The sequence below is a fragment of the Glycine max genome, chromosome 18 (genome assembly GCF_000004515.6).
Source record: "Glycine max cultivar Williams 82 chromosome 18, Glycine_max_v4.0, whole genome shotgun sequence".
NCBI classification, from domain to species: Eukaryota; Viridiplantae; Streptophyta; class Magnoliopsida; order Fabales; family Fabaceae; genus Glycine; species Glycine max.
In genome coordinates, this window is record NC_038254.2 from 49,651,283 (window position 1) to 49,769,105 (window position 117,823).

The following is a 117,823-nucleotide window of genomic DNA, read 5'->3' on the forward strand; positions in this document are numbered from 1 at the left end:
TTCTTGTGGTCTGACTCCCAACAATTCTTCACACAATTCAGCTCAATCAAGATTAGTTTGACCAATTAATGGTGCCCCATCAACACGCAGACCTAATAATACAGAGACGTCTTGAAGAGTAATCGTACACTCTTCGCATCTCATGTGAAACGTATGTGTTTCGAGCCTCCATCTTTCAATCAAGGCTGTAATTAATGACGAATTTATTTTTAGGTACCCATCTTCATTATCCAATAAAATCCAGATTGTCGAAGCAGAGGAATAATTTCCTCTGATATTTCTTCTTGTCCTTGATAGATGAGGACAGCTCGTCTGATGTGTAATTTTATGTCTGGTTTCCCATTCCAAACATGTTCTGAAACATGTTTAGCTTGCATCCATAAAACGTCTCCATCTATTGAACCAGACTTAATGTGTATACTAGATGAAGATGACGACGAAGATGTCATTGATACTGTAAAATAAAATATAATACAAAAAATTGACAACAAAAATTTTACATTAAAATAATTAACTACAGTTACAAAAAATCAATTAAATATACATACCACATAATTAAAATCTGAATAAATAACAAAATACATCAATTTGAACAACAAAATATATGATACAAATAATAAAATTTAAATATACTATCCAAATAAATTAAAATACAAGCAAAACTTAAAATACTAACTAAAATACTCTACAAATAACAAAATTAAAATTTAAAATACATACATAAATTTAAATAAATGACCAAATTTTTTTTCCAATTAATATAATTTAAATTAAATAACATATATTGTATAAATAAATTATAATAAATCCAAAAATTACTATGTAAACATAAATTTAAGCAATATATATAACATCAATAATATCATACAAACTAAATAAATTCCATACAAACATTCTAACTAAAAATAAGTACCATATCCATAATAACATTCTAACGTAATATATAAAATTTTAACTAAACCTGAACTATACAATAACTAAAACTAATTAATATTAACATTCAAACAAAATAATTTTACCATTCTAACTAATTAACTTACTAATAACTCACAATAACTAAAACTAACGTAATATATAAAATTTAAATATACTATCCAAATAAATTAAAATTCATGCAAAATTTAAAATACTAACTAAAATACTCTACAAATAACAAAATTAAAAATTAAAATACATATATAAATTTAAATAAATGACCATATTTTTTTCCAATTAATAAAATTTAAATTAAATAACATATATTATACAAACATTCTAACTAAAAATAAATACCATATCCATAATAACGTTCTAACGTAATATATAAAATTTAAACTAAACCTAAACTATACAATAACTAAAACTAGTTAATATTAACATTCAAACAAAATAATTTTAACATTCTAACTAATTAACATACTAAAAACTTATAATAACTAAAACTAATGTAAATATATAAAATTTAAACTAAACCTAAACTATACAATAACTAAAACTAATTAATATTAACATTCTAACTAATTAACATACTAATAACTTATAATAACTAAAATGAACGTAATATATAAAATTTAAACTAAACCTAAACTATACAATAACTAAAACTAATTAATTAATAAGAACTAAAACTAAACTATATAAAATTAATAAGTTACAATATCTAAAACTATTTCATTATACAAATTAATTTAACAGAAACTAAACCTAAACTATATATAACAACTAAAACTAAATTATACAAAATTAATTTAACAGAAACATCTAAATAAATAAAAGACACAATATATTAAATAAATAACTTATTAAGATTTTCAGAGGAAGAACACGAAGCAAAGATGAAGCTTCTCCTTCTCGCAAGAAATTTTTCTTGGTCAAAACTCAAACTCACTTTTTTTACCAAGTACCAGCGCCTTGTTCAATTCGTTGAAGTGGATTTTATAATCCACTGGAGCTGAAATCGCCAGCACTAATGGCGATAACCGAAGCCAGTCAAAGCTCCAGCTTGCCACACTGCACCGTAGCCCTGCACTGTTGCACCATAGCCCTGCTCCTGCACCGCGTAGCCTGGGTGACTCGCCAGTAGAGGTGGTGAGATCCACCTTAGGCGAAGTCGCCAGCCATGCTGGCGGTTTACGTGCCACGCGTCCATTCCGCAATGAACTCGTCATTACCAATGGCGGTTTGCATGGTTTATGCATGCATGCTACGTTAAAAAGAGCACCATACCATGTCATAATTACTTTCAAAAGGACCCTATTTCGAGAATAAGTTTATAAACACACACACACGCACACGCACACACACACACACACACAGAGGGAAGAAATCCAATAAGATTTCATTCATGAACAAAAAGTTATTTTAGGGTTTATTTTATCTATTTCATGATTAGAAGTGGGAGATACATTTTATACCACCACCATATCATTATGAATCAAGAGAGATAGTTCAAGAAATAATATATCTATTCATTCTATTAATAATTGACAGAGTAAGATATATTATATCTTACCATATTTGCTTTTTTTATTGATTCCTTCAAATTGAGTCAAAAATATTTCTTGAATGAATTATTCAATTCTAGAGATGAATGGAAAAATCACTCTTTATTGATTCTATCTCCTCTTTTTTATGAAGAGGATGAATCTTTTTACCGATGAATCATAAAAAAATGGGTTCAATCTTCTTGCAGGAATCATTTTTATAGACAACGCACGCTGAATTTATGAAAAAAGGGGTGATGAGCTTTAAGTGTGAATAAACTCCACTCAAAGATTAGTCTCACGATCGATCCAAATGATTGAAACTTGTAGAAAACCTTGAGTGCCACTAAAGAACTTAAGATTCTAAATACAGTGGTATCAAATAATTTTTTCTCTCTCTCTCTATCTCTTATTCTCTCTCTATATAATTTAAGAAAATAATTTATACAAATAATATAAAATAATTTACACCGCCATCTAATCATAATAACCACGATGTATAATAAATTTACTAGCTTTTACAATAATAACTTTAAACAAAATTTTATTTTTATAATTTTTATTATACCACTCATGTATATTTTTGTGATAAAATAATTTATGATTCAATTTTTTTAAAATTAATTATTAAAAATAGAAATAATAAATAAATAAGGATGTATATATATCAGCACACTTTTTTTTTTAAATTTAATCTTATTCATTCCTTAAAAAAATAATCTTATTCAAATTTAAAATATCTATATATTTATATTCTATATAAGTAAAGTCGTTGATCTCGATAAAAAGAAAATTGTCATTTATTAAAATTTTACTTTAACAACAATTTTGATTTAATTAGATTTATAGTAAAATTATTCACATCAATGATATTTAATACACAATCTATACAACGATTTAAAATATTGTAATTTAGTATTGCAATTATTTTAATCAGAAAATATGAATGTAAATTGAAACACATTTTAGTGTTGATACGGACTTGATTTTAGCATGATGAAATATTGATTATTGTAATTAATGTTTAAAAGAAAACTTACACTGTATCTTTTAAAATGACATTTGCGCAATTGAAAATATAATTAATTTCATTCCTCAGATTATATTTAACATGCTACTAAATATTTTAAAAATTATTTTTTTTCTTTTTGTTTAAAAATTAATACACCTAACAAAACAACATGAGATAGATAAATTGTTCTGAATCTATACAATTTTAATTTTAAAATATTGCTTTCAATTTTATACTATTATTTTGATTTTGGTTTAAAAACAGCTGGATACCGTACATCCAAGGTATTTTACACACGTGTACATATATACTATTGTATTGGACACAAACAGATGAGCTACATGATATATGAGGCAATTATGAGAAAACCACTACATCACTGAATTACAAAATTGATAACTCAAAAAAACTTGACAACCACAACACGAATATACATGTTCTTATATGAAGAGGAAAAAAAAATTGTTGATAGGTTGTTCGTTGGTCTTGTTTGATATTGAGCCAGCCTGAGTCTGAATGAAGTGAGTTTGACCTCCGAAAAAGGCTCTGAATGGATGCTACGCTGTATGCCTGCTCCAATGTTCGTGCATCTATGTGTGAATTGGGAGGACTAGCAAAAAAACATATGCTGTCTGAAGTATACCATCATATACTATGAACATAGTGTAGGACAAAGAATCTTTTGTATGACTGTATCACGTAGTTTTCCTATTCATTACAGGGAAGAATGACTCGCTCCAGTACTTTTCCCTAGTAAGATCAAGAATCACTCCAACTATCTGCATCATCTTCATCGCTTCCAGCGAATGCCTAATTCAATAATGAACAATAGTTTAGTTAGTACTTAGTTGGTGCTGGAAGAGGAAGGGGTTGAGGAGCACAAGCTTGTTACAATAAATAAGAGAGTGAAAGAGAGACCTGGCGGATTGCATTTGCTTTTTCCAGGATGGCAGCGACCCTCAAGTTCGTTTTTGGACCCTGAATCCTGGGTGGTCGTTGAACCGCAGCAGGCCTCAAGTTGAATGACTGACAAAAAAAAATGTGCATATATATATATATATGTTTTTTTAATTTTTTAAATACAAGAAACAAAAGGGTACAAGGTAAAAGTTGCTGGCTCTCTAACCTTCGATCTTATCATTTCTAACAGTGATTCTCTTCCATCTTCCTTTGGTGCTCTGGGGGGCATAACACGTTCAGTGACCTTCCTCAGCTGCAGTGGTTCGGAGGCAGTGTGTCATGCAAGAATTTTAAGATCACATAAAGACTAAAGAGTACATTATATGAGAACAAGAAAACTGTCATTACCCTGCTTTTGTCTAGAGCAGCAACAGGATCAATTACAGGATCCTCCTGAGGAAGAGGACGCTTATTCTTTGGCTTTCCATTTGGCGTCTCAGTATTATCACGCTTGGATGTTTGAGAAGATGTATCCAATGGAAACGCCATTTCTCCCTCTGAAGGTAGCAGGCTGTGATTGGTCTCCTTAATTTCTAGACTTGGCGGTGACATGGGTGAGGTTGAAGGATCTTCTTGTTCCCTTTCCAGATTAATCGAAGACTGCTCAAGAGTTTTAACTTCTAAACTAGTCTCTTCCATTAACTGACTTGGAGATTGTGTTGGTTTCTCTTTTGGAGAAATGGGATCATCTCCAGAATCTGGACATTCTGCAGGTAGCACTAAATGCAATTCTCCAGGTCTATCCTTTGTAACTTCTAAGCTGGTACCTTCCGTTAATTCACTAGGAGATTGAGTTGGTTTTTCTTGTTGTAAAATGGGATCAGCCCTAGAAACAACACATTCAGCAAGAAGTGATGGTGGGCATGGACTTGGATTTATTTCTCCCTCCAAAGCAACAGCATATCCAAGTGGAGACCTGTCCTGTAATGTTAAGAAAGGGTTCTGGATTTGGCTTTGTTCTGGAACTAGGAAATTATATTGACCATTTGCTTCATTTACCATTACAGGAAATTGAAAAGGAATAGAAACAGGCTGCTCTGACATTCCCACTGAAAACCCAGAAGAATATTGATGGATATTACTTTCCACAGCCATGACAGGCAAAAATAGATTCTGATACGGCAAGGTCTCTTTTTCAGAAGTTGGTAAACCAAATTGAGACTTATCATCAAGTTTATTGGGCTGTATTGGTTGGAGTGAGGCTAGGTTTACTTCTATGTCTTCTCTCTGTGTAAAAAGGGAAGCATGTTGAACCTTGCCCGTTCTCCATTGCATTGGAGGCAGAGGGGGCATAGGTGGCATCTCCTCTAGACTGTTTTTAGATGCCTTGGGTAAGAAGTCAGGAATTAGGGGTTTTAATGGATTCATGACACGTTTTGTTGGATTAATTCCCTGACCAGATAACCTTTGCGTGTCTAGCTCTGAACAAACAGGCACCGTTTTCAGGCCATTGATAGAAGAGCTATAATGGATTTTCTCCTTAATAGATGAATGTTGCATATTATTCCTAATTCCAGAATCAGAAGGATCGCATGGAACTGATCTGCTCATGCTCAACTGTACATCAATAGAAGTAATTTCAGGTTGATCCACTACCTTCTGTGCTGCTAATTCTGTCAAAGATTCTCTACTGTCTGCCTCACTGACTATCATCTCTTTCTCACAAGGATCTGCAAAAATAGAAAGAGTTTCTTCCAACTTTGTAAGATTACTCATTGGAGAAGATATGATATCTGAAGATGAATGTTTAATATGAACATCATCTTCAACTAGATCCAAACTGCAGGTGGATCCACTTATTTCATCACCAGGCAATATCCTTGGTACCTCTTCAAAATTCACTTGATGATCAGGAGGCAAAAATTCAACTTCTGCTAAATCTGGCTTGTTTCCACTTGTAAAATCAAAGCATAGCTCCTGTGTAATGCTGCTCTTTGATGTAGTCTCTGCAACAGGAAACAAATCTTCTGAGTTAAGCTGGGTAGCTATAATATCATCCTCAGATTTTAAATTTTGGACATCAAGCAGCAGCTTAGTATCTGGATTCAGGTCTACTTCCATAGATGGGCAAATGGGATCCTCCCCTTGTAAACCAACATCTCCACTAACCAATATTTCAGAAGAGCATTCATTAAGAGATTCTGCCTGAAAAACTTCAATCCCAGAATGACCACCAGATTCACCTTCATGAGCTAAGTTTAATTCATTAGAAGTTTGTAACAGATCATTGGAATGGACATAGGGATCACAGACATCCAAGTTGTTCAAAGAATTGTTATCAAAAGAAACCACTGGGAAAGCATCATCTCTTATTGGGTAGCAAGCATCAGATCTGGCCACTATAGATTCGACAAGACACTTCTTTTCTTCATCATCTTCTATTCTTAAATGAAGCTCAACAGGGCCGGAGGGTGTTTCATCTGATTGCCTTCCTGTCCCTGCAGATAGGGACACTGGTGAGGCAGCTCCAAGATCACTATACAACATTAAATGTTCAGAATCCATCAGACATGAACCAGAAGAGACTGGTCTAGAATCAGAAATCACTTCACCCTGAGCATGTTCATCATCATCCACGACAAACTCACGACAGTAAGTCCTTTGAAACTCAAAAGTAGGGGGAAGCTGGTCAGATGACATATCTTCAATCCTTGATGTGGAGTTTCTGATATATTGAAAATCTGAAAACTGTTGTAGTTGGGAATGTTCTTCACTTATATCTCTTCTGAATGGACTATTATCATCAGATGCCCAGGAGGTCCCTGTTGACAGAGAATCTGACAGCTGACCTTGCACTTCATTATGCTCTCCATTTCTATCTTGTTCAAATGAACTAATTTCTTCAGCAGAAGTTAAGGAGTCACCAAATGATTGAGAATCTGAAAATTGAGCTCGCAGTTGAGGTTCGCCTTTGCCATTTGAATCAGTTAAATTTTGAATATTTAATAATTTTTTCGTAGGTCCACACTCATTGTCTGTATCCAATTCAGACTCAATGGTAGCTAATGCATCCATATAATCATCAACCTCACTAATCACATCATCAGAGTGGTAGCTATCTAAGTTGAATTCTCTTTTATTTTGTTCATCAAATACTAATCCTGCTTCATCGAGTACCTTGAGATAGTCAGAAGACATTTCCTCTGTGACACCACCAGAGATTTGTTCATTCACCTCCACAATATATCCATCCATCTCCCTATCCATTTCTGCGTATGAATTCACTTCTAGTTCCTGCTCATTTGGTGATGACCATGTGTTTTCATTTCCCAAAGACCTATTCATAGGAGTAATGCTACTGATTTCAAGTATTTTAATCCCACTTTCACTAGAATCATCTGACACCAACTTCCCGGGCTGTGGAATTGAAGTTTCACAAACCATTTTATGATCAGGGGAGGGGATTTCCAGAATTTTCTCCATGTAACTTTTCCATGTTTTTGCTTCAACTGCAGATCCATTCAATTGTTTCTTTTTCAACTTCACAAGGCGAGCAGGATCCCCACAAGCATTCTCAATGCGCTCCTGAAGAAGTAACTGATGCAGTCTGCAATAATAGAAATGGATTGAGTCGCCAATTAACCATTTAAAGACCTTTTTGCATTTCTAAAACCAGAAAAATAATTAATGCACCACGATAAAATTAGTGGAGCTTACTTTGCATGTGACGGTACAACTTCAGGGGTTTCACCATTCCGCAGTCGTGTTCCTTTCTTTTGCTGGATAGAAAAATAAATACATATTATACATTCAAAATTGCAGGTATTCAATTTTTCATGCATAAAATTGCTTCATGTGCCATAAAAAACAATTTTGCAGAAAATTACGATATTAAATGATAGAACAAGTGCTTTAGTACCTTAACTTTATGAATTTTCTTTTCCCTTTGAACTTCTACTGTTACTTTTCCAGAGGAAGCAGACTCCACTATAAAGAACGACGGATCAGTATAACGCTTCAGACATGCCCCAGCCCCCGCCACATCAAACCTTTCAGAGCCAAGAGAAAAAAAAAGTTTCAAATATCTATAACATAACATAGTAATAAATGTATTATTTGTTCTAAAATTTATGTTCTACGAATCAAGTCACCATACTTGTCCAGAAGGAACAATCTTGGAGGTCCACGGCACTCTTCATATGAATCCATTATAAATCGAGGTAAGTCTCCGCGTGTAACAAGATTCTGTTCAGACCGAAGATTAGGATGCCATTCAATCCCTGCAATGCAATTGGCTTGTTAAAATTTGTCAAGGGAACGCTATCACTTATTGATGACATATTTCAGACACAAACAATAAACAAAAAGACTCTGTACAGATTAATTTAACCTCCTTTTGTAAAAAATGATGAATGATGAGTTTGTGACAAAAAAACTTTCTCTAGTGCTGGAACTTCAGCCTCAAGCTGTTGAACACGAGACACAAGATTGTGGCCTCTTGCAGCAGTAGCCAGTACTTCTTCATGTAAGTCATGGAACATCTCAGCAGCAAACCTAAAAAAATGATACAGTTAAATGAAGAAAAATTACAGACGATGGTGGCTGTATAATTTAAAATGTTAAATACTGATGACGGGCACACTGCAGAATGGAACTAATTTTCTAATAATGAATTGCAAGGAAAAGAATGACACTATTACTGCAACTTGTGAGATACATAAATTTTCATACCATAAGCATTTGAATTAATCTCACACGATTAAGGTCCTGTTTATAACTGTTTTAACAGTTTTTTTTTTAAGAAAAAAAAAATATATGAGTAGCTTCCTTCTAAAAGCTAATTTTCAAAACTATTTCCAATTAAATTAATTTTAAAACGGAAAACACACAGCTACAAGCTGTTTCTATTTTCACTTTGACTATGAAACAAAACTAACTAAAAAGTTAGTTGGAAATTGAAAACTAGCTTAATAAATTATAAATATTTGGTAAAATTCTGTTAAAGTAGCTGAAAATGATAAAAGGATAGAAATAATAAAATAATAATTTATTTAAAAAGGATAATAAAGAAATTGGATAGATATATTGAAAATAGAGACGAGAGAAAATATAAAAAATTGAAAGCTAGCATTTTAAGAAAGTTACTTCAAGTAGTGTTTCAAAAAATATTAAAAACTACTAAAAAACTTGTTTACCTAACCGTCAAACAAACTTTTTCGACTAATAAAAAAAGTTAAAAGCTAGCCAAAATGTCTTGGCAAACATAACATTTTGGGTTTTTTTTTTTTAATTCTAGAAACAAGGAAACAATTAATTCTGTTTTTAATCCTGTTTCAAAAGTAAAAACACATTCTCAAAATAAATTTACCAATCAATTTTATTTTTATTTTTCATCTCTAAAACTGTATTCAAATTGATGCTTACCAAAACAAACAGTTCTTCAAATTATTTTACAGAATAGTATTTTAAAAAAAAATCATAAGTTCATAACACAATCAACCAAGCCGTAAGCCACCTGGGATCAGTTCAGGTGGTTGATGAGGAGGTTGCAGATAGCGGATCCCTTGAATCCTTAACACTCACTTAAAATCCATCAAACGAAAAATCACAATATCTGTAATTCTAATCACCTTAAAGGTAAGCTACTTAAATTGCACTTTCTCCTTCAGTGATGTTAAAAATCAAATATCAGCAAATGCTCAAAATCATCAAAAGCATACTTTATCAGCAGTCCAATTATATATAAGCCAAATAACTCGATTCTTCAAATCGAAAACATCAATCAAAGAGTTGTAATCTACGCATCGTTCAATCGAACACCCATACATAGATACAAAGCCATCCAACATGTTCTCATTCTCAACCAAGAATTTAAACCAATCTATGCACCAATCACCTTTTTTCTTCCCTTTTCATCCTCCCAAAAAGTGGCTACATACAAGGAAAAAAGAACCAAAAGCTAATGAAAATTCAAGGAAAAAACACAAATAAACCGAAAAATCAAAAAATCAAAACGAAAACAAAATGCAAAAACCAATCCCACAGATCAGTTTCAACTAGTAAATCATAAAGCACAAAAATAAACAACAATCACAACACATTTCAAAAAAAGTAAAAGAAAAAAATATCTATTCTGCCACCTACTCCATCCACCGAACGAGCTTTCAAAGTTCCAAACACAGACAAAAAAGAAAAGAAAATGCAAAAAAAAAAAAAAAACTCGCTTGAATCAACGCACACTCCACTAACAAAATCCATCAACAACAACATTGAACAAAAATTAAATTTCAAACGTTGCATTCAAAGAGAAACTTATTTCTTTCTTCAAACTCGGTAACACTCGTTTAAGCTCATTGCGATCAAGCAAAGCGCGAGCGCAACTCGAATTGCATAACCACCGCAACGACGATGAAAGCGGTTTTAGAGAGAGAGAGAATGCGAACTGACTGAGCGAGGTCGCCGAGCTGGCGGAGAAAGCCGACGAGTCCGGACATTGCGACGGCTTCGAGAAGAGCTTCGGAGTCGTCGATATCGGCGGCGCGGCGCAGCTCCGGATCCGCAAGAGCGTGCGCGCTCCGAATGTGGTGTCTACAGAGCGGCATTCTTTAAGTTCGTGCAATCGACGAACCCTAATTCTGTTCTCCGGTTGTGTTTTCCGATCTTCACTCCGGCGACGTTGCGTTTTCCGGCGGTTTCACCGTGGGAATGGAAGAGAGCAAGGGAGAGTTTTGTTTTTTTTTTTTTTTTTAATTATTTTATTTTTGTCTTAAGGAAAGAGAAAATGAATGAAAAATTTAATATATAGGGTGGAGTGAGTTAGTTAGAGAGGTGAAGACAGGTACTGTTTTCCGTGTGTGTGGGAGTGAGATATTTATTTCCTATATTTATTATTTGTAGTGAAACGGTTAAAAATATAGTTAAGACTTGAGTTGTATTTTCTACTCTATTTACTCACTTGTAGATATTTTTAGATTTTACTATATAGCTGAATTTAATGATTATATTTCATTTATTATAAAAAAATTACACTATTAATCGATTAGAAATTATTATTATAATATATTTTAGTTAAAATTTGTAATAAAAAAATATCCATAAAAATAAAGTAAAAAAATTTACAACTACATCACGTTTAAATACCTTACCTAGATCTTCTTAATTAAAATTTTATAATTTAAATGTATTAATAGTATAAATATTTTTTATACTATCATTTAGTTATAAATTATTCTATATAATAAGTTTTTTGAGTTTTATAAGAATAAAATTTAATAAATATGCACTATTAATATACAAGTTTAAAACTACAAAAAGAAATTATCCTCAGTAATTAGAAATTATTTTTAGTATGATTTTTATAAGATATAATAAAAATCATCAAATTTATTATAGTACATGATAATCTTTTACCAAATCATATGCAATAGTTTCTAATTAGATGAGTATAAAATAATATTTACATTGCTAGTGCATATTATTTATTTTTATAATTATTATTTTAATGATAATTAGTTTTAAAATATATCTAAAATAAATTTTGATTGGTTAAATAATGTAATTAATTATAAATAACAGGTCATATTCAAATGTAAATTTAAATTTAAAAATTGAGAGGTCATAGTGCTGTCACCTGTTTAATCCTTTGAATGGCGCGCGCATTGTGGCGCTTATGATGCGGTAGGTGGTACGGTTGGATGGCGTGACTTTTGGATTCAGTTATAAACTTATAATATAATATATACTAATAATAATAAAAGAAATACTTTTATTTTGATGTATATATTTTATTAAATCGTTTTATTTTTAATTAATTTTTAAATTTGTATTATTTTTCTCCTAATAATTACAGATTATTTAATTATTTTTTTAACTTCTAAATCTTTTATTTTTATTTTTAATTAAAATATATAAAGAGACACAAAATTTCTCTCTTCTCTAATAATATATAAAGATAAATGTTAATCATTGTTATAGAAATATTGATTAAATAACTTTAAAATGATTAAAGTTGTGTTTTTGTTAAGAAATATTATCGATGTATTCTATTGTGATTTTAATAACCTTTTAGCATACTTTTTAATAACTTTTTCATTATTAAATATTTGATTAGTATCCACTGCACGTTATAATAAATGAAAAATATAATCCAGATTAAATACTGTGGAAGAACGAAAGAGATGTAATTAGTGATCAGGTTTGAGATTACCAAAGACTAATCTTGACTTACTGTGCAAATCCGACATCAATTCCTGTACACACACCTATGATCCCTTTTTTTACATGCCAAGTAAGACTACTGCCACTACCAGTATTCATTTCAAAGCAAAATGATACGTATAATTGCATAAACAATAATTAATTATTAAGAGGTCTATTCATTTGAATAGAATGTATAAGTATTATTATAAATTATTTGGTGTCGTTTTTATAAAAAAAGTCAAACTTTAAGAAATATGAATTTTTTTGGAGAAATTTCTCTATAAAAAATTGAATTTCTCTTATATTGATGATAAAATTTTTTTATCTAACTTCTTCAAAATTAAGGGATATATAAATAAATTTTAACATACAAAAAAGTTTAATATATTTTATTTTCATATATTTTTCATAAAATATTTATACAAAAATCATCTAAACTAAACTTGCATATTATTATTGAACAAAAATTTGGAACGATATGAATAAATAAAGTATCTAAATTACAATAAAATAAAAAAGAATAAGTATAATAGTATATTCCACTTTCCACATCAAACCGAAGACATTTTTAAGCAAAAGGAGACAATGTTGGAGCTTGGGGAATAGCTGATTGTGACCCTAATTTATTATTACAAGTATCATCTTGTCTATTTATCATGTTCCCAACTTCTATTTGTTTTGTTTTGTTTGTTGTTGAGAGAAGCAAACACCGTTTTGCCTTAAAAAAAACATAAATTATAAAAGATCATAAGTATATTTTTTTATGTAGAACTTTTTTTTTTTAAAAAAAAATACTACTAATTTACAATTAGTAAAAAAAATTTGAATAAGAAAGTCAAGATTTTTAGCTGTTTTATTAAGCAGAATCAATTTTAATATGATACTTTGAAATTTTTGAAAAAAAAATATATTTATGTTTTTATTTTATAAGTGGTGATATGTTATCATATAAATAAAACTAACTGCTTTATTACCAGGAATTATTAAATTTGACCTAAATTACATCTTTTGTCAATCAATTTTTTCATTTAATTCCAGTCAATTCAATAGTTAAGAATCTTCTTTTCACTTTGTTAACCTATTTAATTATATAAAAAAATAAATATTTGAAACACTAAAATTGTTTCGTGAATGTATTAATTAAAACATAACTACATTTGTAACATAAAAAATCTTAATACTATTTTCATGGACAACAAATAGTACAAAAACAATAAGACCAAATTTTAAGATCTAATTTGACCCTCATGATAATTATAATTTATTTTGCAATATGTCTTAAAATATTACATAAACAATAAATTTATAAATCTAATTTAGGTCAAAAGAATTTAAAATAACTTAAGTCTAACTTTCTTAATTAAATAATCTAACAAGACCTAAACATAAGTACTATAAGTTAGACCATAAATTCTTACTAATCTGACTTATTTGCTCCTGAGTTCTCAATACACGATGCAGTAATTAAAAAGGAATGTCAATAGCTTGAAAAAAAGAAAGATAATATAATTACTAATTTATAATGCAGGTAATAATACCTTCACAAATTCCAAATAATTTTGATTACAGAAAAAGAGCGTTTGTTAGGGAAGACCTTTTGAAAACGTCATTTGATCAGACAAAAGAAAATCGGCGCCCATGTGGACCCAACGGTCTTGGATGCCAATGGGATATACTCCGCGTGCAATTATGCAAATCACTTTTCGTGCTTTTTTTTTTTATTTCTATATATATTCAACGTGTTATTTATTAATACTCTCTGTCTCTTTCTTAGTCCTCATAATGGGTCATTTTATTTAAATAGTATTTTTTATTTCTACTTTCTACTTGAAATTATCATGATAGATATTTTAATGTAGATCCAATAGATAAAAATAAAAGTAGGAATTCTGATATTTGGTAAAAATACTTTTTTTAAAAGTATATCTTTGAAAAAGTACTTATATTTAAGATAACATTTTGTTTTGTTTATTTAAACTGATTTTGTTTTAAAATTTATTAATTTATTTATTTTAAGAGGTAAATTCTATCTATTTACTTAAAAGACATTTTTTTAAAAAATATTTATTTTAAAATTGCTTTTATGAAATTTAAACAAATCTGACTCAATAGTAATTGTGATAGTAAGTATTACTCTTTGTTTCTCTCAATGAGAAAATAATTATGAAAAATAAACAATAAACAATTTCGGAAAGATTGGATAGTGAAATTAACCAAATTTATAAAATATCCGTGAACATTAGTTAAGTCATTTATCTGCATTTAAATTTATCATTCTTTTTCCGTTTTTGACTTTTTTTAGCTTGATTTGGGACCCTTTTTCGTTAAACAGATTAAATTACTATTTTTACTTTGTGGGGGAAAGCATGGCCAATTAGCATGACATTAGGTAATATCTGTAAGAGACCTTCCAGTCGGATCCGTGTCTAAGGGGAAGAAAAAGAAGAAAACAAAATTCATACTTGCTTAGGTGGTTAACTTTAAAGCTTATTTATATGATGTATTGATAGTTATATATCATTATCAACAATTTAATTAAAGCTATGATCCACACTCCATTTTAATAATTCTTAGTCTTTTTTATTAGTTAACAAAGATTGGTTCACTTTATAAATATTGTTTGGTAAAAAGTTGTTTTTTTTTTTTTTTAATTTATAGTGGTTTTAGTATTGTTTGATTATTTTATTAGTATTGCACCATTCAATATTTTTATTCTGGATCATCTTATTTCAAAATTCACAGCTTGATTAAAACTTATGTTCACATAAATCATATTTACAAAACTATGTTATATTTCATTCAAGTATCATGCTCAGCAAGAAGATTAATTTTGAAAAATACTTGGTTGTACCTTGTCTCACTAAGCGAATATATACTCTTGCTTAGTGAGAGTGATAATAGAGAGCAAGATTTTGGATTGTTTAGCAAGAAGAACTTTCACTCAACGGGAATGGATTCCAGAAAGTCCAGAGAAAGCTGATTCATGGAGTAGATGTCTCACTCAGTTAGAAGACTTCCAAAGGTGCAACATTTATTTCAAGCAAACTATCTTAGTGAGCCTATACTCTCGCTAGGTGAGACTTTAGAACATGTCACTTAATGAGCAAAAGACACTTTTAATCTGATTTCATAATTCAATATATATATATATATATATATATATATATATATATATATATATATATATATATATATATATATATATATATATTCTTCTTCTATACTTAATATTTTATATGGCTTGATCATCTATATTTTGATGTTTGGTTTGAATTGTGTTGAAAAATACTCTTTAAACATTGAACTGAAGTTAAACATTTAATGAACCTCATTAGAAATTAGTTAAAAATTAATCGGCTTGGTTTACCATTCATCTCAAAATCTTTGATCTTAAAGCCAAGTTACTTTATTAATTTATCTCCGGTATTAGTGTTTAGCGAGAGAACTTAGGCTCTTTTATCTAAGAATTAAAGTTTAAGTAAATTTATGGATTCATGTCAATATTTAAAGTGTAAGGTTGAACAATGAATATCGTAAAATCACAATGAATATTTATACTTGCTTAAAAACTAATCTAAAACCTGATCCTTTAGTCATTACTTAAAAGCTGTTTTATTAATTGTCAAGTGCAAGTAAACATTTTCTCTTCAAATAAACATTTACGCTACCCCCTTTCCCTTTCGTCAAAGTGAAGATGATATTAAAATTTAATTTGCATATATTTATTTAATAAAAATCATATGATACTGTCTGACTACAATTTATAATTATGCGTTTTGGATATGAAGCTGTCCCTGAACAAGACTATCGAAGAAGTTTCTTTCCGTGCATTTTCTTGGAAAATATTTGCTTACCTTTAAAAGACTTTCTCTCTCTCTCTCTCTCTCTCTCTCTCTCTCTCTCTCTCTCTCTCTCTATATATATATATATATATATATATATATATATATATTAAGTAATTCTCATTGAACTTTCGAAGATCACAAAGATAGGAACAAAAGGTTCAGTTTTGTTAGATACATGTGAAATTGAATTTGAGAAGCGCTTTCCATGCCAACACCATGATCTAGTGGACTGTGGAACTGCCTTTTTGCATGCTACCTTCCCTTTTTCATCTTTTACGTACATGCCTTTAAGTTTCCCCCCACAAATTCTCCATCACATGAATTAAACTATTACGGTTCACACACACAGATATATGCAGTTCTAGCGATTATATTTATATATATATATATAAAAAAAACTTCATTGTTCACTTGTTATCCAGACTACAGTGCAAGGCTCGTTGATTTGTTCTGTCCTACGTGTGCTTATTTACCTGATATAATCTGAATTATGATTACAGAAATATAATGTGTATACAGACACGAGATAAGATCAATAGAAATTAGATGTTAAACTTTATGAAATTACACTTTTAATTTTTTTTTATAAGAAATACTTCTATTAATCCTACATTTAAATTTAAAGTTATTATTATGAAGTAAATTAAGTTTTATTTACAAAATTTTAGATAATTTAAAACTAATTAATATTTATCACATCCCTTTATTTATACACACAATGTACTATTTAAATTACAAATAAATATATATCTACAAGTATATTATATATTTATGAATGCTTGAGTAATCTACCGTATAATTATGAAAAGTGATCTAGTTTAATTGATTAAATAATATATGTTCCTATAATAAGTATGACAAATTTTTTGAAATTGTCTTCTCCTAAATTTTAGGAGATATGAAATTATATGAGACCAAAATTTATAATATAGTATAGGTTAAATTGTAATTTTGATTCTCTATAACTTTAAATCTATTATTTTGATCTTTTTATTTTTCAGGATAAATCATTTTAATCTGTTAGTTAATCATCCAAAATTTTAAAAAGTTTTCAACTCGTGATCTTTTATTTAAAGAAAACAAACCAATGAAATACTAGTTTTATTTAATTAATTTTATAAATACTATTTTAGATGTATCATTCATTAATTTTTTTTTAATTATAAAAAATTATAAAATTAAAATAAAATAATTAATATTTAAATATATTTAATATTTAATTTTACATTTATTTATTTTATTATAAAATTTTATTTTAATATAAATTAATAAATTATTATATATAAGAATTTATTCTTATTTTATTATAATTTTAAAAGAAATTACATAGCCTGCTATATAGATTATTTTAAAAAATTATTTTATGTAATTTATACAAATTACATAAATTTAAATAATATTTAGATAATCTAAAAAAATCAAAAATAAAAAAATTATTACTTTATATAATTAAAATAAAAATTTGTATGAAGATCATAAAGAAACCCGATCTAGAGGGTAAAGGAACCAAAATCAAATTTGGATGATAATATATAGGATGACAAAAATTAAGCATGCATTTAAACTTATTATATATAATATCTTAACATATATAGCAGATTTTAATCACGCGCTCAAACATACAATTGTATAGAGTTTTTACATTAATTTTAAATTTAGTTATCATTTAATCATTAATTGTCATGATAAATTTGTACTTTTTATCATAATTATTTTTAAAAAGTTATAGTTTAAAAATCTTTATGTAGACATATAAAATTAAACTTTTCTTTTCCAATCTTTTTTTTATAGGGAACGAAAAATATAACCTTGTGTATATATATAAACTTGTATGTATCAAAGTGCATACAATGATGTAAACTTTGCTTGAAAGCTTTGGGAATTGCTTTAGGAAGTGGGGGCAAGCAATTGAGGAGCATTTTTCAATTTTAAGAATGAATTAAGATCACCTTCAACAAACAGTTTAGACACTACGTAGCACATCAACATGTTGGTTGATTAATGTATGTATATATATATATCTTTTCTTCTTGTTAAGCTAACTCTATGCTTTTGGTTAGTTTCTTCTTTGACTCACACATAACTAATAGCTAGTTTATTAGTGGAGTTCGGTTATACAGCAACTGCTCTCTTTCCCTTTTGTGTCCCACAAATCTCCGGTTGGTGACCTTCAATGTGGTGTTTTCACCTGCCTAAGACTGAATTAAGATTTTTGGACCCACCAAATGAACTACTCTTGTTATGTGTTACACACACTACTTATTTTACCTTCACTTGATAATCTAAGTTTTTCAACTCTAAAATCATAAAATGTTAGACCTTAAGTTGGTAATTAATTAATGTTATCAGTTTGTGTAATGCGAGACAATAGGGGAAATTATTAGATAGTTTAGAACTATTATATTATATAGTCTTATTAAATGCATGATGTGGCCGTGTATTAGATGTAAAAATCGTTCATAATTTGCAGTAAAAAAAGATCGTTCATCATTTTTCACCAAATAACTTGGTGAATCTTTGGATAGCGAGCAAGTGAATTAATCACGTTTCAGTTGGCAAAAAAGAGCTTGGACAGTACTTATATTATTCACATTTTGTGAGTAATTAAAAAATTATTTATCAATGAAATAGATTTTGAATGAATTAAAGAATTTAAGCTTTTTTTTTTATTGAATTAAAGAAAGTCGGTTCTTTTAAACCTACTATCTAAACAATTAAAGAATTATTTATCAAAAGTAATTATACTATACTATCTAAACAAAGTCGGTTCTTTTAAACTTACTTTTAAAATATCATTCTTAAATATAAATTAATTTTTAACACCAATTATTTTAATATTAACAGATAAAAAAACAATTCCACGTAATTCTAAACTATACACATCCTTTATCTGTTGAAACAGTGAGTTCTTGACTATCTTGTTATAAAAAATTGTGCTGATATAGTGTGTACCTAACTTTGTACCATCGAGGATACTACTAAGAATACATGGTATAGTTCCTTTCCTTCCCTTTCCCACATGCTCATGGCACATATAGTAAAGCAGTAGTTTTATCAACTAGGAAGAAAAAGGATAAAAATAATATTCATGGATAGGAATGAGCTTCTAGAAGCTCGTGATCAGCTATAGTTGAAGCCAAAAGCCAATTAATGAATTTGATATTTAAAGTAAACACTAAAAGCTTAGTTTATCTTCAGTAATTACACTCAATTCTTTCTTTGTATTCACTCTTCATTACCTTCTTAAAAATGACAAAATTACTTCTAATAATTGCAAATGAGAAAACTACAACCTATTATAGAAAGGCATGTACTGAAAACTGCATGCAAGAAATCCGTTGTTAAAAATGAAATAAATCCCCAAAGGCAAGTGGTCAAGATTTGTAATCTCTTCCATCTTTTATTTCAAAACATAAGAAGAAATTTATCAACATTTTATTTTGAATGCATTATTATTAAAGAATACATGGTATAGCTCTTTTCCTTCCCTTTCCCACATGCTCACAGCACATATATAGTTCTTTTAAGTAGTTCTGGGTCCTTCTCTAGAAAATTCCGACCTAAGATTATGAATCAAGTCAATGTATATTAGTCCAATACTTTCAAACTCAATAGCTAATCCATAAAACCGATAGCTTTCTAATAGTGCACAAACTAAATATAATCACAGAGCACGAAATCATACCCCCAAAGTTTTTTTTTTTTTTTTAATTACAAGAAAATTTACTGGATTCATCTTTGGAGCCATTTTTTACTTCTCATCACATAACACTGCCATAGTCCATATAGGAATAATATAAATAAGTCATATATGTCTTAGATATTGTCTCTTAAACTTTTATATATAATCATTCTCCTCCTATGAACACTGACTTAAGCATTAGAATGCAGATATAGTACTGAAATTCGGCTGCTACTTACCTAAGAAGATTCTATTCAAATATTAATTTTTCCTCTCTAAACCGGTGTTGAATAAAACATATATTTGAATTTAGTAACTACAATATATATGAAATGGTGGGCTAAAAATTATTGTTGCTATAAATAAAAATGGATATATAAAGAATAAGAGAACCAAAAGTAGAATATATATCCTTGCTCAAAAAGTTAAAGATGAAAATAAAGTATCTCTCTCTTTTTTGGTCAATGATGAACGAATCAAGATGTAGAAAATTAATAATGGACCTCTCTGCTTGGGGACCTCACAGGGTGGGTAGGCTATAAGGAAGGGAGTAGCTATTCTCACTCCCAAAATTTCTATTCTCATCTCTCATGTGGGTGAAATTTCTCTAAATTCCTAAAATACCCTTTTGACAGAAGTATGATTTTGTTTCATACCTACCCAACAAAATCATACTTTCATTGTAAATTTTGGGTTATGGTACAAAAATCACAATAAAAATATGATTTCGTTACATACTATACAACATAATTGCTTTTTGGGTGTGGGAAAATTCAACTAAGGATAATCAAGTAATTTCAAACATTTTTGAAAAAGTAAGAGGTGATTAGCAATTTTAGGAGTGACAATTTTAGGGGAATTGTTAAGAATTAAACTTTAGCCCATCAACAATACTATTGTGAACTATGAAGCCAATATTTGGCTAATTTATAGAAGTTGGTTGTTGTCAAATAGTAGGGGTGTTTCTAGAATGGATTAAATCGATTTTGATAAGAAAAATCATCTGATTCAATTACTTTGATTTTCCTAATTTAGCATCCAATTGATTTAGTTTAAAATTTTAATATGATCCAATCCATTTTAAAGTGATTTGAATTGGATTGATTTTTGGTTTTATGTTTATATAAGTTGATAATTATATTTGCGCATCTTAACTCAAATAGTTAATAAAAAAATTATTTGATAAAACATATTTTTCATAAATAGGAATAAGTTATGTGATAATTTTATAAATATATTAGAATAATTAAACATGGGTGATATTATTAATTTATTAATAAAAATATATACACATGTACAAGTTTCATTCGGATTGGATTGGACTAGTTTTAAAATCAAATCCAAAATCCAATCTAATAAAAAAAATAGGGTTTTCAATTTTTTGATTTATTCGATTTTCAGTTTATTCGTTTTTAGTTTTTTGATTCATTTTTTTTTTATTTTCATTAGATTGAATTGGTTTATGAATATCAATATCAAATGGTGAATCCTTGGTCAATTGATGCCCAAATGGGCTAAATTGATGCATAGTCTCAACATTTTTCTTTTATAAATTCATACCATTACTTTTTTGTTAACAACCATTATTAGAGCATTTGGTTCTTTGGTGGGACTCTTTGATATTTCCACAAACTTCAATCCTTTGAATTAATTATGAGACTAATCTTCAGATTAGTGCTTAGTTAGACTTAAAGTTTATCATCTCTCCACAAAAGTGTATTCTATAAGGATTAAACCTAAATTATCTCCCACAGTCCTCAAACTTAATATGTGTTCCCAACTAAGATATCCTTTGGGTAAAAGCATACCAATAATTAGTTAGTGAAAACTTAAAACCAGAACATAATGCAACAGTTTATTTGTGAAGCCCACAGATTTGTGTAGGAGTTGGTTATTGCCAGTTAGTGCACGCATGGGTACCAGATGCCTAAATGGGCCACAGGGATGCATGCTAGGCTCACTGGATGTGGTTATTCCTTGAAATCATACCTTAATATTTCGTTTATAATTAGAAACCTAAAGATCATAAAAATTAACAAAACACTTTTCTTTTCCCTAATGTAGGAAAAGCTTTGTTATTCTTTTAACTTTTTTTTTATATCACTTTATAACTAATTACTGCCGCCGGGTCCTCCAAGTGTTTTAAATGAAGCACATATATGTCAAAAGCATGAAGCATATTTCAAAAATGACGGTGATGGAAAGATGTTGGGCACAAAGCATGAAACACGACATATACTTTAAAAATGTATTTGGCCACTTAAAAGTTGTTTTTGTTGTGTTATAATACAATAACTATCTTTACATTCGTTGTTTTGTATGTTCATGTCACTTATATTGTGGTCCAAGTTAATTAATGAGCCTGTGCTTGAGCACAATATTTCTTCTTTATTCCTGTTGCACTCAAAGTTTTGGTTTTAGAACGTACTTGTTACAAATTGAAGCAAAAGAATTTTAAATAGGATTATAAGTGACAGTGTCGCGTCTTTTATGCAAAGTTGGTCTTTTAATTATGATGATGGAAGATAATGCACAACTAAATAACAAAGCGAATAGGGCCAAGTGATTGTATATTTCTACTTTCTTTCGTTATCTCAGTTTTCTATGAACATACGTTTGGGGACCAGAAGCGCAATACAGTAGCAACAAATTGGAAGCGTTTTGCTAAGGTCTTTCGTGGTGTAAATCCATCAACGATGTGGTCCTTTTCCTTTTGTTTTTTGGTCTCAAGAAGTCTTCCTACATATACTATTCTTTGATTTAATGAGAATTGCTTTGTTTGTAAATTTAGACGTTATTAATTAACACGTGATTCATGTAAAACACATAAGAATATTTCTAGGATAGGAAATAAAGCATAGCTTATAAGAAAATATTTTGCTTAGTATTTAATTTATATATACATTGATTTTAACTAATTTGGTGTGGCATTGACATACAATATTATCTATGTGGTAAGATGTTTAATTTTAATCCATATGAATGCAAAAGCATAAGTAAAGAGATGTTAATCTTTTAAATGAATTTCAATATCTTTAGGGAATGTTTGGTAGGAGAACTTTTTTTTTTCACTTGGGAAGAAAATCATAAATCTTAAAAATTACAATTCCTAGAATGAATAAATTTTATTTGTTTGGTCATAAATATGCTTAAAAATATTTATATAAGTTACTTTAATTATTTACCGGTTAAATATAATTTAATAAGAGTAATATGATATTTTAATTTTAGTAAAAAAGATTAACATGAGAGAGTTAGATTCTCATCCCTCTCTATGAGAAAGTTTTTGTGATAAACCCAAAAACACTATCCATTGATTCTAGAGATGATGTTGTTGTTCTTATTACTCATTCGTAAAGTTAAGTATCTAGATCAACCCATTTGATTAGGCCCATCCAGTAATGACCCACAACTTAAATGGGTTGAACTAATTGAAGCTATAACATAGCCTAGCTAGTTTGTTAGTCCCATATATGTGAGAATTGGTCAAATCATACACACTAATTAATAAATAAAAACGTCAAAAACACAAAAAAATGTTAAAATTAATTAAAAGAAAAAATAAATAACAAAAAAACTAAAAATATCAAAATCAAACATGGTCACCAATTCTCATAAATCATTCTTTTTATTCATAGAAATTAAATTTAGGCATCAAAATATTTCCTCATAAATCATTTAAAGTTCTAATAAATAAAATATATAAAACATTTGTGCCTTGACTATAATAATATACTAATAGTTTACAAACAAACTAATGTCAAGCTTCACACTCAATCTTATTGAAAATGATTATATTTTGTAAGAAATGTTACAAATGGCACAATCATGCCTTCAAAAATGAATGTAGAGATCAACAAATGAATCCAAAATAAGAAAAAGAATCATGTATGAATAATTTTGTATATATATGTGTCAGGTATGGGTGGGTAGGAACATACTCATCCTCATTCTCATCCCTGGTTAAAAAAATTGGATATTATTTATATCTATATCCGCGTCCAATCAAAGAGGAAATTTTCCATCAAAATTGGAATGGATGCAGAGAGAGATATTCGTGGGTATGAATTTATTTGTCATGTTTACTTGTGAATCATGTGAAATGAAGTTTTAACATATATACAAGATCCCTATAGTTTTTTTTTTCCTTCTTAATTTGTATGTATATCATTCTCATTAGTTTATTGATCTTAAATTATTGTGAGTTTTTAAATTCTTGTTTGTTACAAAAAAATTATTACTTTAATAAATTAATAAACAATTAATTTTTAAAAAAATTATCATTATATGATGTAGTATCAAGTTTCAATGAAGGACACTTTAGAAAAAATATCTTTAAATGTGATTAGTAGAATTAAATGATATTTTTCTAGTAATTAAAATTTAAAGGGAAGAAATAGTGCCCTAGTCCCTAAGACAAGAAAAACCTTTTGCAATCTAAGAGAACTTACATATTTACTTACATTTATCTCATCCCAATAACACAAGTAGAGTTTGAACATGGGACTTGTGATATGCAAAACTTTACATGCTCCATTCCACCAATCCCTTGGGGCTAAAATTAAATATTACTATTAATTAAGTTTCTTTAACTATTGCAACAATTAGTTAATTTTTCTTATATTTGAGTCCATTGGAAGTATAAAATAAGAAAGCTGTGGTGAACTTTTTCTTGCCCAAAATAAGGGCACTGTAGATATTTTTTTAGTTATTTATTTTGATTTATTAAATAAATTATATTAGTTTTTGGACATTTAGTAGAAAGTAAATTTTAAATGCACATTTATTATTATGTATTATGGAAGAATAATGGTTTTAATTTTGTCATTAATGAATATTTGGAATCTTGCATTCATTGATTATTACGCATTCATTTATTATATTTATAATTTTTTTAAAATAAAAACATCAAATTAAAAAAAATCTATTGTAATATAAAGTAAGAAAGTTTTGAAGCATTTTTTCTTGTCCAAAATAAAGACATTTTAGACAATTTTTTTAGTTGTTTTTATTTAATTAATAAATCATGTTAATTAATTGAACATTCAATAGAAAGTAATTTTTAAATACATATTTATTATTATGTATGGGGGAATATAATGAATTTTAATAACATCCTTAATGAATGCTTAAATTTATGCATTTATTAATTGATTACATTCATGCATTCATGAATGGTTTCATAATATTTTTAAAGGTCGTGTATAATTACTTTTCTAGGATCTATTATAAAATATTTCTTCTCCAAATTAAAATACAATATGAGGGAAATGGTTTCTCTTTTTTCATTTTTATGGATTAATTTTGTAAACTTTTTATAATATTTTTTTAAAATAATAAATAATTTCATTTTAAGAAAAATATTAAATTACAAAAATATATTTTAAAATTATTATAAACTATTTTTTATGTAATTCATTAATTTCTTTTTCATCCATTCCAACAAACTGAGTAAAATTCTTTTATTTCCTTCTTTCTTATTTTTATCCATATAAACAACATATATTTTTTATTCTTTTTTTTTCCTCTATATATTATTCTTAATCCAAAGAAAAACATAAAGTGACAACTTCATATTTAAGCCTCTTTCCCTGCAGAAAAACTTTACTTGCAATTGCGATATCCATTCACAGCGACCAATTTTGTCTTTTTTAAAGCTAATTCAACAGCATTTCAAATTTTCAACTTTTTAAAAAATGATTTAACAGTTAATAAACGACACTAAAAGATAAATTTCTTGACAGATTCATACTACTTAAGATATCAAAAATAGAAAAGAAGACACAAATTTGGATGCAAGCAACCCTCACACACGACACATACGTGTTATGTGTATATATATATCTACCGGTTGTAACACCACGCACTCATTCATTTGTCAATCCCCTCTCCTTCCTCTGTCTTTGTCTCTCTCCCCTTTTGCCCCCTCTCTAGTCCCAACCATGATTGTAATGTCTGAGAAACCTCTTCAGGGAGTTCCTCCACAGATAACAGACACCACTTTTTCCTCTTCATCTAAAAGGTACCAAATGTTTATATATATATATATATATATATAATCTATTTCCTCTGTTTCTCTTTGCATTTTGCAAACCATTTTGTTTGACAAAGAAAATTGGGGAAAAAAGTCTCTTCCACCCAATGTTTAGTCAACAATCTTCAAACTAAGGAGAAAAAGCTAGCACAACGTTTTATAAAACTGTACATTTTTTAGCGTGGTCTAATAATATACATGTATTTATTTATTTTAACTCGAGAGTCGGATACTTATCCTTCAAAGTGTAGAGATTTATTTAAAAAATTGACATTGACTTCTTTTTGTAGGTGTTTTTTCATACATTAAGAATTGAACCCCTGACCAAATGATATATGGAATTAATTAGTCCTGTTAGATTACACATAAAAAGAACAGACTTAAGCATAACATTTATGCTTATTCTTATTCTTCTTACTGTTACTTTTTCTACTTATGTTTGATACTAATATTATAGGTTGGAAGGCAAAGTTGCTATAGTAACTGGGGGTGCCAAGGGCATAGGTGAAGCAACCGTGAGAGTTTTTGTGAAGCATGGTGCAAAGGTGATGATTGCTGATGTTGAGGATGCAGCTGGGGCCATGCTTGCAGAGACACTATCTCCTTCAGCAACCTATGTCCACTGTGATGTTAGCATTGAAAAAGAGGTAGAAAAATTGGTCAGTTCCACCATCTCTCGCTATGGACACCTTGACATCATGTTCAACAATGCTGGGGTGCTAGGGAACCAGTCCAAGAACAAGAGCATTGTCAACTTTGACCCTGATGAGTTTGACAAGGTGATGTGTGTGAATGTAAAGGGTGTGGCCTTAGGGATCAAACATGCTGCAAGGGTGATGATTCCAAGAGGAATTGGGTGCATTATCTCAACTTCTAGTGTTGCTGGGGTCATGGGGGGGCTTGGACCACATGCCTACACTGCCTCAAAGCATGCCATAGTTGGGATTACCAAAAACACTGCTTGTGAGTTGGGGAGATATGGGATTAGGGTCAATTGCATTTCACCATTTGGGGTGGCCACTTCCATGCTTGTGAATGCATGGAGGCCTTGCGATGATGAGGGCACCAATTTTGGGGTGCCATTCCCAGAGGAGGTTGAGAAGATTGAGGAGTTTGTTAGAGGGCTTGCCAACTTGAGAGGACCAACTTTGAGGGCTTTGGACATTGCTGAGGCTGCACTTTATCTTGCTAGTGATGAATCCAAGTATGTTAGTGGCCATAACCTTGTTGTGGATGGTGGAGTTACTTCCTCAAGAAATTGTATTGGACTGTAATAACTTTCTACTCTTGGTATATTCATGTTGGCTTATTTTATTAGGTAGTTGGTAGTAGCTATCAGTTTAGGATCAGGCACTTTGTCAAGCTTGTATAATGATCCCCTATCAATGATAATTCAACATTATATATAGTGTTGCAGCTATTTTTGAAGAATAAATGGTATATGTACGAACAATAATTTTTTTTATATGTTGTTATTTAATCAGAAATGATTATACATAATAAATTTATTAATATTTATAATAATTAAATAAAAAGTTATATTAATATTTTTTTTATTAATGCTATATATGTAAATTTTGACACTAATAATACATGTATATTAAACTCATTTTGAAATCTTGAACGCTTACTCATTCTAGTTATAATGTCACACTGAATGTTTGGAGTAACAAGAGGTGAAATCCAAGACAAAAGTTTTATGAAAGGGAGGAAATTTAGGTATAGAGACCTATATTTAAGAATTATGATCAATAGTAATTCCTAAATTATTGGTATTGAATTTATCAAGTCTTTTTTAACGTAATAGTAGCATAGAGTAGAGTTTTAGGATATTGTATGGTAAAATTGCAATTTTATTCTTTGAATCTTTATATATATATATATATATATATATATATATATATATATATATATATATATATATATATATATATATATATATATATTTGTGTGTGTATGTGGGATTTGTACGTGCTTCGTGTGAAAGTGCATTTGGACTAATGGTGGCTTAGACAATGTAAGATACTATGATTCGGGTTATGTGCGATGTACGGCAATGGAAGTCAAGTAGTCAATCATGGAGACGTCAAGTATCTAATTAATTAACTAACATTGTATTACATAGAAAAAAGGTAAACCTACATCACTAACATGAATAGGATTCCTTGGTTAAGTCAAGTATTTGCTCTCAACTCCGTCTCCTATGGTTGAATCCATGTCATCAAAATCAAAGTTGCATGGTCTCAACGTGGATGTTTTGGATTTAGTGGCTAGTTTGTCAAAGGTCAATCATCAACTATTTATTTTTCAGGGGTAATTTTGTTTATATTAGTCATAGTAAAACTTCAGGGAGGGCTGCGCAATTTATTTAATCAAGTTTTCAATCCAAAGGGGCAATTTCAATTCCTTCTCTTGCTTGACTCATATAACTTGATCATGATAGGCTTTAAAATGGTAAAATTATTCATACTAATTAATTATATTGGGTTGTCACTTGTCAGCTTTCAAACGAACAAAGAAGTAGATGAAAAGAATAGGACGTCACCAATTGGTGTGGTTAACGGGGCATCTTTGTTTTCATTAGTAAGTGGATTATCAGTGTCAATTTAATTAAAAATTGAATTTAGCGCCTCAAAACAAATTAATTTACAGCAAATTATTTCGATTTATTCAGAAATTTCATATGTGAATTCTGAATATTTAAATATACAAATGCATTGAATATTTAAAGAAAAAAAAAATTACACCAACACTTCTTATATAGTATTACACTAATATTCTTTAATTGTTTAAAAAATATTATACTGTGTTTTTTCTATAAGGAGACAGGTTAGTGTAAATGTAATATATATATATATATATATATATATATATATATGTAATTTTATGAAATTTTATAGGTATTTCGTGTAATTTACTAGAAAAAAATTTCTTAGAGAATACCCTTGATCTCATAACCAAAAAGGAAATTAAGTGTTAAATCGGGAAGCATTAATTGGGGCCACCCACTACAGCTTCCTCATGCCCTCATTGATTTTGAATGATGATCCGAGATTTGGAGAGGATGATTATAGTAACATGCATAATTTAGCAGCTTCATTAATTTATATTGAACCATCCAATGTGTACTCTATAAAGTACAACCAAGTTGATGTAAATGCTAAGTTTTTCTAATTAACAATGATCTACAAACATCTTTAGAAGGGCACTTGGCATTTTTAACGTTAGAGAAGCCCCAAATTGGGCATGGTCTAAGCTGTCAGGGTCATGATCTACCCCTTTATTTGAGGGCTATGTGGTTGGTTGACCTTATGAAATCCCATTCTATGGGAATCAAACACAAAACTGATTATTCGAAAAATCGGATACGACAGCCATGAAAAGCATGGACAAGTACGCAGGACGCCGGGCATTTTGGTGTTTTAAAAATTGTGAAGCACAAGATCTTGTTCATGATAATTATGGTCCGTATCTTGTTTTGGTTTGGACCCCTATATATGCCGACGCACTAACTACTCCATAAGCTACCAAATTGTGATCATAGTTTAGTGTATTATATTAATTAGAAATGTTTCTTTGTGGTTAGTAACCTCAATTATTTGGAAATGTTTTCATTACTAAAATTGGTAATACATAATTAGTTAGTTTTAATAATGTTGTGGTAGGAATTCGTATTCAGTAGTTGCCAATCGTTTATTAATTGTTAATTTTATAGTAAATGTATACAAGTAGATCATGAGAGATTCTTAGGTGGTATTTGAAATAAAATAAAATCTATCTTGTTATATATTATTTCAGCAAAATTATACTCTTTTAAAACTATACCGTTCCTTTTTTATATATTGAAGATTACTTTTTCGCTTGAGAAATATATTATTTCAGCCAAATTATACTCTTTTTAAACTATACCGTTCCTTTTTTATATATTGAAGATTATACTTTTTCGCTTGAGAAATTTATTTGTGTTACATTTTTTATTTATTTATAGGAATTAACAACAGTAGTAAGTTTACCCTAATTCATAAACTTTATTCAACTAGCTTAATTAGATTCCCTTAATAATATGTTATACTCTAATTTATCCCTTAATAATATGTTATACTCTAATTTATTTTAATGTGAAACAAGTCTTTTGATGTCAATTATTCTCTTTTTGTGATTCTTAACATTATCGATATTATATTTGAATTTTGTTATCAAATTTGAGACTTTAATAAATGAAATCAAAGATTGTAATATATAGTGAAGTTTCAAAAATTGATAATATTAATATTTAAAATATTATAGTCTATTAAAATGATAATAAAATATTGAAAATTAGTTGTTGATAATCTTAAAAATTTATAAAATTAAAGAAAATAAATATCCTTAGAAGGTTTACTTGCAATTGCTTACCACCATTAAAGGACTCATTGTATTAGAATAGGCTAAAGTATAGTATATATTATTTTTAAAAGAGTGTAAATTTTAAAATAAAAATATAATGTGAACATCTTTTGGAAGAGAAGAATGTAATTCAATGTATATTTATGAATATTATTTAAAATTTAATGTGTCAATTAATAAATAAAAAACATGAATTCTTCCTTTAGTTAAAAATCTCTCTATTTTATAACTACTAAAATTAATTATAAAACACAAAATATTCAATAAAAATATAAAAATTAATTCAATTAAAAAATAATAAAAGATCTTTCAAAATTTAATATATATAATTAATAGGAGCACTTCATTAACCAAAGTTGGTGTCTTTGCTCTAAGGACTTAGCTTCTGTTTGGTACGCATTAAATATAGTACTGGAAAAGCACAGAAGAGGAAGGAAATGCATGAAAAAGTGTTATTTTTGTTTTTTGGAAGAACTGAATTAGGCAAATTTATTTTGGGGTTCACACATAAATATTTCTTCCCTTATATGCAAAGAAATATGTCTCAATTAATTGATTATGCATACTTGCATATTTGATTAATCAGGCAACACTACTTATATTTATCATAATTGATTAATCCTCTCTTCAATCAAAGAATAATTTTTTTTATCTCAATCATATAAATCAATTGATATAAAATTATACAGCTCAATCAAGTTTAACCTATTTCTCTTCTTTTTTTCCCCTCATCTTTCTACTTTTTCTTCCTTGCTACTAAACACAAACTGTCCCTAGAAAACAACTTTTGAATTTGATACTCAGATTCGATCGCTATTTGTAAGTGTTACTAATATAACTTATAACACAGATTTCAAAATCATCAAAGTTGTTACCATGTCACATACAGCTCAGAATACATCAACTCGTTGTGAGGCATGAATTTTCTTCTTTCTAATGTGCTCCGATTGAGGGACCTAGCTAAATAGTAGTACCTCTACCATGTAGCCTAGTTAGTCGGGACAAATATTACAAATAAATTAAGTGGACTTGTAGTGAAATTCGTGTACCCATATCGAAGCTGTGAAAATCATGTGAGTGAGCCATCCAATTATATATGAATACTAACAGAGACGCCTTTCATGTGATCATATATAAAGCTGAAGATAATACTGCCAAGAACAATTCATTATAAAAGAAAAGATTAAATTGGTTTTAATTCTTATACAAAAGATTTCATTCATTTTTATTTCTTTAAAATTGAAAATAACATTTTTTAGAAAAAATTTTTTAGATCACGATAATATTGATACGAAATATCTACTAACTTAATTTTCATCAAAAAATCTGACCAACTATCTTTAGGATCGTGGATAGGACAAGGCATCATTTGACTTAGGTCCCATATGGATTCATTTGTTATCATATAAGCTTTTAATCATATGTAACAACATTCATTCAATATATGATTTTTCTAGATGTTGGTCCATGACCATCATAATTGATTATGGGAATAAAAATGTCAAAATTATCTACAATTTGAAATTTAATTTTATTGCTTATTAATAGAAAAGACTTTTGTTAATGTCATGTGAGAACCGAATTAACATGCTTAAACTATGTCAATAGTTGTTAGAGGTAAAACTTAATTAGGAAAAAAACAGATAATTTTAATGAACATTTTATGTGTCTATGATTCAAGACAATGAAAAAATAATAATCATGAAAAATTTAGATATTTAATGATAGAAAATGAAATGATTAAACAATTTATAATATTCTAAATCTAAAAGATTAAGATGTAGATTGATAATTTATATTAGATAAATGCTAACTAGTGGTCTAAGGGCACTGGTTAAGTAAATAATGGAGGAATTTTTTTTTATTGAAATGCAAAAAATATAATCTCTCATGATTTTCAAAATATGATCTTATGTTATTTCCAGGAAAATTCTTTCTCTCTTGATTCCTTATATTAACTTCTAGATACCATTTGCAAAATCCTTTATATAATATAAACTTTTTAAAGAAAATTTGCATAAGACCACAAACTTTCTAGATACCCATGCCTCTAACCATTTTCAGTGGAGTCTATATTTTCAATCATGTTTAATCTATTTATAAAACTCAAATTTAAAATCTTACTTAAAGAAAATGAATTCAATATCACTTGAATCAATTATTTTTTACTTAATAGAAATAATTTAATTCCTCTTACTTATTTTAATACGAGTAAATAATTTATGCATTATTATCAATTACACTTTATTAATTTTTATAATACTTACGTTAAAATACACTTACCATAAATTTTAATGAATTATCACTATAAAACTTTTTACGTGCATAAATAGTAAACTGTTGTAGTATTTACTTAAGTATAATACTCCAATAAGACCAAGAAAAATCACAAGAACTCTCCACGTGCGGGAGTGATACTGTAACTTTGAATTACTTAATTAAGAAGCCAACTTAGTTGCAAACTTGCACTGAGTTCCGTAAATAGAAAGATGGGGGGATTCAGCAATCGGCACCAAATTAAAAGGAGTAAATTGTAGCATTTCTTGGTTGTTGTGTACAAACTCTGCAAGGTTCTTGATTTCAGGTGCCTAGCGATGGCTTCTAGTATGTGTGACAAAAATTAGGGGGAGCAGGAGCAGACCACAATGCTTGTATATATTTAGTCAAACCATTTTTTTAACCTATGCACTTGAAGATAAAAAAAGAAAAAATTAACCCAATAAAATCATTTAATCACTATTCGTTTAGCTTGTGTTTGTTTATACAAGCAAAAGAAGGAAAATAAGATAATTTGATTGAAGTGAAAGAAAGTGAAAAAGAGAAAAAATATTTAAAAGAAAAAAATAAAAAATTGTCTATTAACAAGTTTTGTTTTTACTCTCTTATTAAATGCCTGCCCTTTTTTATTAACATGAACATATTATCAATTTCGCCTAAGGCTTATATACTCGATCATATGTGAACCCATGTTATAAAATCTTTTTAATTTGGTGACATATAATCAATTATGTTCCACTTTAAGAACCAATTACTTTTTTACATGATAAGTGAAAGACCAATTTACTTAGTGGAGCAACAAGATGTGCACACACCACAACTTTGCAAAATGAAATACCAAATTAAAGCAAAAAAAAAAGAAAAGTCATGGTAAGTGTTTATTTTGAAGATCACGGTGTTACTTTTCACTTTCATTTTCTTTCATCTCGTATTAAAACTGAAATGTAAATAGGTGAGTCCTATATAATTTTTTAAACTTTCCATTATTTTTCATGCTAGCCAAACAACAATAATTTATTTTATCTTTCTATTGTATTTTACTTTCATTTCTACCCAATTCATGTCTCCCAAACACCGTAGAAGGTGCAATTCAATTCTAATATAATAAATTAAAGTTGCTCAAATTACACATTTTTTATCCTTTTAATTTGGATTATGCAATGTTTTTTCCTCTAAAATTAAGCAAAATTAATCGATGTATTGATTTTTATAGTTCAAACCCTTAAATTTCCATTTTTTACTCAAATTTCCCTATATTGAATTGATTAAGTTGTTTTAAGCATTCTTTTATTCGAGAAATAAGTTAGAATGAAATAAGATTTTTTATTATTGCAAACGTTATATACGGGAAAATTGTTCATTTTTGTAATAATTATTTTAAAAAACATATCTAAGGGATGGTTTATTTTTTTAACAGTATAAAATCTTTTAACTCACAGTGCATTAAAATTAAACTTATTGAAAACTCAACCAAAAACATCAAACTTCACCTAAATAAATAAAAAATCTTAATTTTGTATTTCAAAATCTCATGTCTTATAAAATCTTTCAAATTTAATTAATTCTTTTATTAAATTTCTAAATATAAACTTTTAAAATTATTTTGTATCCTAAGTTCATCATTAATCACCAAATATTTGGATAGAATATGAGAGTTTAAAAATGTAGTATAAAAGAAAATTATTGAAGAGACTAAATTTAATTGATTTTAAAAATAAAAGAATTAATCGAATAAAATAGTTAAATTAAAATTATATATAATTTAAATTAAAATTAAAAAGAAATAAAATAGTTGTAGTTCCAGCCCTGTGATGATGGCAGTGGCCACACCACCCTAGATTTCCAGCAGGTTGGAGTAATTAAAGGCTGCTATTATCGATTTTGTGAAAGCACGATTCAATAAATTAATATTATTTTATGCAGTTATATATAAATTGGACTACCATAGGTAGGTAGTTAATAAAAGTATTTACAGGGTGAATTGATTAAAAAAATTTTAAAAATAAATGTTATACAAATAAATTAACTTATCATACTAGTAATTTGTTATTAAATAACAATGAAAATGTCTTTTACATAAATTATTTATTTTTATATTGAATAAATAGTCATTTTTATTTCTGAATGTATAGAGTGCTAATAAATTTATCCTCAAAAGATGAAAAATTTAAATTTTAGTCCCATAAAGTGAAAAAATGTAACAAATTCATTCATTTGTTAACTTCTACTTGTTACCGTTAATGAAAGAGCCTACGTGACATATATGGACAAAAAATACCACGAAAATAATTGCCAACATGACTTTTGAATAGATTTGATCAAAATGTCAGTAAGTTCCCGTTAGACGACTAAGATGTCACTAAGTTTTCTTTGAACTAATTTGTCATCCTAAATTTTGTTTCATTTAAGGATAAAATATAATTTAATTTTTATTTCTCCCTTTTTTATCCTTATAAACATAACATTACAATAAACACTTAAAAAGCAGGAAAACAAACATAACTTAGAACAAACATAATAATAAGCATAATATTGATTAATAAGCATAGTCTATTGGTTGTCTTAAAATTTCTAATGTGACAATACCTTACCCAAAATATGAGATTCAAATAAAAATACATTGCCATTAAATTAATCCTTACAAAAAAAAATGAGACCTAACTTAATTTTGTTACTACTTAATGTTGTCACAATAGAAATTTTAGAACAACATACAAATTATGCTTATTAATTAATATTAAATTTATTATTATGTTTGTTTTAAAGTATGCTTGCTTTACTATTTTTTAAGTGTTTATTGTAATGTTATGCTTGTAACAATAAAAAAGGGGAATAGACAAAGATTAAATTATATTTTATGCTTAAATGAAATGAAAGTTAGGATCTGACAAATCAGTCCAATGAAAATTTACTGACATTTTGGTTAAATAGAAATTTACTGGCATTTTGGTCCAGTTTATTCAACAGTCATGTTGGTAATAATTTTTATAACATTTTCGTTCTTGTATACCACGTAAATTCTTTCATTAATAGTAATGGACGAAAGTTAACGAATAAATAAATTTTTTATATTTTTTTCACTTTCAGAAACTAAAATTTGAATTTCCATCTTTCATAAATGAATTTGTTAACACTCTACACATTTAGAAATAAAAATGATTATTTACCCTTTTATATATTAATACAAAAATTCTTTCTTTTATTAGCTGTCAGAATAAAATTTTGTTGACAATGGCATTGGATAAGACACAGGCCGTGAACCAAACCAAGCCAAAAGAAAAAGTCTCAAAGCACCTATTATATATTATATTCTACTATTTTTGAAAGCTAAAAGCACTACTCTTATTGCAACTCCCTGATCCCCTAAAAGATAAAAGATTAATTGTGGGATTGGATCAACGGTAATAAAATTAATTTTGATTAAAATTAATTATAAACTAGTTTATGTTTAAATATTTTTTATTATAAAAATAAAAATAAAATTCAATATAAAATTTTGATCCAAACACAAAAGTTATTTAAATTTGTTTCTATTCATAATTAATTTCAGATCAAAATCAATATTAAACTGTTCAGGTGAAATCAAAGATAAAAAAATCATCTAGCTAAAATCAATTTTAAATTTAAAATTAATTCTCTAATAGATTTAACATTAATTCTCTAATGTGAAAACACTACAACCACCTCTTAACATGTTAAAAGTTTGCTAAGCTGTCAATCCCACCAGCACCGAAAGTCCCCTAAAGAACTAAGATGTCTGTTACATCTGATGTTTACATCATCTCTTTGGTGAAATATCAGCCATAGCATCCAGTAATTCAAGCATAATAAACCAGAAGACCATTTATGCAGCATGATTAACATTCCAAAAAGCTACATAGAATAGACAGAAACAATATATATCTTTCACGACGACCTTCCCTCATCAAAACAATTCCGCTCACTGTTTTCACTTATAATAAAATGCACAGCCTCAAATAAGTCCTCATACATATGCTAAGCACCCTGAGCACTTAGGAGAGAATTTCTATAAATTAACATGCTTATAACTTAAAAATTGAACTTATGGAATTTTTGTTTCTTATTATCTTCTCTTAAAAGTAATTCTAGATAAGCTTATCCAAAAAGGTTCTATATCCATATAAACACAACTACTCCATCCCATTAAAACCACAGAATTGTTAAGCTCTATCACCACCATCTCTCTGAATCCCCCTAGCTTTCTTATACATAGCTCCTAAACAAGCGTTTGGATTTAACATCCATGCCGATAAAGAATAAGAAAACTCTCTTTTTTCTTCATCCAAAATGTCTCGAGTCTGAATTTCTTTTTGTCTAAATATCATATTATTCCTTCGTAACCAAATAGCTCCCATCATCGCGGATCCAAAAAAATTTGTTAGGAGGGACGATAAATTAGGTTTAACTACTATTTTGATCTTTTAATTTATTTTTTAGGTTTAATTTAATTTATTTTTAAAATTTTCAATTTGATTACTTAATTTATTTATTAAATTTAATTTGGTATCTTTAATTTTAAATTTTTTTTAGGTTCATTATTTTTCAAAATTAATTTAATTTGGTCCATTTAAAATTAAATTTGATATCATTTTTTGAAAATATTCTGAGGCAAAAAAAAGGACAAAATTGAATTCATTTAAAAAAATAAAGGACCCAATTAAACTTTTTTTTAAAAATATATCAAATTGAACCTAATAAATAAATTAAGGGAATCAAATTCAACCTATTAGAAACAAGAAGAACAAGTTGAACTTAAAAAATAAATTAGAGAACCAAAATGGTAATTATACCTAAAAAAATAAAAGAATGGAGTAGTAAAATTATTATCAATATATTCCTTCTTTTTTAAGAATATTCTCTCTTTTTATTTTCTTATATTTTTGCACTTATTTTAAACAATATCTTATATGAACAATAGCTATTTTTTATGAGAACAATTTAAAATGAAATGTTGTATAAAATTTTATATAGAAAACCTTTTTCTAACAAAAAGAAACTAGAGAAAAAGACTCTCGAGACTTTCATTTGATTCTAAATTCTAAGTATCGACAGGTTTGTTCTAAAAAATATTGTATATAAATATTTTTATCCGGATTCAAGTAGTGAAAAGGAATCATTAATTTTGAAATGATAGTCCTTTCAGTACATAACTATTATATACAAATAAAAAAAATTCTTGTTGTCCCCACGCCATTGCACATGGATCCGGCAGTGCATCATTATATTCTTAATATATACAAAAGTTTTAATTGTGTTTATCTTTTATACCAACTATATAAAGGGATGGTGCCGTATAATCGAGGATGAAAAAAAGTACTGTATTATAAATTCGTGTTTGGTTATTGGGTAGATAGAATGCAAGTTTTTGCAAAAGGGTTTTTGATTTACATTGTATAACATTGATATTGATTATGGGAGTATTAGTTTTTGTACGTGTCACCGTTGTTCATCTTATAAACCTCGAAAAACCATTATTTAAATTCAAGTTGAGGTTTTCTGTCCCGAATAACATCACTTAATTAATTTTGTGGAGGATTTTGTTTTTAAATTGCTTCCAATTTTTGGGTGCTTTGTTACTAAATGTGAATATTCTACTTTTTAATCTAGTGTGTGATTAGAGAAATTAGGTACCTTCAAAAAGCTTTTGACAAGCATAACGTGATTAAATGAAGCCAAAAATTTGACCTCTCACTTTCGAAAAAAACAAAAGAACTTTTACACCAAAATGGAAAAATTGAGTCCAAAAGTGGAGTGACACAATCTAGTGCTGGAATTAAGTTGAAAATGTGACGGCTGTGTAATGTGAATTCAACATATAAAAGAAAACTGAATGTAAAAGTAAGTGTCATGATCGTTGGTAAAATTATTTTTGGTTCAAATGTAATTTTGTAATGGATTCCCAAACATGATCATAATCTTCTTTGGCTCAATTGTCTTCATTTTTTTTTTTTTTTTGGTAAATCAATTGTTAAGAATTAGGAACCAAGCTCTAAATGGGTCACTGAGAACATGCACCAACAACCCAAGCACTTGGTGGATTACATCTAACTGAATCTGTCAGAAGCACTGAGTTGGCAGGTCCTTATTGGTGGAAGGAACCATGCTGTGTGCTGCTTGTCTCCATCTTCTTTGTCGCGCCATGCATTTTGTTATTTCATGTCTATACTTTCTGTCATACCATTTCATGTATTCCTTATCTGAGCATTCTTGTATGATTGCTTATAATTACCACCTAGAATGTAATGAAGAGGCAGCAAGATGAATAAGAAAATTTCTTTCTTCTCTCTTTCTTTCTTTGGGAGGTTCTTAGTACTCGAATTCTAGGATAATCTTTGCTGTATTCATAACATCAATGGTCTTCATTTTTAGAGATTCTTTTGGATGGGTACATGTTTTTTTATTGAATAAATTGGAAACATGCACCACTTTCAATAAGTGCCTAGAGAGGTAATCTCAATTCTCAAGCAGTGTATAATGCAGCTTCCATTTCTGCTTTTCCTGCGATATTGGAATTAATCAGATTCTGTGAGGAATTGAATGTACAAGGATGTAAGCTAGGCTGCCACTCCTTAACTTATTGAGTGAAAAGTTCAATATATTAGTGAAGAACTGAAGATATCAAAGACATTCTTTGTTCCAACCACCAACCATATCTCTTTCAAGATTTTTCTGCATTTCTCCGACAAGGCAATATATATACTGACTGGAATTATAATTAGCTCAGTCTACTACTAGAGATGGCTTGTGTCCTATGGATTGTATGTCTCATGGTGCGTAACATATTATTGTTAGACCAAAATAAAGTTACATTTAAAGTAAATATCACTACAACAAAAAATAACATTAATTAGTTATCACTAAATAATTTATATATAATTTTTTAAAAATCGTCATTAAATTTTTTGTGACCTAGTATTAATAAAGAAAAAAGTGTAATTTTTACTATTAAATTTCGTTACTAATTTATTTATTTGTTGTAGTGGTACTAATGAGCATGTTATGTCAATCAATCTATCTATACTGAATAATTGTGTTTGAGCGTTTTACTGGTGATATAATGAAGTTGTTAAGGATCGAGACCCAAACCATTCCATACCATGCAGGTTTTCATATTTTCCCAATTTTGGAGGGTTTGGACTTTGGAATATAGAATATTTATTTTTCTCCAGTTTTTTTTCTTCTTATAGTAATTCACGATTTCTTAGAGTGATAACATATACCAAGTAAACTCAAATTCTAAACCATGTTAATTTACAGCTTTTACTGTAATTCTCCGAGTTCCAAAAATGCCAGTTCTAATATATGAGAGATCAGAAGGCACTAGTTTGATCCTAGTTTTAACAAAACAACAATATTAAAAGTCTTATCTTTCTTGATGAGGTTGGTTACAGAGATATTATTGAGCTCGATTTATAAAGACCAAATTCTTAAAAATATTATTCACTACAGATAAAATTCCTCATAGAAATTCTTTCCAATAATGTTCTTCTTTTTATCTCTATTTCTTTTCACAAGTTTAAAAACTATGTGATATGCTCTTCTTGTTTCTTGTGGCCTTATCGTTTACAGTTGTTCAAATTCAAATAATCATAACTGATTTTAAGTCATCTTTTTCTCATAGTTCACACCAATATTTTCTTATAATTCTTTTTTAAAATTTGTTAAGATATTTTGTAATTACAGATAACTCCTAGCTACTATCTTTTTTTTTTTCTCCTTCTATTTTAACCATTCAGTGATATCTCGTAATTGAACAAGAGGCAAAAAATTAATTGCTTATATGAAGAGACACTAAGACAACAGACCACCATGTTAGGTAAACACAAATTCGAAGTTTCTAAATGGGATTTGAGATATTTGTACAATTGTTTGGAAAAAAAATTAGGTCAATATTTTAAAATGGTGCATTCAACCAAGAAGAGTAGATACTACCATGCATAATTTAAAATAGTGCATTCAACCCATGGATTGGTTTAGTTGGTTACGTAAAGTAAGTGAATTGTTATAAACTTTCATACTTGTCTTTGATTACTACTAATAAAAACAAATGGTGCATTCATACACTTGGTTATTCTATCATCTATTACAGGTTGCTCACCAACTATAAATGCTTTTACGCCAAATCAAAGGCTAGAAATTATAAGTTTATACATTCACCCTGTATTCAAAATGCATATTGGGAAGAGTTTGACTAACAAGATTTAGTACAATTGTTAGATAGATGAGCTTTTTATGTTGTCAAGTTTAATTCCCTTGTGTGTGTATGAACAAAATTTTGTTAGGAGAGACAAAATTTACTTCAATAATATCTATATCTAAAAAAAAATAGTCCATGATTATTGATTAGAGATATCCTCAATGAAAACCAAAAATAAATAAAAAAATATTAGAAAGAGCTTTGAAAAATATTAGTAAACATAATCCTAGCTTAATTTTTTTAAATTTATCATGAGTCTCTTTGTTCAAAGTCAATCATATATGTGACAGAGTCATATATGCGACCACGTCTTAACTTGATCCACCACAATACAAAGAAAGCTAACAGAATTAACTCCTATGTAGATTTTATGCCGGGAGAATTTCATAGTAGTACTATAAATAGAAAGCTAAAACAAGTTTGTTGAGGAAACTTTTCATAAGAATATAACACTTCACAAATTTTTCCATAAAATGGATTATGTATGCAAGACACCACCTAGTAGAGCCCGATGTGTTATGGGCAGTTTAATCTTAGCCTACTAGTTGAAATATGGGTCACAAAAAAAAAAAAAGCAATTGCCCATTGGGCTAAAGGCAGTGTTTGCAGTGCTCTAGTAAAACACTCGTAGGTTACTTCCACTGTTCTGGATAATAGGGTGCGAATTGCGATAACTAGACTACCTCAAAATAGTTCAAAAAAAATTAAATAAATTTTTAGGGAAACAATAATTATAATAACTTCAATATTATGCTTGCAATATGCATGCTTAGTTTCACATTGTATATGATGTTGTGTATAATAAATAAAACATTAAAATTAATTTTCATCTTAGCAAGGTGGATTCAATTATATGCTTTTGTTTCTGAAATAGAGAATATCTTAATAGGACAAAAAGGATTTCTTTTATAAAATATTAATTAATTAACATAATTTAATAAAGGGGAATTGTAGGATTAATTACATTACAATTTCCACGCTTCCAAGGAGTTGAGGTGTGCACTGATAAGGTGTGTAGTGTGTACTACCTGCTACTTGATTGTTTGAATTTTGTGTCAAGTAAAAGAGTTTTTGCTTTTATCCTACTTTTGAGTGATAGAAGATATGAGGATTGAAGAGTATATTTAATGGGGTTGTTCACAGAGTTGGTGTGCATGATCAATTCTGATTTGCAGGAAAGTGCCAGAAAGGTGTAGAAAATTGGCCATAACTTTGCAGACACGCAGTGTATTGCTTAAAGAAGATTTGATGTGTCTAATGGTTTCACCTCATACGTGTCAGTCTACATGCTGCTGTCTCTGACCCATTTTGATTCTCTCCCCCAACTTTCTTTTTTCTTTCTTGTCTTGATTTGGTCACTTCACTCTTCTTGCTCCTTTCATTAGACCCTTTCTTAGTTCCTAGTCTTAACTGAAGTACTTTTTCCATTTTAAAATGATTTTCACCTTTAAGTATATAATAATAATTAATGAATTCCTTTTTATATATCCAATAATTAAAGAAATTATAATTATTATTTTTTTAAAAAAGTGATAATAAGATTAAATTATTATTTTTGAATCAATATGTAAACAATAATTCATTTTATAAAAAACAAAATAACTTAGTTTTATAATTATCAAAATAATAGTTAATAAACATTAACATAAAAGGAGAAATAAAAAAATTAACAATTGTTTGCCGAATCTTATAAATAAAAAATAATTTGAAAATATTAACAAGTATTTCAAATTAAACACAATATTAACAGTAATATTTGATAAAATTCTTAAAAATATTGAGAGAAAAAAGTTAAATATAATGTAAAATAATTTTATATTATTATTTAATCATAAATTATCATAAATGATATTTTTTTAAAAATTATAGTGTAAAATTAATGACTTATGCTTTCCAAGAACTTTTTCATTTAACATTTTTATAAAGTATTAACTAATATACCAAAAATAACATTTTATAATTGAAAAGACTTTAATATATACCATTACACAAGCTAAGTATTAACTTCCAATTGCCACCACAGCAAGAGTTATATTCTCATTGGGATTTTGGTCCTTGGCCCCTTTACTCTTTGCAAACTCACTGGAAAAAGTCCTGAAAGAAGAGATGGGTTCAGAGGAAACCAATTTTCCAAGCAAACCTTCAAGAAGGGTCTCTCATCATGTTCAGTCTGATGCTACAAGGGAAACAACAACTCATGCTTGGCCACAACATAGGTCACCATCACCACCACCACCATGTGTTAAAGGTAACAACAACAACAACTCCAACAATGAAATTGATGTGTCCATGTCTTCAGGTGCACAATATTGTTACTACATGTTGGAGGCTATGCCTCAGCCAGGGCCAACATGGTCCACAACAGGACCTTGTGTATTGGCTGAGCCAACACCAACACCATCCCCATCAGCACTCATTGAAGATTCTTCATGTACTTGGTGGCTGGGATACCTTGAAGGCTTAGATGGCAATTTGACCACTTTGAAATTGGATCCCCCATTTGTGGAAAATGTTGTGATGGAAAATGGTAAGGGGCTTGGTTATGAATCCACTCTTGTGGATGCTATAGATCTTAGTTGTTGTTGTCCAGATGATTGGTTGGTGATTCCAACAATGGACCAGGATTTGGGAGACATAGTTATGCCATAGGAATTTGGTGTTTTTTTTTTCTTGTTGGCATTTTGGACAACTTACTGCAGCAAATTTATGTGTTTTTTTTTTAAAAAAGAAAATATAATTGTACATTAGAATTTATAGTCCTTTTCTTTTCATTGTTTTTTTACCATCATTTTACAGTTTACTGTGTGAAGTTTCTCAAATTTCCTTGTCCAACCAACACAAACTTCAATTGCTCCTTTCCCTTTCAAAGTTGTGGGGGATGGAATGGGCTTGATGTGGAGTACTCTTTAACCGTGTCTTATGAGTTTCAAAGCTCAGCTATTTTATCGAAAGCAGCTACTTATTAGAGATTTTAAAATGAAAAAAAATATATAATATATTTCCTTTTTTTTTTTTAAAAAAAGAATACTCTTTCACTGTTCTATTTCTTGTTAAGTAATTTTTTTCTGAGTGGGGCTCATATAATTTAGTCAGACTAACCTAATATTTATATAAAAACAAGGAGCATAATTAAAAAAAAGTATGTCAAATAATGTCTTCCGGGCATTAGTCAGATTCTGTTATTTTTCATTCTAACATTGAAGTAAGTTCGGAATTTTTTACCAAAAAAATACAAAAAAAAATTAAAAATTATTTAAATAATATAATCTAAAAATTATTTACATACATGATATAAATTATTATTCATGGTGAGTAATCAGTTCCTCAAATCGATTTCTCAGATTCTTTTTGTGTTGAGATAAATTTTTTAGAAATTGATTTCACGTGTTACTTTTTTTTAAACCACCTTACTACATCGGTTCTTGGGAAACCGATATCGTAAGGTTTTTTTAACATATGTCGGATAATTATTTATTTATTTGATTTTTTAATTTTGTTTGTCTTTTATTTAAAAATTAATTGTTTATTTATTTTAGCTTTTTGTTTTATTTATTTTGTTTGTTTTTTATTTAAAAATTAAATATTTTTTTGGTTTTAAATTTTTTTTAGTTCACTAATTTATATATATATATATATATATATATTAAATTATAAAAAATAGAATTTATGTAGAATAAAATTTAAGAAAAATGTATATATTTAAATACCTAATATAAATATAATTTAGTTAAATATTTACGAAAAATATGTATATTTATGTGATTTAATTATTTTACCAAAATAAATAAATAAATAAAACATGTTCAATTTTGATAGTTTGCATTGGTGTAAAACGTACTATGAGTATTTAAATATAAATTAATCTACAATAGTATTTTTTTAAAAATTAATCCTTAAATGAAACCAGACAATTTTATAGATGTGTCATCCCTCTCAATATGTATTTTCCCAAATCCTTAGTACATAAATAATAATCCATAAAATGAAACAATATTATGCACACGAAATAAAAGCAACATTACACATAAAAATAAACATAAATGATAAAGCCATTGGTGAAACACATTTGATGACATGTTGCACGCAAAAAACACAAACTGCTTGATAACAGATCAATTCTCCTTTAGAAACATCTGCGTCAAATATGAATGACATATGAGTATATTATGCAAATTTGCAAATACCAAAATTATTGGTAACCTAAAATGCAAAAATACTACCTTGATAACATTGTGCAGTGTAATATTCAAATAACATTTGGAGTGAGGAAAAAGGGACAAAACACAACTGCTTGTAGAGTATACCATTTAGTTCAATAAAAACTAAACTATATACGACACAAAAAGTAAGAAATTAACAACAACAGTAAGAAACTTACGTCTCGTAGAACTAAGCAAAACTAACATGAATGTCCATTATATAAGGGCTACAATCTTGACCTTCTATGATTGTTCGTTTCATGGTGGCATCAATAGTCCATGTAGGATCCCAAAATTAAAACTCTTATGAATGAATATCTGAAAAATAACAATGTAATCAGTAGAGAGCGAATTAAAGTTGAGACTACCTTGAGCGTAACTTTGATGTTGCCAAAACTATTGGGGTACAACTTTTGACAATAATGACCGTTAAAGGTACATGATCAAAAGTATAATTAATAGACCCTAATAGTGTCCCGTGAGATGAGTCATTAATATTTACCAATCCTACAATTATACGAATTCAACAATCAATTGAATGTTTAGGTGTATCAAATACAATAAATGTTTTAGGTAGTCGACCTTGTGATCTAACGAAATCTAAAGCATATAATCATGGATTTTTGTTAAATTCACGCTGGGTTACTTGGTGGGCTACTTGGTGGGTACATATTATGAATTCTTGAGTTGGGAGTGGCTCCTTAGATTGTCGATTCATCATGGCAACTTGTACGACCCCAGCCAGACCAAGAATAAGTGTTGTTGGATTAGAGAATGACCAATTAGAAGGGCAAATAATGGATGGGAGGTTTGAATCATCAATGTTGAGAAACTCCTATAGATTGTTGTCCATGATGAATGAGACTTTGTGATAAAAATAAATGGTTTGAAGATGATGAGATAGGGTGAGTAGCAGACAAAGGTGTTGAATTGCATCTAACCCTACTCTATATATAATAGATGATCTACTATTTTTAGGTGACTGATACCAACCACTGAGATCGCAACGATAATATAAATGGTTTAGATTAAGTCTTAATTAATTACGTTTGGTTTGTGCCATTTGAGGTAAAAATCGTCTCATAGAAAACATTGTTTAGTCACATAATCTTGAAACAAGCAATGTGAGGTAAAAATCATATGGGGAAAAGCAACGTGAGATGACATCTTTTTTCTGGCACAATGGACATATTCCTGACAGGTGAACATGACCCTCGTTTTTGTCATTGCGTTATAGGCCATTGATTGTCGTCAGTGCTATCTCAGCCACTCATTTTTTTGGCATAGAGGACAAAACTCTACAGGATTCTTGACTAGTGAGTAGTAACCTCGTTTATGTCAATACTTTATGTGTCATTGATTGTTGTCGGTGCTATCTCGGCCACTCCTTATTGGCAAAAAAGACAAAGCTCAGCAGGATTTTTGACTAGTGAAAAGTTACCTTGTTTACGTCAATGCGTTATGGGCCATTGATTGTTGTCAGTGTTATCTCGACTACTTCTTTTCTGGCATAGAGGACAAATCTCTGCAAGATTCTTGTCGTGTGAACACTAATCTTGTTTACGTCAATGCACTACGGGTCGTTGATTTTCGTCGGTGCTATCTTGCCTACTCCTTTTCTGGCATAGAGGACAATGGTCTATAAGACTCCTAACGGGTAAAATATTAAAGTCTAAATAATTTTTTCTTTTTTTTGGCCACTTTGTTTTTTTAAAATCATTTTCTATTATTTTCTTACACTTTTTTTTTTTAAAAAAAATGAACTGTTTTGTTTTCATTTTAAAATTTTTATGTTATTGATTGACATATATTAATTAATAACAAAGTATAATTTATCTTAAATAGTATTTAAGAAAAATGCATATATTTGAATACTCAATATAAATTTAATTTAGTTAAATATTTATAAAAAAATACATTTATTTAAGTGATCTAATTCTTTTACCCAAACAAATTGAATAAATTGAACATGTTTAATTTCAATAGTATGCATTAATTCATGTAAAACTATCCCTTCATTTGTTAGAATCTTGTCACCATTGCAATACACAAGAGCGGATAAAGTCTCCATGGTTTAAGCAAATGTGTTTAGTTGCATTTGACCCCCTATTGGTATATATATTAGGTGATCTATTATTTTCACATGACACATATCAATGATTGAGATGACACTAACAATATAAATGGTTTAGATTGAGTCTTAATTTATTACATTTTGTTTGCACTATTCAAAAAAATCATTGTTTAGTTGTTAATCGATTGACAAGTGTACCAATTTTATCACAAGTAGTAAAGATTAAAATGGAAGTCCAAGCGTCGAATCCACAAGGACTTTAATTGTACTTAAGTGATGCAATCCCAATTATTAAGCAATGAGAAGAAAGAGACAAAGAATTGTAAATGTGAAATTTGGAGTAAGACAAAGAACAAGAAGAAAGATAGAAAGAAAAAATAAACAATAATTTAAATGCAAAAAAGATGGAATAATAAACAAGAAGAAAACAAAGATAATTAAAAGATGATATTAGAATGCAATTATGTTGGGGCCTAGCATGCCTTATTTATCTAAGATGTATGATTTTAGATTTTTCTCTATCAATTTGGTGAATTTTTCCTACACACATCTATTAATATGCTCAACCCGGATCCCTCATGATGAAGAGCCTAATTTATGTATTCTCTCTCCCAAATCTCTTTGCAAAGATGGAATCATAAACAACATTAAGTATAAAGATGTATGCGGAGGCAGAACAAAGTCACTTTATCCCTAGCAATGCAATGTTGAGATGTCCTTTCCCAATTCTTTAGACATTACCATTTCCCAATGAATAACCCCTAAAACTAATGCGTGTAAGATCTTCCTTGTTTCTATTAAGGATTACCCTCTCCCACGCAACTAACCACTAAAGATGATGCAAGAATGAATGATACATGAAATTAAAATAAGAAAAGATAATAGAAAAAAAAACACATGATTGCATTGATAAATATGAAGCATTACAATACATCTGTTGGCTTTTTAGGTCTGCCAAACCCTAACTAAGGGGGGGGGGGTTAGCCTCTCATTGTCATGAGAAACTTTTACACTTTAGGGGGTTAATGTGAATGGAAGAAGATGATGGATGACTAGTAACAAGAAAAGGGGGAATGAATAAAGAGAGAGGGTTTCCCCTAAGGGATAGACCCAGTGTGTGGGTTTTGTGTTTTCCTTCTGTTTCCTCCTCCTTATATAGGCACTAGATAGCTTACTTTTCTCGCTAACTTCGCCCTTAGCGCGGGCTTTCGCACTAAGAGCGTCTTTGGGCTTCTTCGTTGGTCTTTTTCGCGCTAAGTGCGTGTTGCACGCTGAGCGAGAGTGCGTGCTGGGCCTGTCTTGCGTGCTAAGCAGACTTTTCAATTCTTTCAATTTTTCTTCAAGGCTTTTTTCTTCCAATTTTTGCATTAATTTTTCCTCTAAAACACTTGAAATCTTCTTCTTTTGAATTTTGATAATAAAAAATAGCAAAGATGTTAATTTCTTCATTATTTCATTAAAAACAATAATAAAGTAAAGAAATTACACCCACTTATTAATCTAACTTGACTATCAACTTAGCTTATATTTTGCAGTTATCATTAATCAATTCGTCTTGTAGAAAACATTGTGCAGTCATATTGTCTCGAAACAAGCAACATGGGGTCAAATCGTCTCGAATAAATGAATGTGCAATCAATTCGTATGAGAAAAATGCAGTGCTCAGTCAATTTGTATGAGAAAAATGTAGTGCTCAGTCAATTAATGCATTGTTTACTGTTCATTAAGTCAATAAGGGAAAACTGATAATGAATATAATAGGATATAATTAACAAGGGCAAGAAATTAATGTCATCTGTGTCCACTAGTTCCACATCTAGGTGGTTGCATGTTTCTTGCTGGTTATCGATGTACTCGTCCATGTTCTTGTGGTTCAACTTGTTCATCAGGAACAATAACTTGTTCTTCATGGACGAAGTTATTAGTTGAAGAACTTCCAACAATAATTTAGTGAAAAGATGCAAACAAAGATATGGACATACTTTGCATGTATGTATAAGCAGACTTCAGTGTTCAAAGATCTGTACCCATGAGATTGCTTATAAAGTCTTTTCCACTTGCACTGAAGAATTGTGGATTGTACCCATAATCTTATTGATGATCATGAGGTTGTAGAGTGAATTTATATGATTGAGTATGTGGTGGCAGTCCTTCATCATGCATGCTGGCAACCGCTGGTTGACTTTGTTATAAAGGATGTTGTTTAGTTTACATATCTGGAGTTGAATGCGATGTCGCTCCAACGTGTGAATAAGTTACAAACCGTGTTAGGAAAATTTTAGAATTTTCTCGATACCAATTCGTGTAGTGACTTATATGTTCAAACTTTCCTAAAATTGGTTGGCCGATTAACACATATTTGCATTTTTCTTTCCAAATTGGTATCCACCGTTGATGTTCCTCTGCCCAATTTGTGTCATTGTGTCCTCTCATTTTGGTATGATGGACTTTGAGAAGATTATGCAATGGATCTGGTATATCTTGACAAAGTCCAATTGGAGCATGACCCTGTCAGTTTGATGTCATACTACCATTGGAAACCAGATTAAAGCTACACAAACAACCATATTTTGGAATCCTTGTATGCATTTTTTTGAAAAAAATAACTTAAAACCTCTACAAGGCATCCAATGGAACTGAAAAAATAATTTGCGTTAGTAATTTTAAAAATAATGTAATTGACGTTTGAATAAATAAAACAAAAAAAATCATTCAACCTCCTCTTTACACATGTTGTCGAATCTTCACTTGTAGCTTATCACATCATCGCATGGGATTCCAAAAAATTGTAGCCCTCTGCCACTCCATCTAGTGAAATGTGATATGTTAGTATCAAATACATTATTGAAAAATGGACTTTGTTTGAGTTAGAATTTTTTGTTTACCTATTTGCAAGTGGATACGACGACTGACGCTTGACCCTTGGTTGAATGAATGACATGTGATATCACGCCCAAGACTATCACAACAATGTACATTCTCCTATTTTTTTGGATGCTGGATAAATAGCCCTACACATTTCTCTATACAAATGTGCTAAACATGCCAAACCCCAACTATACCAACCAGCCCGATCAAAATCTATTAACAGAGGTAGGTACATCAGGTGAACTGTATTCCCTAAGTTATCTGAAATAAACACCCCACCAATCAACCCTAAAATGAATGCCCTACAATGGCCTACTAGTTTTTATGGTGTGAGTTCTGCTGAGAGAGTCAACATGTGTTCTTTTAACCATTTTATTTTAAGTGTTGATCCTACTAGTGTATTCTTTGGGGGAACAACACCTATATATTTTGCACACATTTGTTTCCAATCATTAATGTTAGGCCAGTAACTGGTCTACCATCAACGCGTAAACCCAATTGTAGAGCTATATCTTCAAAGGTGATTAGGCATTCACCAACAAGAAGATGAAATGTGTGTGACTCAAGTCTCCACCTTTCAACCATAATAGTCACTAAAGTGTTGTCAATTTTAACTTGCCTAAGCTTTTCAACATCTGAAAACCCAACTTGTTACTTGAAGAGGGCATTGCTTGAGCATATGACTGGATTACATCGTTTGTTACTTGAAGAAATCAAAATAATAACAACATCATCATTTCTGAATCATAACATAATTAACATTCAATTAAGCAAAATGTATTACTTCTCCAAATCTATAAAGGTGTTGCTTTCAACGAGGAGCAGTGTAGATGCTATGGTTTAGGATTTAATGCTAACGTCAAGAAGTTAAAGAGTGATATATAAGAACGAGAGAAATTGAGTCTGTGAGTTAGTGTATATGATGACAATACATGAGTTGTATTTAAAGGAAAAATATACTAGTAACACAACTCATCCATTGATATCTAGGTTATTTATTTTGTTGGTGGGATCTTGGTCGTTGAATGTGTGTTGCTCTAATTGGCGATATCTATGTTGTTTATTTTGTCGGTGAGATCTTGACTGTTGAACGTGCATCGCTCTAATAAGTGATATCTAGGTCGTTGATTTTGTCGGTGGGATTTTGGTCGTCCAATGTTCATTGCTCCAATCGGTGATAGCTAGGAAGTGGGATTTTGTCGGTGGCATCTTGGCTATTTTTTTTGAAGTGTATTTGACAAACCATTAAACATTATAAATATGATCTGCAGTAAGTTAGTTTGATCCATCACCTTAATCAGAAACCTTTCTGCAACCCTAAACCCTAAACCATGGCTTCATCATTAGTCAATGCGATTGTGTATTATGTGTGAATGTATGAATACATGATTTTGATGATGTCAAAGAAGAATCAAACAAGGTAAATGATAAGCATTGCTTCAAGATTAATACAAGGTTGCTTCAAGATTAACTCAAGATTAAGCCTTTCCTCAAAACAAAGTATTTCCAAGACATCCAAGGCTCTGATAATCGATTACTAGTCAGTGTAATCAATTACCAGAAGACAATTTGGAAAAATAATTGTTAAAAAGGGTTTTGAATTTGAATTTTGAACATGTAATCGATTACCAGATGTTTGTAATCGATTATCAACAACGAAACTCTTGAAATTCAAATTCAAAATTCATGACCCTTCAAAATATAAATGTGTAATCGATTACCAGAAACCTGTAATCGATTACCAGTGAAAAATTCAGAAAAAGCTTTTTGAAAAGACACATCTCTTCAAACCATTTTGAAAAGGCACGAAGGGCCTATATATGTGTGTGTCTGATTTCAAAAAACAAGAGAAAAATATTCTAAGAGAACTTCATTGTCAAATGCTCTCTCAACAACTATTAGGCAAACACTTGCAAATCTATTGAGAGTTCATCCAGGAATTTCAAAAAGAGAGAAATGTGTGTATTATCATCTCTAAAAGAGAGAAATTCCTCTAGGAACTTGAAGTTGTATTATACACTCTAAAGGAGAGAAATCTTTCTGTTCTTATCAGAAAGTCAATTGTAATCAAGAGACTGGTTGTCTCTTGAATTGTGAGTTTCATGAACACAAGGGAAAAGAATTCCTTGGGTGTTCAAAAGTTGTAAAAAGGATTTTTACAAAGATAGTGGAAAATCTCAAGTGGGTTGCTTGAGGACTGGACGTAGGCATGGGAAGTGGCCGAACCAGTATAAATCGAGTTTGTATTTCTCTCTTCCCTTATCTCATTTATGTTATTGCAATCAATTTTATCTTGCACGTTTAAAGAACATTATTAAATTGATTGTTATTTCTTCTTCTGCATTCTGAGTCTATAATATTGAAGGGGGTTAAAAGTTTGTTAGTGGGAAATTTTGTGAGACTTAATTCAGCCCTCTCTTAAGTTATTGAGACCACATGTTCAATATTATGATGATGCCATCATAACAAGTAAACGTGGTTCAATGTTTGTAAATGGTTCACCAAAGATCGTTCAACTTGACAATACAATACCGTATAATGCATTGAAGCAAGCTATTGGAAACATGATTAGCTTACCAAATGTTCAAGTGATCAAGGATATACATTTTCGATTACCTGTATCATTTGTTGGTGATTGTGGCAAGTACACAACATGAATGTTGCACGATGATGAAGAGGTAATAACTATGTTTTCCATGTTCGTAGACATCTCCAAGCTCACATGTCTAGAGTTGTATATTGTCTCTAGGGACCCGCCCACACAAACATGTACACATCCACCACCAATTTCTACCAACTCTTTCAATTTTGAGGGTTTGAATAATACCTCGTTCAAGCAATGAACCTTGAATCGAGTTTTGAAGACCCCCCCTAATTTATTTGATTGCTATTCTATAATTTAATGATTTGTAGGACTTATATGTATGTTTTCATTGTTGAGTTTTTAGTTGTCGCCATGTGTGTTTTAATGCCAAAAATTTGAAGTATCGATTGAAATCTTCAAGTTTTACTAAGTTTTTATTATTTTTGGCTACTTTGTTAATGTGTTTGAGGACCGAATCGAGACCTAGAATTTTTCTTAATGCCTTTATTGACATAAAAACTATGAGAATGAAACATTATTTTATCCAAAATACTTGATACAAATAAGAACCTAACTGTCAAAAGTTGTCCTCATGGATTAAAATCTTCAAGTTTTAGTAATTTTTTGTTGTATTTGGCCACTTGGTTCATGCGTTTGAAGGCTGAATTTGTGACAGCCTCTACCACACACACATATGTACTAATAATAAAAGGAATAAGAATGCAGAATAATTAAAATTTTTTAATACATATTTAAATAAAAGCATTTCAAAAGGGTAAAAGGCTCATCCATTTTTCTAACATCATAATAGAATGTGTCTAAATAAATAATGAAGTCATCTCGACTTAAAACAAGGTCGTCCAAGACTTCATGCTATTAATATAGAAACCTATGCCCCAATGTCCCATCCTATCAGAGTATTGTGTTCTAGCACCTTCTAGCATAAGGTTTTTTAAAATCATCCACCTAGTCATTTGCTCATACAAACACAAGGTTCGAGATCATCACATGATCCAAACACAAATAGCACACAGGGAGTGTGTTATCACATTTCTAAAAAAATACAAATAAACAAAGACATAATCAAAATAAATTAGGAAAGTATTTATAACATAACTCAACTTAATACAATATACGTCACTTCACCACTTTATCATTTAAAATTTATTTTTCAATCACCAATCACATTACATATAAATCACACACTCGGATCAAGATGTAATAACAATTATCAATTTCATAATAAACAATTACATAACAAGACACACCACACAATGAATATGTCAAGTCACTATCACTGGGTAAAATCATAAGGTGACTAGTCAGGGTCGCTATGTTTTGCAAGAATACTCCAACCATATGGGATCAATATAAGCTTAAAGGAACAATCAAACCAAATGTCTTTACCCCCAAGGCCTAGACTCTGAAGAATCCATTAGGGCCTTACCTTCCTGATTTAGGATCAACCCCTAAAACTATTTTTGCACGCAGACACTTCTAATGAATTATACAATACCCATGACCTCACACTCGTGTTTCAAACATTTTTAACACATTATGCTACAATTTAACACTTTAGGTTCCTAACTAGAAATCCTACATTTTTCCTTTAACATTGTGCATAAACACTTTTCTCAAGATAAACACCAGTCGGGTTATTGTATAATTCACAGCTCACAACACAAGTATTGTCATATCAAGTGTTAACCACACACTTATTCACAATCAAATCTCATGTCCACAATTTAACATCTCATAATGTCACAATCCACCATCACATGTTTACGTGTATCTCACATATTAACACATGTTAAACTTTGCACTTATAGTCAATCTCAATAACAACATTATAATCTCAAAGCAACATGTTATCCCAAAATTCATCACATATTCCATTTATTACTTATACACAATTTCGTGATCCCAATATAACTATTTATCACAAACACAAACAAATTATATAAAAATGCATCTCACAACACGGGGAGTAAAATCCCTCAAACAATTTCACATAATCATAAAGGAATACTTACAATACAATAAACAACCCAAAATAAACCCCAATTTGATCTTCTAAGGACCCCTACACATGTTCATTCTAACCCCAATTGCGATAAATTCACCCATTACCTCTAAGCGGGCTCACTTGTGTATTCCGACAATGATAGCGACATCTCTAGCATTTGTTTAAGATTCCTCAAGATTTTCCTCTGGTTGCTCTATTAGGGTTTCCAAAAATTAGAGCAAAATAGAAGGGATTGAAGTCTCCAATTTACTGTCTCCCTGTGAGGGATTTTTCTCTCTCTATGGACATTATTTAAAAAATCCGAACGGTGAAAGTATGCAAACATCAATTGCGAACCGGATGTTTAAATTTAACGACGGTCCAACGATTATTGACATGAAAACTATGGGAATAAAATATTATTTTAACCAAAACACCTTATACAAATAAGAATCTAAGTGCCAAAATTTTCCTTCATGGATTGAAATCTTCAAGTTTTAATAATTTTTTCTTATATTTTGCCACTTGGTTCATGCATTTAAGGATCGAATTAAGACCTGGAAGTTGTCTTAATGACTTTATTGACATGAAAAATATGGGAATGAAACATTATTTCAATCAAAACATCTAATACAAATAAAAATCTAAGTGCCAAAAGTTGCCTTCATGGATTGAAATATTCAACTTTTAGTCATTTTTTCTTGTTTTGGCCGCTTGGTTCATGTAGTTTTTTTTTTCTCTCACTCACAAGTCTAATTTATTTCAAACCCTCATTTATTCACGTTAGAGAATCTAATTCTTCAAACCCTAGCCCTTACCCTAGGTCGTAAACCCTTAACCCTAACCCCAGACGCTACACTTAAGAGGAGACAAACTTTATGTTCTCTGATGTTACTTGTCTTATTTTTCTCTGACTCACATGTCCAATTATTTCAAACCCTCATTTATTCTTGTCAGGGAATCCAATGCTCTGAACCCTAACACTTATCCTTGGTCATAAACCATTAACCCTAACCTTAGACCCTACACTTTAGAGGAGGCAAACCCTTTCTTCTCTGATGTTACTTGTCTTCTTCTTTTTCTCCCACTCACAAGTCTAATTTATTTGAGACTCTTATTTATTCAGGTCAGGAAATCCAATTTATTTCAGGCCCTCATTTATTCATGCTAGGGAATTCAATGCTCTTAATCCTAACCCTAGGTCTTAAACCCTTAACCCTAACCCAAATCTTACACTTAAGAAGATATAGACCCTTTTTTCTCTAACGTCAGGGAATCCAATTTATTTCAGACCCTTATCTACTCACGTCATGGAATCCAATTTATTTCAGACCCTCATCCATTTACTTTATGGAGTCTAGTTTATTTCAAGCCCTCATCTATTTACATCAGGGTATCCAATGCTCTAAACCCTAACCCTAGGTCGTAAACCCTTAACCCTAACCAAAAACCCTACACTTAAGAGGAGACAAACCCTATTTTCTCTGATGTTACATGTCTTTTTCTTCTTCTCTCACTCACATGTCCAATTTATTTCAGACCCTCATTTATTCATGTCAGGGAATCCAATGCTCTTAAACCTAACCCTAGGTCATAAACCTTTAACCCTAACCTGAACCCTATACTTAAGAGGAGACAAACCCTTTTTTCTTTCACACCAAGGAATCCAATTTCTTTTAGGCCCTTATTTACTCAAGTCAGGGAATCCAATTTATTTTAGACCCTTATCCACTCACGTCAGGAATCCAACTTATTTCAGACCTTCATCTATTCACGTCAAGGAATCCAATTTATTTGAAACCCTTATCTATTCAAGTTAGGAAATCCAATGCTCTAAACCCTAATCCTTACCCTAGGTCGTAAACCCTTAACTCTGACCCCTATATATAGAACTCATGTCCACCTTCATTTAATACATCCGCACAACACTTCCTTGCTCTATTACTTTCTTCCAAGTTTGTAAACACAAACCCTCTGTCACATTTGTTTCTATGTTCTTTCTTTATTACACAATATGTCTTCCTTATCTGTCAAATGGGTAGTGCCCTACAATGGTCAAATAATCAAAACTAATGAAAATGATACTTTTCAAAGCCCCCACCCATTGTTCTTTCAAACAAAGTGAGGCCTCACACTTGAGGCCTTGAAAAGAAAAATCCACGAACGGCTTCTCTTTAACCAATGGACCAAGTATGCAATATTTCATTCTAATACCCATACATAGTGGAATGCGAAATGCTAAAATTTACAACAATCCAACTTGTTGAAAACGAAGACTTGAAAGGTATAATTTCAGTTATTCCTCAAACTGAGATTCTTCAATGCTGTGATTTGTATGCAAACATCGAGCATAATACAGTTCCATCCCAAACCCTAAACTAGTACCGCATCAACCATAATATTATCCTTAGTCCCATTATTCACACACATCCAGTGCAACCCAAGGCACTTTTTCTTTAACCCAACCTGGACAAAATGTATTTGAACCAAACACATCTTCTTTTATCCAACTTATTTTTGCTTTATTTTCCACTCACAAGCATTTGATGCTATTAAGGATCAACCTCACCCATACTTCAGTACCCCCGCAATAGGGCCTTCCTCATCAACCTGACCAAACAAGCCTGAGTTTACAGTAGAGCCATACTTACGTAATAAAGAACTTGGTCCCTTTAGTGAGGACGAAGACAAAGTTCTTCACAATCAATCCCAAGAGGAAGATGATGACGAAGAAGTTAAGCGTATTTCACCAATCACAACTGTACCACCATGCTACATACCACCCCATATGAAAAGTTTTGAAGAATCCAATTTTCAAGATTTTGAATACGACTTTAGCTTGAATCATGAAGAAGTCCAACATCTGGTGGGGAATCTCTTCGAATGGATGTGTTTCTTGACAAAACAAGACTACAACATACTTTGCAACAATATCATGTGAGAAAAGAAGCTAACTATAAGACACAACTATCAAATCCAACAAAGCTAATTAACATTTGTGATGATGATAGTTGTGCTTGGAGGTATGGGGCATCATTCATCCTTTCCTCCACATAGTGGGAAAAAAGAAAGCTTTGTGAACCTCATACATGTTCAAATCCTTCAATCTCACAAGATCTTGCAAAATTGTTGTATTTGCTGACCAGTAAAAGCATCCATAACTGGATTGGAAATGATCCATCAAAAGCAATGAAGGATACACCAACACGTACCACAAAGCATGGTTGACAAAGCAAAACGCTATTGAAAACATCTACGACAACTAGGAAAGATCGTACCACGATATATCGAGATTATTGCAAGCTATGGAACGATTTCTTCTTGATGTGGTAATGGAAAAGGATTAAACATTGCCAATGCCACCACAAGGATGTCAACCATAGAGGGTTTTGTCGTGTTCCATTGCCTTTTTTAGGAGCTTCAGATTGTGTATCGATGAGTTTTAATATTGCAAGCCCATAGTTTAGGTCAATGGAACATAGTTGTACGGTAAGTACAAAGAGACCTTTCTTGTGACAATTATACAAGATGACAACCATAAAATTCTTCCGATAGCTTTTGTAGTTGTCGAGACTGAATCAATGGGAGCATGACTATTCTTCCTCCTAAATCTAAAAAGGCATGTCACTCCACAACATGGTCTATATTTGATTATAGATAGGCACGAGTCAATCAAAAGTTCTTACTCAAGTCGTGATAATGGGTGGACGACACAAAATTTTGTGCATGTGTTCTGTATTCAACATATTGCACAAAATTACATGAGGAGGTACAAGAACTCCATCAAAAAATTAATTATCAATATAGGTGAGTGCCGAACTTCTTTCATTTTGTATTATTCACAATATTAAAATTGTATGTTTATAACTACTAGGAATATGCAAGGATTGAGCCTACATTCAATCACTACTACAACATGCTGAGGGAAGAAGAAGATGCTGACCGGGAAATTAATTGGCTTAACAAGATTTCGCGAGAAAAATGGACTCTTGCATGGGATGGTAGCTGACAATGAGGGCACATGATCACAAATCTTGCTGAGTCGATTAATTCGGTACTTAAGAAATCAAGAAATTTGCCAATAAGTGCACTAGTAAAATCTACATATGTAAGGTGTAATGCATTGTTCAACAAAAGAGGGAGAGAAGTTGCAACAATGCTTGCATCTAGCCAACTTTATATGGAAGTACTAAACAAGGTCGTCAAAGATGCACTTAGAAAGACAAACGCTCACACGATTCTTGGTTCAGGAGACAATAAACCTGAGAGAGGTTCGGCTCACTGGAGATTTCACGATCAAGCTGGAAGAAAGGTGGTGTGACTGTGACAAATTCCAGAAATTGCACATGCTTTGTTCTCATGTTGTTGCTACTTGTAAGCATGCTCATCATGAGTACATAAACTACATACATCCTGTATGTACGTTGGAAAGTGTCTCCAACGTATGTAGATGATTGTTTAGAGAGTTGCACAATGAAGCATATTGGTCACCATGTCACAAGCCAATGATCTCCCTCGACCCAGAAAAGAAAAGAAGTACAAAGGGTTATCTTGTCTCCTCTTGTATCCACACTGAAATGGATATTCATGATTTTGGTCAACGAAAGTGATGTTCTGTGTGTCATCCCAGGTTATTCAAAGAAAAATTGTCTTCACCATGTAGGCTCAAGCCAACAACGTTGAATGTATGTCATATTGTTTGTATTTTTAAAATTTTGTTGTATTAATTCAAATTAAAATATTTTAGTTCAATTAAACTTGTTGCTATATTTTTAATCTTCTTTTGCTCATTTAATGCATTCTCCTTTTCTTTTTATTATCATTTATATTTTTCCACTTATTTTTAATAAGCTAAATGTTTTTATTAAATTAAAATTTGAAAATAAAATAAAATTTATTTTATCATGAACTTAAATGTTTTTCTAATTTAAAAAGTGACTTTTGAAATTTTATTCAATGTTAGTCTTTTCTCAGTAATTCAAAACATTTGATACATATAAATATGATAAGTGATATCTTTGATAGGAAAAAATATTTAATGAACATTGACAATGTCTAATGAAAATGATACTGTCGTTTCATTAAAAAAACATGTTCAATCTGGCTTCAATATTAATTGGTTCATGTTGCTTAACAAGATTAGTTAGTAGACCCACATACCAAATTAAACCTTATCCAAGTCATTCTTTTGCACTTTGATATCCAGGTTGGATCTTTTCTACCTTCCAACTTGAGGGGAATTTTTAAATATTGACAATTATGTTATTTCAGTTAACAATTGTTTAATTAGTTATTAAGTGAGGACTCGAAATTAGTTAGAGGTGGAATGTTTATACAATTAAATGGTCCACTTTTAATGATTATTTTTTCATTTAGTAATTCATAAAAAAATATTCTCCTAGAGACATTTTGAAGATTTCAATTTTTTGTTGTTGTTTTTTTAGTAAAAAAAGCTATTTGTAATGTGTGTTTGAGACAATAGTTAGATTTTGTAAAAAAAAATAGATAAATTGTTGTCATACATGTGAATTTAAAGACTTATGATTATTTTTAGACAATTTTTTTTTCCTCTAAAGAATATTATTTCCAAATTACCCCAAATTTTTCAGCAACTTTTCTTTCTTTAACTTTCATACATACCTTTTTTTTTAGCACTACTGGAAAAGGGACATTTTACGACGGTTAAATCGGGCATTTTACGACGATTTTGAATCGTCATAAAAACGGGTGTCATAAAATACCAAAAAATACTATGTCGTTATAAATTAAATTTTCTACGACGGTTAATCTATAATTCAAAATCTAAGACGGTTATTCCAATAACCGTCTTAGAAAGTCAAACATACTAAGACAGTCTACAATAACGTCTTAGTTTCAGACGACATTCTACATCAGTCTATTAACAACTGTCGTAGTATTTGTATTTTTTTTTGTTTAACCTGCAAATTAATAAATGAGATTAATTAATAATATTTATTTATACATAATTACCAAACTATCTATATTAATAATAATGAATATATAAAATTAAATAAAGTAAAAACTGATAATGAGTAATAAAATTTATCTAAAATCTAACAATGACTAATAAAAAATATGTATATTACTAATGATCAATAAATATAATAAAATAATATTAAATTAACTAAAACCTAACACTGAGTAATAAAAATTATCTATATTACTAATAATTAATAAATATAATTAATTAATAGTAAATGAACTAAAAGCTAACATTGAGTAATAAAAATTATGTATATTACTAATAATAAAAAATATAATTATATAATATTAAATTTAGTAAAAGGGCACAAATAATCACCTTAAGTGATTTCTTCAGGCTCTTGGATTCATTCTAGATAGACTGCAAGATCCCAATTCCATACTGAATGCTGGAGGAATACCATATGATATCGCCATTTGTAACATTACAATTTAAGTACATAAAGTATTTCAAATAACGACTTCATTAGAGTAACGTGTTGATGTTACAAGAACAATCTATTAAGAGGAAAATTAAATCCCCCGCAAACCCTTCTAGTTGCTTCCCAGTTCTCATCCATGATTGGGATGGGTGCTCCAAGAAGTACAACTTTTTCTACAAGTTTAGCTGTCAATAATAAGCAGGACAGACATTAAAAGTAATATGGTAACCTCTCATTCAACGGATAAACATGAAAAGAGTATGCATGGACATTAAATTATATGCATCCATCACTGCAATTAAAAACATAAAAGAACAGGAAAAAAAACAAAAAAAGGGATATGAACATCATTCACAACACTACTTAGAAAATAATAACTTCGCTTTATCAGAAAGTTATAGCCTAAATCAATTACTTGAAGTAAGCCAATCTTGAATTGCAGTGCTCACAACAATCAGATTCTTGGACTCCCACTACAACACATACCTAACTTTTGGCAAGACCATATGAAAGGTCATTTTTTTGGCAGGGATCATCACCATCAATCATAAAAATAATAACATCACAGGTTTTAAAGTTAAGATAAACTAAACTAAATTACAAGCTGATTTCAATGTAACAGTAGTTTTCTATCAGCATGTTGCATCAACATAAAAATAATAACATCACAGGTTTTAAAGTTAAGATAAACTAAATTAAATTACTTGAAGTAAGCCAATCTTGAATTCCTATGCAAGAACAAGAGTATTGCTTACTCAGATCATCCAGTAACTAAAATTCAAGGTTGCAGAGACACTCATACACAAACTTTCATTCCATTAACACATGACTTGATTCACTTCAAAGCGCAATACTAGTTGAGGAGCTCCTATTTATTTATCATTCACAATTTGACATAGAAACATCGGAGCAGGAAATGGTGCCTAAGAGCAAGTGGCAGTAATTCAATGTAGTAAAATCAAAGAATGCTTACATGTAATGTATGGTCACAAGGAAATAGAAGAACAGTTGACAATGGAAGAGCCTTGGAGAACAGAAAATACCTTCCCGAACCAACCAAGTTGGCCCCACAATTCCCTATCTGAATTCTTCTTCACTCCAATCTCAGCTCACTAAATCTCCATTTCATTCCCATTCCTCTGGCACTCCCAAACCACACACAATTTCCCACCCAAATCAACCACGGTAGCCCAACACAGAAACTTAGGCAAACCCTTCTCCAACCCCTTCAACTCCTCCCACGCCCCACGCCCCACATTGAACCCTTTGATTTTCCCCAAATAATCATAGTAGTACAAAATCCCTTCCACCACGCACGCCCTCCCCTTCCACCCTTGATCCAATTCTACCCCCACGCTCTCCCACTAGTCGCTGCTAAGCTCGTACATGATGCCACCGCGATCTGCCATTGCGTAGATCCGCTCCCCGATGACGGTGCTGGCGTGCATCCACTTCTCACGGACCTCCGTCGGACTGCCAACTCTCTCCCAGTGGCTAGTGGCGGGGTTGAGGACCAGGTGTCAGCTACATAACCACTAAGGATGTAGATCTTGCCGTGGAGGACTCCCGCGACAGCGAATTCGCGACCAACACGCATGGAGGGATGACCGTGGAGCCAGTGGTTGAAGCGGTAGTTGAGGAACCAGACATTGGGGGAGGGGACGTCGTGGATGGAGCCACCGAGGACGTAGATGTTGGGCAAGGACGGCGTAGGCGGAGTCGACGGCGGGGGAGGGGATCAGGGGAAGGGGAGCGAGGAGGGGGTTATTAGGGTTTGTGCGGTGGAGCGTGAAGCATTGGAGGAGAGAGGAGTCGCCTGAGCGGAGAGTGAGGTAGAGGAAGGGTTGGGTGCACTAGAGGAGGGTTCGCGTGGTGCATTGGAGGAGTCTTCTTCAACTAATGAGGACGTCACGATCTTCATGAGGATCAGGTCTTCATGAGAGCCACGGTCTTCATGAGGACGTCACGGTTGGAGAGCTTGACGGGGATAGCCATGGCGGTGAGAACGTCAACGACCTTAATGGCAGCCTTGTAGAGAACGTTGCCGAAGACATTGCTTGGTCCCTTTCACAAAGGCTATGGAAACCTAAAGGGGGAGTAAAGAGGCAGAGGGGAAGTCTAAGAGTCAACAGACGAAAGAGTGGAGAGAGAAATGAAATTTAAAAAATAATGAAAAATATTCTAAAATGATTTTTACAAAACTGTCTTAATATGATAATCTTCTAAGGCTTCTAAGGCGGTTTTCATAAGACCGTCATAAAAATTTTGCATTTATTTACGAAAGTGCCACCGTACCATATACTAAATCGGTTCTCAAAAACCGTCATAGATTGCACGTCGTAAAAACAATGTTTTGTAATAGTGTAATTTACTACCTTTTCTACAATTTACTATGTAAAATCTATTTTTTTTATTGTATCCAAACAAAATTAATTATCTGAAAATCATTTTTCAATAAACTTAACTAAAATGAATTAATTATAATAATCAATTATTATAATAAATAATTTAATCTTCAGAGTCTTAATTAAACACACTAACACGGTCTTAATTAAACACACTAACACGGCATCAAACAGTGGAAATGATCATTCTTTTGTACAATCTTCAGAGTCTCTCTGGATTGAAAATGATCCTTCTCCTAACATATGTCACCTCAAACAGTGATTTAACTAGAATATAATGGACCAATAATGGGGCTCGGGGCAAATGCCATGACCTGCAATTAATATGCATGTCAAACTCATGGATATTTAGTATGACCTAATTAAAATCAATGCATAGTCTCCAAAATTGCTGGTTGGAGGATGATAGATTGGATTGGTTCTCAATTCTCATCCATGAGCTTTTAGAACATTGTCGTTCTCTCAAATGTCAATGACACATTCTACGTGGATTATGGATTTATGGCCAAGCTATTCATTGATTAGGAGAACGTCCAAACTCTATGTACATGAGGGGCTTCCATATATGCATATGCTCGATCCATTTGTGCTTGTACGTAATTAATACTTCTTGTTGCATGTATCCATGGAATTAGGGGTCGTTGTCCTTTTATCTATTTTATTTTTCTGTATCAAAAGAAATATATAGAGATCATATACGAAAGAGAATCAAACCTATATAAGGAAGGGCTCCCCACCAATCATGAAACTAATGTTAGTTAACTAATGGACCATATATTATGCAATTGTGTTCACCACTCATTTGCTTTGCCCTTTGTTTAATTATGCTTAAAATATTGCTTTTGAAGTATATATGGATATCTGATAATTACACTTCTAATTTTTATGCATATGCTTATTTTAATGAATTAAAAATAATGTGCAAGGCGCGTCATTAGCTAGATGTGGTTTCTCACTATCTTTTGCACCAAATTATAAATGAGTTAATCGAGTTACTTTAGCAAAATAAGAATTATATGGTCACATGTAAATAAGCAAAATGTCCTAAATCTTCTAGCTAATACTAATTTTTCAGTGAAAGCATATATATCTTTGATATAATTTTTTTAATTCGTCTTCACTGATGAAATTCATATATATATATATATATATATATATATATATATATATTTATATATATATATATATAAACATAAGAACATTAGAAGAAAAATTAAGTAAAATAATCAATCAATGTTAGACTAACACCTAAGATTCGTATTAGGCACTAGAGTCTTTCTTTTTTGCAGCTATTCACACCTCGCCCGGACTCGGAGATCATTAGACAGCTATATTTTCAAATAAACATTACAAAGAAGATCAGGATATATACACCCAAAAGAGATGGAAGGAATTCGGGTTTACCAAGAACTCTGTAAGAACACATATATATATATTTTCAACTCATTAAGAACAAATTAGTGCACAGTCTTCAAGAAGATTATGATGATCCAAAAGGTCTAAAAAAAGGAGTTGAATGGTCAAACACTGTCCTTTTCCTGCGAATGGCAATGCCACTGCATCTTCATCGAATCATTGTTCTCTGATCGTAACGGGTCAACTATCCAAGTGGTCCTACTAACTGAGATTTGTGATACCTAAATGGGGCTGAAATTAGATTAATTATGGTTCGTTATGATGACCATCATGCTCATATGGGGACTCCCACGAGGTACCACATGACCATTAAATTAGTATTTTAGATTATTTGTATAGTAAATGCAAATGGAATCATTTTCCTAACGATAAAATATTTTCATACTATACAATAAAAAGAGAAATTAAAAAGAGAGAAACGATTAAAATTAAATGAGTAATATGAGACATAAAAAAGCTAAATGATAAAAGTATTGCAATAAGAAGTTGTTAAAGAAATAGGCATATCAACACTTTAGGGCTGGTAGGTAGGAAAAGAGTAGCAGCATATAAGGGATAAGGATCTTGCATAACATTGTATGGTGTGTGCATGGTAATGTTAACAAAAACTTGTCAAATCAAATATTATTTCTGTCTTTATATATATGTTTTATTTTTTTAAAATTAATCTACAAGAATTAAAAAAGTTGATTTGTTTAGCCAATGATATTAAATTTATTAATAATTTATATTTTTTTTTCTTAAAATGATTTTTCAGATTATTAAAACTCATCATCTTAATTATTTTCTACTTAATTAATTAATTAATATGTGTAAAGAGAAGATGTATAAAAAAAATTCATGTAAAGAGAATAATGATTATGCAGTTTATCTTAAAGACAAAACTCATGCATACAATTCTTTAGGTGATATTTTGGTGATGTTATCCTATCAAAATTAACTGAAGTTTAATCACGATAACCTATGTTTATCATTAATTTAATTTTTATTTTGTATATTACAAATATGAAATTCTAATTTTGATAAGAGAACAGCACAAAAAATATCTAAAAAATTGTAGTCTATATATAAGTTTTGTTCTTTTATTTTATTGATTTGTAGCTATTCATTTTCTCCCATCCTTATACGAGAGAAATATTTATCTTATTAATTTATAATATTTATTGTTTATTGACTAAGAAATGTAAAATAATTAAAAATATTTTGATAAAAAAATAACTAATCAAGAGAAATTGAAAGAGATCCTATAAATCTAAACAAACAAATTTCCCAAAAATAATTTTTATATTTAGGGACAAAAGTAGTATTCATTTTCAACACATTTATTCATAGATTTTATGAAAATTAAAAAAATACTTCTGAATATTAATTATTAAATAAATAAATAATAATAATATTTTGATGAATACTTTTTGTACTATTTATTTCAATAAAATTTATTTTCTCATAAAAAAATATAAAATGGTATTTACAAGTGATCATTTTTCACACAATTTCTTGTCTATTTAATTTTGCAATATATGTCTGGTGAGCATTCATGTCTTGAAAAAAAAAATATGTCTGTTAATTCGTTGGTAAATATATCAATTTGTTACAAGTAGTTAAGTTAAAATTGAAGTCCAAGTGTCAAATTTACATAGACTTTAATTATACTTAAGTGATGTTAAGCAATTCGAAGAGAAAGAAAAGATAAGAAATTGTAAGTGTGAAAATTGGAGTAATGGAAAAAGAAATAGATAACTAGAAAAATAAACAATAATTTAGCATGCCAAAATTACTTGTAATGCAATGTTAATGATTTTCTCTATATAATGAAATCCTTGTTTCCACTCATATCTACTAATTAAGATACTCTATCTTTGATTTCCCGCATGAAGAGCCTAATTTATTTATTTTTTTCTCCAAATTTCTTTATAGAGATAAAAATAACAAACCACATTAAGATAAGAGATGCAAAAATTGAGCAAAACAAATATCAATCTATTTCTAACAATGAATTTATTTAGATACCCTTCCTCAGTTCTTTAGAAAATAACCATTTTTCAATGCATTACCCTCCAAACATTATATGGATGATAAAGTCATAATAAATAGAAAATCACATAGAAAAATAATAGAAACAAAATTACATTAAATAGATAATAAACATAGTTATATTACAAGAGTTTGGTCTATCAAGCTCCTAACAAAGGGAGTTTAACCTCCTATAGCCATGAGAAACTTTATAATTCAGAGGTTAACGTGGATGGAAGAAGGAGCTAGATGACTAGAAGAAAGAAAATGAGGAATGACTAAAGAAGGAGAGTTTCCCCCAAAAGATAGACTTAGGCTTTGGATATATTTAATAGAGAATCTTGAGACTTAGTGTGTCTTTTTTCTACTCCTTTTATAGGCCTAAGATAGCTTACTTTTCTCGCTAACTTCGCGCTTAGTGCGGTTTTCGCGATAAGTGCGCCTTTGGTGTAACATCCCAATTTTCGTAAACTAGATTAAAAAGGATTGTTATTTATAAATAAATAGAGTTTTAAAAAAATGATGAGATTTTATAAATAAATAAATAAGGAGATATAATTATTAATTAAAATAATGATTTGAGAGAAAATAAAAAGAGTATTTTATTTATTTGTTTGATAGAGAATAAAATAAAGTTTGTTTTTATAAAATAATAAATAATAAATAAATAAATAGAGTAAATAATAAGTCGTAAATGCCCCTCGCTATAAATAGCAACATGTTAGGTCAGTTTTCAGACTGACTCCTCAGCCTCCTCTGCCTCACAATTTCGTTTCTTCTCTCTTCTCCCAGAACCCTCTCTTTTTCCAGTAGGCCACCTAATCTGTCTCGGAAAAACGACGATCTCGGACTTGTTCACCGTTGGATCGTTGTGAAATTTGAGTACTACATTGGCAACCCAATTACGAGAATTCTCACCGTTGGGAATTTTGATATCATGTTTGAGCTGAGAGAAATACCTTTCGCATTGTCGCCTTTTCCTTTCCCGCAGAAACCTAAAACTGTCTCAGTAAAATTACAATCCCGGTTTGATTAACCGTTGGATTTTAATGAAATTTGGATATGTTGTTCGAAATTCAATTGCGCACATCTTCACCGTTGGGATTTGCGAGATAATATTCATGCAGGGAGAAAAAGGAATCGCATGAAGACAATACAAGTGGAGGTTTCAATCTCTTCTCCGTCTCTCTGACGTTTGAGAATTCTATCGGAAGAGTCGGAGGAATAACTGAAGGAATCTCAGGAAACCGCTAGAGATGCTGCTATTGATGTTAGAAGACACGTGAGTCCGCTTAGAGGTAAGGAATGAGTTATTTACAATTAGGAATTAGTGAGAACATGTGTAGGGATCCTTAGAGATATCAATTGGAATGAGTTTTAGGGTGCTTTTGCAATTTTCATTTTTATCCTTATAATTATTACAGTGAATTATATATGTTTGACAGACCAATTTTTGTGAAATTGATATGCTATTGTGTTGAGCGTGAACCCTATAAATCGAGTACTTTTTCTAATTAATATGAATTGATGAAATAAAGTAAGGAGAAAATTTAGAGAGAGATATTGATTTTGTATTTTGTTAGCATTGCTCATGAGGGAACCCACAAGGAAGATGACGAACAAGCACAGGACGACGAACATGCACAGACGTCGAGACCAACGCGGGCTAGGGCTAGACCTTCACACTTGCAGGACTACCACGTGGAAGGGCTACCCTATTAGTTCACGTGTAATAACTGTTAGCCCACGTGAAGTAATCCACTTCGTGGAAGTTAGACGCACGTGTTTCTATTTCTGATAAGTAGTTAGGCTCATTCTGTTGAGCAGTTACGATACCAATGATTGGTTATAAGTACCCATCATCTTGTAATAAACAGAATATATGAAAAAAAAGCTTATTCCTCTTAGTTCAGGAGTTTCTCCCTTCCTCGAATAAGGGATAGTCCTTCGCATCACGTTCTCACCTCTTATTCTCTGCGTCCCTAACAACTGGTCCGACCTCCACCGTCGCCATCGCCATGGCTGACCACGGAACCAGGAAGACGACCACCGATCGTCTCGAAGACGCCATCACGCGTCTAACCAATAGCCAAGCCTCCATCAATGAACGATACGCTGACCTCTCCAGCAAGGTTGATTCGATTTTGGATCACCTCCGTCTCCGCGACTCCGGTCAGCCAACCACCGCCACTGCCAATAACCATAACCACCAGCGTAACATTGTCAAGCTGGATATACCTCGTTTTGATGGCCGAGATCCCCTCAGATGGATCTTTAAGATCACTCAACTCTTTCAATATCAAAACACTCCAGAGGAAGAGAGAATAACTGTGGCTTCTCTTTACCTCGACGGCGTCGCCTTAAGCTGGTACCAATGGATGTACAGCAACGGCCTCATCACGTCATGGGACTCCTTCCTCCAAGCCTTAGAATCTCGATTTGCTCCTACGTTTTATGATGATCCGAAAGGTGCACTGTTCAAATTGATGCAACGCGGCTCCGTGAATGAATATTTGACCGAATTCGAGCGATTAGTGAATCGTGTCATCGGACTTCCTCCTCCATTCCTTTTGAGTTGTTTTATTTCAGGATTAAACCCTGATATTCGACGTGAAGTTCTTGCACTTCAACCTATTTCTCTCTTGCAGGCCACAACTTTGGCTAAGCTCCAGGAGGAGAAACTCCACGATAGATTCCGCCACCTCGCACTTATACTCAGCCATCGTCATTCGCGAGTCAAATCTCCGAAACCACGAACAAGCCAAAACCGCCCTACGTGCGTCGTACGCCGGAAGAGATGGCGTTTCGTCGTGAGAAGGGCCTGTGTTATAATTGTGACGAAAAATGGAACGCGAACCACCGCTGCAAAGGCCGAATCATGCTACTCATAGCGGACGAACAATCCTCACCGATACCTGTCGATCTTGGTCCCGAGGAAGAACCAATCACTGTGGTTCCTGATCCACCCGAACCACCACCTGATACCGATTGTTCTCACATTAGTTTACACGCATTATCTGGTCTGCCCTCGTCGGAAACTTTCCGTATCTTCGGCATGATCAAGCATGCACGACTCACCTTCCTCATTGACAGTGGGAGTACCCACAATTTCCTTCAACCCCGAATTGCGCACTTCCTTAGACTTTCAGTTCAAGCTACTCATCCTCTCCACGTCCTTGTCGGTAATGGCTCAATGTTGGAGTGTGGTCAAACCTGCCCTGACATTCCGGTAACCATCCAGGGGCACTCCTTCACCGTCACCTTCCATCTCCTTCAGATCAGTGGCACCGACGCGGTCCTAGGCATTGACTGGTTAAAGAAACTTGGGCCTGTAACTACTGATTACACCACGTTCATTATGCAGTTTAACCACCTAGGCCAGGATATCTCACTTAAGGCAAATGTTACTCTTGGGCCAGAACTGACTTCTGCGGCCCAACTCAAACGCCTTATCCACACGGGTTCAGCTTCAGCATTTTTTCACTTACGTGTGGTGCCCGATAACCCGCCCGAACCACCCACGGCCCAACATTCCATCCCCTCCATCACGAACCTACTCCAGCGCTATAGTCATCTCTTCCAAACTCCATCCCAACTACCACCCCCACGCAGTGTGGTCCATCGCATTCCTTTACAACCATCATCGGCACCGATCAACGTCAGACCCTACCGCTATCCTCATTTTCAGAAAAATGAGATAGAAAAGCAGATCTCCGACCTCCTCTCAGCCGGCTTGATTCACCCTAGTACCAGTCCCTATTCTTCTCCGGTACTCCTCGTGAAGAAGAAGGATGGGACCTGGCGTCTATGCGTGGACTACCGTGCGCTTAATGCCATCACGATCCGTGACCGCTTCCCTATCCCTACCATTGAAGAATTATTAGATGAGCTTGGCCATGCTCACTGGTTCTCCAAGCTGGACCTCCGGCAAGGGTTCCACCAAATCTTAATGCATGATGAGGACATACAGAAAACTGCATTTTGAACTCATCATGGTCACTTCGAGTATCTGGTCATGCCCTTCGGGCTGTGTAACGCGCCTTCCACGTTCCAATTCGCCATGAATCAACTTCTGCAGCCATACTTGTGCCGTTTCGCCACCGTATTCTTTGATGATATACTGGTGTATAGTGACTCACTGCAAGCACACGTCGAGCACCTGGAGACCATCTTCAATGCATTATTACAAGGTAAATTCTACCTCAAACACTCTAAATGTTTGTTTGCGCAGGAGAGCATCGACTATCTAGGTCACATCGTTTCCGGTAAGGGGGTCGCACCGGAACCTTCTAAGGTTCAGGCCATCACCAACTGGCCACCTCCTTCATCAGCCAAGGCACTAAGATCCTTCCTCGGTCTCACCGATTTCTACCGGAAATTTGTGAAGGGTTATGCTTCTATCGCTGCCCCTCTCACGAGCTTACTTTGCAAGGACACTTTCTCGTGGACCCCGGAAGCCTAGACCGCCTTTGATGCACTTAAATATGCCATGGTTTTCGCCCCAGTACTTGCTTTACCCGATTTCTTGAGGCCCTTCGTTCTCGAGACTAACGCCTCAAGTTTAGCTATCGGCGTTGTGCTGCAGCAGGAGGGCCACCCCTTGGCTTATTTCAGTAAGTGTCTCGGCCCTCGTCTCCTTCACACTTCCACCTACATTAGGGAGCTTCATGCTATCGTCGCCGCCGTATGCAAATGGAGGCAATACTTACTGGGAAGGCCGTTCGTGATTCTCACCGATCACAAAGCCTCCGGGAGCTGATGACCCAAATTATTCAGACTCCAGAGCAACACTATTATCTCGCGAAATTGCTGGGTTATGAGTATACTATCCAGTACAAGGCGGGCGCCACCAACGTGGTCGCGGATACTCTCTCAAGACTGCCTCCGCCGGCAGGGAAATTGATGATCTTATCAGTGCCTCAACTTGACTTCATGACGGAGATTAGACAATCCTTGGAGGCTTCCCACGAATTCAAGCTGATGGTAACTTCGATCCAATCAAACCCATCCCAATACCCTGATCATTCAATCTGCAATGGTTTGATACTGTATAAAGGTCGCATATGGCTAAATTCTGATAATCCATGCATCTCGAGCTTACTGATGGAATATCATGCTTCACCACTAGGGGGCCATCTGGGTATAGCAAAGACCACCCACCGTGTTGAATCTAACTTCTTCTGGTCAAGTTTAAAGCAGGATGTTAAACGCTTCATTAAGGAGTGTTCCATATGTCAGCAGGTTAAGAGTATCACACGCCGCCCCGCCGGCCTGCTGCAGCCATTACCATCGCCTACAAGGGTGTGGGAGGACCTCTCGATGGATTTCATCACACACTTGCCTCCTTCCAATGGATTCTCGGTTATCCTCGTCGTAGTAGACCGTTATTCCAAGGGGGTGCATTTGGGTGCATTGTCCTCCGGTTTCACCGCGTTCAAAGTCGCGACCTTGTTCCTGGATATCATCTGCAAGCTGCACGGCTTCCCCAGGAGCATTGTATCTGATCGAGATCCCATCTTCTTAAGTTCCTTTTGGAAGGAATTATTTTGACTCAGCGGTACACGACTGAGATTAAGCACGGCCTATCACCCTCAGTCCGATTGACAGACCGAGGTGATGAATCGCGTGCTTGAACAATACCTGCGTTGCTTTGTCCATTCTCAACCCACAACATGGTTCCAATACTTGGCGCTCGCGGAATGGAGTTACAACACCTCGTTGCACTCAAGTTCAGGCCTAACTCCGTTCGAAATTACTTACGGCAAGCCTCCTCCGACGGTGCTGGATTACATTCCGGGGACAACTAATAATGAGGCTGTCCATTCCTTGCTCGAAACACGCCAGACCATGCATTCTAAATTCCAACGACGTCTGAAGCAGGCCCAGGAGAGAATGAAGGCTCACGCAGACGCAAGACGCGAAGACATTTCCTTTGAGGTAGGGCAGTGGGTCTACGTGAAACTCAGACCCGGGCGACAAAGTTCCATCACAGGGCGACCCTACCAGAAACTTTCCAAGCGTTTTTTTGGGCCTTTCCAGGTTCTGGAGCGTATCGGAGCAGTCGCATATCGTCTTCAGCTGCCATCGGAGTCGCGCATTCACCCCGTCTTCCACTGCTCTCTCCTTCGCCTTCACCATGGTCCACCGCCAGCTGAACACACCCCTTGCCCTCTGCTATTCCGAGACCAGCGCCCTCTCCGGAAGCCACTGTGTTTCCTGGATATGAAGATCGACCCTTCCTCCACTACGCCGACCCCGTTGGTTCTTACACAGTGGGTTGGTGAGCCTCCTGAAGACACCTCTTGGGAGCCATGGCCGGAGCTCCGTGATACCTACCACCTTGAGGACAAGGTGGTTTTGGGAGGGGAGGGTATTGTTAGCATTGCTCATGAGGGAACCCACAAGGAAGATGACGAACAAGCACAGGACGACGAACATGCACAGACGTCGAGACCAACGCGGGCTAGGGCTAGACCTTCACACTTGCAGGACTACCACGTGGAAGGGCTACCCTATTAGTTCACGTGTAATAACTGTTAGCCCACGTGAAGTAATCCACTTCGTGGAAGTTAGACGCACGTGTTTCTATTTTTGATAAGTAGTTAGGCTCATTCTGTTGAGCAGTTACGATACCAATGATTGGTTATAAGTACCCATCATCTTGTAATAAGCAGAATATATGAAAAAAAAGCTTATTCCTCTTAGTTCAGGAGTTTCTCCCTTCCTCGAATAAGGGATAGTCCTTCGCATCACGTTCTCACCTCTTATTCTCTGCGTCCCTAACATATTTTCTCTTTTTCTTGCTGTTTAGGTTTTTATATATAATTTTAAAAAATTAATATCATAATTGAAACTGACCAAAGTGTTCATATAATTATTTAGAATTTGTGTATTGAAAGCTTACTTTGAAATTTGTGATTCAATATAATGTATGCTAGTTTATAGATATAGAGGTAGCTATTTATATTAATAATTTATGTAAATAATATTGTAGAGTGTTATAGTATGATTCCAAAAATTATTAAGTGTTGGAGTTTGAGAATATTATGGTTAAATTTCATGAACATGTGTATGTTGTATCTTATGAATATCATTGGGAATGTTATAAGATGGTGGATGTGATGTTATGAGATGTTAAAGTGTGAACATGATATTCGATTGTGAATAAGTGGATGTGTTAACACTTGATGTTACATTAATTATATCGGGAGCTATGAATTATACAATAACCCGACCAGTGTTATCTTGAGAAAAGTGTTTATTCGCAGTGTTAAAGAGAAAGTGTAGATTCCTAGTTAGGAACCAGCGTTAAATTGTAGTGCAATTGTGTTAAACATGTTTGAAACATGAGTGTGAGGTCGTGATATTGTATAATTCATGAGCAGTGCTTATAAATGAAATATGTGATGAATTGTGGAATGATATGTTGACCTGAGATTATAATATTGTTATTGAGATTGAGTAAAAGTGTAAAGTAGAACAGGTGTTGAATTGTGAGATACGTGAAAACATGTGATGGTGGATTGTGACATTATGAGATGTGAAATTGTGAATAAGTGTGTGATTAATTCTTGATGTGACATTATTTGTGTTGTAAGCTGTGAATTGTATAATAACCCGACCAGTGTTATCTTGAGAAAAGTATAAATGCGCAGTGTTAAAGAGAAAGTGTAGGTTTCCTATTTAGGAACCAGTGTTAAAGAGAAAGTGTAGGTTCCTATTTAGGAACCCGTGTTAAATTGTAGCGCAATATGTTGTACGTGCTTAAGACACGAGTGTGAGGTCGTGGGTATTGTATAATTCACTAGCAATATCTGTGTGCTAAAATGATTTTAGGGGTTGGACCTGAATCAGAAGAGAGAGGCCCTAACGGACTCTTCGGAGTGTAGGCCTTGGGGGTCATTGGGTTTGAGTGCTCCTTTAAGCCTATGCTGATCCCATATGGTTGGAGTATTCTCGCAAAACATTGTGACCCTGACTGGTTTCCCTATGATCTTATGTAGTGAGAGTGACCTGGCAAACCCATTGTGTGGTGTGTCTTGTTATGTGCTCCTAAGCGCCCCATGGTGGTTTTTCACTGACATGGTACCACATTGCATGTAGGCTTGAGTCTTAGCATAATTGTCTCATGTGCTTGCTAATTGTTTATTATGAAATTGAGGTGTTATTATGTCTTGATCAGAGCGTGTGATTCTTGTGTAATGTGATTGATGATTGAAAAGTGTGATTGATGGATGAAAAGTGAACTTTGAATGACAAAGTGGTGAAATTACGTGAATTATGTGAAATACGTGTAAGTAAGTTTTATTTGGTTTATATGATATGTATATCTAGTTGTCTTGTTTCTCTATTAGTTAGGAATGTGATAACTCACTCCCAGTTTGCTGTTTGTATTTGGATCCTGTGATGATCTTGAACTTTGTGTTCGGGGGAGGAGATGGCTAGGTGAACTGCTTTAAGAAATATTGTGCTGAAAGACGTCGGGACACAACGCTCTGATAAGATGTGACATTGGGATATAAGTTTTTATGTTAATTTTATGATGTTAGTCTATTTTATTTCACCTCAGTGATTTAATAAAATATTTTTGTAAATTTTGACGGCCTTATTTTGAGCTGAATATGTTTTTAATAAGTTTTATTTGGTAATTGAAGTGAATGTGAACCTTTTACCCATGTGATTTTGTTTACCAATTTTATTTATTTATATATATGTCGGGGTAGAGGGTGTCACATTTGGCCTTCCTCATGAGTCTTCTTCACATTAAGCCTGGATTGCGCGTTAAGCGAGCTGTCCAATTCTTCCAACTCTTCAAGACCTTTTCTTCCGTTTTTTCATAAATTTCCTCTAAAGCTCTTGAAATCTTTTTTTTTTTTTACTTATGCTCATAAAAAATTACAAAGATGTTAATTTCTTCGTTATTTCATTAAAAGAAAATAATAAAATGAATAAATTATAATCATTATTAGTCAAAATTGATTATCAAATGAATTCAGATTTCACACTTATCACTGTCATACCAAATCATAATAATATATTAATAATTACTGCTTTGGTCAACTTTGTTTTTTGTTTTATATTTATTTTTATTTTTAACTTCTTAAATTTGACTATATTTTAGTCAATTATATCTTCCGATTGTTTATTTGGTTCATGTTGTCAAATTATTGATTTTAGTCGCAATGAAAAAATAAATAAATAAATAAATAGAGGATCATAAAAGAAATTAATAAATTTACCAATATAAAATTTAATAAAATAATAATAGTTAAGTGATAAGACGTATAATTAAGTTATTTTATTTTTATTTATGCATATTTATACATATAAAACTCGCAAATAAACTTGAAACCACATGTTTAAGTGATCAACTAGTCATTCGTACTAACACAAGTTGCCGCCTATGTTGAAGGAAAGAAGGGCTGGTCCTGCATTATAACATTTAATGAAAACGATCCATTTTTCACACAAGTTAATAACAAGTCAAACTTCCCAAGGACTGATTAGTCATTCTATATTATCCCCAAATTTAATTTTGGCTATATCATGCACGTAAGTCTACAAGTTCAAATTGTTATCTCCTCATAAAAAAGCATTCCACCTCTTACAATTATAATTATTATCTTGGTGTGACACATTTGTCATCTCAACCGTTCAAACATTAATGACAACTTGTAGGGAGCTAATCCACACCCTCCAATACCCCACCTCATAAATCAATCAATCTCAACTGGCTATGCATTTTTAATTTTGACCAATAATAAAGCACAAAACTGGTTTTTTTTTTGTTTTACCAATATGCACTTTCTCTCCCCGGAAAATTCCCCATCTACACCCGTTTGTAGCTTATATCCCAAACTGCACTATTTTTAGGCTTCATTGAAAAGTTGGAATTTACCACCACGACTTCTAAATGGTGGTTTTTTTTAATTTAAATTTTAAATTTATGTTTTAGTTTAAATTATTAAAAATATTTTAAATTTAAACTTCTGTACTTTTATTTTAAATATTATATTATATAAAAAATATTTTTAATTAATTTTAAAAATAAATTTTTTATTAAAGTAATTTTTATTTATTTAAGAAAATGATGTTATTAAATATAATTTTTTTCTTATATTATTTAATTTATACAAGACTTAGTTGATAATATACTTTGTTTGATAATATTTAATTTATATAAAATTTTTAAACTTTTGATTTTTTTAAAATATGTTTTATACAGAACACAATGAATATATAATTATCGCAGTTTAGTTATGTTTTATGAAAAAATTAAAACTCTTAAATAATAAAATGAGATTGAAACATAATAAACAAAACACATGATAAAACAAAAATAACACGATGTACTAACAATAACAATTTTAACATGAAAATAATAAAAGTAACCTTAGTTGATCCTCATGCTCACTAAAATAACACGATGTCACCAACCTAGGTGTCCAGTGAAGAGTTGAACCTTGATCACCTACCACACTCACCATTTTGTTCATCAACAAGATAATGTACAACCACCAACTGGTGCACTTGAGGTTGGCATGACATTTGATGAAAAAACACACACAATGTATTCGATTGCAGAACAATATATTCTGAGCAGAGAAGACTAAACTTCGTGTGTAAATCACATGAAAATGGTTGTACATGGAACTTAGGTGCATGCAATTCAAAGAGACATAAGAAATGAACTATCAAGAGTATCAGAGGTCATCACACTTGTCTCGCGCCAATGCTCAGACAAGATCATCGGCAACTCGAAAAACACGTCATAATACAAATCATTCAACCCATTGTTAAAACAAACCCAACACTAGATGCTTAAATATGTGTTTTGGTCATCTATCCATGCATTAATGGGTTTGCATATTGCAACCCCATAGCATAAGTATGCACAAGACTGAGCTAACCATGTCTTTCGGATCCTACACCATTGTATAATGGGAGACAACTTCAGCGAGGATTTTCCTAAAGAATCTGAGAAGGCATGTTACTCTGCAAATTAACATTTCTCTCATTTCAAATAGGCACCCCTCGATTATAACTGCCTATAACAACTCAACTAACTTATGAATGGGTTTAGGACACATCCCGTTTCTTCAACCTGATACGCCACATTGCACAAAATTTTCTTCGTGATAACTCAAACTGTAAAACATTTGAAAAAACCACTCATGCTGACTGGTGAGAATCTATTTTATTTCTTTGTTAAACTTTACTTTGAATCAAATTTCATAACGTAACATACACGGAGAAGATGCACTGACTGCATCTTAGGAATATCCGTGCGAATAAATCAAGTGTAGCTGAATTATCCAAAAAATATTGGGTACGATGCTTTGATGAGGGGAAATGTTAGGGACATATGACTATAAATTTGTCTGAGTTAGTTAATTCCATGTTAAAAAACACGACATTTGCCGGTGTGTCATAGTTGAGTGAGGAGGCGTATTTCAAGATCGCAAAATTCTTTGCTATTAAAGGCCGACGAACCCAGACAATGATCAACACAAGCTTGCAGTATTCCAAAGTCATCTCCGAAGCAATGAATAACGGTCAACAAGAATCAAATACACACATTGTTAACAAATTTAACAAACACAACCACACATTTATTGTAAGAGAGACCCATGCCCCACTTCTAACACCCAGACCACAGGGAAGGTTTAGGGTCATGTTAGATGTTACAATCCCAAAATTATCATTGTGATGCATATCATACTAAACACTTACCGTGTTCTCAGGTCATGTTTGTTTGTAAATCTTTCATGATCTCATGAACTATGTGCCGCCTACAAAATATTTTACACTTCTACCACAACTCCTTTGGTTTACTACCACACGAATTAATGTGGCAAAAATATGAAAGAGTTCAATGGGGTCCTGACACAGGGAGAAGGAAGAGTGCAAAGCGTCGTTCTATTTCAACTTGCATTCCTACTAAGATAGACGAAGAAGAAAATGAATGAGAGAGTAGAAAAAAAATGTGAAATTTGACTGCAACAAGGACATAATAGAAATAATTATCCCAACGTACCTTCATCTTTAGTCTTCCCTTGGACAAATATTATTATAAATATTTTATTTATAATGTAATGTTCTTCTATAAATAAATTCTTAAACAAAAAAATTATCATTTTTTAAAAAAATGTAATGACATAAAAAAAATTATATTTAGTAAAATAATAATATTAAAAGTTTTAATTTTTTTATGAATGCAAAAATAATATTTAAAAAATTTAGATCATTTTTAAAATTAAAATGTTAACTAAAAAAATGTCTTGTATAAATTAAATATTATCAAACAAAGTCTATTATCAAATGAGTCTTGTATAAATTAAATAATGTAAGAAAAAAAATTATATTAAATAACATCATTTTCTTAAACAAATAAAAATTATTTTAATAAAAAATTATTTTTAAAATCAATTAAAAATATTTTTTATATAATATAATATTTAAAATAAAAGTACCAAAGTTTAAATTTAAAATATTTTTAATTATTTAAACTAAAATATAAATTTAAAATTAAAAATAAAATTTAAATTAAAAAAAATCACTGTTTAGAAGTCGGGTGGCAAATCCCGACTTCTTGATGAAGCCTAAAAGTGGTACATTTTGGGATATAAGCTACAAATAGGTGTAGATTGAGAATTTTCTAGGGAGAGAAAGTGTACATTGATAAAAAAACCTACAAAACTCATACATACCTTGTTGTCTATGCCTATAAATTGTGACACCACCAAGTCCTCCATGCAACTCACAACTAGTGTGACCATTTCCTAAAACATAAGCCCAGAAGCATAAATTTCACACAAAAAAATTCACAACACGGAGGATCATTAAAAGGTGGAGATGCAAAACAAGGCAACAGTTGAAATGCTCTACATGGCACTATTAGGGCAAGAAACAATGGACAATGTGGCCAAACTGCTAGCAAGTGACCTTGAGTGGTGGTTCCATGGCCCTCCTCAATGCCACCACATGATGAAGGTGCTCACAGGGGAAACAGATCACACCAAGGGCTTCCGGTTCGAGCCGAAGCAAGTCACCGCCATTGGAGACTGCGTGATTGCCGAGGGGTGGGAGGGCAAGGCCTATTGGGTGCACGTTTGGACCCTCAAAAATGGCCTCATAACTCAGTTTAGAGAGTACTTTAACACGTGGCTTGTGGTGAGGGATTTGAGGACACCAAGGAGGGAAGATAGCAAAGATAGCATGACATTGTGGGAAAGCCAGCCTCGTGATCTCTATCACCGGTCACTGCCAGGACTTGTGTTAACCATTTAGCCACAACAACACTTGATGGTTGTGGTTAATTGGAACTTGAATTGGAAGCTAGTTATTAGGGACGTGATGTGTAATGTACCTTATAGTGGCCCCTACGGATTAAACATGTTGCTCTACAACATTGGAACTATTATACTGTTCGTACATATTTGGCTTGTGGACCTGGTTGATTGTTCAATAAAATGGTTTTCATCATTTTGAATCAAAAGGCTAAAATTATTGTTTCTTGTTTCTAGCTATGATTATGACACTCGTTAACTGTTTATGCGTTTAAAATAAATGTTATTTGACTATTTTAAAATAAACGTTAGAGATATATAATGTATGTGTTCTGCTATGGATGTGGATGGTGTTGCTAGTTTTACATGTTTTACATGGTTTGTTATTGGAATGCATGGAGCTTGGGTCCAAGTGAGCCCGTCACGTCATTTAGATGTTAATGGCTCTTGGCAATTAATTCCTTGTTATATAATCGCGGTGTTTTCTACGTAGAAGGAATTGGCGTTGTGGCAGCCAAAAATGACAATAAACTAATGCAGTATTCTTTGGTGGATTGGTGTGATGGAGTTTTGGTGTTATGCTAGAAAGGATATCTTTCATTTTATTAGCTTTTTTTGATGTGTTTGCTTTTTATTTGGCTTTGGGAGATCTTGTATCAGGAGGGTTTTCTAATTTGTAACTTTTTGTGTTGGTTGGACTTTAGCATCTTTTATGCTATGGTTCATTCAAGATAATAAACATCAGCAAGTAAAAATAGAAATATTAGATTTTAGAGAGATGCAAATTAAAAAAAATACTAAAACTAAAATTTGCTCTTATAAGGATTAAAAATAGTTATTTCAAATTTTTGAAAAAAAAAGAAAAAAATTATAAGAACTCAAATAAAAATTTACTTATTATTTTAAGAGACTAAAAATATATTTAAGTAAAAATAAATAAGAGTCCCACGAATAAAAGAACAGTAAAAAGAAACATAAAGATTGAACGAGGGTATATAATATTAGATAATACATATGTATGTTATACTGTAGTTCATTAATGCTTTTGTTGCTACCTCTTTCTCGTTCTAGAATGACGTTGCAAAACCCCCCTCAAAACGGGAACAAATAGAAATCCAAGTGTTCTAAATTATTGGTATCTTATGGACATTGTGATTTGAAAGGCCTCTAGATTGGCAAGGCTCAGAATGGGATTGCATTTTATAATTGTATTGTTGGCACTTGGCAAAGGTCTTTGGCCTATATCTCACTGATTCTACACACATAATCAGGGTGGAATGGTCATAATCCAACGAGAGATAGAAATATTCCAAATGAAACTGATAAAGGTACCAGGACTGTACATTTAATTGAATTTTTATGAATTAATTGGTCTTGTGTGTAACTTCTCTTCATAATTAGGTAATTGATCCGAAGATACCTGACTCCTCCGATAAAATTATTCTTACGGTTCCAATGGTTCAATCGTCCAAATTTGTGTATGATTTTTGCAATAGTTACTCTACTAAATAAAATTATAATCTCTCGGACAGATATGAAGAATTTGATTTGGTTAGCTCAAATTAGATATATTTTACTTTTCACATGATTGATAAATAATTTTATTTTTTAAACATGTTTTATTCCTTATCCATACATATAAAAAACATCTGTTATAAGGAATTAGTCCCTTGAATGGATTTTGGTCTTTCTACTTATCTCATGATATCCAATTATATCTAAATTTAACGGTTTCAACATGAAGAGCATTTTGCAATTTCTTTTAATCCTTCACCCCTTAGGCCAGTTTCCATTTTTTATTTATTATAAGTTAAAAAGTTAGGCAAGCTAATTGATAGGTCAACTTGTAGAACCTTCCATTGTTAAAAAATGTTATATTTTATGAAAAAATGTTGCATGAAAACTATACAAATGATAGAAATGAAATTTGATTGACTACTTAATATCTTCAATTCCACCGCCCATACTTGGTTATTAATTCTCTAATTGGTCAAATAATTAATTTGTATTGCTTGTGTCATTTTTTCTTCATAATAAATAGCAAACTTCTTTAATGTTTTAGTTAAATTCTTCTACTAACTCTGTAAACGAGAAGAATTGACTTTAACGACTACATTAATCTACCCACCAACTAATTTGTTTCTCACATGATCATATCTACCTAAAAATATATTCGCATGTAGATATACAAATTTCAGCTACAATTTCATAGTATTTGTTTGGATCATCATAATATTTATGTATAGTATTTCCAAGTTTTATTGATAATTAATTTTAATTAAGAAATCAGTTGGTCATTTTTAATAAATTTATTTTTATCAATCATATTTTTTTATTTACAAGACTTGAACTCAAAATTTTATTTAAAAAAATCAATTCTTATTTCATTTGAACCAAACAAAATATTAGTTACACTTTTATAGTATATGTCTCATGCTTTAATATTTAGAGAATCATATTTATTTATTTATTTGGTAGGATGATGTAAATTTTCTATTGCTTGATGGACTTTATTGCGAAATTACAATTTCTTAATTCATCCCAATATTCTTAGTCTTTGTGGTATATTAATTGTATCTCTAAAGTCTTTTTTTTAAAAATAAATTAAAAAATATTTTATTTTAAAATAAATAAAGTTTTAGAAAAATAATGAGATTTTTATAATTAAATAAATAAAGAGAAATAATTTTATTAATTAAAATAATATTTTTGAGGTAAACAAAATAAATATGTGTTTTTTTTAAAAAAAAAGATATTTTATTTATTCATTTGATAAAGAGTAAAATAGAGTTTCTTTTTATAAAAAAAAAATAGAGTACATATAAGTTGAGAGCACTCTAATTATAAATAGAGACATATTAGATCAGTTTTTACATTTACGATAGGTCTCTAGGTTGTCTCTTCCTCTCAAATTCGTTTTCCCTTCTTCCTCTTCCAAATTTCCCGTATACACTAAAACATATCCCAGTAAAATTACGATCTCAAACTTACTAACTGTTGAATTGTCGTGAAATTTGATTATCGGGTTTTAAATTTATTTTCACACATTCCCACCATTGGGAGTTGCGAAATAATGTCTATGGAGGAAGAAATTCCCATCGCACGCAGAGAGTGAAATTGAGACTGTAATCCCTTCTCTTTGTCTCTAACACTTGGAAATCCTAGCAGAGCAACCAGAAGAAAAACTTGAAAAATCTTAGGGAATCACTAAAGATGCCGCTATCGCTGCTAGACTACACATGTGAGCCTGCTTAGAGGTAAGAGATGAGTTTATTACAATTGGAATTAGAATGAACATCTACAAGGATCCTTAGAGGGTCAAATTGAGATTTATTTTGGGATATTTAGTGTATTGTAATTATGCCTTTACGATTATAATTATGAGATTGTTATATTTGATGGGCCAATTGATGTCTTGATGCGAATTGGTTGATAAAATTGAGTGCTCTTGGTGTTTTCGTGTTTTGACCTATGATTTTGATTCTTTTGATCTTGATATGATTATAAGAAAATGTTTAAGGGGTTTTACTCCCTATGTTGTGAGAAACATTTTTGTATAATTCATTTGTGTTTTGGACAAGATTTACTAGATTAGCATGATAAATTGTTATATTGGGATCCTGAAATTATGATTGAGATTGTGCGTAAGTAATAAATTGAATGTGTGATGAATTATGAGATACATGTGTGTTGAGATATTGTATGTATGGAGTTGTAAGTTATGAACTGTGCAATCACACGACTATAAGATCCTTTAAGGGCGACGAGCTAATGCGCGATGAGTATTGTGATGAGATCCACTATGGGAACCCGACAAGTTGAATCACTTTGAGGCGCAACGAGTTAAAATGATTTTGAAAATAATTGAGTAGTTGTGTGTATTGCATAGGTAAAGTATGTGTTTGTGCCATATATATATATATTAATACTGTGTGATGTGTATATGACTCATGAGGTATGATAACATTGTTTTGGGATTATAACATTGCAATTTAGATTGAGTGTATGATTAATAGACTATGTGTTGAATTGTAAGATACATGTGAATTGAGATGTTGTGTGTCTTTAAGGGCGACGAGTTAATATGTGACGAGTATTGTGATGAAATCCACTATGAAAATCCAACGAGTTTAATCACTTTGAAGCGCAATGAGTTAAAATTATGTTGAGAACAATTGAGGAGTCGTATGTTTTGTATAGTTCATAGATAAAGTTTGTGTGTCAAAATGTTTTCTGGGTTGGACCTGAATCAGGAGGGAGAGACCTTGATGAACTCTTCAGAGTCTAGGCCTTAGGGGTAAATACACTTGCTTTGAGTGCTTTTTTAAGCCTTTGTCGATCTCACATGGTTGAAACATTCTCATAAAATACTGTGACCCTGACTGGTCTTCTTATGCTTTTACCTAGTGAGATTGACCTCACTTACCAGTGTGTGATCTGTCTTGTTAGTATTTATGGGCGCCCGACGAGGTTTTTTTACTGACATGATACCACATTGCATATAGGATTGAGTTTTAGTATATTTATTGCATAACGCTTGTGTATTGATTGATATTGATTGGTTGAGTGATATTGTGTTTTGATTCTTGAGTACGTGAATGATGTGAAAATGTGTGAGACGTGTAGTGTTGAGATGTGATGTTACGCGATAAGTGGTGGAATAATGTGAATTGTATTTAAGTAAGTTGTATTTCATTTATATGATATGTATATTTATGTTGTCGTGTTTCTCTCTATTAGTTAGGAATATGATAACTCACTCCAGTGTATTGTTTGTATTTAGATCCTGTGATGATCTTGAACTTTGTGTTCGTGGGAGCTGATGGTTAGGTGAATGGTTATGGAGAACCTCACATTAGAGGACACTGGAATACAATACTTTGATAGGATGTGACATTAAGATCTAGCGCTTATAGAGAAAATTTTCCAAACACAACCTTGAAACGATGGACTCTTAGCATCTCATGGACTAAAGTGAGAGTTTAGTCTGATTTCATCAATTGTTGATGACCCACGCACATGTGCTTCTTGCCATACAACCTCACTACCTTTTAAGGGCTCACCAGCTTTGTTGAAAACACATTTAGAATCTTTCTTCAAAGTCAGTTTAAGAAGATACAAACTGTATAATCACTTATTGCAATATGAATGTTATATGCTGCTGCACAATAACTTCAAGTGATAACAACATTTGATGAAACAATGGAAACATTCTTTTAGATAGATTTACATGGACCTTTCAGATGCCAAATCAAGAAGCTTACGGAAGAACTGATGAGGATACAACGGTGGCTGTTCTACTAGTGCCTGAAATATGCATAGAAGGATATAGTCAGAATCATAAAATTGGAATATAGGTGTTTGTTCTGGTGTTGTGTCTCTTTACTTGAATAAAGATGCTTTAATTTTTTTTATATCCTTATTTTTGTCTTATTTTTATTTTTCTATTTGGTAGAAAGCTTCCTTTTGCTCCCTACACTTAAAAGTACGATTCCAATTTTATCTGCTTCAAGTTCATGTCATTTAGCCTTTGTGATATGCCAACCGGTTTTAGATGCAGTGTAGAATAAATAATGCCCCAGTTCAACCTCTGTGATGAAAGCTTACACTTGGTAAGTGCCTAGATAGAGGAAAATACACAGAAAAGATTATGAAATAAAAGTAATTATATCATAGCAAGAATTTACCTGATGAATCAGAACAGTGGAAGGTGTCATTCCAGGCACAGTATTTACCTCTATAATCAAAACCTACGAACATTGAAAGTTATCTAGGAATAAGATGATGACAAGTCACTGAAACACAATTCCTGTATGAGAAAGGACTACGTGATTTTTTTTTTTAATTTCAAAGAGTTGATGGTAACATTCTATTAAGCACAGACTCTCAATAAACTGCTATGCACTTAAACAAGGATGTATAGATTAGACAGTCTAGTCAGCATTCTAGCAGATCAGCATATTTTAGCTGAAAAAAGGGGGGAATGGTTGACAACAAAAGTAATTTTCATTTCAAATTTTCCACCTCTCCATTTTCTAGCTATTACAAAAGGAATAGCAAGTTTCAGGTTGAATCCATATTGCAAAAATTGTAACATTAACTTCAAAGAGACAACTTAAAAAACAAGGAAAAAGAGAATGGACATGGCATATTCCAACAAGGAATTCAACAAACCTCTCCACTGTCAACATTTACAAATGCATCAATACGTGAAAATCCTTCCAATTGTAGAGTGTTTGCAATCAGTTCAATGTGCTGTTTACATCTCTTCAAAGCATTCTCACTATAAAGAGAAGAGAAGAAAAGATAACTGTCATTCAAAATCAATTCAAAGAAAACTACAAAGAATTGAGTAGAAATAAGTAGGTGAACACAACATTGCACAGTGAAGAAACAATGATTTGTCAAACAGTATAACATTTCTGTAAACAATAATTACATGGTTGAACATGACACATATCCAACTAACTATAAATTATGAAATCTCCATTGATTTCCATAAGAAATTTCTTAACATACCTCATAATTGACAAGGGAGGCGGAGTCAGATTGATGCCAGTCCCACCTGCCAAGCAATATACAAGTATAGGAAAAAGAATGAACCATTGTGAACCGCTGCCATTATGACAAAGGTAGGAAAAGTACTAGAAAAATAGATAAGAGGCATTCACTTACACACACACTTTCCAGCCTCAAGGTCAAGGGGGTAATAACTCTCTCTAGGACACATTTGTTCCTAATCTTATCTTTCTTGTATTGTCTACTAATCAACAGTAGGTATCCTCATAACCATTATACGTAGTTTGGATTACCTTATTATGCACATAGAATTAAAAAGCTTCACAGCACAGCCAATTATGCTCAAAGCATTTTCTTGAGTTTGATGGGCACCTAGCGATCACAAACTATTCTCAAAGCATTTCTCTGTTTCATTTACCTAGCTTGAAAATCATAAGTGTGACATTCCCATCAATCTCCCCATCATTTTGAAAGATGGATCAGAGAAACATAAACCATGCTACCCACGGTATGATTTAGTGTATGTTTAGTAATATTATTTTTGGGAAATAGTCGCTAAATATTTAAAAGTTTCTCAGAAAGCTAGTAAAACTAAAGTGATTATATCTTTACAATAAGTTGAACCAAACACCATCCCCAATTTTCACCTCTAAAAATTGCTAACTCAGGTATTTGTCCATTTGATCTTATTGAACTTACATAATACATACAATCTAGTGCATCTTAACTCAAAACCTTCGATTCGGGCAACTCTTAATTTTAGGATTTTTGTCATAAAAACCTTAAGCTTCACAACTCCAATACTCTATAGGAGCAAGGCCACTAATTTCTATCTTTATCCTGTAGTTTCTAAGTCTTGTCCACTTCAATTTAAAATCAAAATTACTCAAACTGAGATTGATTTAAACTATATAAGCTAAGAAAACATGAGTGAATATCATGCTAATTTCAATTATAATTTGTCCTTCTATAAATAAAGATTATAGTTAAATTCTAGGAAATTCTATGGAGACCAACCTTGGAACTTCTCCTCAAGTGACAAAATATCACCAGATTCCTTGACAGTTACACTAGGACTTAGCGAGTGCATTGATCCACGTTTTCCTATGACGCCAACAGTTATTTCTACCCATCTGCTGTGCCCTTTCCACGTGAGGCCATGGCCAGTTGCATCCTCAAATTTGGATGTCACAATTATTTCATCCGTCTCTATGAAAGGTTCAAAAATTAAGTATTCTGGAGGAGGGTTTGGCATCTCAATCATACCATGTGCCTGTACATTAATCAAAAGTACAAGAGCTGATGTAATGCATTGATGTTAATAGTATATTATACTACGGATGGACACAAGAATATTATAATTACATATCATGGCCACACCATTACATAGTCATTAGTTGGTATCATTTTTCAGCAATGCTTCTTCTCCTCTCTCTCTCTATATTCACTTTAAATTCTCTCTCTGTATGTATTACAACTATATTGAATGAGAGTATTTTTAAGAGATATTCTTCAACAAAAACGTTTTTAAAAGTTATTCTTCAAACCCGATAGTTTGTAGGGATTTTTCTTAACATATCTTATCTATTTCAATCTATTCTTTTTATCATTATTTTTAAAAGAAACTATCAATAATAAAAAATGATTTTGTATCATAATATAAATTATTTATCATAAATCTAAAATATAATTCATATATTTAAAAATATTTATTTATTATGAATTTTAATTATAATATAATTTATATATTATAAATTTTAGTTACCTAAAACATTTATCTTGTGCATTGCACGCTTAAAATAACATTTCATCAACACATGAAATCTTTTTGATGATTACATGATGCTATTCCTTATCCTATACCTTTGATAAGCTATTTGGAGGAATTCTTAGTAGACAGTCCTCCAGAGCTCTGACATATATTGCAAGGTCCTCAGAACAGCTGAATGAAAATAGAATCAGCAAGTTGTAAAACATAATTCCTCTAATCTTCTGTAAGCATATAACAATATTTGATAACCTTTAATCACTGATATCACAAAAAAGAGATACTAACAAAGTAATAAATCTACCATAGTCTTGCGACCCCAGTTGAGCATCCATCTTTTGCTGGTTTGACACATAATGTTTGGCACTGTAGCTTCCTGGTGAGGTCATGCCATGTATCACTTATGGGCTTATTAGAGAGATCATCTTTTTGCCTGACATTCTTATTTATGGTAAGAACTCCCGAATTTGCAAGCTTTTAATAACAATATTAGAATGCAAAGTCAGAGAAACGTGTCACATTGTTGGAAAACTAACAATTTCAATGATGTTTCTTATAAATACAAGAAATTTGTAGCTGACAATTGCTAATAATTCTACCTATTGGTTTGAAAATCGATGACAAAATTAACCATAAATATTTAATTTCCCATAACTCCTACACTTAAAACATTCATAACAGTAGGAATTCTAAATTGTAGCAGTAAACTCTAATAATAGATACAGAGGTATATTCTTAATACAAAGTGAGAAAAGTAATGTAAGAGGAGTGTTCTTTATATTTCACATTTAAATTAGGGACACATACATGTTTTATAGCCACAGATGTTGCAACTTTGTCCATACAAATCTTCGATGCCATTGCACCAGGACCTTCAACAGAAGATGCAAGAGAGAACAGAAGACAATACAAGTTAAACAAAATAAATAAATAAACTTGTTTAGAGGATACCATTGTACTTAATAGTCCCACGTAAGTGCACATTATAAACAAACCTGTGTAGGGAACTCCTTCAGCATCCAGCAAAGATTGAAGTGTACCATCTTCTCCAATGCCTCCATGCACTATAAGTAGCAAAAGTAAGACATTGTAAAGACACATTTCATAAATCTGCATTCCCGGAAAGTTTATCTATACATTTAAATTGAAACAACTGTTAAAAGAATGTGCCATATTCTTCCCAGTATCACTATTAGACAAATAACGAGGGACTTATAGACCACTTTAGAATAGATTACCATATGACTATTATTGGATTTAGTGTATGGTCAACCCTAACAACTTTTTCCCCTATAACCTGCTGCGGATCTACCTTAAGAAATGCTACTTGTGATTATCTTGAAACATTACATCAAATTGATGTTTGTCAAGATGATGCACAAGGCACACTCCATGTTGATACTGATAGCTAACTAATTAACTATGCATCTCCAACAATATATAAAATAATGAATATGAAAACATTTTATAATATATTGTTAGAAACTGACATTGGCAAGTGGATCAAGTACCAGCAGCTCAAATAGATAATGGACCTACACCTAAGTTTGGGAAAGTGTAAGTGAGAGGTGCTAGAGACGTTTGGCTGAAAGCGGAAGGGAAAAAGCATGTGAGTGAGGATGTGGTTAGTTAGACATCTAAGAAAGAGAGTGGAGGTAAGGGGGAATTCAGTTAGAGAGAGAGAGAGGTATGGAATGTTTTTGTGAACAAAGGAACTTTCCTATTGACAGGGGAGTGCCTCTGTAAAACATAGGCTTCGGGTGCATTTCATCTTCTGAGAATTATTCATTATTCATTTACTGTTCCATTTTTCATACTTGAATAATGTTATTCATGTTCAGATTAATATTGTTTTTGTGACTCAATGTGAGACTATACCAAGACTAAAATATGTTTTTGATTTTATAATTAGGTGAATTTTGTTTTGTTCATTAATAAATTTTTTCTTTGTACTAAGTCTCTAATAAAATAATAATTTTATTTTTTATCTTTGATATTTTAATTTAATCTTTGATAGATTAGCAAATTTTATTTTGGGTCCCTGATAAATTTTGTCCATTTGTTATTATTTTTTTTTTCAAAGGGACTAATACAAAATAAACAAAATTTATGAGGAATAAAAAATAAAATTGTTTTATTAGAAACTCAATTTAAAAAAGAAATTTATTAGAAAACAAATACAAAATTTAGATATTTATTAAGAATCAAAAACATATTTTAGCCAAAATACAATCACTTGAAAGCTCTTTTTTCGCTGTCAATACCTGCAATAAAAATTGTTGCTTGGACTTCCTTGGCTAGCTTGATCCACTGCCTTAACGAAAATTTTGCAGGCAGATCATCAGCAATATCAAACCCAGTAAACCAATTGTGGTCCTTCAAACCCTCCATAAGATCGTTCATTACTTTCTTCCGTAGGTCAGATGTTATTGCAGCCCGTTCTGGCTCAATTGCTTCCATGCATGCATCCAGTACCTCCTCAGTAGTATGTCTTAGCACAAGAGAATAACTGCGCACGAATAATTACAATATAATTATTTCATTCAAACTACATTATGAAGAGGTCACACACTCACATGCATGAATCACACAACTCAAATATTACTGATCATGGATTGAGTGCCTAAAAGCAAAAGCTAATAGTTGGAAGCCTAGGAATAGTTTTATATCAGTCTAACAACCATAAAATAAACAAGTTGTTCCTATATGCATATTTCAAAATTAAGGACAAATACTTACGGTAATGACAAAACTGTTCTATTCATTACATCATCAGCCTTTTTTCCGATATCAACGCTAGATGCACACTCACTTGTAGGGGAAAGCAAACATGGAGTTACCTCAAGCTGTAAGAACAGATTTTAGTCTCTTACATATCATACGTATGGCATTAGTCTTTTAAAGTAGCAAATGCAATAAGTTTATAGAATATATACAACAGTTTTTACTTCTAAGTCATAGGTATAAGCCCTATATTATCTTGAAAATTATAAATTAGCTGCTAAAAAATAAAGCAAATTAAATAAAGCATTTATGAAAAAGCTTCTATTCTAAAATAACCCCTACTCCACTTAAAAATCAATAAATTAAGCGAACCTGGATAAGTGCAAAAGTGTCAAATTAATGCTTACACATTTTTTTTTTAAAAAAATTGTAAAAATAAGAACATTAATATTAAAGTTAAACGATACAATTAAACTTCAGCAGATAGGTTACCAAAGCATTATTTACAGTAACTTTAAAGTCTTCCTGATTGTGGACACTTACATCATGGAAGGCTAGCAAATTGAGCCAGACATTTGTACCACTCATAAGAGATACTTGCCGTTCTGATGTGTTACCTCCAAAAATGACAAACACTTTTCGAGTTCCTTCATGGCGAGAAAATGACTTGCTTTGTTGTAAGGATTTTGACCTGCTTGGAAGCTGACCTGATATACCACTAACTGAAGCAAGATTTGGAAATCGCAAGCAAGCATGGTGAATAATGCTTCTAAGGATGTTTGTATGAGAAAAACCAACCTGAATAACATATATAGCATTTTTCAAGTAGTGAATGATAAGAATTATCCATGCATAAATAAGAAAAACAAAAATAATCAACTTTATCATCTGGAAGTGATTTAACTGGTTGGTGTCATGTTTGTAGAACATCATGCTTTCAACATACAAGATAGCTTTACAGAACATTTAGTCAGCTAGAGATAAAGAAGACATCAGCCCACTTCTGAAAAAGGGTATTTGGACTTCAAGATACATTTATGTAACATTAGGTAGCTTCATTATAATCCCCATAAAAGGAAATAAGCAACTTGTTATGTCATAGAAACGTACTAAGATGAAAACAACAACAAACTCCTTCCCTCTAGGTGACATACTGAGATCAATTACATAAATCACATGATGCCATTGAGCTTGGTTAAAAACCAAATTAGATTCCTTTTGATGATTTTCTACAATGGTTTTCTTAGCCTCCCTGTACTTTTTATAGGGTTAAAAACCATGCAATCTACTGAGTTCACTAGTGCATCCAATGACCTTTGCATGTGCCCAAATTACTTTAATCGATTGTTTGTAATCTATTCCTTAATATTTGTCATGCCAATATCTCCTCATATACAATCATTTTGTATTTTTTCGTTTTTTTTGTTAAAACATATCCATATTAACATTCTAACCAAACCAACAACTAACATTTTTCGATAAAAAAAAATTCAACTATTTTCCCTTTTTTTTCTCTTATTGTCCCTTTAAAGCTCAACATTCACTATGATGAAGTATAACTGGTTGTATAACAGTATGATAAAAGTTTCCTTTGAAGTTTGTAAGTACATTATGGTGCATAAAACCCCTAATGCCTTTCTTCATTTGACACACTAAGAAGAAAAGGTCAATTTAAAAGAAAATAAGAAATTACCTTAGAAGCTTGCTGAAATAGAAAACTGGTTTGTTCCATACCACTTATCTGAAACAAGCAATGACTTTAACATTCAGCACACTAGTGAACAAGAAACATTAGTAGTAAAACTGCTAAAGATATTATCCGTATTCTTTCCAAGGAAGAAAATCATCTCACCAGGTTAATGTCAGTGAATATTATGGTACCAGATTCAGTCCTTCCAAACTCACTTTCTGGTGATGGTGACAATTTGGAACTTGAATTTGGCAAAAACCATCCATCAATTCGTGCAAAATCTTGCAGGCAAAGCTGTTGAAATATCAGAGATGCTCCTTTGCGAATATTTTCAATTACATCCAAAGGAAACCGTGGTGGAGTGTGATAAGCAACCTGCAGATAATATATGCTTCATTTTATTAGAAAAACACTAGCCAGCATTGGTGAAAGCCTGAAACAAAATACTAAATAAACTGAAGGAAAAAGTCACATGCTGCACTATTTTTAAGATCAGCAAGCATGTGCAGTATATCTTGAGTGCATATAAACAGATTCACCCTACTACTAGTACTGACCTGTTGGGTTGGAAGGTACTTCCTGCGGTAATTAAATATTGCGTCATTTTCTTTCACATCATTTGCACCACGGAATTGAAGCTCCACCTGTTCATATAAATTACTCTATCACTGCTGAGTACGAAATATTTATTGGGCATGTTGAAATTGTTACAAATTTCTAAAATATTTTTAAATATAATATGTATGAAAATAGTAGAATATCCTAAAATTATAGTGTGTATGAATATGGTAGAACAATCTAGAACTATAATGTGTATGAATATGGTAGAACAATCTAGAACTATAAGTGCATGTATAAGATAGAAGAATCTAGAACTATCATGATACTAATCTATCATGAAAACTCTAGAAAGACCTAAAGTAATGTAGAAACATTCACCACCATTGAGAGGTTGGTGACTTGAGCCTATAAATAGACAATTGGTATGTTGTAATTGATCATCCAAGAAATCAATGACATAGTCTTCTTTCTAAAACAATTCTCTAAAACTATCAACTATCAACTATCAACTATCATCTAATCAACTACCAACAGTGGTATCAGAGCTACGTTCGGTCATACATTGTGCGTAGTTATATTACCTACCTACCATTCCAAAATCCTCCCAACTACTTCAAAAATTTTCTTTGTACTATTAACCCACTCCAATAATATTTTTTCTAAGCTATGGATAACACTACTCAATCGTCAACTATTTCTGTCCCTATCTTCAATGGTGAAAATTATGATTTCTGACGTGTTAAAATGGAAACATATTTTTCATCTCAAGATTTATGGGACATAGTAGAAGAAGACTTCAATGTTCTCGCGGATACTTCAGCTCTTAATGCATCTCAAGAAAAATAAAGAGAAAAATTTAAGGCATTGTTCACCTTGCAACAAGCGGTGACTGATCCAATTTTCCCAAGAATTATGGGAGTTAAGACTACCAAAGAAACGTGGAACACATTGCAGGAGGAGTTTCAAGGAAGTGTTAAGGTACGTGCCGTTAAACTTCAATCTCTAAGAAGAGATTTTGAACTATTGAAGATGAAGGAGTCTGAGACAGTTAATGATTACTATTCTAAAGTTAAAGAAATAGTTAATCAAATGAGAGCTTTTGGGGAAGATATTCTTGACAAGAAAATTGTTGAGAAAATTCTAATTACTATGTCCCAAAAGTTTGACCCAATCGTGACAATGATTGAGGAAACCAAAGATCTGTCCACTCTATCAGAGACAGAACTTGTGGGCTCTCTTGAAGCATATGAGCAAAGACTGTATAGGCATAAAGAAGATACACTTGAAAATGCATTCCAATCAAGATTTGAAGAATTACGAGCTATGCTCGAAGTCACAGAAATTTGCATCAAGGAGGAGTGTTGAAATTGCTACAAATTTCTAGAATATTCTTAAATATAATATGTATGAAAATAGTAGAATATCCTAGAACTATAGTGTGTATGAATATGGTAGAACAATCTAGAACTATAATGTGTATGAATATGGTAGAACAATCTAGAACTATAAGTGTATATATAAGATAGAAGAATCTAGAACTATCATGATACTAATCTATAATGAAAACTCTAGAAATACCTAAGTAATGTAGAAACATTCATCACCATTGAGAGGTTGGTGACTTGAGCCTATAAATAGGCAATTGATATGTTGTAATTGATCATCCAAGAAATCAATGACATAGCCTTCTTTCTAAAACAATTCTCTAAAACTATCAACTATCATCTAATCAACTACCAACAGGGCAAAAGACAATCACGATTGCCAGGTACAAATTGCTTGAGTAATTTCACATTGACATTGGCAACCACAGAATTTGAATATACAACCAATCCTAACTACTATCACTGAATTTTCTGTCATGAGTCATGTCCAATTTATGGCCTTGAATTGCATCTCATTATACATCATATTTGCAACAGTTGAAAATTCCTTTCATTTTATGTTTTTGAAACAGGAATTCAGTAGGGTCCAGTTTGACTCACCGGAATAAGAAGGAAAAGACTGGAATAATCATTATCTTTTGCATGTCTCATTCAGTCTAGAAAAGAATGACTAGGTAACTGATACGTGAAATTAGATAAGAACAGGAAAAAATATTGTTAATCAGCAAAATTACAATTCAGTAGGCATGGCGGTTGTGGCAGAAGTGGAGGTAGGGTGACGACATAGTATATTTTATCATTTTAGAAAAGACAATATATAAAGAAAATTAATCCAGTTTGAATGGAATGGCAATTCCATTCAATTTTAGAGGGAATAGAGAATTCCCCAACAAATGATTCCAAAGTTTTTCAAACACAGTTGTAGTCCATTTATGTTCCCTTTTTCATTCTCAGTTTCTCATCATGCACATTCCATTGAATCAAACAGCAACTGATACTTTCTTCTGTCTCAATATAGATACTCAGTCTCCTCTAAAATGATGTAAACAAGTAGATTTTACATTGCAGTGAATAAACAAGAAATGTCAAGGGAGAAAAGGTAAAACATACCTCAGTCGGAAGTAGTACAACAGGAAAACTATCTGAAGCAGATCCTACATCAAGGACAATGGCTGTAAACTCACTCCCACCTTCAAGATATATTTCTATTAGCACTTTATTGTCGATTCCCTATCACATAAAAAAATATCAATACCAAAAGTTAACATACTCCATTCCAAAACTATTGATGATTAAGAATAATACACAAAACTTGAAGAAATATTTAATACTACCCATAAGGCTGTATATATTTAATCTAAAATACCCTCATTTAATATCTATTTAAATCATGATTTAATAGCAATTGTTAAATAGGGGTATAGTTGGAAAAAAATAATTAACAACTTGAAATTTGTAAAACATAAATAGTTTTGGAACAAGAAAGAAAGGCTAAAACATTGATAATTTTGGAATGGAGAGAATATATTGTAAGAGATGTATAGTTTTTTACTTAAGCCATGTTTTTGGATAAACTTTTTAATAAGCATTTATATAGGATAAGAAACTAACAAGGTAAAATGAATTAAATATCTCTCATAAATTAAAGATCAACTTATGTACTTCAATTTTTATAGAAGTTTTCTCATTTAACTTTTTCAAAAGTTAAGATGCATAAGTTAATTTTAATTTAAGAAAAAAGTTTAATTCATTTTACTTTATTTTTTTTTCTTTTAGAAGTATTTATGGAAAAATTTATTGAAACAGGACCTTGATATACTTCTAGTCAAAATGTATTCCTCCTTAGTTTTCTCCATAATCATTCTCCTTGATTTTTCCATATATTCATATTATATACAATAATAATTGCGTCTGCATCTTAAATGAAAGTTGTCACATTATAAAAGTTTTTGGTCCCATTCAAGTGACAAATATATTGAAAAATACCTCAGACATAATTTCATTGGCTTTTACAAGAGAATCATTCACACCATATGCAACTCTAACACCAATGCTTGACCCTCCTCTTGTTGGTTTTACCTGAAGCATCAAATTTTATAACATCAATAAGCATAAAAAACTCCCTCACAATGAATTAACATCGAAACTCTAATGACTGAACTAAATCAAGTTCCTTACCACAACTTTCCCTAAGTCAGGGTCCAGCTGGTGCTTTTCAAACCATTCTGATAGTTCTGATTTCTTTGTTTCATACCCCTAGTTGATATCATATTAAAAAATAGTGCGTAAATAAGAACATCTGGATGAATAGATTTTAATGACAGAAAACACTTCAAAAAAAAATTAAATTGGGATGACATCTAACACCAAAAAAATATAGATGAACATTAAGAATGCAGCATCCACTTATCTAACAATAGCACATACAGACTTTTGTAACGCATAAATAGATATCATTACAAGGTGAATCAATAGCCTGCTTAGAACAACTTACAATACCTGAACTAAGAAACTGGGTACTGTTATGAATCCATGCTTCCTGAGCTCCAATGATGCTTTATGCTGACAATTATTTTAAGGAAAAAAATTAGTGCCAGAGGGACAGTCAAAGTCAAACCTAAGTAACAAAAGATTACTAGAGAAGGAAAAGGTGATAATCTTGCTGTATGTAAAGTAAACTGAGGAAGTCTCAATTTTTAAAGTCTCCATAAAGTTTTTCCCACGGACTTCCTCATATACCAAAATTAGCACCAAGATTTTGCATCCCAACAGGTATTAAGTTTTAATAATCTAAATCCTAAATAAGGCTTTCAAATTATTTAATTCTTAGTGTATGATGGTCATTAAAAGTATAGAATTAGAACCTAATCTAACTATGTTTGGTATGAAAATGTAAACCAATCTTAGATCTCAAATGTGTGCCTGCATTCCAGTTATGATAAAGAGAACACAATACATATGTCCTGTACCTTGTCAAATGCTTGGCAGCACTCCTTTGATCCTGTGCCAACAAATGGAACATTATACTTTTCCAGCAATTCCTATTAATATTTGTCACAGAGAAATACAATTCATAAATACACAAGTTCATTATATCCAAGAAGAATTCCTTTTATATATACTGCACCTGAATGCCACCATCTTCACCAAATTGACCGTGTATAACTGGAAATACTATGTCCACAGCTGTAGCTAGATGCTTTGCTAAATCAGACAAAGTCTGGAAACTTTGGGCAAGGCTGCAAATTCAACAAGTTACAATCTTTACTCTCATAATTTTAGATGTAAATTATTCTATATATGATATTTTTATGAGTATTTATTCCAGGGAAAATTTCGAAGAAGGAATTATTAGTAAAAATATTGCCGTTTCGGGAACATTTAACCACACAAATGATCTATGAAATCAATGAATGGTTATTCATTAACCTCTCGTTGAAAATCACTGACCAGATGTATGGTTGATTATTCCGAAGTTGGAAATAGTTTCACCAGAACTTTATTGTAATTTTTCATAATTTGACAGGGTACACTAACCTTTCAAGTTTAAAATCAAAATCAGCAGGGGTGTTGGAATATACCTGGAAAAAGAATATGAAAATAAGAATGGCTTGGATGGGACAAAAACCATTTCCTTTTCTTTTTAGTTGTTTTTACTGTTTCCATTTCACTTTAAAGGAAGTTATTGAAGGCATAGCCCTAGATGTTATTGCCTGTTAGTTTTAAATCAAGAATGCAATTAGTTCAGTAATAGATAGCTGAAACTTGAAACACACCTTGATGAAAAAATGCAAAGATAAAAAGTTATGCACCCAAAACTTGATAACTAGAACTAGAAAAAGGAAAACAACTTGCACATTTATAAGAAAACCAGAGATGTAACCAAACCAAATGAGAGATCATGGGATTACTGGGATTAAGCATGAGCATGAGTTATATGTAACATCTCATTTTTTCTAAAATAAATTAAAAAAATTATTTAAAAATAAATAGAGTTTTAGAAAAATGATGAGATTTTTATAATTAAATAAATAAGGAGAAATAGATTTATTAATTAAAATAATGATTTGAAAGAAAATAAAAAATATTTTATTTATTCATTTGATAAGAAATAAAATAAAGTTCTTTTTTATAAAACAAATAAATAAATAAATAAATAGAGTAAATAATAAGTTGATAGTACTTTATCTATAAATAGAGACATAATAGGTAGTGCTTAGACTAACGATATTTCTCTATACTTTTTGTTCTTCTCAAATTCGTTTTTTCTTCTTACTTTTCAAAATTCTCTTTTCTCCCGCATACACTTAAATCTGTCTCAATAAAACGATGATTTTGGACTTGTTAAGTGTTGGATTGTCGTGAAATTTGAACACGAGGTTCGGAATTTATTTATGCACACATCCACCGTTGAGATTTTCAAGATAATGTCCATGGTGGAAGAAATGTCCCTCGTACTGAGCTTTCTCTTTTTCCGCATACACTCAAACCTATTCCAGTAAAATTATAATCCCGGACTCGACAACCGTTGGATCGTCGTGCAATTTGGACACCACCTTAGTAACTCATTTTTGCACAATCTCATCATTGGGATTTGCAACATAATGTTCTTGCAGAGATAAATTAGTCTCACACATTGACAATTAAATGGAAGCTACAATCTCTTTTCCTTCTCTCTAACGCTTGGAAACTCCAACAGAGCAAACTGGAGAAAAACTTGAGAAATCTTAGGAAACTGTTAGAGATGCTGCAATCACTGATGGACTACACACGTGAGCCCACTTAGAGGTAAGGGATGACTTTATCGCAATTAGGGTTAGAGTGAACATGTGTAGGGATCCTTAGAGAATTAAATTGGGGTTTATTTTGAGATGTTTATAGAATTATAATTTTTCTTTATGATTATAAATACAATATTGTTGTGTTTGATGGACCAATTGATGTTTTGATGCAAATTGATTGATAAACTTGAGTGCTCTTAGTATTTTCGTGTTTTTGACCTATGATTTTGATTTATTGATTTTAATATTGTGTGGAATTGTTTGAAGGATTTTACTCTCCATGTTGTGAGAAACATTTTGTATAAATTGTTATATTGAGATTATGAAATGATGATTCAAATTGTGAGTAAGTGACAAATTGAACTTGTGATGAATGGCGAGATACATGTGTATTGAGATGTTATATGTGTTGAGTTGTGAATTATGAACTGTGCAATCACATAATTGTAAGACACCCTTTAAGGGCGACGAGTTTTTGTGTGACGAGTATTGTGATGGGATCCACTGTGGGAATCCAACGAGTTGAATCATTTTGAAGCACAACGAGTTAAAATGATTTTGAAAACAATTGAGTTGTTGTGTGTATTGCATATTCATAGGCAAAGTGTATATGATTCATGAGGTGTGATAACATGTTAAATTAAGATTATACCATTGTGATTGAGACCGAGTGTATGTGATAAATTGAGTATCTATTGACTTGTAATATATATGTGCATTGAGATGTTGTGTGCACTGAGTTGAGAGTTATGAATCGTACAATCACACGATTATAAGACCCTTTAAGGGCGATAAGTTAATGTGCGACGAGTATTGTGATGGGAGCCACTGTGAGGACCCGACGAGTTTAATCACAAATGCGACAAGATAAAATTATTTTGAGAACAATTGAGGAGTTGTGTGTTTTGTACAATTCATAGATGGAGTCTGTGTGATAAAATGTTTTTTTATGTTTGACCTGAATTAGGAGGGAGAGGCTCTGACGGATTCTTTGGAGTATAGACCTTGGGGTTAAATACACCCAGTTTGAGTGCTCCTTTAAGCCTGTGCTGATCCCACATGGTTGGAGCATTCTCACAAAACAACGTGACCTTGACTGGTCTCCCTATGATTTAATTTACCTAGTAAGAGTGACCTGACTTACTAGTGTGTGGTTTGTCTTGTCATGTACTCCTAGGTGCACTACGAGATTTTTCACTGACATAGTACCACATTACATATAGGATTGAGTCTTAGTATATCTATTACGTAACGTTTGTGTATTGTTTGATATTGATTGATTTAGTGATATTGTACTTGATCATTGAGTACACGAATGATGTGAAAATGAATGAGACGTGTTGTGTTATGATGTGATGTTACGCAACGAAGTGGTGGAATGACGTGAGTTATGTTTAAGTAAGTTATATTTCGTTTATATGATATGTATATCTACATGTTATTTTGTTTCTCTCTATTGGTTAGTAATGTGATGACTCACTCCCCGTATGTTGTTTGTGTTTGAATCATATGATGATCTCGAACTTTGTGTTTGTGGGAGTAGATGACTAGGTGAATTGCTTAAAGGGATCTTATGCCGAAGGACGTCGGGACACAGTGTTGTGATAGGATGTGACATTGAAGCATGAGTTTTGTTTAATTACATGATGTTTTGAGAAAAAAATGTTTCTGATAAGTTTTATTTGGTAACATTGAAGTGAATGTGAACATTTTACTCTTTTAAAATCCTTTTATTTAAATGTATTTTAAAAACTTTTAATTAATTCTAATTTCTTATTCTTTTTATTGTTAGTACATATATGTGTGGGATAAAGGGTGTCATATTATATATTATTAAAACATTATTAAGTTAGAAATGCACATTTATAGTGATGATGTTTTGGAGGAATATGAAAGTAATGAGTAGACCAAAGAACAAACTTATTCATCAACTACTATATTGCCTAATTTAGCATAGACAGTGACTTGTTCGAATTTTATATAGTCCAATTGATCGTTATATATGAGTTTAGCCTTATTCAGATCAGAGTTTCTCACATTTCTATTTACCAATCCACTTAGTGAAAAACTGTAATTCAAGAGAAAGAGAGCTCATGCAGCACGATTTTGGGAAGCATGCATTATACTAACCTGAGCTGAAGAAATTGCAAATGCATTGAGATTGCAATCAATGTAATAGCAACTCACGTGTAAATCATCCCCCTGTCAGATAAAAGGAAAATAAAATGAGACTATTAAATAAGAAAGAAATAAAGAAAACAGAAAACACCCTTCAGCTGTTTCCCAAATTAGCACATACATTCACACAAGAACCATCTCTTTACACACCTAAATAACCATACCCTCTTCTTTTTTTCTTTATTTATAGCAAAAACTGCTTGCAGCTCTTTTTTGTTTCTTAAGGATGAAAAAAATTAGAAAAGGAAAAAAAAAACAGCTCACGCATTTTGTCTCAAGAAGCAAAAAACAAGAAGAAAGAAATGGGAAGACAGAGTAAACCAAGTGACAATTTCTCTCAGAATTGCAATATAGTACTGCAAATTCACTTACCAGTTACCACTGTTTCCTACATCAGCTTTGAAACACAAAATACTGACACCAAAATTATAACTTAGAAGTAAATTAAAGAAACAGCATAATTAGCTTGTAAGAGTTTGATTTTTAATCATCCAAAACATAATAAAATAAATTTAGCTAAAATGATCTCATTATAAAAGTTCATCAAATTATAAATTACTATATACAGTAAAATTGTTGAATTTCATAATAATTACTCACTAAGTTTAATTTCTATACATTATCCAAAAACATAATTAATAAAAATTTCAAGATAATTATTATTATAAAATTTAACAAATTTAGCCTAATGAAAGACTATAATTAAATGACATCATAAAACTTGAATTTAATTGATATGCACTTATAATATGAACCAATCATAATTACTTTCTACACCATTAATCAAAATGTCACATGTTTGAGTGTTATACAAACTACCTTAAAATCACACCTACCATGAAATCAATCGTATAGCAATTAAACTCATACACTATTCACTCTTACTTTAATTTTTTTTTTATAAAGGGATTTCTAATTAGTCAACGGTATAAAAGTCTTCACAATGAACGGTACAGGAATATTAAATTTGAATAAATTAAATTCCAAAAGAAAAATGTGTGCCTGCAGGTGATCAAGAACTGATCTAGCAGAATTGAGGGAAATCCCACGCTCAGCAGAAGGACCTCCACATATGAGGCCCACCTTCAGCACCCTCCCTTTCTCCCTCCCCTTCTCAACCACTCCACCACCAACCACCGCCACCTCACGCGCGGAAGCACGTGGCACGGCAGCGACACGTGCAGCATGGCACGTGCTGGCCTCGTGCTTCTTCGACCAGAAGAGCTTAACAGAACTACCTCCGGGCGAGGACAACAGCGAGCAGGATTGAGTCTCGCTGTGGCGGAGAAGGGTGCAGTTGCCGGCAAGTGATGACGTGGCCATGAAATAAAGAGTGGAGTGTTGCTGACTTGGTGTGAATGTGTTAGAGTGAAGTGTGCGTTAATTGTGTTTTGAACATTTAATTTATCATCGTAATAAGTAACAAGGTTTGTTCGAAAGGCATCGTGTGCCAACAGGAAGAAGCCAAGGAGAAGATGATTACAAGTGGTGCAAGTTGGAAGTACGACAGAAAGTGTTTTTTGTTTCGGACGGCAACACACAAAAATTAGAATTAATTAATACGAGTGCACCTTGATGATGATAAAATATTCATGTGATAAGTTATTATCAAAATGATGTTTTCCTTTAGAAAACTATCAAGATGATGTTATTCCACCAACTTTGAAGAGAAAATAGGTTATATGTTAGAAGTATAAGTATAATGCAATTTTATATTATCTTTTAGTTATGTATTTTTTTTCTTTGTACGAGATCATAATTTATAAGTGTTTTTCGACTTATCAAGAGGAAATTTAACACATCATGAAAATTGAATATAAATTCTCATGTTAAATAATTTATTTTTTCATATGTGAATGTAAAGACATTCAATCCTTTAGATTAATCACAAATTTTATTTGATAATTTTTTTAATTTTTACAATAATATTAAAAATAAAATTGATTTCTAATAAATAAAAAATATGATTTTATTATTTTCCATCCTTCCCCTTCATGTTTCTCCATTTCAAATAGGTTTGTGAATGTTTTGTTGTTCTCCAATTCCTTTTTACTGTTAATAGGAGAAATGAGTGTCCAGTTAATTAAAGTTAGTTTTTTTTATTGTAACAATAGATTAAGTTTTAAGCATAATAGTTGTTTAAAATTTATTAAACAGGACCTCTCATGTTTACCGTAAGCAGGAAAGGATCCAAATTCATTTGTGAATGTTGATATTCTCGCACTTAGAAACATAAACTCATAAAGGTCATATAAAATTTATTATACACATAAGAGTACACACTCTCCCTTTCCCTTGTACATATATCATTGTTAAAATTAGGAGTAATCTTAAATTTTTCTATATCATTGTTACACTATTTAAATCTTTTTATAACATCCGTGACTTTTAAAACTTCCACTTCATCTCTGTATTATAAATATCTAAGCTTAATTTCATCCCTTATTCTAACTCTTTGGGGGATAAAAAAGTTACTCTATTTACTAAATGCAAGGGCTAAAAGTGCAAATTTTTAAAGTTAGAAAAGTAAACAATGTCAATTTTACGGGATGAAAAAAAACTAATAACTCTAATTTTCAATATCATAAAAGACAATTAATTAAAAGGTAAGTTGATTTTTGAATACTATCATTAAATTTTTTTAAAAAACTCATAAGAGTTTATATTATTAAACTTATTATATTTAATTTGTATTATAATGTTAATTTCTTAGCCCTTCATTATTGCTAACATTTTTATAAAATATTGGCTTAAATATATTTTTAATCTTTTAAATTTGAGTAATTATTTTTTTAGTCCTTAAAAATATGATTTTATTGTCCCTCGAATTTTAGAAAAATTACTTTTAGTTTCTTTTATTTTTTGTTAATGGTATCACAATTTATCGAAATTTTTTCACAATCAAAAATGTTTTTTCTTAATTTAATTTCTTGAAAAATACAATTTAAAATCACTAGAATATGTAAAAATTGTCATAATTTCACATTTATGTTATTATTTTTTTTCTTTAAAACTGTCATGAACAAAAAGAAACTATAATTTTTCAAAAATTTAAGAGGCTAATAAAAACAAATTTTTTTAAGACTAAAAAAATAACTATTCAAATTTAAAAGATTAAAAGCATATTTTAAGTTTAAAATATTTTACAAAATAATTAAGCAATGTCTTTTTTATATTATTTTGTGTACAAGAAAAATGGTAAATGAGAAATGACATTATAATTCCACCGACAAAATGCTAATAAACACAATTCAGAAACTTCTACAAAATTAAAACATGAATAACTTTATTCAAATTATCTAATCTTGAGCCTCACAAGATCTTAAATAGAAATGCCTATGCGGTTTGTTATTCTCTTTTGTTTGTTCATATTAGTTGATTTGATTCGCAGTATCAAGTAACATGTCATTTGTTAACTTAAATAACAAACATGTCATTACAAATAGCAGAAGGCCAATACATACTCACACACACAATATATATATATATATATTGTGTGTGTGTGTGCAGTGATCTTCTTTTCTGTTGATATTTTAAGAAATGCAAATCATTATTTTTACAATATGACAGTGAAGCAGTTGCTGCCGTCTCGTAAGTAATGGAGTGTCGGGAAAGAACGAGAAGGAGACCATTTTAATTATCCAACACTTTGGAAATTTTATCGTGAATTGAGGTACGTGTACCAATTATTTGGAGTTAGGTTTCAATGAATATAATACTAAGGTAGGTGCAAAATGACTCAAACACCACTTAATCACAATAAAAAATAGTTGATAAAAATGTGAATAATATCAATGCTACATATTTAAAGGCTTAATGTCAGTTTTTATCTATTAAATTTTATTTTTGTTGGTATATCAAATTTTAAAAGTTTTACTTTCATCCTTTATGCTTTTGAAATGTATCATTTTAGTTCTTTCTTCAACTTTCCACTTGCAACACATATACTATGTCCTCCTCCTCCTTAATAGAGATCTTCACGAGTACTAGTCTCTCACGAATTCGAATTAACTCAGATCAATATAAACAATTTGAGTTTAATCGTTTATGTATTTGAATTAAAATCAAATCAAATCGATCAAAATCGTTCATGTACGGGTTGGGTTAGGGATTTAGATTTATAAATCCACTGACCTGACCTGTGAACTCCTAATTAATTAAAATATAAAATTTATTTTATATATATATATATATATATATATAAGAATGATGATTGGGATGGTGAATTTAGAATGAAAATGAAGAAAAAATAGGGTGAGGTGCACAAAAAAAAAGTTAGATAGGTATTTGAAGGATGTTGTTGAAGATGGACACTCTGAGTTTGTGTTATGAACAGAACACATGAGGCACCATTGCAAGCAGCACCAGCAACATAGAATGTTATGAAGCAGCAGAGCAAGGAAGAATTACTAGCAGACAAGAAGGAGACAAGCACTCACCTGAGGATCAAAATGGCACAAACGCGTAGGGACTGCATAACAATCTTGGACCAAGGATGCTGAGCTGGCACCTTAGCATTGGACAAATAGAATATTCTGTCTGTTGGAAACATCTTTCTATTAGGATAATATCCCAATCGGTTAGTGCTAGCATTATCCTTTAGGATTTGCAAAAATAGCTTGAATTAGAACAACATTTCATTGCCTATAAATAACAACCTTATGTAATGCAAAAGCAAGCAGAAATATAATCAGAAATTTCCTCTCTTAATCTCCTTTTTCTGGAGGTTTCCTAGTCCTCGAATTCTAGAAACCATAGAGCAAAAATTCTGCACATAACAATTGGTGTTTTCATTGCGTCCCTATGGCGGACGACGAACTCTCCTCCGAGTGTTTGGGCCGTATTGAAGCTGCCATTGTCGACCTTGCTTCCACTCAACTCCATGTCACCACCAAACTAGATGAACTCATTCACCGCATTATGGTGTTGGAAGCCCGCCAACACCACTCACCCACACCTCTGTCTTTTTCTTTTGCGAAGACATTCATCACCCACACTCTACTACCGCCTCTGTTGCGGACTTCGTCGCTCAAGCCAACTCTATCACCCACGTTCACCACACCCAGGTCCATGCCAACTTCGCCGCCACTCCCCACACTCATGCCGCAACACCCCGCACCCTTGCCGGCCTCGCTTACCAGCAGAGGAAACACTACGGGGGAAGCTTGTCGCAACACTTCACACTACCTTACCTCTTGAGAGCGGCAACAACATCCACCATGGTACCTGTCTTTCCCTTAACGTGCTCAGTGTAGGTAACAAAGTACCGCAGACCATCCTCGGGAAGGTTCTTAAGGACTTCGCGAACCAAACAACGAATCCTGAGTCTTATAATGCTCTGCATGTTGTCGCACAGCACCACCTTCTGGCCCGTGGCTCCTCTCTTGCCTCCCTCCCATGACCACCGTATCCGTCATCGTCACCTCCACCACCATCACCAAAGCCATCGCCTCCACCACAATCACGATCGGTGTGGGTTTACACTTCTTGGTGTAGGTCACCACCGAGCCCAACAAGCCAGATTATGATGGGACGCTCACCTTTGCATCTTGCAGGCTTGGGGTTGAGGAAGATGAGACAACTTTTATGGAGAGGGCTAATTGGCAACTTTGCTCCACAGATAGGCCATTATGAGTGAAGGTCATAAGGGAGAAGTATAGGTGTGGTGATTGGTGATGATACTAAACCTATAGTAGACAGTTCTCATAGTGGTAGTAACTTTTGGAAGGGTTTATTTGAGTCTTGTGATGATTTTTAACAACAATATCATTTGGAGGTTAGGAGATGGTCTTTCTATCAATTTTTGGAAGGATAGATGGGTGTCAGGATTAGAACCACTGGAGAATCTAATTGTCTACAGTATTCTAGATCATTTTCATAAAAAAAAAGTGCAGGAAGTAACTTGGAGGTGCAGAAAACAACAGCTTGAGAATAGATATTCATGACCATGTTAATTCAGGCCACAATAGACTAACAAGAGTTGGGCCGGAGCTGTATATACTTTGCCACTTATTATTTACACCCAAATTTTTGCTATATACACCTAATCTCCCATTTTTATATTTTAATTACCTTATACCTTTTTTCCTTAAAGGGTTACACCTCTTAGAACCTCCTTTTTCTCTTCCAGAAATATATTTCTGGAGTATCATATACCTATTTTGAAAATATGTTTTCAAAATAGGTATATGTTACTTCGAAAAGACATTTTCGATAATAATAAAACATACCTTAATCAAATCACTTAAGAGTAATTGAAGCCTGCAATCGTTGACATTGTAAACCTATATTAGAAAATGAATGCTTACTTGAACACACTTAAAGGAGAGAAGCCACTATCAAAAACTTTTGATTGTGATTAAGATATATAATAGATGAAATTAGTGATGAATGTATCTTGAAATGTAGTGTCACATGAAGAAAATGCACAATATTATATGTGATATAAATATTATTATATAATGAATATGGGGTAGAGATGGTATTCAAAATTAGAATTTTTTAAAGACCAATAAAGATAGGATGAAAAATAAGATTTTAGTTAGGTTTTAAAGAGCAACAGTGATAGGATGAAAATAAAACTAATAAACATGGGAGTGTAAGATAAGTGTTCAAAATGGTAAATATGATAAAAAAATATTAAAATGGTAACATTGTGTGTTTAAATGCAAAGAAAAACTTTTAACAGTGACTTTTCTCTTTTAAATGGGTTCAAATAAGCATTTATTTTCTAATCTAGGTTTACAACATCAATGATTGCAAGCTACAATGACTTTTAAGAGATTTGGTTAATGTAAGTTTTATTAATATCATAATTGTCTTTTCAAAATAACATATATCTATTATAGAAATATATTTCCAAAACTTTGTATCATAGTTGTAACATCTCGTTTTTCATAAAATAAATAAAAAATAATTTTATTTAAAAAAAATAGAGTTTTTTAGAAATTAAATAAATGAGAGAAAATAGTTTTTGTTAATTAAAATAAGGATTTCATAGTATTGGAAAATAAATAGAGTAAAATGATGTTTTAGAAAATAAATAGATATTTTAATTGGTTATTTATTTCATGAAAGAGTAAAATAGAGTTCTTCCCAAATTCATTGTCCCTTCTTCCTATTTCAAAACCTTCTCTTTTTCCGCATAATCTCAAACTTGTCCCCGTAAAACTATGATCTTGAACTTGTTAACCGTTTGATCATTCTAAAATTTTGATACCACCTTCGGAACCCATTTTCGCACACTCGCACCATTGGGATTTGTGAAAGAAATCCTGTAGAAAGACAAATGTCCCTTGCGGGGAGACAATGAAATTGAGGATCCAATCTCTTCTTCTCTCTAACACTTGGAAACTCTAGCAGAGCAACCAAAGGAAAAGTTTGAGGAATCTTAGGAAACCGCTAGAGACACTGCTATCATTTTTGGACTATACTCGTGAGCCCGCTTAGAGGTAAGGGGTGAGTTTATCACAATTGGGGTTGGAGTGAACATATGTAGGGATCCTTAGAGGATCAAAATAGGGTTAATTTTGGGGTGTTTTATGCATTTTAATTTTACTTGTGCAATGATAAATACAAATTTATTGTGTTTGATGGATCAATTGATGTCTTGATGTGAAATTGTTGTGAAATTGGTATGTTCTTGTGTTGAGTGTGAATCCTACAAATTGGTTTTTTTTTTCTAATTAGCGTGAATTAATGAAATTAAGTAAAGTGGGATTTACCGTGAGAGGGAGTGAGATATTGATTTTGTATTTTTTTTTTCTCTTTTCGTGCTTTTTAGGGTTTTTTTATATAGTTTGGAATTAATATTATAATTGAAATTGAACAAAGATTCTCAATACATTGTGTGGTGCATTTTAAATAATATATATGAATTCATGTATACTTATTTTTACATTTTTATATACGTGTGTGTGTGTGTTTTAAAATACTTGAGATTAGTTTGGAAAGATATTTTCAATGACAACTTTAGTTACTGTATAAGTATTTGCTTATGATAATTTTTTTATATAATTGAATCCAGTAGATTTGTTTTCTACTTTTTTATATATATATTTGAATTGTTTACTCTTATGTCTTGTTTCATGTTAGTTACATGTATGCGTGTATATATATAAATGCATGGTAAAGTGTTCATATATTTATTTGGAATTGGTGCATTGAAAGTTTACTTTGAAATTCGAGATCTAGTATGATGTGTGCTAGTTTTATATATATAGATTTAGCTATATATTTATTAATATTAATATTTAATGTAAATAATATTGTAGTGTTTTTACAGTATGATTCTGAAAATTATTTAAGTGTTGGAGTTTGAGAATATTATGGTTAGATTTGATGTACATGTCTATGTTGTACCTTATGTATATTGTTATGAATGTTATGAAGATGTATGAATAAACATGAGGCGTAATGACATATCGTTTTGAGATTATGAAATTGTGATTGAGATTAAGTATAAGTGGGAAGTTGAGCATGAGTTAATTTGTGAGATACACATAAACACGTGATGGTAGATTGTGACATTGTGAGATGTTAAAATTGTGGACATGGAATTTGGTTGTGAATAAGTGTGTGATTAATACTTGAGGTGATATTACTTGTGTTGTGAGCTATGAATTATACAATAACTCAATTGGTGTTTACCTTGAAAAAAATGTTTATGCACGAGGTGTTAAAAGGAAAGTGTAGGGTTCCAAGTTAGGAACCTAAGGTGTTAAATTGTAGCGCAATGCATGAGGTGCTAAAAGGAAAATGAAGGATTCCAAATTAGGAACATGAGGTGTTAAATTATAGCACATTGTGATAAACATGTTAGAAAATAAGTGTGAGATTATGGGTATTGTATAATTCATGAGTAGTGTCTGCATGTAAAAGTTGTTTTAGGGGTTGAACCTGAATCAAGAAGGTAAGGTCCTAACCGATTCTTCAGAGTCAAGATCTTGGGAGTAAGTACAATCAGTTTGAGTACTCTTTTAAGCCTATGTTGATCCCATGTGTGTAATACCCCATTTTTCGTAAAATAAATTAAAAAGTGTTTTATTTAAAAATAAATAGAATTTTAGAATAATAATGAGGTTTTTGTAATTAAATAAATAAGGATAAATATTTTTATTAATTAAAATAATGGTTTTAAGGTAAATAAAAATAAATATGCAGAAAATAAAAAAGATGTTATATTTATTCATTATTAGGGAGAAAATAAAGTTCTTTTTTATAAAATAATAAAATAAAGAAAAATAGAGAAAATAATAGGCTCAGAGTACCCTAGTTATAAGTAGAGACATATTAGGTCAGTTTTTACATTAAGATATGTTTCTACCCTCTTTTGCTCCCAAATTCGTTATCTCTTCCTCTCCTAACCCCTCTATTTTTTCTGAATACACTCAAACCTATCTTAGTAAAACTATGATTTTGCTCATTAACTGTTGAATTGTCCGGAAATTTGGATGCCAGGTGTGGAACTAATTTTCAAATATTTTTGCCATTGGGATTTGTGAAATAATTTTGTAGAGAGAGAAAGTACCCTCGCACAGAGACAGTAAAATTAATGCTCCAATCTTTTCTTCTTCTCTCTAATGTTTGGAAACCCTAGTAGAACAACCAGAAGAAAAACTTGAGGAATCTTAGAGAATCGCTAGAGATATCGCTATCACTATCGGACTACTCACGTGAGCCCATTTAGAGGTAAGGAATGAGTTACTCACACGTGAGGATTAGAATAAACATATGTAAGGATCCCTAGAGGATAAATTTTGGGTTATATTATGAATTTTAATTTTGTTCTTATTCTTTTATTCGAAAAGTGATTGTGTTTAACAGACCAATTGATGTCTTGATTGTTGATGGATTGGCAAGTGCACCAATTCGTCCCAAGTAGTAAAGTTAAAATGAAAGTCCGAGTGTCAAATTCACAAGAACTTTGTTTGTACTTAGGTAGATGAATATTTCATTAATAAAAAGATTTAGAAAGGTTGTAGAAAACAATAAATTAAACTGCTGAAAATTAAATCAAACAAGAAAAAGAATTAAACATAAATTTAAATTAATTAATTAAAGACAGAAAAGATGAGAAAATCCAATAATATTGTAGAAGGAAATTCAGAAGATGAGAATGTTGGAAACTTAGCCTACCAGAGCTACTCTTTGATGTAATATTAATGATTTTTCTCTATTTATAATTATTTCAATTTACACTTGCATCTACTAGAATACTCTAACTTTGGTCCCCCGCACGAAAGAGCCTAATTTATCTACTTTCTCTCCCAAATCCCTTTGCAGAGCTAAAATAGTAAATTACATTAAGAACAAAGATGTATAACAGACAAAACAAATATCAACATATCCCTAGTGATGACTTTATTTAGATACCATTTTCCAGTTCTATTAGAAAATAACGTTTCCCAACGCTACCCCTAAAACTTACCATGCAAATGGGTGATCAAGCCATAAGCAATAATATTAAGCACAAGAAAGGATAATGCAAATGTAATATTATAAATAGATAGGAAAAGAAATTACATAAGAGTAGTTGGTTGTCAAGTTCCCAACAAAGGGGATTTAACCTCTCATTGACATGGAGACTTTACAATTGCAAGAGGGAAATATTTAGTAAAGGGGGATAAGATAAGAAAGGGAATAGAGGGAATGAATGACTCTCATTGCTTACTTCTCCTTATTCTTTCATTTGCTTTTTATAAGGAATTGTATTATGTTGGAATTTATGTATGTCTTCTCCTTCTTTTCTCTTCTTCTTTTATAGGTGCAGATTAACGGGATTCTGAATTAGTCTGATTTCCTTAATCAGTCATGTTGGACAAGTGGCCTCAATAACTTAAGAGGGGGGGTGAATTAAGTTTCAAAATTTCTCACTACCAAACTTTTAATCCCCTTCTAAATGATAGACTCATAATGCAGAAGAAGAAACAACAATCAATTTAATAATTTTCTTTAAACATGCAAGACAAAATTTATTACAATAACATAAATGAGATAAGGGAAGAGAGAAATGCAAACTCGATTTATACTGGTTCAACCACTTCTCGTGCCTACGTCCAATCCTCAAGCAACACACTTGAGATTTTCCACTATCTCTGTAAATCCTTTACAGACTTTGAACACACCTTGGGATCCCTCACCCTTGTGTTCAAGATTCTCCAAGAGACAACTCGTCTCTTGATTACAATTCTCACAATCCAAGAGACAACCAATCTCTTGATTACAACTGACTTTCTAAGATGAACAAAAAGATTTCTCTCCTTTAGAGTGGATGATACAAATTGAAGATCCTAGAGGAATTTCTCTCTTTTATAGATGATAATACAATTTGAAGTTTCTGGATGAATTCTCAATAGATTTACAAGTGTTTTCCCAAGAGTTGTTGAGAGAGCATTTGACAATTAAGTTCTCTTAGAATATCTTTCTCTTGCTTTTCGAAGTTAGACACACATATATATAGGCCCTTTGTGCCTTTTCAAAATGGTTTGAAGCGATGTGTCTTTTCAAAAATCTTTTTCTGAAATTCTTCACTGGTAATCAATTACAGGTTTCTGGTAATCGATTACACATTTATATTTTGAAGGGTCATGACTTTTCAAATTGAATTTCAAGAGTTCCGTTGTTGGTAATCGATTACACATTAATGGTAATCGATTACAGCTTTTAAATTCAAATTTCAAAATCCTTCTAAAAGCTGATTTTTCAAAATTGTCTTTTGGTAATCGATTTCACTGCCTAGTAATTGATTACCAGAGCTTTGATCTCTTGGAAACACTTTATTTTGAGGCAAAAGCTTGATCTTGAATTAATCTTGAAGCAATGCTTAACCTTTGAATGTTTGTTGAAGTAATCTTGAAAGCAACCTTGTTTGATTATTCTTTGGCATCATCAAAATCATATATTCATACATTCACAAGTCATTCTTTCCTTAATTAGTCTCTCTTCCTTAATTATTCTGCTTTCCTTAATTATTACGCTTTCCTTAATTATTATGCTTTCCTTAATTAACCCTGCTTTCCTCAATTAGTCTTATTTTCTTAATTAATCATTATTTCTTTAATTAGCCCTTCTTTCCTCAATTAGTCTTCTTTCCTTAATTAACTTGCTTTCCTAATCATTCCTGCATATGTGGACTTTATTTCCTTCACTTTTAATATTCTCTGCACAAAAACTTAAATGATGTTAATTTAACAATTATTTGCTCAAAAAGGAAAAATTAGAAGAGAAAAATTACAAATTCCTATATAATTTAACCCCAAAATATACTCATAATTAACAGTTATCAAACTCCCCCAAATTTAAATCTTTGTTTGTCCTCAAGCAAAAAGTTCAGAGTTTACCAATCACAATTCATGAGATAACTGCATACTTGATCAATTCTCAAGTTCATAGTTGTCGTAAGTTTATGAAAGGAGCAGAACAAGATATACTTCAAATGAAATGGTTAGCAAAAATGACATATCACAAGGAATAATCACCAAACTTCGATCCTCACAATGCTAGTGTTTCTCTCAATCCCACAAGTGTCTCGGTAAAAGTGTTTGAATTATAACAACTGAATAGTAAAATTCCCAACTTTGCACATCATCTTAGTCAATGCTATCATACATGCTCAATATGGATCACTAAGGACTTTACTAGGCTTGTAACGTGGCTGGGCTAATAAAGAAATCATGGTTTTTCTAGGATTAAAAAAAGCTTAGGATCTAGGAGAGCATTCATTCCCCCAAATTTTTTACAAATCATAACTTAGAATTTTTCACAACACCAAGTCATCAACCTTATTGTTTTGCTACTCTTTTCAGCACCTTTATTTTCTTTGATGATGGTTTACCCCAACTTTCATTCTTTAAAATAACATAAAAAATTCTTCTTTTTTTTCATTTTTTATTCTTTTACTTTTTTTTGCAAATGTAAAAACATTCATATTGGGCTAGAGTAATACCATATTTTGTAACTCAATTTAATTTGTGTTGTATATTTATTTTCTTGCAATAAAAAATCACCCAAAAATACTCCCTCAAATTTGGGGCAAATTTGTCTGGATCCTTGAGTACTCTCCTACAACCTAAAAAAAGGTAGTTAGTAAATATTACTTTTGGGGCTTGGGTTCCAATAACAATTTTTTTTTACATTAGGCTCAAATAGGGTGCAAGGGATGCATTCATTCATAGGATGGCTTTTTGGCTAAGTAGCTGAATAAAATAACAAATAGGACCTGATCATCTCCACATCATACATGCATTTCAAGCAATCCAAGAATCATGCAAAACCAGGAAATTAAAACTAGTCATTCTCTCAAAGTTTAAAGTTCACACAACTTACTGATTTTCATTGAAGTATGAAGGTTCTCATTCCATGCTTTTCTGTCAGAAATACTAACCTTTTTCACTCTTGTACTGTTAGTTTACACTCCATCACTTACACTGACGCTTGCTATCACGATAACCAATCATTCACAAAAATACTCATTAGTACGCAGGTAGTTTCACTCATGCAATCGGTTCACTCAAAATGTGTTGCAACCAATCAATAAGTATGTACTTCTCTATCATGCATCAAACTAAATTAAAACTATTAAATGACTGAATTTAAATTGCTGAAATTAAATTGTCCTAAATGCAAGAAATTAAAATGAAAATAGAAGAAAATGAAACCAAAACAAAATAAATAGACAAATAAAGAAAAATCCTGATCAAAATGGGCCTCAATCCTGTGTAGGCCCTGGATCCCAAGCTTCCTATGCAGCAGTGATGTCCACAACATAATCATCATCATCTGTAGTCTCCACGGCATCATCATTACAAGTACCAAAGGTATCACCCCCCTACAAAAGGAAGTTGGACTCCTGGCCAAACAACTTGTACAGGCATTGGGTCGCTTCTTATCACTTCACTTATGCAAGACATTCCTACAGTTTTCTTAACCTCCTAGAGCTAAGGCAAACACACATTATTATTGAAATAAATTGAACACGACTATTCTAAGAAATAACAAAAAAAAACACAATGCAATTAAATAATGATAAAATGATAAAGTAAGAAATCCTGGGTTGTCTCCCAGTAAGCGCTTCTTTAATGTCACTAGCTTGACGGGTCAAATGCCTTCAAGGTGGCATGAATGTTACATAGAACACATCTTCTTTGCATTTTCGCTTCTTAGCCAGAGACTCCATGAAACTCATGTATCCCGAAAATGCCTTCCATACAATTGCAAGAGAAGTGTTGGTGTTCAAGGAGAGAATGACACTGAAAGATTTATCACGTTCTCCATGCCTTTCTTCCTTGCCAATCAATTGATGAGGAGGGGTATTGACTTGGAGAATACTTTCTTGTTGAATTTCTACTTGTGAGCATTTCTCCCGTTGTTGTTGTGTTCTCTGCTCACTTTTTTCTTTGTCTTTTTCTCTTGAATCATACTCTTCTACAAGACTTTCCTTATGACTTTCAACCTCTACAAAGTTTTATTCTCTTGTGACCAAGGGTAATTTAGCCACTTCTTTTGCTAGCTTACCAACTTGAATTTCAATATTTTGAATTGCGTGTTGAGTAGCTTCAGATGTTTTCATGAGTTGCATCAACAAATTATCAAGATTATAAATTCTTTCATCTTCATATTGATTGCAAGGTTGTAACTCTTGCTCCCGCCAACAATTTTCCATGGAGTAATTCTTGCCAACCTCAATCTCTAGATTTTGAGTTGAGTTTTGATTGGCTTTAAAGCTAGCATGGGATGTTTCCATGAATTGCATAAATACATTCTCCATATTAGAAAGTCTTTTTTCTTCATATTGATTGTAAGGGTGTAACTCTTGTCCCCACCAAGAATTTTTCATGGAGTAGAGATGACAATTATTATTGAAATGCTCTCCTCCACAAAAATCACAATTTATCGGTGGTGGGTGACTGACCCCTAATTGTATGCTTTCAAGATGCTCAATACACCTCTTTAAAATATCTTCCATGGATCAACTTCTTTTGAGGTTCCACCCTACAAGCATAGACTCAAAGGAAAAAGATACTTCTTCCTTTTTTATCATTTAAATTTGAAAAATTAATGAAAAATAACAATTAAAAATAGAATATCCAAAATTCCAAGTACAAAGAACAAATTTCTCGACAAGAACGCCAAAAACTTGTTGATGGATTGGCAAGTGCACCAATTCATCCCAAGTAGTAAAGTTAAAACGGAAGTCTGAGTGTCGAATCCACATGGACTTTGTTTGTACTTAGGTAGATGAATATTTAATTAAGAAAAAGATTTGGAAAGGTTGTAGAAAACAGTAAATTAAATTACTGAAAATTAAATCAAACAAGAAAAAGAATTAAACATTAAGAACAAAGATGTATAACAGGAAATCCAATAATATTGTAGAAGGAAATTCAAAAGATAAGAATGTTGAAAACTTAGCCTACCAGTCTTTGATGTAATGTTAATGATTTTTCTCTATTTATAATTATTTCAATTTACACCTGCATCTACTAGTATACTCTAACTTTGGTTCCCACACGAAAGAGCCTAATTTATCTATTTTCTCTCCCAAATCCCTTTGCAGAGCTAAAATAATAAATTGCATTAAGAACAAAGATGTATAACAGACAAAACAAATATCAACATATCCCTAGTGATGACTTTATTTAGATACCCTTTTCCAATTCTATTAGAAAATAACGTTTCCCAATGCTATCCCTAAAACTTACCATGCAAATGGGTGATCAAGCCATAAGCAATAATATTAAGCACAAGAAAGGATAATGCAAATGTAATATCATAAATAGATAGGAAGAGAAATTACATCAAGAAGAAGACTTTACAATTGCAAGAGGGAAATATTTAGTAAAGGGGGAAAAGATAAGAAAGAGAATGAAGGGAATGAATGACTCTTATTACTTGCTTTTCCTTATTCTTTCATTTTTCTTCAAT

At 31.6% G+C, this 117,823-nt stretch overlaps 6 protein-coding genes and 1 pseudogene across 6 annotated transcripts; 4 read left to right on the forward strand and 3 right to left on the reverse strand.

Annotated features, from left to right (window-relative positions):
- Positions 1 to 3,682: 3,682 nt before the first annotated feature.
- On the reverse strand, positions 3,683 to 11,229 carry LOC100819788 (protein SCAR2). The gene is made up of 9 exons (XM_014771167.3): positions 10,822 to 11,229; positions 8,765 to 8,928; positions 8,531 to 8,654; positions 8,294 to 8,423; positions 8,092 to 8,153; positions 4,783 to 7,981; positions 4,601 to 4,687; positions 4,393 to 4,500; positions 3,683 to 4,284 (listed from the first exon to the last, which is right to left on the reverse strand). The coding sequence occupies exons 1-9, from the start codon at positions 10,974 to 10,976 to the stop codon at positions 4,234 to 4,236; spliced, it is 4,080 nt and encodes a 1,359-aa protein (XP_014626653.2). The 5' UTR covers positions 10,977 to 11,229; the 3' UTR covers positions 3,683 to 4,233.
- Positions 11,230 to 25,958: 14,729 nt separating this feature from the next.
- Positions 25,959 to 27,565, forward strand: LOC100794401 (short-chain dehydrogenase reductase 2a). The gene is made up of 2 exons (XM_003552241.5): positions 25,959 to 26,122; positions 26,592 to 27,565. Exons 1-2 carry the CDS (start codon positions 26,043 to 26,045, stop codon positions 27,406 to 27,408), a joined length of 897 nt encoding a protein of 298 aa, XP_003552289.3. The 5' UTR covers positions 25,959 to 26,042; the 3' UTR covers positions 27,409 to 27,565.
- A 15,456-nt stretch (positions 27,566 to 43,021) lies between these two features.
- Positions 43,022 to 44,028, forward strand: LOC121173912 (uncharacterized). The gene is made up of 2 exons (XM_041011709.1): positions 43,022 to 43,231; positions 43,315 to 44,028. The coding sequence occupies exons 1-2, from the start codon at positions 43,177 to 43,179 to the stop codon at positions 43,662 to 43,664; spliced, it is 405 nt and encodes a 134-aa protein (XP_040867643.1). The 5' UTR covers positions 43,022 to 43,176; the 3' UTR covers positions 43,665 to 44,028.
- Positions 44,029 to 62,156: 18,128 nt separating this feature from the next.
- Positions 62,157 to 69,024, reverse strand: LOC113000222 (F-box/kelch-repeat protein SKIP6-like; annotated as a pseudogene).
- A 2,040-nt stretch (positions 69,025 to 71,064) lies between these two features.
- On the forward strand, positions 71,065 to 71,466 carry LOC121173973 (uncharacterized mitochondrial protein AtMg00860-like). Its single transcript, XM_041011845.1, has one exon. The coding sequence runs from the start codon at positions 71,065 to 71,067 to the stop codon at positions 71,464 to 71,466; it is 402 nt and encodes a 133-aa protein (XP_040867779.1).
- Positions 71,467 to 79,696: 8,230 nt separating this feature from the next.
- Positions 79,697 to 80,524, forward strand: LOC100795464 (senescence associated gene 20). The gene has a single exon (XM_003552243.4). It carries the CDS (start codon positions 79,860 to 79,862, stop codon positions 80,292 to 80,294), a length of 435 nt encoding a protein of 144 aa, XP_003552291.1. The 5' UTR covers positions 79,697 to 79,859; the 3' UTR covers positions 80,295 to 80,524.
- A 4,836-nt stretch (positions 80,525 to 85,360) lies between these two features.
- Positions 85,361 to 103,711, reverse strand: LOC100775955 (uncharacterized). Its single transcript, XM_003551544.5, has 24 exons — positions 102,902 to 103,711; positions 101,852 to 101,923; positions 98,478 to 98,521; positions 98,068 to 98,179; positions 97,910 to 97,981; positions 97,440 to 97,502; positions 97,119 to 97,196; positions 96,927 to 97,019; positions 96,051 to 96,170; positions 93,552 to 93,638; positions 93,157 to 93,369; positions 92,998 to 93,045; positions 91,848 to 92,102; positions 91,320 to 91,426; positions 90,845 to 91,089; positions 89,576 to 89,644; positions 89,388 to 89,452; positions 88,885 to 89,054; positions 88,676 to 88,754; positions 87,830 to 88,085; positions 86,813 to 86,858; positions 86,468 to 86,576; positions 85,981 to 86,043; positions 85,361 to 85,600 (listed from the first exon to the last, which is right to left on the reverse strand). Exons 1-24 carry the CDS (start codon positions 103,220 to 103,222, stop codon positions 85,520 to 85,522), a joined length of 2,868 nt encoding a protein of 955 aa, XP_003551592.1. The 5' UTR covers positions 103,223 to 103,711; the 3' UTR covers positions 85,361 to 85,519.
- Positions 103,712 to 117,823: the final 14,112 nt, after the last annotated feature.

Bases quoted from the DNA above. Each gene is read 5' to 3' on its own strand.
- LOC121173912 (XM_041011709.1), top strand. From the start codon at position 43,177: ATGTTCAGTCTGATGCTACAAGGGAAACAACAACTCATGCTTGGCCAC. The intron at 43,232-43,314 runs GTCACCATCACC...CCATGTCTTCAG, and splicing joins CATGCTTGGCCACAACATAG to GTGCACAATATTGTTACTAC.
- LOC121173973 (XM_041011845.1), top strand. From the start codon at position 71,065: ATGAATCAACTTCTGCAGCCATACTTGTGCCGTTTCGCCACCGTATTC.
- LOC100775955 (XM_003551544.5), bottom strand. From the start codon at position 103,222: ATGGCCACGTCATCACTTGCCGGCAACTGCACCCTTCTCCGCCACAGC. The intron at 92,103-92,997 runs GTAATTTCTTAT...TATGTTATTCAG, and splicing joins TATTTCAGCAAGCTTCTAAG to GTTGGTTTTTCTCATACAAA. The intron at 91,090-91,319 runs GTAAGTATTTGT...ATTCGTGCGCAG, and splicing joins AGAACAGTTTTGTCATTACC to TTATTCTCTTGTGCTAAGAC.
- LOC100794401 (XM_003552241.5), top strand. From the start codon at position 26,043: ATGATTGTAATGTCTGAGAAACCTCTTCAGGGAGTTCCTCCACAGATA. The intron at 26,123-26,591 runs GTACCAAATGTT...CTAATATTATAG, and splicing joins TTTTCCTCTTCATCTAAAAG to GTTGGAAGGCAAAGTTGCTA.
- LOC100795464 (XM_003552243.4), top strand. From the start codon at position 79,860: ATGCAAAACAAGGCAACAGTTGAAATGCTCTACATGGCACTATTAGGG.
- LOC100819788 (XM_014771167.3), bottom strand. From the start codon at position 10,976: ATGCCGCTCTGTAGACACCACATTCGGAGCGCGCACGCTCTTGCGGAT. The intron at 4,688-4,782 runs GTAATGACAGTT...GAACCACTGCAG, and splicing joins CTGCTCTAGACAAAAGCAGG to CTGAGGAAGGTCACTGAACG. The intron at 4,501-4,600 runs GTTAGAGAGCCA...TTTTTTTGTCAG, and splicing joins TAGAAATGATAAGATCGAAG to TCATTCAACTTGAGGCCTGC.